Raw genomic sequence first — 144,179 nt, forward strand, 5'->3', positions numbered from 1 at the left:
AGAAGGGGGAGCGGGGCGGGGGAGACCACTATCAGTGCCAGGGAAGGAATTCCCTGGCACTGATAGTGCCTACCGCCATGGTTTTCGTGGCGGTACAATAGCCACGGAAACCATGGCGGTGGGCGGAGTCATATTGCGGTGGACGGCCTAGTGACAGCCGCCGGACTGGAGACTATGGTCTCCAGCCTGGTTGTCGGTGTGTTACATGGGCAGTATGGCTTTTGCCAAACTGCCAATGTCATAATATGGTGGTATGTACTGCCAGCCTATTGGCGGTACTGCCGCCACTATTGCACCGACCGCCAAGGTCCTAATGAGGGCCTATATATACACAGTAAGTACTAGGAATTAGCATAGAAAAGCTACAATCATTGTTAAGCAATAGCAGAAAATAGCTAGGGCCCTATGGGGGAGTCAACCCATATACTAAAATAGTGGAATGCGAAGTTAGGTCCCCCACCCAAGGATGTGGAGTAGTTAGTAGGGCGCTGGGAGAACTCGAAACCCCAAGAGGTGAGTACCCCAGTGACTAGGAGAGCAGAGGTAAGTTACCTGGTCTTCCCATAGACTAAAAAGGGTACTTCGAAAGGGAAGTTTACAATAACAGGACCAGTCTAGTGGAACCCAACGGTGGATTACAGATGAAGGGGGCCTGCAAAAGAACGGGACAGAGTTCAGTCCACGCGGAGTGTCCAGGAGGGGCGGGAGCCACTGCCCACCCTTCTGTGGGCAAAGATCCGGGTCAGCGGTGGAAGATGAAGCTCAGCTGTAAAGCCCAGGAGCTGCAGAGGAGTCCCTGAAATCATGCAGAAGCTGTACCACATTGGTAGCTGGGTCGCAGATGGGTCAGTGGTCAGGAGGGCCACCAAAAAGCCTTGGCAAGTGTAAATCTGGGCAGAAGAGGATCAGCAAGGTCCAGGGGACTCGACCCTTGGAGGGGAGTCCAGGCCAACTCTCAGCAGTCAGGAGAGCCAGCAGAAGCAATCATAATCCACACAAGCAACTCACTGGCAGCAGGCACAGTAAGTTGCAGTGAGGCCCAGTCAACACACCTGGAGAGGAGTCCCACGTCGGTGGAGCAGCAGAGAGGAGACTGTCCTTGCAAGGATGAAGTGCTGGAGGCTGGGGCTACTTGGAGCCTGAAGATCCCTCTGGGCAAGAGGCAACAAGCCTTGGTTGCTGCAAGAGTCATAGTGCACAGGGATTCTGTCCTGCGGGGAGAGGCTAGGGCTCACTGTCTCCCAAATTGGACAGAAGGCAGAGAGGACCAAGTGGACAAGTCAGAACCACCACCTGTATTGGAGGATTGTAGGAAAATGCCACTTTTGGCATGGTTACACCCACACTTTTTGCCTTATATTGATGCCAACTTTGATTGAGGTGAGGTCATAGCTGCATGAGCAATATACCTATATAGAGTCTAAGTCTATTCGTAGACATTATAAGTGCACTGTAGCCATATTGAGTATATGATCTGTGAGTTTGTCATTGCAAACTCCACAGCTCCATAATGGCTTCACTGAATACTGGGACGTTTGGTATCAAACCTCTCAGTACAATAACTCCACATTGATGCCAGTGTGGGATTTATTGAACAATGCACCCAGAGGGCATCTTAGAGATGCCCTCTCTTTGTCAGCCAAGCTGGTAGGACAGGACTGACCGGTCTGTGCCAGCCTGCCACTTTCAGACAAGTTTCTGATCACATGGGGTGAGTGCCTTTGTGCTCTCTGTGGCCAGAAACAAAGCCTGTCCTGGGTGGAGGTGCTTCACACCTCCCTCCTGCAGGAACTGTAACACCTGGCGGTGAGCCTCAAAGGCTCAAGCCTCAGGTTACAGTGCCCCAGGCACTGGAAGGCTGGTAGGAGCAATACTAGGGGGGCCTCTAAGGAGCCCCCAGAGTGCATGGAATGATGCCACCAATACTGGCATTAGTATTGGGGTATGAATCTGACATGTTTGACACCAAAATACCTAGGTTTGGAGTTTCCATTATGTAGCTGGACACAGTACATGGGTAAAATGGCTTTCCCCCACTTACAAAGTCCAGTGCATTGGAACTAGAGTTCGTAGGGGCACCTCTGCTCATGCAGTAGTGAAAGGGCACCTTTTCATGTAGGCTGCAATGGCAGGCCTGCAGACACATTCTGCATGGGCTCCCATGGGTGGCATAATACATGCTGCAGCCCATGGGAGACCCCTGGTGTCCCAATGCCCTGGGTACCTAAGTACCAAATAATAGGGACTTACAGGGGTACACCAGTATGCCAATTGTGGGGTGTAAAGGGACCCGAATGTAGAGGAGAGAGTACAGTCCTGGTTTGCAGGTTTCCCAGTGAAAACAGTCTCAAGTACACTGATAACAGGCAAAAAGTGGGGGTAACCATGCCAAAAAGAGTGACTTTCCTACAAATAGCTGCTGAACAAGAGCTGCAAAAAGTGAAAACTCAAGGTGAATATACCAAAACCAACAAGGAAGCAAAGATAAGCTTAAGAGCAGACAAGCAAAGATTAATCTATGGCCTTGCCAAAGATGCTCAGCAAGCAGCAAGCCACAGAAACTTGAACGAACTCTATGACATAACAAGGAAACTCTATGGCAGATACAGCAAGCCAGAAAGACCTGTTAAAGACAAAGCTGGGAGGACAATCATGGGTAACAAAGGCCAAGAACGAAGATTGGTGGAGCACTTTGAAGAACTACTGAACCAGCCAGTGCAACAGTCTCCACCAGACACACAGCCAGCTGACAAGAACTTCCCAACCGAGTGCAGCAGACCAACCAAGAAAGAAATATAGTAAGTCATCAAACATCTCAGAAATAAGAAAGCAGCAGGACCTGACAACGTTACTGCATAGGCAATGAAAGGAGATATTGAAAAATCAATAGACATGCTCTACACCATGTTTAAAAGTATCTAGGAAGAGGAAATGGTGCCATCAGGGGGACTATCTCATCAAAATCCCCAAGAAAGGTGACCTAAGTAATTGCTCAAACTACAAAAGGATAACTCTTCTATCAACCCCAAGCAGTGTTCAACAGAGCCATCCTGGACAGAATGAAGGAACAAGTTGACGCTCAGTTGCAAGAGTATCAAGCTGGCTTCCGCAAAATTTACATCCTTGTAGGGAAATGCCTCCCTTGGCATGGTTACCCCCTAACTTGTTGCCTTTTGTTGATGCCAGTTATGATTGAAAGTGTGCTGGGACCCTTCTAACCAGGCCCCAGCACCAGTCTTCTTCCCTAAACTGTACCTTTGTTCCCACAATTGGCACAGCCCTGGCACACAGATATGTCCCTTGTAAATGGTATCCCTGGTACCAAGGGTCCTGTGGCCAGGGAAGGTCTCTAAGGGCTGCAGCATGTATTATGCCACCCTGAGGACCCCTCACTCAGCACATGCACACTGCCCCACAGCTTGTGTGTGCTGGTAGGGAGAAAATGACTAAGTCGACATGGCACTCCCCTCAGGGTGCCATGCCCACATCCCACTGCCTGTGGCATAGGTAAGTCACCCCTCTAGCAGGCCTTACAGCCCTAAGGCAGGGTGCACTATACCACAGGTGAGGGCATAGTTCATGAGCAGTATGCCCCTACAGTGTCTAAGCCAAGCCTACCAGTCAGGACAGCCCCTAAGGTGCCCTGAGCTGAGGTGACCCCTGCCTTTAGAAATCCTCCATCTTGAGTTTGGAGCATTCCCCCAATAGGAATAGGGATGTGTCCCCTCCACTCTGGGAGGAGGCAAAAAGAGGGTGTAGCCACCCTCAAGGACAGTAGCCATTGGCTACTGCCCCCCTGACCTAAACACACCCCTAAATTTAGTATTTAGGGGCGACCCTGAACCCAGGAAATCAGATTCCTGCAACCTGAAAAAAGAAGGAGGACTGCTGACCTGAAAGCCCCGCAGAGACGACGGAGACACCAACTGATTTGGCCCCAGCCCTACCAGCCTCTCTCCAGACTCAAAGAACCTGCACAGCGATGCATCCAGCGGGACCAGCGACCTCTGAGGACTCAGAGGACTGCTCTGCACCTGAAGGACCAATAAACTTGTGAGAACAGCGACACTGTTCAGAAACTGCAACAACTTTGCAACTTTCAAGCAACTTTTAAAGACTCTCACTTCCCGCCAGAAGCGTGAGTCTTCACACTCTGCACCCGACGCCCCCAGCTCGAGTCCAGGACAACCAACACCACAGAGAGGACTCCCATGCAACTCCAACGATGTGGACACCCCGAGTCGTCCTCCCTGCACCCCCTCAGTGATGCCTGCATAGAGGATCCAGAGACTACCCCTGACCGCGACTGCCTAGTAACAAAGGAACCCGATGCCTGGACCAAGCTCTGCACTCGCAGCCCCCAGGACCGAGAGGAACCACCTACCAGTACAGGAGTGACCAGCAGACGGCCCTCATCCTAGCCCAGTCAGTGGCTGGCCTGAGAAGCCCCCCTGTGCCCTGCCTGCATCGCCTAAGTGACCCCCAGGTCCCTCCATTGCTTTCTATAGCAAACCCGATGCCTACTTTGCCTACTGCACCTGGCCGCCCCTGTGCTACTGAGGGTGTGTTTTGTGGGCTTGTGTGTGTCCTCCCCCAGTGCTCTACAAAAACCCCTGGTCTGCTCCCCGAGGACGCAGGTACTTAGCTGTAAGCAGACTAGGACCGGAGAACCCCTGTTCTTCATAGGCGCCTATGTGTTTTGGCCCTCCTTTGACCTCTGCACCTTACCGGCCCTGTGTTGCTGGTGCTGTGGCTTTGGGGTTGCCTTGAACCCCCAACGGTGGGCTGCCTATGCCCCGGAGACTGATTGTGTAAGGGCTTTACTTACCTGAGAAAACTAACCAAACTTACCTCCCCAGGAACTGTTGATTTTTGCAGTGTCCACTTTTAAAATAGCTTATTGCCATTTTAACCACAACTGTGTGTACTACTGTTTTAAATCAAAGTTCTTTACTTACCTGTGTTCAGTACCTTGCATTATATGTACTTACCTCAAACCTTGAATCTTGTGGTTCTAAAATAATTTAAGAAAATATATTTTTCTATATAAAACCTAATGGCCTGGAGTTAAGTCTTCGAGGGTGTGTTCCTCATTTATTGCCTGTGTGTGTACAACAAATGCTTAACACTACCCTCTGATAAGCCTACTGCTCGACCACACCACCACAAAATAGAGCATTGGTATTATCTAATTTTGCCACTATAAACCTCTAAGGTGAACCCTTGGATTCTGTGCACACTATATCTCACTTTGAGATAGTACATACAGAGCCAACTTCCTACAATCCTGCACAGACAAGTTTGCAACACTATGCATCATCATTGAGCACTTGATGGAATGGAACTCTCCCCACTATGTCAAGTTCATTGACTATGAGAAGGCATTCAACAGCGTGGACAGAGAGACCCTTTGGAAACTCCTTCTCCAGTAAGGTGTGTCATATAAACTCATAAGAATCACCAGGAACTCTTACGAGAGAATGACCTGCAAGATAGTCCATTCAGGACAACTCACGGAAGCCTTCAAAGTGATGACCGGAGTCTGCCAGGGTGATTTGCTCTCAGCTTTTCTCTTTCTGCTGGCCATAAACTGGATCGTGAGGACATCCACAGCAAGGAGAAGAAATGGGATCAAGTGGACACATGAGGCGCAGCTCGATGACCTGGAATTTGCATACAACCTAGCCCTACTCTCCCATACCCATGTGCAGATACAAGAGAAGACTGACAATGTGTCAGCCACATCAGCACAACTTGACCTCCACATCCATAGTGGAAAAAACAAGATCCTGAAGGTTAACGATGCCAGCACAACTGCAGTCACTCTTGTAGGCGATGCATTGGAAGAAGTTGAGGCCTTCACCGTCCTGGGCAGTGTCACAGACAAGCAGGGCAACACAGACTGATGTCAAGGCAATAATTCGCAAAGCAGGGCCTGCCTTCATTCAGCTAAAGAAGATCTGAGGCTCCAAGGATCTCACGCTGCAAACCAAGATCAGGCTTTTTAACCCTAATGTAAAATCAGTCATTCTGTATGGAGCAGAAACTTGGAGGACAACAGTAACTACCACCAAAAATGTCCAGACCTTCATCAACAACTGTTGGAGGAAAATCCTCCAAATCTGCTGGCCAAACACCATCAGCAACAACAACCTATGGCAGCAGATTTCCCAACTCCCTGCCCAGGAAGAAATCATGAAAGATGCTGGGGCTGGATAGATCACACCCTCTGCTAACCTGCATAAAAAAACACCAGGCAAGCCCTGACCTAGAACCCTCAAGGTAAAGGAAAAGAGGAAGAACAAGAAATACCTAGCGTGAGGCCTGAAGACTGACTGCAAGGCGATGTGTTACCTTAGGAGTCAGATTGAAAGAAAAGCCTAGGACAAAGTTTGCTGGAGAGCCCTGGCTGGTGGCCCATTCTCCAGAAGGGGTAGTACGTCGTAGATTACGAGGGATACAGAAGGTATCATAATTTGTGTAGGCAGGCGAAAGGAGCCTGAATAAGGCCTGTCACCTGTCCGGAACTTTCACTCACAATGAAGTGTGGCCCTGTGATGAAGCATGCCATCTTCGGTGGGTTAGGATACAGTGGGCCTGATTTATAGTTTGGCAGATGGGTTTATTCATGAGGGATATCCCATCTGCCTTATTATGATTCCATTATATCCTATGGAAACCGTAGTACAGCAGATGGAATATCCGTCACATTTGTGACGGAGTAACCTGTCTGCCAAACTCTAAATTAGACCCTGTGTTTTTTAAATGACAGCCAGATACTCAGCCACATATGAGGTTTTACTGTCTATGCAACCATTTCTCTCCTGGGACCTGAGTCTTGTATTTTTGTAGTATAAATAAGGAGACTGGCCCCTGTGTATATAAGCTGAATATTTTCACCTATTCACCCTCTTGTGTGAACACTCAAAAATCAAGAACAGCAGCCTGATGTGAAACAAGCAGCTGCAGAAGACTATTTTGTCTGTGATTCCTGTGATCTCCCAGCAGATATCAAGGCACTGCATTTTTGTAACTCTAGTGCTCAGGCAAGTCATGGGGTCCAGGGAGGCTGTCCAGATTCAAGTCACCCATAGAGGGGGAGGCCATTATAAACATACTCTCGGCTTAGGGAGTTTCATTTCACAAAGATGGTGGCCATTCACCACCTTGCCATAACCGTAGAGGCGGTTTTCTAAAAGACATTGATCAAGACCCTAATCTAAATGGGTCAAGGTATGAGTATTCTTTATGTACCTTGGGAAGCTGATGCTGAGATTATGGAGAAAAGTGCATATAATTGCCAATTTAAGTAATTTAACTGTAAAGGGCAGTAATGGTACTTCCAGGGATAGGGTGATACATATGTCCTTTGAACACGCCAGAACAACAGATCCCAATGTGTAAGGGACAGAGACCAGGGTAAAGATAGTGGTGTACTGTGGTAAAATTTAGAGTTTACAAAATATCCAATATTTTCGGAGATCCTAAATGGGCAAGGTTCATGTAGTTCTGCTTGGAGAACGAAAGGGGATAACGTATTTCTCTGTGTCATCATAATTTCTTGCCTACATTCAATGAAACAATGTTTCCAGATCTTTGCAAAAGGGAGGAGAAGTTTGTCCAGTGGCCTTCAGAGGCAGAAAGGTTCTAATTTCCCAAATGACCATGAAGAACGTTTTGGACACATTAGCTAATGAAGAAATATTTTCCGTTAACTAGCACTTATATGATTTCAAGACAGCATAAAGATCTGCAGTTTTTCACATAAAACCAAACTAGCAATATTGTCGTAGTTGATCCCTAACTGCTTCAACTAGCAAGTTTTAAATGTGTCTGTTTTCAGTTCCAGAAAGAGCTACTTATTTTATTCCCTATAATGCAGAAATGAGACCTCCTTTACAGGGTACATTAAAACGTAGCTTGGTCAGTTTATCTTTAAAGTTCTGTAGATGGATTTCAGCAGCTGGTGGGTCAGTGGCTATGTTGTCATAGGACTTAGAGCTAAACCAGAGTTCAAGGGCAACTTTCTTGAAAGCACAGAGGCTACATTTTAGTCTGAGACCTGGAGCGTTAGCACAGTGCTGTATGAGAATAGAACAGTTGTCCGATTTGTGCATTTTACGTCTGTACAGTATTTATGCTGGATGTGAAACACACTCTGAGGACAACCTCCACTACTGTTCCCAACCATGTATTGCAAAATTCTTCGACTCAGTGTCCTAGGAACTGTTGTGTCCCAGTTGACACCAAATTAACGACAGTGCTTTACTTTAGTGCCGAACTGTGACATAAAATGTGGCGCTAAACTCTATTACTTCCCATGCTCATACATTAAATTGCGTACATCCACTGAGGCATACATCAGAATTGCTAATTTGTTTTTTAGGCATCTGGCTAGTAGTCAAGTGCTTCTATTTGTTTCCATTGCATCACAAAGCTGGGTCCACATTTTTAAGTGCGACGTATTTGCCATAACCTGGCACTGAACATGGAGGAAGGAGAAACCCGCAGAACAAAACTTTGGAAACTTGAAAAAACAAATCCTCAGTTGTTTAGAAAGAGGTTGCATTATGTCAACCAGACAAAATATATTTAGCACAGGACACAGGCTAAGCAGCAACACTGCACACACCATCAACCCGGCATAGACAAGGGACTGCTATTACACAATTGAGAGCCACCACAATTTCTTCCCTTATAGCCGAGAGGCAAAGCTACATCTTAAGAGCTGAGCATAATCTTGGATGGCAAAGAAACAGAAAATACATGATTAGCAGGATATATTGTCAACAATTTTCTTTTGTGATTTCTGGCCCAGACCCCAATGCACCAATAAATACAACGTCAACATCATCAACCTCCGGCCTCCATAGATAATCTGCCACACTACACATTTTACACCTATTCCACACTTTACCAACTTCCAACTGCACCACAGCCACTCTTCACTTCACAACCCTAGTTCCTCATTATTCTAGACTTCTTCACACTCCATATCTTCCAGAATGAACTCCCTATGCTTGAGTCTACATCCAGATCACATTTCGCTCAGTGCTTGTCGCTGGAACATTTGATACGTTCCATCATAGACTCTCTATGTTGCATATCCACTTTGTATCTTCCATCCCTTTAAACCCAGTTTGAGCTTAGATCCAGTCACTCTTCCAAACAACAAGGTGACTGGCGCCATTTCCTTGTTTCCATGAGTGTAGCGTGATTCGCCCACAACAAATCTCTGTAACACAAGTGCAGTTCACTTGCAAACACTGAATACTTTCCTTTATACCAGAACTGCATTGTATTGCATTGTACCATTTATATAGTGCTTACTACCTCTATATGGGGTGCTGAAGTGCATGACTGTGCACAGATAGCACATTATACTTAGCAGGATGGGTGGTTAGTAGGATTTTGTCTTTATTTTGATCCCATTTAGGAAGTGTATTCATGTTGTGTGTGATGACCACAAAAGTGTGGTTATTATGTTGTAGGGTGCAGTGATTATCAAGCTGATGGAAGAAGTGTGAGATAAACACGCTTGCATTACACAGTATGCTGGCTGCTGTGAGCAGCTTAGAGGTTCCGGAATAATGTTGTGATTTTATTTCATCTTCTCAGATCAGTTTGCTGATTGGGTCATCCACTCTGAGGTCTTATGGTCCTGGACAGGCATGGTCAGAGGCATAGCATCAGAAATGTGTCAGAGTGGACTGGATTACAGGTTACAGTCTTTGCTTATATGATTGTCATTATGAGAAGTCAAGCAGTGACCAGAGTATATATCTTAGCTCTAAATGAAACCTGCAGGGGTGAATTATGTTAGTTCCTTTGGTAGCAATCATTGTGTAACAGAACTCATCAGTTATATAATGCCTGTTCAGTAAATGTCTTGTTATAGAGCTGGATTAATGAAGCACATGGATTTGAGGAGGTCTTCCTCCAACATTGTTCAGCAGTTCAATGTTCTTTGCCTCCCGGGAAAGCTGCTGCACAGGTAACAATGAGATTCCAAAGTTTGGTATTTTTATAGCTGTTTGACGACCTAGCGGAAGCACAGTAAGGTATATTAATAAGACTGCAGCAATGCCGTACTTTATGAAGTTTTGACCACTGACTCCACATTGCACTTAGCCTAGCACTACACCGTCACATTAGTGACCACCAGCTTCATTTTGCCTATTGCCTTTATTTTAGCATTAGCCACTGCCATGTTAAAAGCTGCAAGTAGTTTTCCACATTGTACTGTGCTCATGTTATTATTCTTCGTGTTTTTTCCCTTTTTCCCACCAAGGGCTTAGGCTGATAAGAATGTACTCTGACGGCAGGGACAGTCTTGTTTTGAATTGACACCCTGGGGTTGTGGCCAAGTCCTGACATGTTATTTTCAAAGCAGGCCTAAAGCAATCAGCATTTTTTGAATAAATAAACTTCTGCAGGGAGAGGGAGATTCTAGACTTTTCCTCTCTTGTTTGTTCAAAGTATAAGAGGTCGAGACCAGATGGACTGGGGACAGAGAGTGTTTGAAGATCTCAGGCACATCTATGACCCTGGAGTGTGCCATCCTTCCTGTGAGGATAATTGATCTTTCTCACCTCGATCGATTCTGGGATCTGGCGATTGGATGCTGAATAGGAGGGAGCTAAAGCAGTGATGCCCTTTTCTCATGGTGATGCATATTTTTTAATGTCATTATTTGCTTTGCATAATAATATAGATACATATACTTGCTGTGTATATTGCAGTGGAGAATCATTTGTACATTCTTTCATATCATTGCTGTGACCATTTTTGAACTTGTGCTTTCAGCATGCTAATCTCCTTTTAGGAACATTGCATAGTGAAATAATAAATGTCTTCTTTGGACTAAGAAGCGCATTCCAGAGATTTTTGTAAGTGCATGAGTGTTTCAGCTTGGTCATTAGTGAAGCAAAACACCTCCTAATTAGATACATTCCAGTTTGTGCGAGCCAAAAAGTAATACTAAAAATTAATATTACTATTGAATAAATACTCAACCTTCTGATAACACAAGCTATATTGCTTTGATACTTGATACTCTGATGCAACTTTGTGATCAATACTCCATTGCCATGTTATTACTTACAGGGCATTTAAGTGGTTGCCTGCTAACTTACTTCTGTTATGCGCTTCTAAATAATTGATGACATACTTATGGCATTCCTAGCAGCCTAATATATGACATTGTTATACATGCAATAAATAGCAGCATCCTTACCAGCTGCTACTTTTAGCTTTGTTTTGATCACTGCTGAGCATATGACATGACTGACTGATGTGAGAGTAGACAATAAAAGCAAGAGGAGCCACATTCAGCTGTCATCTTTCTGAAGTCATTGAAGATGGTACTGGCTCTCTTAATGAAATAAAAAATGTCATTACTTTCTTTTAGATGAGCAGAAAGCAGTAGTATGTTTGATTAAAAAGGTAATCTGGCAAAACTATAAGCTTTTGACTGAGTCCCTGGTTAAGTTATTAAGCGGCTTGACATTTCGGAGGTACTATATTGATGCATGTGGAGTGCCTAAAACAAGAAATTAGGTATCATATTCACCAAGTTATACCTAGTCTCTTACCTATTATACCTTTGAAGCATAGAGGAGTTCAGATTTTACATTTCTGCCATGAAGGAAACAGAGAGTTTGCCCGCAAAATAGGAAGATGGCAGCAGATATCATAAATAATGATTGACAGGGACCTGATCTGAGAGGTAAACAACATAAAAGAAGGGTGTAGGTTCATTATTGAGGAGTTCATTTGAGCTTCCTATATAAATGAATAGTCATGCTTATGTAATAACATTTACATCAGGGGCCGTATTACATAAAGTGTGTTTGCGCCCGCTTTGTGCGCTCCCGGGGCACTTTGGTATTACAGAAGGCGCTGCAGGCGCTTGTGCGGCCCCTTCAGTAATACCGATAGCACTGACACACATATAGCGCCAGAACTATCACCAGAGGGTGTTCCCTCATTTGCCCGGGGGTGTGGCCCCATGCAAATGAGGGAATGCCTCTGCACCCACGCCATATTATAGATGCAGGCGCAGAGGCAAAGAAGCTATCAGGAGGCGCACTGACTGCACCACCTAAAAAGTGGCGCACTGTCAGTACGCCCCCTGATAGCAGCCCTCTGGACCCACCAGACGTCCCCTTGCATGTGGGTGCATTCACTCCCTTCACCCACCTGCAAGGGGAGCTCTAATCCTCCTTAAAAGTGCAGGCGGGTTGCCTCCTACACAGTGAAACATTAAGTGGCTTTAAAGCAGCCGCTCTTTTTTCTACCTATTTCCGCTTTCCCCTGCGCAACGCATTCAGTATAATACGGTTCATTCTCCTTGTTTGCGCAGGGCGCACATTTTGAAAGGTGCACCTGGCGCAAAGAAGGAAAATGTGCCGTATGCGTAATACGGCCCCAGACGTTTACAGTTGATGTTGGTTGTTAAGAGTCCATTCACTAAACAGACTTGAGATTTTATACAGGGCTACAATCGGATATGGAGATTAATCACCATGGACCTGAATTATGAATCACCAAGAGTTTCAGCTCTGCTACCCCTGGCAGGTCCTAAGCTGCCCTTTCTATCCCTGGTTTGACGGGGTCATGAAGGCGGCCATGGCTGGATCCATGTTTACTTTCTATAGTTTCTACTCCCTGACATTCCCTTAGCCCTTCATCTGCACTGAGAAGGACTGCTGAGGGACAGAAGACTGTTAAATGTATCAACCCTTTGATGTCTACCGAAGCAAATATGTCACTTCCGTTATCTGTAGCCTGATTTAGTTCATAAATACTTTATTTGAAAATAGCGCATTCCTTTACATGAAATGCAAAATTCTTACATTGCTGATAAAAGCAGGCTGCATTAAAGACACTGGCTAGGCACCAGCACTACCAGTAAGTACGCCCCATTTGAAACCGGCAGAGATTTCATTTACGTCCTTATCAGAGCTCACAAGACAGTAGACAGGTCTGTGACAGTAAAGGGGGATTGAGCCAGTTGTAAAACAGAAATGGAGACTAGAGCCAAAGGGAGGTTGGCATACAAGTCAATGGTATTGGGCAGGGCCTCAAGGGCACAGACTGAGGCATTTCGGGGCAGTGTAGAAAGAGCCAGGAAGACATCCCAGATGGCAGCAGAAGTGTCAGAATAAGAAGGGCTGTCGCCCGATTATTTTAGCTTGGCAGGGGGTTGGCTCCTGGGTCACTTCTGTGGTTAGCGCTCTGTTTCTTCCATTTCCTCTAAAGGTTCAGAGGCCCATATTTATACTTTTTGCGCCAAATTTGCGTCATGTTTTGACGCAAAAGCGGCGTAAACTTACAAAATATAATTGTATTTTGTAAATTTGTGCCGCTTTTGGGTCAAAAAATTATGCAAATGCGGCGCAAAAAAAACAAACCTATAAATATGGGCCAGAATTTGCTGTAATGTCGGTCGTGTAAGTGAACCTTAGCGTGCCGAAAAAAGAGGAGGCTCTCAGTGAGGGGCAAGGCCGCAATAAATAATCACAGTAGCTTCTGTTGGGGAAACACTCTGTCGCAGTACAGGTGTTTTTTAATACTGATCGCACAGGAACTTTTATTACCTTTTGATCACGAGGCGCAGGGCTGCACCACACTACAATAAACTGAAGGGAAAATGGGTGCACACCCCTGGTCCAATGGCTGTGCCCCATCAGACTTTCCAGTTGCGTCACTGGTCAGACATTACATTGCTCCATTATTTTAACAAATGAAAACAAAACTTCAACAATAATTGTCAAAACTCCCCCACCCCATGCCTTCATTCTAGTCACTGTCTCTGATTATCCCTACTAAACCAACTGTGAGCAACCTGGCAGATGTTTTCACACGTACATCGTTTCGCTGACTTACAGTACCCAGCCAGTTGCCTGCTGGTCATATCACATGGTCCCTCAGTCTGGATGAAGGGGCATGATTACTCCTCAGTCCATACCCAGTATGGGTGCTCCGACTCATGGCCATGACATGCTGGTCCAGTTCATTGTCACCCCTCTGGGTTCCTCCTGGGGTGGTTTCACTGGTGTACTCATTCACTGGCCCTGAGTTGTCCCAGCGAGCTTCGCCACTCACCAAAGCACGATCCAGGTCACTGGGGGTTTCTTCCGATCTTTCCTCCTCTCTGGCTTGGGAAGTCTGCTGGTAGAGGCGTATGAAATGAGAAACGTTTCTTAAGGCTACTTCATCTCCTCTCTGAAAGCTAATTGGGTGCCATGTTGGTGAGTGATCACCCAGGGGTGGCGTTCGAGAGGGAGTCAAAACTTGCTTCCGGGACAACAGTCCTTAACAAGCACCATGTCGCCAACTTCTAAGAAGGAATCTCTAGCCATCTGGCACCAACTGGCCCACTTGTTGTTGGCATATAATTTTTTTTCCAGGTGTGGTGATCATTGGGGGTAGGGGGACAGGAAACCACTCGGGATGATGTGGGATGGAGTGAGATGACCTGGGGGCTGGTTTGTGGTGGAGTGTCGTTTGGCGTTATTATCGCAGGAACAAGTATATGGCCCACTCCATTGGTTGTTAGTTAGCTTGTGAAATTCTGATTACCTTGTTCAGTGTCCTCATGACAGCTGCTAGTTCATGACAAGTGTGGTGAAGGCTATGGAGGATGGGTTGTGCCTCAGGCATGTGTTGCACGCAGTGAGCTTTGAGTAGATGCCACTGTCCTTTTTGGAGGCACTTGTCTTGGGTAGTGGCGTGAGCAAAGGTGTCAAGAGACATAGGTATGAGATGGGACCTGTCTGCCACACAGCGGATATGTTCTTCCGTCTTGTCAGCTTCTTCATCTGGAGTTGCAGCTCGTGGATGGTGTGACAGATAGTCTGCTGGATTTGTAGTCCCTGGTCGGTATTCCATCTCATTGTTGTATTCCTGCAACTGTAGCATCCAATTTTTGATGCGTGGCAGTGGTTACTATGCTGTCCCTTAAAAGACGGGGGTGCTGGGTTTGTGGTCAGTGGTGACCACAAATGGGTGTCCGTATACATACAAGTGGAAATGAAAGCACCCCGTGTATGGCAATCGCCTCATTTTCAATCTGCAATTATCTCTGTTCGGTAGGAGTGAGGGATCTGGTGGCATATGCTACCGATGCCCACTCACCATCCTTAGGTCTTTGCATTAGTACTGCTCTCAGTCCTTTCGTGCAGCACTGAAGATTCCAAAATTGAGCCTTTTGTACCTTCGCAGGCCTACATGTGTGGAGAAGGTGGTAATATATCTCGACTTTTCATCTAGTGTGGGCTAGTGGTAACCAGACCGTAGGTCTACCTTCAAGAACCAGCATGCTCTGCCTAGTTCCCCGATCAGATTTTCAGTGGTGGCGGTCAAGTGGCATTCTCTCTTTATCCCAACGCTGGGAAGCCGCATGTCGACTGTAGGAGGCTGACCTGGTTTGTAGTGGGTACCTAAGGTATTTACACCTTATACCAGGTCCAGTTATCCCTTATTAGTGAAATGTAGTCAGTGTCTGGAAGCCAGGGTCTCTAGGGGTAGTGTGGATGAGCAGCCAAGGCCTAACTAGGAGGCGTGCAAAGCTCATGCAATACTACCGTAGTCACACAGTACTCACACACATGAAAAGAAATACTCCGTACTACAAAAATAAAGGTACTTTATTTTGGTGACACAAATGCCAAACATAACATAGAGGTTATACTCCCTTAGCAGGCAAGTAATACACAAATTATATACACTAGTATGTAGAAATAGCTGTAAAAACAGTTAGAAAACAGTGCAAATAGTGAAAATCACCATAGTTAGAAATGGGGGAACACAAACCATATACTAAGAAAGTGGAATGTGAAAGTCGGTTTCCCACCTAGGCAAGTGTAGTGTGTAGAGGGGTGCTGGGAGTATTAGAAAAAAACAAAGGTAAGTAACAGAACCCACCCCAGAGCCCAGGAAAGCAGGAGTAAATCACAGTAACTTTCCTAGAATACACAAGAACACGAGAAAGAAGATATTGCAAGAATCAGAAGACACTGGAAGACACCAATGATGGATTCCTGGACCTGAAGACCTGTGGAAGAAGGGGACCAAGTCCAAGAGGCACTGCAGAGTTCAGGGAGAACAGGAGCCCCTGCTAACCTGGATGAAGGTGCAAAAGAAGAACCACCTGTGAAGAATAACAGTCAGTACTCCATCCAAGAAGACAGATGCGGGTTCCTGGTTGGTGCAGAAGATGTCCCACACTGGATGGATGATTACAGTCTGGTTTGCGTCGCTGGATTCTGCCAACAAGCCTTGGCACACACAAAGCTCGCGGTTAGTGGAAAATGGTGCTGCCCGGGACCAGGAGGGACCTGGTGGACTCTACCCAGGAGGGGTAGATAGAGGAGGCTCCCAGCAACTCCGTCCCACAGCACGGGAACAAAGAAGGTGCAAAAGGAGGCCCAGGCAGCATACACAAAGGGATCCCACGCTGCCAGAGAACCACACAGGAGGCTGTGCGTCACAGGAAGGAATGCTGGGGCCGGAGCTGCACAGTGCACGAAGAACTTCATGGAAAGATGCCAACAAGCCTTGGCAACTGCAAAACACGTGGTGCATAGGGGTACTGTCTTGCGTGGGGAGGCAAGCTCTTACCTCCACCAAAGTTGGACAGTGGGATGTCAGGACCGTCGGGACCACTTCAGTCCACCACCGTGTTGCTGGCTCCAAGCACTTCTTCAGGAGAAGGGACCCAAGCCACTGGTCGTCGCTGTAGAGGGGTGCCTGCTGAAGCAGGGGAGTAACTCCTTCACTTCAAGGGAGATTCCTTTATTCTTCTGGTGCAGGCTGAAGACTGGCTGTCCTCTGAGGATGCACGACTGGGAAACAGTTGCAGTTGCTGGCAGGAGCTGAAGATACAATGTTGCAGAAGTCGTCTTTGCTTCTTTGTTGCAGTTGTAGAGTTCCTGGAGGATCCAGATGCAGTTTCTTTGGTAAGAAGGTGAAGTAAAGGATGCAGAGGATTCCTGCTGGATCTGAAGATCCACCCACGAGAGAGACCCTAAATAGCCCTGAAAGGGGGACTGGTCAGCTACACAGGTAAGCACCTATCAGGAGAGGGCTCTGATGTTACCTGCTGGCACTGGCCACTCAGATGCTCCCAGAGTTCCCTGCCACCTTGGAAACCAGGATGGCAAAACCCAGGGACCCTCTGGGGTGGTGATGGACAGGGGAGTGGTCACTCCCCATTTCCTTTGTCCAGCTTTGCACCAGAGCAGGGACTGGGGGTCCCTGAACCGGCGTAGACTGGATTATGCAAGGAGGGCACCATCTGTGCCCTTCAAAGCATTCCCAGAGGCTCTGGGAGGCTACCCCTCACATGCTTGTAACACCTATTTCCAAGGGGAGAGGGTGTAACATCCCTCTCCCAAAGGAAATCCTTTGTGTTGCCTTTCTGGGCTTGAGCTGCTCAAGCAACAGGAGGGCAGCAGCCTGTCCTCAAAGGAGCCCCCAGAGTGCATGGAATCATACATCCAATGCTTGCAAAAGCTTTGGGGTATGATTCCAACATGTTTGATATCAAAGATGGACATATTTGGAGTTACCATTGTGAAGCTGTACATAGGTAGTGACCTATGTACAGTGCACGCTTAAAATGGCGTCCCCGCACTCACGAATTCCAGGAAAATGGTCATGGAGGTCGCCTCACAAACACATGGAACTCTGCATCCAGCCTTCAGAGTTGGAAGGCCTGACATATGGGTGACTTATAAGTAACCTGGTGCAGTGTAGATGTTAGTGGAAGGGTGCATGCACCATTTCACACAGGCTGCAAAGGCAGTCCTGTAGAAGCCTTTGCATGGGCTCCCTATAGGTGGCAAAAGAAATGCTGCAGCCCATGGGGATCCCCTGGAACTCCAATGCCCTGAGTACCTAGGCACCATATACTAGGAACTTATAAAGGGTGACCATTATGCCAATTTTGGGTGAAATACTGGGTTACCAGTATGCAGTGACTAAATTTAGAGGAGAGAGAGCATCATCACTGGAGTCCTGGTTAGCAGGATCCCAGTGAACACAGTCAAACGCAGCTGATATCAGGCAGAAATTGGGGGTAACATGCCAAAAAGAGGGTACTCTCCTACATCAACACAAATGCGTACTTCACCTGTCTATTTTGGTTTCCGAGTTACCACAATGAAGGATATCCAGGGGTTTCGACCTGATACCTTTTCTATGATCCCAGCCACCTCCAGTTTCTCTAACTCCCTTTCTACCTGGGGCCTGAGGTGAAAAGCAATACTTTGATGTCGTAATTCCACATGTTGGACGGAGCTATCAGTATGGAGTTTCACTGTCTTTGCTTTTAGGCACTAAGGCCCTCATTACAACCCTGGCGGTAAATCCCCCTTTCCGCCGTACAGAAGACCACCAATATACCGCTGCAGCCGCGGAATTCCGCTACAGGTATTACGGCCTACAGCTCGGAATCCGCCACAATACAGACACCCACACAAGTCCGCCACACCAAAGGTCAGTGATAAACTGGTGATACCAAAACTGACACCGTCACACCAACAGGAATACGCCGACAGTATCACGACCCACGAATCAACGCGGCAGTCATTCAACCACGGTAATCCATTGGCAGTACACACCGCCGCGCTCAAAATACACACACACTAATAAAACACAACCACATTGGACAATTCGAAATACATACACCTGATACACATACACACACCACACACACACATCCAATCCAATATAAAGCACACACCCACGTCACCCACAAACCCTTACAACCAAAATTTTGAAAGAAGGCCAGAGACTACCTAAAACAACACCAGCATCCACAGACACACAACACCATCACTTATACAACATCCACGTACCTCACACATCACCCACACCACATCATGGCACCTCAAAGACACCCCAGGTTCTCTGAGGAGGAGCTCAGGGTCATGGTGGAGGAAATCGTCCGGGTAGAGCCACAGCTATTCGGATCACAGGTGCAGCAGACATCCATTGCAAGGAAGATGGAGCTACGGCGCAGAATTGTCGACAGGGTTAACGCAGTGGGACAGCATCCAAGAACACGGGATGACATCAGGAAGAGGTGGAACGACCTACGGGGAAGGTACGTTCCGTGGTATCCAGACACCAGATTGCTGTACAGAAGACTGGCGGTGGACCCCCACCTCCTCCCCCACAACTAACAACATAGGAGGAGCAAGTCTTGGCAATACTGCATCCTGAGGGCCTCGCAGGAGTAGCAGGAGGACTGGACTCTGGTAAGACATATCTTTCCTACTTTATCCCCCCCACCCCACCTGCATGCCATCACATACCGCCACCGTTACCCCCACACCCATCACACCAACAACCCACAGATACCCCACTAACACAACCCACACATCCCAAAACCAAGCCCTGCATGTAACACCAATGCATGGACACCCATCACCAAAGCATGTCCAGTAGAGAGACTCACTCATGCCCCAAAATCACCAATCACACAAGGACCAAGCCAATAATGCAAGCACAGGAGTAGAGGGTTACTCACCCATTGCACAAGATAGCACACACAGATACAATAACTATGCATTTACACCCCAACAGGACCCCTACCCAATGTCACCGGACAGGAGGTGCCAGACATATCCAGTCCCTCCAGAGAAGAGGCCCACAGTGACGACAGCAGCTCTGCACGCCTGGATCAAGATGACCAGCCCGGCCCATCAGGGACCTCGGGACAGTCGGTTCCCCTGACCCAGTCAGAAACCACCACTGAACCTCCCCCCTCAGGAAACACCACCACAGCACCCACCCAGCAGGCCCATCCCTCTGTCCCCAGGACACGTCAATCAGCAGTGTGTCCACCACTACAGGGAACCCAGGCAACCCCATTAACACAGGACGATCAGGGACCTGGGGGCAGTGGCAGTGGGTATACGGTTCAGGGGACAGAGGCACAGGATAACGGGGAAGCTGGGAGGACTGCTGTGCGACAGGGGGAGGACAGGCCCAGGGAACCCACTCTCCACGAGGCACACTCCAATATCATGGGAGCTTACCTCCATTCCGAGGAGACCATGGGCACGGTACTGGCCAAGTTTCAGGAGACCCAGCGGCTGCATGAGGAACACTACCTGGGGATCAGGGAGGACTTGAAGTCCATCAACACCACCCTCGTCACCATTACAGGCGTGCTGGCAGACCTTCTCAACACCAGGAGGGACACAGTGGCACACCAACGGGCCCCTGACACTAGCCTGGACGATGAACAGCCCTCAACCTTCGCCGGCACTAGTGGACAGGAGGCACTGCCACAGGAACAACAGGCCACCACGACCCCACCCCCTGAAGATGGAGAACCACCCCGCAAACGGTCCCTGAGATCCAGGAACAAAGCAGATAACATTGCCAAGACCCCCGCCAGGAAATAAGACCCCCCTGAATGTCACCCTTCTGTCCCACTATGTCACCCTGTCCACCTTAAACTGCCATTGCTCCACTTCCTATGCCCCTTTGGACAATGCGCCTGTGAAACAAATAGGCTGGACTCTGCCATGGACATACCTCCGCCATCACCCCAGCCCATTTTACAACCCCCTCCACTTATTTGCACAGGGATAAACACACTTCAATCACAAAACAATCGGGAGTCAGTCTGTGCTTTCACAAATGTGTAATTGCAATACCTATGGAATATAGCAATGTCAATTTACTTGTTCACATACCAATGTAACACAGCTGTAGGCCAGGAGTAAACATAGCAGAGGGCACAAAGTGGGACACAGATCTGTGAAATGGAAAGTCAAAGTGACAAGTCAGTGTCCATACACTGAGTGAAAATGACAGACTTATGCTAGCTCCAACAATAGTATGAGATGTGGGAAGCAGTGACATCTTCTTACCTGTGTCTCACTGGAAGTATTGCATGATGATGTTGATGTCTTCTGCCTCCTCTTCTTCACTGTCCACAGGCTCCACAAGACCACCATCTGGCCCATCCTCCTGCAGAAAAGGCACCTGGCGTCGCAAAGCCAGGTTGTGCAGCATACAGCAGGCCACAATTATCTGGCACACCTTCTTCAGTGAGTAGTATAGGGAACCACCTGTCAGATGGAGGCACCGGAATCTGGCCTTCAGGAGGCCAAAGGTGCGTTCTATTATCCTCCTAGTTCACCCATGTGCCTCATTGTAGCGTTGCTCTGCCCTTGTTCTGGGATTCCTCACTGGGGTCAGTAGCCATGACAGGTTGGGGTAACCAGAGTCACCTGCAAATGTCGAGGGACTACTGTTAGACACACACTAACCCTTAGGGACAACCCCATACCCAGACACCTATGTTAACTGTATTGGGACCTTGGCCTCACCTATAAGCCACACACGATGCCTCAGGAGTTGCCCCATCACATAAGGGATGCTGCTATTCCTCAAAATGTAAGCGGCATGCACAGAGCCAGGATACTTGGCATTCACATGGGAGATGTACTGGTCTGCCAAACACACTATAATGATGTCGGGGATATGTCCCAGGGCATAGAAGTCATCTTTCCCTGTGGGCAAATCCTCCACCTGAGGGAAGACGATGTAGCTGTGCATGTGTTTCAGCAGGGTAGATAACACTCTGGACAACACGTTAGAGAACATTAGCTGGGACATCCCTGATGCCATGGCCACTGTTGTTTGAAAAGACCCACTGGCCAGGAAATGGAGTACAGACAGGACCTGCACTAGAGGGGGTATCCCTGTGGGATGGCAGATAGCTGACATCAGGTCTGGCTCCAACTGGGCACACAGTTCTAGGTTTGTTGCACAATCCAGTCTGTATGTGATTATGATGTGTCTCTCTTCCATTGTCGACAGGTCCACCAGGGGTCTGTACACTGGAGGCTGCCGCCATCTCATCACCTGCCCCAGCAGACGTGCCCTATGGAGGAGTACAGCGAGCAGAGAGTCATCCACCACTGAGGTATCACAATGTGTTATTTGCAGAAACATTTGTAAACCGCAATGTGCCAGTATCTGTCTGTATTCCCGGCCTAGATAGGTGTTACGCAGTTTTCATCCATCCCATGTGGCCCCCTGAAATGGCGGCTGCCTGACCTGTAAGGTGGGACAAGGGGAAATGAGGTAACTGCGCTGGCGTTGTACACTATTGAGGTGGGCGGTCGAAGACCGCCGCGCAATTTTGCATTGGTTAACATTGGGGCCTATGGGTCTCAGGAGCCAATGACGATGTACGCCGGCGGTGACGGTACGCACTGCCGCAGACGTGACCACCATTTTCTGTCTGTTCACTCACTTGATACCTGACCTTCAACAGGAGATGACTTACACTGCAAGTGCTGCTGTGACCTGTGTCTGAAAGTGACAATGGCTACAGTGTTTGGGGAAAGGGCCCCTGCCTTCACTTCAGAGGAGTTGGAGAAACTAGTGGATGGGGTCCTCCCCCAGTACACGCAACTGTGCGGTCCTCCAGACAAACAGGTGAGTAGACTGTGAGCATGCTGCATGGGCAATGCCTGCTTTGAGTGGTGTGGATGGAAGATACATGGGGGGGGGGGGCTGAGGCCTGCATGTGCGGATGGTGAGTGTATGTGTGTCAGGGTATGGGTGGGAACTGGTGGGCAATGAGTATGACGGTCCGAACGGGTGAGTAATTTCCTTTCCCCCTGTTCCATTCCTCTAGGTCAGCACGCACCAGAAGAAGGGTATTTGGCGTGCCATCGCCAAGGACTTCCGGACCCTCGGGGTCTCACTCAGACGGAGCACCCACTGCTGTAAAAGATGGGAGGACCTGCGCCGCTGGAGCAAGAAGACGGCGGAGGCCCAGCTGGGGATGGCCTCCCAACATGGAAGGGGTGCCCGTCGCACCAGGACCCCCCTGATGTCCCAGATCCTGGCGGTGGCCTATCTGGAGTTGGATGGGCGCTTGAGGGCATCACAGCAGCCACAAGGGGGTGAGTACACTCTCATTCAGATGACTCTGCGCGCATTACAAGGTGTCTGGGCGGGGGAGGTGGGCAGTGTGTTCCCCTAGGCCAGGGCGAACTTGGTAGGCAAGGTCCCTTGTGAGGCAGGCTATGTGGCACTCCAACCCCACTAGTGGTAAGAGCCATCTACACCTAGTCAGGCTCCTGTGACTTCCAGGTGTGCAGCAATTGGGCTTAGGCCTCGTACCCCATGGTCATGTGAATTTTCTAGGAACTGTTAGTGCATGGCGTAGTGCTGAGGGCTGCTCCCTGAGTGTTGTGTCCACCAACGGTAGTGGTGTTGCATGCACTGAACATGTTTTTCTTCTGTCTTCCCCCCCCTTTTTGTTGTCTACCCGGTTCTTGTGTGAAATAGCATCATCAGGCAGAGGAGCAGTGGCACCGGAGCAGGAGGGAGCTGCAACCCACTTGGCCCTGGAGGGTGAAGCAACGGAGTCTGAAGCCACCTGTGGGATGGAGGGCGAGGAGAGTTCCACGGCGGGGACAGGAGCATACACCTGTGACAGCGACTCCTCCTCTGATTGGAGCTCCCTTGCGGTGGCGGGCAAATCTGTGCCAACTGCATCAACAGGTACAGCCGCCACCCCCTACCAGCACCGCCCCCCCAGCAGCCCCTCAGCGTGTGTCCCGTGCCCGCACACCCAGGAGGGTGGGCATCTCCTTCTCCCCAGGCACCTCAGGCCCTGCCCCAGTCAGCCCTGCTGCCCTCAGTGAGGAGGCTATTGACCTCCTGAGATCCCTCACTGTTGGGCAATCTACCATTTTGAATGCCATCCAGGGTGTTGAGAGGCATTTGCAACAAACAAATGCATACCTGGAGGGCATTCATTCTGGGCAGGCAGCCCAACAGAGAGCATTTCAGGCTCTGGCCTCAGCAGTGATGAAAGCCATTGTCCCTGTGTCCAGCCTACCCCCTCCAACTTCCACTACCCAGACCCAATCCCCTGTACCTCTGCCTATCCCAATCACACCATCAGACCAGCATGCACACACATCAACACACAAAAGTGGCCAAGGAAAACATAAGCACCACACATCCCACAGGCACTCACACAAGCACCATCCCCATGCAAACACAGCAACATCCACTGCCTCCACTGTGTCTCCCTCCTCCACGTCCTCCTCCTCCCTCCCTGTCTTGTCTCCACTCACACCTGCATGCACTACATCCTCAGCCACTACCTCCATCACCAGCACGTGCATCACCACACACCGCTCACGTGCAATCACCACCCCCACTACCTTCATACATCCCCTGTGTCCTCTCCCAGTGTGTCTGTGAGCCCTCCTCCCAAAGTACACTAATGCAGGCACACACCCACCCAACAGCCATCCACCTCACAACAGCCTCCGGCCCAGGCACCTTCACCCAAATTCAGCAGACGTACACCTCCTACAACTACTACCTCTTCCTCCACTCCCAAACCTGAAAAGACACTCCGGTGTCGTTGCTCATTTTACAAGATATGCTTTTATTTCCAAGAACAAGTAGTACATCCAACCCTGGCAGGCTCCTCTACCAACTGCCACCCAACCGCTCCCAACATTCTGACCACTTCATCACATCACTAGGCAACAGCTAGTTGACACATTCTACTACACTTTACTACAATACAACACATCTCCCCCTTTACCCATCAACAAAATAACATCTAGCCTAAATGAACTACAATACAATGCATAATGCAAAATAAACTATACAATTTATCATACTAACACTCTACAAATAATGACTTAAACTTACAGAATAATAATTGTCTATCATCCTTTAATCAAAACACCCCTTTATCTTCATTTATTATAAGACTACTCATGTTACATAATCATTCAAACGTACTGGTCTTTTCACCAATCTTCTTTTCCTACCTTCCTCTTTATTCACCTCTCCATACGTAGCACCATTCCTCATCACACACCACTTCCGCAATTCTGCTTCATTACACTTCGTTATCTTACTTGCATTCCATCTTCTTCCGTCCTCCAACTCCACACTATAATTATTCACCTTCACCACACGCTTAGGTGTCGACCATTTGGACAAACCCTTCTTCGTTTTGTCCCACACCCTCGTCCTCACCCAATCCCCGATCTCCAACTTTCCTCTCTTCCGACCTTCCTTGTTCCTCTCATCATATGCTTCCTGCTTTTCCCTCACTCTCCTCAACATCTCTTCCTCATCCACAATTCCTCTTCCCGCTTTGCCCATCCACCCAGGCACAGCTTTGGTACACAGCTTCCTACCCTTCAATAAAATAAATGGGGTCTTCAATGTGAGGGAATGCGGGGTAGTGCGATAATTCCACAAAAGATTATTTATTTCCTTCCTCCAGTTCAAACCATTTTGCACAGATAATTGTATATTCTCGCTCAGCACCCTATTGAATCTTTCAACTAATCCATTCTCCCTGGGATGCGCTACAGCTGTTCTAATGTGTCTTACCCCACACTTTTCTACATAATCACCAAACTCACTAGATGTAAACTGTGGACCATTGTCCGTCACAACCACCTCTGGATAACCTTCTCTTCTCCACACTTCTTCGCAAAACTCTATTATCACACATGACTTTACGTCCTTCACCACACTTACCTCAGGCCACTTGGAATGATAATCTACCATTACTACAATAAAAACCTTGCCTTCCGTGCCTAACAAAAAAGGACCACATATGTCCATCCCCACCTTCTGCCACGGCTTGTCCGGGAAAGGAAATGGAACCACAGGTGTCTTTTCTCCCACATGGGATTTATCACTGCATGCACATTCCACACAGTTCCTAACAAATCTCTCTACATCTCAGTCCATCCCCGGCCACCAAAAATCCTCCCTCACCTTTCTCTTCATTCCTGACATTCCACCATGACCCTCATGCAAAATTCCCAGTAATCTTCCTCTCAATTTGTGCGGAACAATCAATCTATTACCACGCCTCAACAAGCCATCAAGATTAGACAATTCTGACCACACACACTTGAAGTTCGCTATCTGATTTTTATGACCTTCCAACTCGGACCAATGCATTCCCAAATTTTCCTTCAACGCTTGCAACTCCATATCCTCATCAATTGACTTCCGCCATAATTCCTCATTAATCACACCCATCCTTACATCTTGGATGCTTGCAATCAACCATTCTTCTTCTTTTTCGTCCACATGACACTCAATTGGTAATATGGACAAGCAATCTGCGTTCACGTTCTTCACCCTCGGCACATAACACATCGTAAAATCATACTCCTGCAGACTGTATACCCATTTCGCTATTCTGGAAGACGCTCGACACGCACCTTTCATTGTAAATACATCGATCAACGGTTTATGGTGTGTTCTCAGTTCAAATTTCCTTCCCCATACATAGTTCCTAAAGTACCTAACACCCCACCAACAGGCAAGGTCTTCTTTCTCAATAGCAGAGTATGTCGCTTCGGGTCCCTTCAGTGTCCTTGAAGCAAATGCAACTACACGTTCCTTTCCTTTGTGTAATTGTATCAACACTGCTCCCAGACCGTGCATACTCGCATCAGTAGATACAATAGTATGATCACTTGCTACAAAAGGTTTCAGTTCTACTGCATTGATGATACACAGTTTTAAAGCAGAATACGCTTGTTGACACTCCTTAGACCATTCAAATTTTACATTTTTTTTCATCATGTGATGCAATGGTTGAGCAACATCTGCAAAGTTTTTCACAAATTTTGCATAATATTCCGCTAAACCTAGAAAGGATCTTAGCTGGTCTTTGTTCGATGGACTTGGTGCTTTCTCAATTGCTTCCAGTAAGTTCGTTTTTGGTTTTATACCATTCCCTGATACCGTATGACCTAAATACTCAACACTTCTACATTCAAATTTACACTTCTTAATTTCTACTGTTAAACCTGCCTCCTCTAATATGGAACATACCTTCCTCATTACCACATTATGTTCCTCCAAATTTTCTGCCCACACTAATACATCATCTTGGAAGAATTTTACATTACCAATATCTCCTAATAAATTTTGCATGATTCTCTGGAACACCGCTGAAGCCGATGCCAATCCAAATGGCATGCGTATAAATCTGAACGCCCCCTCCGGAGTTATGAAAGATGTTAGATGTCTTGAATCTGGATGTAACATGATCTGGTGGTAAGCATTTGATAGGTCAAGAGTAGAAAAAATCTCACCACCCTGGATACTAACCAGCAATTCGTTAATATTTGGTATCGGGTGCCTATCTATCCAAATGTTATCATTAAGATCCCTTAAGTCCACACACATACGAATTTTGCCATTCGGTTTGCGTGCCAAAACCACTGGACTCAGCCATTCTAAAGACTCAACTTCTTCTATTACTCTCATTTCCAGCAATCTTTTCAATTCACTCTTCAACGCTTCCTTTAACACTACAGGAACAGCTCTTACTTTATGCACCTTGGGTACAGCTCCTTCCTTTAGTATGATTTTATGTTGGAATCTTCGCAAACATCCTAATTTGTCACCAAACAACATAGGGAATTCCATCTTCCACTTGTTCGACTCCTCATCTTCACTCTCCACCGTTAACACTTGCTCTTCCACATTCGGATTTAGTATAATACCCAAAAGTTTCTGTTCACCCCAACCTAATAAACACTTTCCACTTTCCACCACATAAATATCACATGAGATTTTTCTCCGTTTGAATTATATTTCTCCTCGGAAGTAACCCATGACAGGTATTCTGTTTCCTCCATACCCCATCAAATTCACTTTAGCTTCAAACAATTTCACCTCACCTATTCTCACCCAAGTCATTTTATCAATTAACGTATGCGGGGAACATGAATCCGCCCACATACTTACCGGTATTCCATTCACTTCCACCACACATTTGGGAGGTCTGTAGTCATTACTCCCTAGCATCAACACATCACCATCTTCAGCATCTTCAACTGTACCATCCAAGGTTACACCTTGCAACATCAGCACTTCCACTGGTTCATCTGTATTGCCTCCCTCCAACGAAATTCCCTCACCCAAATAATTCACAGTCTTCTTGTCCCCTTCTTTCTTTTGATTACATACTTTGGAAAAGTGTCCAATTTTGTTACATCTGAAACATTTGCTGTTCCTAGCTGGACAATTCATCGCAAATGCTAAATGTTTTATGCTACCACATCTATAAAAAAAATTCTTCCCAGCTTTTGTACTGTCTCTTTCGCACTTAATTTTGTCTACTTCTTGGACAGTTATGCCAGTTTCATCCACACTTCTTTTCTCCAATTCCCTGATGTATTTAGACGTTGCTTCTATACGTCTTGCTGCAGACAATGCCTCATCTAATGATGGATCCCTAAGAGATAATAACTTTTCTTGAATTTTCCTATCCTTAGTACGGCTTATTAATTGATCACGTATTATCTCTTTGTGCAAATCCTTAAATCTACACGTGTTGGCCAGTTATCGTAGTGCACATACATACTGATCAATCGTTTCATTTAGCGATTGAGTTCTCGGAAAAAATCTATGCCTTTCTACAACTATGCTAACTTTTCTACAATAATGTTCTTCTAATGCCGTCATAGTTCTTACATAAATATCATCATTTCCATCCTCTTCATCCGAGCCATCACCATTTACCTCCAACACCTCGTTACTGGGTAATGCTTTCAATACTTTCCTTCCCTCCACACCTAAATTATGTTTAAGTAAAGCTAACTTCCTTTTAGCAGTAAAAATGGCCCCACCCAGCGCTTCCAAATACGTTTCGAATGCTTCACGCCAATCCTCCCAAGGCATACTTGGTTCACCAGGCAAACTCAAAAACGTTGGAGGTGGCATAATTGACTGCATGTTTCACTCCACACCACTTAACTTTTCTTCTATACACGTTCAAACTGAGACCTTATCCACCACGAAACAATAATAAATAAACAAATTAAAAATAAATTATATACTGTTCAGTGTCTCCAACATATAACTATATAAAGCACAATATATGGTTATATACCAATTATTCCTTCTTCTGACGCGTTTTTTGTTTTTTTTTAGAAAAAAAAACATTCACATCAGGTTATTTTAGTTCACAGTACATGGGTTTACATTTCTACCACTCAGATTGTCTATAAACAGTTTATTTGTAAAACTTGATGTGCCTTCTCGATGTGTCTTCTCGAATTCGTTTCTTCCCACTGCTCAAAATCTGCTGTTTTTCCTTTTTCTGTTGCCTTGGAGACGTTGGACGCAACACGCCACACAAAATCCGCTTTTCCGCTGTTTTTTTCTTTTTTTTTTTCCTTGTTGCCCTGGAAAAGCTGGACGCACACGCCGCCGTGCAGACGCCAGACGAGAACGCTCACGTGCCGTCTCCTCCCGTTGCCCTGGAGACGCCGTAAGCAAATGCGCCGTGAAAACGCCGGTCGAGAGCACACACGTGCCCACGTCGCCACATGCACTCTCGCCGGAGCAGCAACCAGCACCAAGGAACCGCGCGACCCAGCCAAAGGTCAATATAACAGGTAAGAAGAAGAAAAACAATATACTCTTTTCCCTTCCTTATTCGTCTCTGCCTGCACGTTTCTGCATTCCATCATCGCTTAGGCAACATCTCTGCTCTACCAAACCGTTCCTTCAGTTGCTCCGCTCCTTTCCGCTCGAGCCACTGTGTTCACTGTACCTTCAAATAGTTGTTCGGCAGATGAAAGATTGTCCTTCCACACGGTCGGTTCATGTTTAAACGCAGCACAAACAAAATCCAACTTGGTCATCCACATACATTCACTACGACGCTTCTGCGGCAAGTTTATCAGCACCACCAGGGTTGATTAATTGAGTCATCCTCGTCGCCACTGAAAAGACACTCCGGCGTCGTTGCTCATTTTACAAGATATGCTTTTATTTCCAAGAACAAGTAGTACATCCAACCCTGGCAGGCTCCTCTACCAACTGCCACCCAACCGCTCCCAACATTCTGACCACTTCATCACATCACTAGGCAACAGCTAGTTGCCACATTCTACTACACTTTACTACAATACAACAAAACCCACTCCATCTTCCCGTCCCAGTGTGTCTAAAAAACGTTTCCTGGCAACCCTTGACCTCTTCCCTTCACCTCCACCTCCCGTCCTTCCCCTAGGGCCAGGCTATCCAGGTCCCAGCCCAGCACCTCAGCCACCAAATCCCCAGGCACAGTGGTGCCAGCAACTGCGGGTCATCGAGTGCGCCACCCATCAGGGCTGCCAGTGTGCTACGTAGCGAGGGCAAGGACATTACCCCATCTGCCAAGGTGAAAAAAGTGCCCACATCCCGGAGGGAGAAGCCGCACCTTCCAGCCACCAAGGGCTCAGCAAAAAACAAAAGTGGATAGTGGCAAGACCCTGCAGCACCATCAAAGGTGGGGAAGGGACAAAAGCAGAAGAGCAGGTCAGGACAGGGCACGGTGGCACCGACTGAGGGATCAGTGTCACCCCTTCTGTCCACTACCACACCAACCTGTACGGTGGCGAACACCGCAAGCTGCCCCGCCACCAACACCGCCACCTGCCCCACCACCTGCACCGCAACCTGCACCACCACCTGCACAGCCACCGGCACGTCTACAGCCTCAGTGACAGTCCCCAGCCTCTTCCCCAGTGGGCAGCCATCCGAGGCTGCAGAAAACGTCCTGCTGTGTCCCTCAGAAGGTGCTGACCCATCCACCACCGCCAGCACCGCCGCCACAGACACCTCCGCAAGCACCGCCACCAGCCCCGCGACGTGCTCAGACAGTGGCACCACCGCTGAGATGGCTACCATCCCCAGTGGTCAGTCGTCCGAGGCTGGAGGAGAGGTCCTGGACCCTGGCCAGCTTCCATGAGGCATGACTTCCATCATTGTTTGTACCTGCAGGTGGAAGGCGAAGCCGCAGCAGTGTGGGGTATGTCGCTGCCTCCATGGCGTATCATGCTACCTGTTCCTCGTCAATCTCGTGGCATACACACCCAGGTGAGGGAATTGTACTGGCCACACTGCACGTGGAGCACTCTGGGCACCATGCCCCCTCCAGAACCAGTGGAGAATGACATCCACTACCTCAGTCCTTGGCAGGATGAAGCACTCTGTGCGCAATGCCCCCTCCAGAACCAGTGGAGAATGACATCCACTACCTCAGTCCTTGGCAGGATGAAGCACTCTGGGCACCATGCCCCCTCCAGAACCAGTAGAGAATGACATCCACTACCTCAGTCCTTGGCAGGATGAAGCACTCTGGGCACCAGGCCCCTCTAGAACCAGTGGAGACTGTTATCCACTTGAGAGACTGTGGCTTTGCTCTCCCCAGGATAACGCAGTGGGCAAACCACCCACTGGAGAGACTTGAGAGACTGTGGCTTTGCACTCCCCAGGATAAAGCAGTGGGCAAACCATCCACTGGAGAGACTTGAGAGACTGTGGCTTTGCACTCCCCACAATAAAGCAGTGGGCAAACCACCCACTGGAGACTTGTGAGACTGTGGCTTTCCACTCCCCAGGATAAAGCAGTGGGCAAACCACCCACAGGAGAGACTTGAGAGACTGTGGCTTTGCACTCCCCAGGATAAAGCAATGGGCATGGAGCCCCCTCGTGCAGCTGTGGCGTTGTGCGTTCATCTGGCTGAGGTGCCCCTCCTCTCCCTACCCCTGAGGTGCCTGTTTATTTTCGATCTGATGCCCCAGCAGAGTTCTCTCAGTTTCCAGTCAGGTATCTTATGTGGGCTTCGCCCATGCATTTTGGGACCAGTGATCCACGGACCATAATTGGTACACTATCCGGACTTGTGTAGTTGGTGTACATATTTGTATATACTGAATTTTGATTTTTGACTATCAGATTTTACATGATTACAATTGTTACAATCATTTCCTTTTCTCCTTGCGTTCTTCCAGGGGGTAATGGGGTGTATATGTAATGTTGCTGCATGTATTTGTGTGTATGTTGTTGTGAGTGAGGGTGGGGGTATTGCGTGTTGCGTTTCACTCTCTTCCCCCCTTCCCCTGTGTTGTAGGTGCAGTACTCACCGTGGTCGTCGACGGCTTCTGTCCTGCTCCTGATAGAGCAGGAGGAAGAGCAGCATTGGTAACACCTGTAGTTCGGGCTCCATGGCGTCCTGGTTCCTCGTTGGGTGTCGAGAGGTGAGTTTTTTCCCTTCTGTGTACTGTTTCCGCCGTGCTTTTGATAGCGTTGGTTCCGCCCCGGAAAAGGTGGAGGATAGGCGTGTTGAAATACAGTGGGCGGTACTTTGTCCTCCGCCAATCTGTTGGCGGTTACCGCCGCAGTGTTTGTTTCTACCGCTGTGGCGGTCTGAGTGTTAAAGTGCCTGTCTATGTTGGCGGTTTCCGCCATGGTCGTGACTCCATTATTTTTTTCGCTGGCCTGTTACTGCCGCTTTAACACCGACCGCCAGGGTTGTAATTAGGGCCTTAGTGTCATCAAACACCTTCATGAAGTCTGCTTATATTTGAGACACTCCTTCCAAATGCACTCCAAAAGCAAAGGTGACAACTCCCAGGATCTCAAGCTGTGCGGTGACCTAGCAGCATGCCATGGCCTCCCTCATCTATATAGATGTAGGTGTCTGTCGTCTGTGACCCATGAGTGATGGGTGAATTTTCCCAGTATCGGCCAAGGGGTGTCTTGCCGATATACGAATACTCTGACTGCCGCTGCCTGCAGGGGTGGAGCAGGAATGATGGCCTCGAACGCTTCCAATGACATTATATTGATGGATCCAGTATCCATGATGGCAAAAATTGGGTGGGCTCCCCCTTGTATTAGGCATTGCGGTAGGTGACTTTGTAACTTGGCTACCATTCCTACAGTGAACACAGTGTATCATGTGTTCCACTTCCTCATTATCATCCATGTCACTGGCCCCTCCCTGTGTCTCGAGTATTGCGTTGATGGTCTTGCGTGACGTTTGGCTCTTTCCCGATCAACAGACCTTGGCGAAGTGATTGAACTTTCCGCACATGGCACACCGTTGGCCTTTCGTGAGGTACTTTGCAGGGCAATGTATTGGTCCCTCACAATACCACATATCTGTGTAGGCGCCATTGTCGTTGTGGGTCAGTCTGGTCCTTTCTTGGGCATGACTACATTGACTGCTTTGTCTTCACTACTCCCTGTATGGCTGTTTCCATGTAAGATATGCAGGTTCCGGACAGTTCTTTTGAATGTCCCATCATCAGAAGATCTGCCAGCGATTTGCCCAACTCTTGTAGGTTGTGCTCTCTTAGTTTCATCGATGCGCACCCTTGAATAATCTGTCCCCGTATTTCATCATTCTCATCTCTGAATCCACATGTACTTGCCAGCTCTTATTAGCCGGGTGTAGCAATTGTTGATGGATTTTTCTGAGAGTTGTTGAGCCTTGTGGAAGATGAAGTGCTTGTGGTCTCTGTTCGCCATTGGCTTGAAATATTCATTGAGTGCAGCTATGAGTTTGGCATGAATCTTTGGGGTAGCTTTGTTGAGTGTCTTTGATATTTTATGGATTGCTGTGCTTCCTAGATGGATGAGTATAGCTCATTTTCTCTCAATGGCCAAAGAACAACTCTACTCTCTCTACCCAATCCCACCATCAGGAGGCTTGGGCCAAGGGGCCCCTTCGATTACAAAAGGTTCAATAGCGGGGATCTGCCCCATGGCAACGATGCCGCTCTGCTGAGTGGACTGTTTAAGGTGTGTATATTTTTTTAGGGATTGGGAAACAAGCATCCTGGGACCAGTTTCAGGGTATCATCCTTCATCAGCCAGGCTACATCAAATATTCACCTCCAGTCACACATCTGGGTTTAATCCATCAATTATTTTGCTCAAGATGCCACCCCAGTTCCCTAACTGGAATGGCATGGGTAGCAAATAAATTATGGATTTAGGCCCAGATCTCTGTACTGGAGGTGAATGTTGGACATTGTTCAGCATTCCGTCCATCACTTGTTCTTTTTGCAATTGTTGTCCTAGGTGGGATGGGAATGCCCAGATGTGGGTCCCATGCTCCTCATGCCACTGGAGTAAAGCTAGCCTGGCTGAGGAGGGGTGATACCCTGAAACCGGTCCCAGGATGCTTGTTTCCAGTCCAGAGAAGACCTGGCCTGGCCGTTCGGGCTAGACTGTTCCCATGGGGAACAGGGTCAAGACTGATTTGTATAAGGCTGGGTCCAAACTGGACTGGCATGGGTTGCAAAAAAACGATGGATTTAGTCCCATATCTCTGTACTGGGGGTGAATGTTTGACATTGTTCAGCATTCCATCCATCACTTGTTCTTTTTGCAATTGACTCAATTTATGGCCAAATTTGATGAGAGACAAATGAGGCAGGATCTTGTTCTACAGATAGACTGGAAGCAGAAACATTGCTGTAATGAAAAATGGACTCCTTGGACACCTTATACAGAGGCTCTCCAAGATCTGGTCACACTGAAGAACCAGTACAAATAGGCCACCTCTGTCTTCTCTCTCATTCTTCTGGAGTCAGAGTAAAGTTCTTTATATTTACTATTCTGTGAATTACACTCTAGCTAGGCAGCTCTAGTGCTCACCCTTAAATTGCAAGCCCAGTCTGAGCATGACCTTCTAAAGAACTTTGCTGTACCCCAAACCAATTTGTACACACCAATGCACATATCTAGACTGAATGGTTCAGTTGGAATTCCTGCTTTAGTAAGTTGTGGAGACGCAGAATGTTTCTTGGACCAATCTTTTCTGACACAGAAGCTTAATCTCAAAAGAAAAGATGAAGAACAGAACTGAGGAAATACAATGAATTGAGCCACTTGTGTAACATCTGGTTCCATTATCTGGAAAACATAACCCTTAGTTATTGCAATGGGAAAGGAGCTTGTGTACACTATAACCACTGATCTTATTGATGGTCTGTCCTTCACAGTTGTTCAAGGAACTACTTGGTTGCGGTTCATAAATGCCACATAAATTGGGTCTCCTTGTACACCTTATATGGCCACAATGAAGAACCAGTGCAAATAGGCCACCCCTAAAAAACACTGATTCCAGTAGAATGAGAGAGAAGACGGAGTAAATGAGTTTGTATTTGCTATTTTGTGAATTACTCTCTAGCTAGGAAGCTCTAGGGCTCACCTTTAATTAACAAGCCCAGTCTGGGCATGCCCTTCCAAAGATCTTTGCTGTACCCAAAACCAATTTCTACATACCAATGCACATATCTACACTGCATGGTTCAGCTGGAATACTTGCTTTAGTAAATTGTGGAGGGACAGAATCTTAATCCCAAAAAGAAAAGGTGAAGAACAGAGCTGAGGAAATACAAGGAATTGAGGCACTTCGTTAATATCTGGTTCCATTATCTGGGAAACATAAGTCTTAGTTATTGCAATGGGAAAAGGCCATATGTAAACTATAACCACTGATCTTGTTGATGCTCTGCCCTTCACAGATGTTCAAGGAACTACTTGGTTGTTGTTCCATAAATGCTGCATAAATAGGGTCTGAAAGACCCTATCCTCCACTGATCCATTCACCAATAGTGTTTTCTTAAGAATGACCTCCCACTTCACCAACCCCTGTCTTGCCTCCTTTTAATAAATGTTAAGGTTCTGAAGGGCATTCCAGAGGGAAATCACAAGTTTGCAGAAGTCTTCAGTAAAAGGGTAGCTTGATTTTATGATTGAGCTGATTACAGACACCAAGATTCCCCACTGATGGCTATATCTGTTCAACTCTAAGGAGGATTAAAACCTCAAGGATTAATTAGCCAGAAATTCAAGAAGGGGTTAATCATACATTTTACTCAACCAGTGTGGGGCTTCAGTTGTTTTTATTTTGTAAACAGGGAGAGAATGTAGACCTTCCATCAACTTCCATGAACTGTACTAGATTACTATTTGCAATTGCTACCCCTTAGCTATCCATTCAGTGCTATTAGACAGTTGGACACAATCTTTACCAAATTACATCTCTGCGGACATACTGTTTGTTTAGGGTTCAATCAATCAATCAGGTGCTTAAAGCGCACTACTTACCCGTAGGGTCTCAAGGTGCTGCGGGGTGTGTCCTCAGAGATCCGTTGAAAAGCCAGGTCTTGAGGTCCTTCCTGAGCTGAGGCAGCGATGGCGACTGTCCTAGATGAAGGGGTAAGGTGTTCCAACCTTTTGCTGCCAAGTATGTGAAAGATCTTCCTCCAGCCGATGACTTCTTTATGTGGGGTACGTTGGTGAGTGACTGCTGGGACAAGTGTAGAGGTCTGGACGAGGAGTACCAGGTGATGCGGTGGTCAAGGTAGCTGGGTCAGCTGTTGTGGAAGGCTCTGTAGGCATACATGAGGAGTTTGAAGTTGATCCTCTTCTCGACGGTGAACCACTGGAGGTTTTTCAGGTGTTCTGTGATGTGCTCTCGACGGGGAATGTTTAGGACGAGTCTGGCGGCAGCGGCGTTCTGAATTTGTTCCAGCTTGCTCAGGTTCTTCTTGGACGTTCCGGCATAGAGGGCGTTACCATAGTCAAGTCTGCTCGTGATTAGTGTGTTTGGTAACTATCTGAAGATCCGTAAGAGTGTGAAAGCAGGTGGGGGCAACAGAGTTGACCTGTCTGGTCATGGTCTGTGGGGGGCCTGTCTAGTGTTGAGGGCCACCAGGAGTTGTGCCAGTCCGAGGAGGAAGGTCCCAAGATGAGGATCTCAGTTTTGTCAGAGTTCAAATTGAGGCAGCTCTCCTTCATCCAGATGGCTACTGCTTCCATCATGTCCCTGAAATTTGTCTTGGCTGTAGAGGAGTTCTCAGTCAGGGAGATGATCAACTCGGTGTCATCTGCGTAGGAGACGATGTTCATGCCGTAGTTCTTGATGACAGTGGCGAGTGGGGTAATGTAGATGTTGAACAGCGTGGGGGCTCAACAATGATCCTTGTGTTACTCCACAGCTGATGTCTGTAGGTTCTGACAGGTGTGGTGGGAGTCTGACTTTCTGTGTTCTGCCTGTCAGGAGGGAGTGTATCCTTCGAAGGGCCGGCTGCATATGGCTGCTGCGTGGAGTCTAGCGCACAGGGTGAGGCTGGATACTGTATCGAAAGCGGCTGAAAGATCTAGCAGAAAGAGGGCTGCTGTATGTCTGCGATCGAGGTGGGAGCGGATGCCACCTGTGGCAGCGAGCAGGGCGATTTTGGTTCTGTGGTTGGTTCAGAATCCTGATTGGGAGACGTTCAGGATGTTGTTGTCCTCAATGTGTTGCCGTAGCTGAGTGTTGATTGCTTTCTCAGCGACTTTAGCTGGGAAGGGAAGCAGCGAGATGTGGTGGTAGTTCTTGAGATCTGTTGAGTCGGCCGTGGGTTTCTTCAGAAGTGGTCGGACCTCGGCTTGCTTCCAGTCTTCTGGGTAGGTTGCTGGCTCTAGGGAGCAGTTGATGGTCTTGCAGAGTTCAGGCGCGATCGAGGCACTGGCCTTGTTGAAGATGTAGTGGGGGCAGCGGTCGGTAGGGGCTCAAGAGTGGATGCTGCTCATGATTGAGTGGGTCTCATCTGACGTGAGGGGGTCCAGGTGTGCAGGAGTCTTAGGTTTTTGTAGGGTCCTGCCAGGGGTGTTGTTGGTGAGTTCAGAGCGTCTTGGGGTCTGAAACTGTGGTAGATGTCTGTGAACGTCTGATGAAAGAAGGTGACAAGTCTGTCACAAAGATCCTGAGATTGAGGGATGTTGGTGGTCTCGGCTTAAGGTTTGGCAAATTCTTGGATGACGTTAAAGAGTTCTTTAGTGTTGTGTGTGGTGGTGTTGATGCGGTCCTGCAGGGCGGTTTTCCTGGTGGACCTGATGAGGCCATGGTGGGATCTAGTGGCGGATTTGAAAGTAGCAAGTTCTTCTGGGGATTTGCTTTTCTTCCATTTCTCCTCCATTGTCTTGAATGAGTGCTTTGATTCCTGGAGCGTGGGGGTGACCAGCTGGCTTTCTTAGAGGAGTGTTTCCCTGTGGTTGCCTGGAGGGTTAAAAAAGGGACAAATGAAAGACAACCTTTATATTTAGTAAATGCTCTTTGAGATTTCACTATCCAAACAATAGTCCGACTGTCTTCCAACACTACTTCAATCATGTCTGAGTTTTGACCTTTCTGAAGGCAATCTTTAGATTTCACGGGTCCCTCAAAGTTATTTTCACAAAGCAGAGAACTCAATTTGTGATCCACATTTTGAAAGAAATAACTCTACTGATAGCAACCCTTCAGTTTTTTAACCAGTTATCACCCTGGACAGATGGGCAAACAGAAAGTGTTAATCAGGCATGTGAACAACACTTGCAATGTTTTCTAAAGAACCATCAAGAAAGTTGGACCCAGCTGAATTGGCTGATAATAATCTGCTTCACAATGTCCAGGGTTTTCCAACTTTTATTGTTTGTAGGAAGCTATCCTAGTGTGTGGTGGGACATATGGTATTTACACCTTATACTAGGCCCAGGGTTCCCCTATTAGTGAAGTGTAGGCAGTGTCTAGAAGCCAGGCTCTCTAGAAGTAGCTGTGGATGAGCAGTCAAGGCTTATCTAGGAGACATGCAAAGCTCATGCAATACCACTGTAGTCACGCAGCACTTACACACATGAAAGAAAACACTCAGGCCTACATTATGACATTGGCAGTAAGTACCACCTACCGCTGTGGCAACGGCCGCCAATAGACCGTCGCCGCCGCTAACAGCCATCCACCAAATTATGACCTCAGCCGTATTTATGCCACAAGAAGGGTGGAAATCCGCCTGTGGCCATGCTGGCAGATGGCGTTAAGGTGGCGCTGCTACCACCAACAGCACCACGCCAGTAGACCACCGCCAGCCGTATTATGACAAATAATACGGCCTGGCGGTGTTCTGCTGGCGGGCGCTGCTGGCGGTAGCAGCGCCCCGTCCCGCCCCCTGCCGGAAGACCCCCTGGTTTCAGGTAAGTCGGGTTTCCGACAGGGGAGGGGGTGGGGGGTGTTGTCTGTGGGGGGGGGGTTGCATGAGTGTGTGAGTGTGTGCGTGAATGCGAATGTATATGTAGTGTTGTTTGCGTGCGTGTATGCATGAGTGAGAATACGTGTAAGTATGGATATGTGAATGCGTGTCTGCTTGTCAGTGTGAATGTGGTGCGGATGTGTGCATGAATGAATGGATGCATGTGTGTATGGATGCATGTATGCCTTTGTTAGTGGGTGTGTGTATGCGTGGTGCATGTGTGTGTGTAGGTGGGGTGGGGTGAGGTGAGGTGGGGGACTTGAAGGGGGGGAGCGTGGATGGAGGAGGCATGGCGGGCATCTGGGGAGTTGTTAGAGGGAGGGGACTTCCTATCAATGACAGGGAAGGAATTCCCTGTCACTGATAGGGCCTATGGCCATGGTTTTCATGGCGTTATGAACGCCACGAAAACCATGGCGGTAGGCAGGGTCAAAATGCCTGAGGCCGTACAATAGCGGCCGCCGGGCTGGAGATACCGCCATGGCGGTTTGAGTGGTACATTGGTGGGTTGGCTTCAGCCAATCCGCCAACGTCATAATGTGGCAGTATGTACCGCCAGCCTGTTGGCAGTACCACCGCCACATTACCACCGACCACCGGGGTCAAAATGATCCCCTCAGTGTTACGAAAACAAAGGCTCTTTATTACAGTAACACAGTACCAAAACACTAGATGAGCAATACTCCAATAGGAGGTAAGTAAACACACCAAATATGTACACTAGTAATCAGTAACAGGCATAACAATGATAGAAAACAGTACAATAGCAGACAGACAATAGTGACTCTAGGGGGAGCCCAAACCATATACTTAAAAAATGGAATGAGAATGCAGGACCCCCACCTAGGTAAGTGGAATGTGTAGAGGTGAGCTGGGGGAACTAGGAAACCCGAAAGGTAAGTACCACAGTGCCCACCAGCGACCAGGAAGAAAGGAGTAACAGAATTTTCCCCAAACCATCCAAAAGGACTAAAAAGAAGATATTGCCTCACCCAGAGAAGACTACAAGAAACCAGCAGTGGATTCCTGAAGAGAAAGACCTGTGGAAGAAGGGGACGAAGTCCAGAAGTCGCAGGAGTGTCCGGTGGTGGCAGGAGCCACTACCCACCGTCTGTGGTTGCAGGAGTTGGTCGACTGTAGGACTAAGAGGGTCAGCAATGCAGCCCCGGAGCCAGAGAAGAGTTCCTGAAGGATGCAGTCGACGTCCCATGCCGGATGGAAGATTGCAGTCGGTCAGTGTCATAGAAAAGCCACTGACAAGTCTTGGCAAAGGCAGAAGTCCAATGAAGCAAAGGTGGAGCTGCTGGGGACCAGCAAGGTCCAGGAGGACTCAACCCACGGGGAGAGTCCACAGAAGAAAAGGCAGCCCTCAGTGGAAGAGGAACCAGAAATCGCAGAGTAGCCCACGCAGCACAACTGGAGAAGGGTCCCACGCTGCAGGAGAAGCACGCAGAGGGCTGTGCGTCACAGGAAGGAGTGCTGGGGGTTGGGGCTACACGGAACCTCAAGAACCCTTGTAGGAGATGCCAACAAGCCTTGGTAGTTGCAAGAGACGCAGTGCACGGTGGTACTGTCCTGCGTGGGAAGGCAAGGGCTCACCTCCACCAAACTTGAACAGCTGGCAGAGAGGAGAAAGAGGACTACTCCAGACCACCACCTGTGATGCAGGATCCACACAGCTCAGGATGAGAGGAGATTTGCGCAGCCTGTCGTCGTTGCAATTGTACCTGCAGGGAGTGACTCGTTCACTTCAAGGGAGATTCCTTCTTCCTTCTCATGTAGACTGATGACTTGCCATCCTCAAAGGATGCACAGATGTTGCAGAAGCTGGAAAGAGCAGTGGAAACAATGTTGCAAGCAGAGTCTCCGTCGTGGATGCAGATTGTTGGTTCCTGGAGGGTCCAGTCACGGTTCTAGTTGCTAGAAGTCTAAGTAGAGGTTGCAGAGGAGTCCTGCTGGAATCTTGCAAGCCAAATCTGTGGACCCACCCAAGAGGGAAACCCTAAATAGCCCTGAAAAGGGGATTGGTCACCTAGCCAGGTGACCACCTATCAGGAGGGGACTCTGGCGTCACCTGCCTGACTTGGCCACTCAGATGCTCCCAGAGGCCTCTGCCCACCTTGGATTCAAGATAGCAGAATCAAGGGACCCTCTGGAGGAGCTCTGAGCACCACCCATGGGGTGGTGATGGACAGGGAAATCGTTACTCCCCTTTCCATTGTCCAGTTTCGCACCAGAGCAGGGACTGGGGGTCCCTGAACCGGTGTAGATTGGTTTATGCACGGAGGGCACCAAATGTGCCCTTCAAAGCAAACCAGTGGCTCGCAGAGGCTATCTCTCCCAAGCCAGGTAACACCTATTTGCAAAGGGAGAGTGTTACCCCCCTTCCCAAAGGAAATCCTTTGTTCTGCCTTCCTGGGCTTGAGCTGATCAAGCAGCAGGAGGGCAGAAACCTGTCCGAGGGGTGGCAGCAGCTTGGGCTGCCCAGAAAACCCCAGACGGCTGGTAGGAGCAATGCTGGGGGTCCTCTAAGGAGCCCCCAGAGTGCATGGAATCATACTTCCAATACTGGCAACAGTATTGGGGTATGATTGCAACATGTTTGATACCAAACATGCCTAGGTTCGGAGTTACCATTATATAGCTGGACATAGGCAATGACCTATGTCCAGTATACGCATTAAAATGGCATCCCCACACTCACGAAGTCCAGGAAAATGGAACTGGAGTTTGTGGGGGCACCTCTGCTAGTGCAGGGGTGCCCTCACAAACAGGTACTTGCACCCTGCCCTCTGGGCGTGGAGGGCCTACCATAGGAGTGACTTACAGTGACCCGGTGCAGTGACCTGTAGTGAAAAGGTGTATGCACCTTTTCATGCAGGCTGCAATGGCAGGCCTGCAGCCACATTTTACATGGGCTCCCATGGGTGGCATAATATGTGCTGCATCCCCTGGTATCCCAATGCCCTGGGTACCTGGGTACCATATACTAGGGACTTACATGAGGGCACCAGTATGCTACATGTGGAGTGTGTGGTTCAAGTAACCAAGTTTGAAGGGAGAGAGCATAATCACTAGGGTCCTGGCTAGCAGGATCCCAGTGAACACAGTCAAACACACTGACAACAGGCAGAAAATGGGGGTAACCATACCAAGAAAGAGGGTACTTTTCTACATTGCTCCACTGGCTATCTCCCCTGGCTGGCTAAGGCTCCAGATTATCTCTCCTTCCAATGTGTCTTCTGTTCAGTTTCTCTTAGAGACATAAACAAGACCCAACAGTAAGCCACTGAACCTATAGTTAAAACTAAATATCACTATAAGAAATTTGGGGACAAGCCTAGAATTACATCCTCCCTGCATAGGTGGGAGGTCTTGGTATGGTCGTCATTCCAAAGTCCGACCCTTCCTGCTTCTCATTCCAAATATGAACCCAGGAATGTGTATCCCTTTGAAATACTCAAACTAGTGGGCACCTCAATGAAGCTGACATTCCCATTACGCTAGAAATTTCAACCTGTAGTTCACATGTTCCAAATCAAGAAAGCAGTATCTAAAGGTACTGCTCTGCCACCCTTAGTGATGGTAGATGGAACTCCAGGATACAAGGCAATGGCGGTTATAGATTCTTGAAGCGCAGGGGTCCAGCTACAAGATTTAATTTCCTGCAAGGATTATTATGACTCGGAATACTCTTGGAAACCAGACTCTTTTGTAGATACTTATCGCTTGTAACAAATACTCCATGGTCACTTCCCTCTGAAACTGGGTTCTTATAAGGCCAGGCCAGGAGAGGGCTCTTATTGAAGAGGTACTTTCAAGATTCATAGAAACATTCATCCCTGCACTTATCAGAACTCACCCTTGAAACATTGACAATGGACTCTGCAACAGCAAAGGGGCATTAATTTAATTGTAAGACCGCGGGGTAAACTATGGCCGAATGGAATTTGGTGCATCTGTTAATGGTATCTCTGGGGCAAAGTAGGAAACCCACACTTGAGACAAGAACACTTATTGGGTGAGAGTGGAAGAGCAAGACTAAAATGCCCTGCCTCCAGAGTATCTTTACCTGTCAACAGCACCTAATGAGTTAGGTTTGCTGTCTAGACAGAGACATGTACACATAGAAAAAGGAGACTAGAGATAAGGCAGAGGAACTGAAATAAGGAAAAATTATTAGATTTCACCAGACTCATTTGAGAATGTCCGTCAATCAAAGCTACATTACAAGTGCTGCATGCACAGGTCTTATTTTAATATTATGCAACAGTACACTAAATAATCATCATGTCATCTCTCCCCTGCCAATTGGACGAACAGATTTGTTAGAGACTAAGGGCTACATGTACGAAGCAGTTTGCACATCTCAAACAGCGAATCGGGCCATTTGCGATGTGCAAAATGCACTTTGACATGTTCCAACCCATTTTTGCGATTCGGTAAACTATTTACCGAATCGCAAAAAGGGATTGCGAGTTGCAGTTAGGAGGGGGTGTTCCCTTCCTAATTGCGACTCGCAGTCCCATGTATGATTGTTTTGTGACCACAAATGCAGTCGCAAAACAATTGCAATTAGCACCAGTGTCACACTGGTGCTAACCCATTCGCAAATGGGAAGGGGTCCCCATTGGACCCCTTCCCCTTTGAGAATGTCAGTAAAAATATGTTTTCAGAGCAGGCAGTGGTCCTATGGACCACTGCCTGCTCTGAAAAAATGAAATGAAAACGTTTCATTTTTTGTTTTGGAAAGGCATCTCGTTTTCTTTTCCTTTAAGGAAAACGGGCTGCATTTTTTTTAAAAACTGCTTTATTTAAAAGCAGTCACAGACATGGTGGTCTGCTGTCTCCAGCAGGCCACCATCCCTGTGAGGGCCGCCATTTTCAAGGGAGTCGCAAATTGCGACCTACCTCATGAATATTCATGAGGTGGGCATTTGCGACCCCCTTGTGAATCGCAAATAGTGTCATTGACACTATGCACCCTACGGATTTGTGAGTCGCAAAACCAAACTTTGGTACATGTAGCCCTGAGTTCTGAATAACATGTTATTTCAAGACAAAAATGTAGAACCAAGAGCAAAACCAAATGTCTTTATCAATGCTTGTTCAAGCTTTCTTCTGGAATTATTTGTTAAGCGGATTCCAGATGGCCTGAGCTTTCGGCTATTTACACCTGCCCCCATTTCTGAAAGTTTGGCATAGAATTTAGTACTGTTGGGGAAGACTGTGGGAAATAAGTTTAAGGTTCTTTGAAACATGGGGCCTAAAGTTATGTCTTACCCAGGGCTCCACGTATCCTTAAGACAACACTAACTGTATGGACAGTCTCCATTCTTTTTCAAACTCTCTGGAACAAAGGAACACCAGCCCACAGAAAATAAACGTGCAGATATTGTGTAGCAGGCCAGTAAAACTGGGACAAATCAGTTGCAAGACAGCCACCTCCATGTTTGTTTTTTATGAAGTTTTTTTCATATGTTGCATTAATTTCTCAAAAAATTCAAAATATTGACTAACTCTGAACCTGCTCTTCCAGTCTGTGGTACATCAAAGTCAATAGATAGTGCTATGGTCAAGCCCCATCATCCACAGCTCTATAAAATGTATGTTTGCATATGGTATTTGTATAGCGCAAACCTAGGCAAAGACAGCAGAGCACTGTAAAGGGTAAAATGCACAGATACAGGCAATATCTGGTTTGTGGACTGTTAATGCATCATGATGTAGTGTTCCTTAAAGATGTGCATCTTCAACCCTTTCCTGCATTGGGAGTAGGGGTGGGGCTGCCTTGATGGATAGGAGGATATTGTTCTGGAAGCTGGATGCATGTTTTGAAAAGGCCTGTTGCCTTGGATTTCTTGTTTATACTATTGTCTCCAATCTGATGGTGTCCTGGGTTTGGGTTTGCTAATTGTCACCAATACGTAGTGAGCTTGCCAGCAAAGATAGGTGAGAGTGAAGGTTGTGATGGCTATATAAGAAATGCATATGGTTTTGAAGATGGTGCAGCTTGGCAATGAGAGCCAGTAGATTTCCATCAGGTTGAGGGTGATGTGATCATATATTTTGAGGCCATGGATGAGACTTGCTTTCCCCTGTGGAATATCTGGAAGTGGGCAGGGCAGTGTGGAATCTGGAAGACAATGAAACAGGGAGCTTCTGACATCAAGATCTGAGAGTACAAGGGTTTGAATTGAATAGCTTTGCTTGAAGTCACTTTCTTCAGTAGAGCATGCTGGTACCAGGCCATCTAGATTTTCTTTTTGCAATGTGTTCCTTGATAGTGAAGCTGGTGGCTCTATGTTGCAATTTCATCTCACCACACTTGCTGGCGTACTGGCCTCCAGGGTAAATCTGTTGAATTTGTGTACCAGGATAATGTTCCTGCTAGGTCATAGTAAGGAGGCCAGTATAAACCTTTAGACCCAAGTTGTAATCACCTGAATTTCTGGGTGATTTCAGTCAGGAGGTAGTTGGCCATCGTTCCTTAAGATTGTACTGACTCTTGGTGGGTAAAGGGGTGATCTGGTGGCATGCCAGTATTTGTCCCCCAAAGAATGGATGTGTTGCAGTCACCTAGGCCTTTTTAGTAATTCGGTGGGCCACTACTGCCACTATCAACACGACATACACTCAATTCTACCTTTCAAGGCAGAAGATAGTATTTCTATTTTGTTTATCATACCATAAACATAGCAGACATTTTTTGTTTTACTAGAAAGAAGGTAGTCTTTGCACTATTTTCAGCTTTGCAGAGCACAATAGTCAGACAGGCAGCAAGTTAAACAAAGATTAAGACTATGGGCCTGATTTAGATATTGGCGGAGGGGCTACTCTGTCACAACGGTGACGGAAATCCCATTATGTCCTATGGGAATTAGATTTCAACGGACAGGATATCTGTCACCATCGTGAGGGAGTAACCCCTCCGCTGAAATCTAAATCGGGCCCTGTGTTTTTTTCATAATTGTCCACCCTACTCCCCTTGTAATCTAAGCATAATAGGATGAGCAGCCTTTAAACAGCAGAGGAGTTTATTTCTGGTACGGTAACAGTGCTTTGAATACATTGGAAATGCACTTCTTGCTGTTACAGTAGGTTTCTGTTGCAGGGAGATGCTAAAAGTGCAAAAGCTATCGGGTGGTGACCACGCGCCAGCAGCAGTGTTGGATTATTTCAGCTTTAAAGAGATTCCATATGTGGGCCGATATGCATTGGCTGGAGCTTCAAGGAAAATTGTGGCTGGTCTTCTTATATTAAATGTCGAAATTAAAAAAGTTTGGAATTAAAAGAAGCATTTTACCGAAAATTGGCAGCCAAACACTACTTTACTTCTTATTTTTGCGATTATTCAATTTTGTGTGCAGAATGGACTGTATCCCAACACTGTGTATACGTTTGTAAATCCACTCGGGGTCAGGACAGGAAAACCTTGCAGCGGATTTCCAGGGTTGCAGCGCCACATAGACAATGTTTATATAAGGGGAACAGGTTTGGTTGCGGAATTGTTTCCATGGCTGCTGCATGTAGATTGGTTATTAAGATGTACCAGTGTCTTTAAATGGGAAAATAACAAGCTCTTTTATTCAAACCATTGTGAAAATGGAAGTGTAATGAAAATGATGAAGAAAAGCAAGTTAAAGGATTTCAATGGCTATTACTAAGAGACGGATTTGATTGTTTCACACCTAGACTAAAAGTAATACGATCACAGCACTAAGGGAAAGCCATAAGGTCTTGTCTGTTAGATGTATTGGCTTTGCCAATCTTTTTTGGCCATGCTGCACAGCTTTGCGGGAAGCTGTGCTTATTAAAAAACACAAAGTGTGATAACATGGCCATACAGCACTGAAGCTGCTATGGCTATTAAAAATAAAGCAAAATTGTGCAGCAGTTGGCTCATTTTGTAGGCATGTGTTGATATAAAACCCAACATGGAAGCCCATTAAAAACATTTAAAAAGGCTGACCAGGTTGCAGGAGAGGTATGGGGAGAAGCAGCATGCTAGGCGGGGGGTAGAAGCAACACGGGCAAAAGAGAGCAACCTGAACCATGGGAGAACAACACAGAGGCGAAAGAGCACAACACGAGTGTGGGTAGAGGGACGGCAGCACATGAGCAGGAGAGAGCAACGTGGAGAGGGGAGAAAAGTACACAGGGGAGACAACTAGAAAACACATGCACTTTCATGGAATGTTTAAGCAATTAGAGAACAAGTACGTCCCTAAAAGTGAGCACTGGTAGCATAGAAAGGACCCAGTGAAAAAGATATGCTCCACAGGAGTGACATACCAGAGGTGCAAAAAAGTCATCAAATAATGAGCAACCAAATAAAAGTGACAGAAAAGACCGCCAGTGGTAAGTAATGATAGCCTTCAGGCACATCTATGTTCTTGGTGAGCCCGCAATGTCTTTTGCAACCAGACAGCTGACGTCTAAAAAAGGAATGAAAGTATACACATCCTCAATAGTTTGAGCTTCCTTGATCATCAACACTAAGAAGCCACTGACATGATCATGATTTAGACATGGGTAAAAACTTAGCAAAAGGGCATGTGATTACACTACATTTATCTCCATTGGCAAATATAATTTTTATACTGGAGAGCCATAGGGGCATGTGAATATGCTAAAATGTGTTTATCTCTATAGGGAATATAGTTTTCATAATGGAGAGCACTCTTTCAAACACCCCCACTAATTGTAAGGGTGTTTCCTACCATATAGCCACCTGTATACAGATCTACTCTTCTAATCATATTCAGGGTGTAGACATGCCTTTCTCACTGTTCTGTGGTTTTGTTAATTGCTTTTTGGGGCATACCCACCCTGGCCACCGACTCTCCCCTGCTCACGTGGGTAAATTTACTCCCACATCATATTAAACTAAAGTGGTTTAATATTACATGGGAATTCATGAATTTAGGAATATTTAGTGAATTGCAAGCATGAATTTTCCTCTGTAAATCATGCAGTCGGTGCACCTAACTTCACCTTAGACTTGCAAATAGCTTTGTGAACTAGTCCACATAGTATGAAGTAGAGGTCAGACCCTGGGAGAAAGATCTACTTGGAGAAAATATCTGGAACTTAAGAATCCTAATTATTAGGTGCAGCGTACTCTGATATACCATTGCAACATTTGTTCAAAATACCTGCCAAAAAGGCACTTTTCTAGTAGTCAGGGAAAGTGCCACAGTAAAATATATGTAGTATTGCCCTATGTGTTTGATGTCTAGTCAGGGCCCTTTTGTGTCTCCCTAGTGTTGTTATGCTCTTGAGCTTCTCAAGCTGTGGATCCAGTATAGAGACATCTAATCTCAAATTCTCAAGGAGCGATGGGTGGATACACGAATCAGTCTCAAGGGACAGAGAGAATCCTGAAACGCCATCTCAGTACTTTAAATGAGGACGAAAGGCCATGCACAGGTCTCCGTTTTCTTACTGCAAATGCAACATAATTGATAACAAAATACATTTTCTGGGGTGCGTGTGCCCCCTGCAACTGCAGCAAAAATAGCTTGTAATTTACAATTTGAACTGGCCTCTCCCTTACAATAGGGAGGGCTTCATGTCATAGAATCCAGCCATACCGAGCAAAGTGGATAATTCATCTCCGGAAACATGCAATCAATACACACAGAAAAGGGTGTGATTAATGTGTATACTAAAGAAAGAAAGAAAATAAGAACAGGGGCCCAGAGACGTCTCCCTTTGTCATGTTTTCCCTTTTCTTCTCTCTTTGTCTCCTTTTCTATTTCTTTGCCTCTCTTGTTCTGGGTTGAAGTCTGTCCCCCAAAATAAGTCACTTTAGCCAAAAATAAGTGACAGTGACCACCACTTGCACAGAACGGAGCAGAGCTGTACATAGGGTGAGCTTGGCAGGAACCGGAACCATTCATGAAAAGAAGACACTACAGCAAATAATGCAAGAAGGGCCTCCTTACAGCGACAACTGTGGACGCGGTTTCGGTGTGTAATATGATCAGTCGAACCGGACCCAGGGCAGGAAAACAACACAAAAGGCAGAGGGGAAGAACTTGAGCTGCAGGGAGTGTACACATACCAGGGGACAGACAAATTGACACCAGACAATGAGAATTTCACAGAACACTTCAGGTGACTAAACCCGTTGCTCAGAGGTTATTTGGCATTAGGCAGGCTCGAGTTATAAAAACTCAGCCATTCATTCCTCTGAGGTGCCTCATCATTTACTTCACTGCTTGCTGATAAAAATAAATATTGAAAATGCACAAAGATTTAGTTCAGCTGCAGTACAAACATCAGGGGCGATAAAATACCACTGGGTACTGGCTTTATATACCCAAACAGTGAAAGGGGGTATTAAACGGCTTGGAGCCTTATGGATGAAGTCGATTCATTGCAGTAAAAAAGAAAAGAAAATATCAATAAAAATACAAATCAGCTTTTAAAAGTTTATTCAGCTGTCATGTGAAGTGTTTACTCTTCTTCAACTGGGGATCTTTGAAAGAGACACCAGGCTTTTCTCCATAAAAGGGCATACCTAATTGTACCACACACTTGGAGAGCTATTGTAATAATTTTATAGAACTTTTCTCGTGTATAATAATGAGAGTAAAACATTAATATCCCTTTCTCCAAATCAACGGCACTGGCATTTAGGAGCATCTGAAATAGTAATCCTGCAGTACTACTTCAGGTACGTATAAATGCCTTTGAAATTGGCTACATCATATATAAAATAGGAATATTCATGGGCTATTTATATCTACATATTATAAATAGAAAGGAGTCTGTCTTCTTTGCAATTTTACCAATAGCGTTGCGAAGTTTAGTCCCTTCGTGCCAGGCCTTCCCCCCCCCCCTCAGGTCCCAGGCCTTTTTTTGGCTATTTGGAGGAGTTCGCGCTTAGGCCCCCATAATTTTTTGTCCACATAAGCTACCCACGCCAAATTTGTGTCCTTTTTTTCCAACATCCTGGGGATTTTAGAGGTACCCCTGGAGGAGACCAAGAAATTAGCCAAAATACAGCATTTCTTTTTTTTAAATGGTAAAAAAGGGCTGCAGAAGAAGGCTTGTGTTTTTTTTCCCTGAAAAGGGCACCAACAAAGCATTTATGGTGCTAAAATCACCATATTCCCAGCTTTCAGGAACAGGCAGACTTGAATCAGAAAACCACGTTTTTCAACACAATTTTGGCATTTTACTGGGACATACCCCATTTTTACTGTATTTTGTGCCAGAAATGAAACCAATGCTGGATCACAGGAAGCAAAACATTTCTGAAAAGGAGACAAAATTCTGACAAGGTTTTCCTACAGAAAATAACAGCTGAAATAAAAAAAAAATAGTGAAATTGAAGCGGCAAAAACAGTCATTGTTCTCCACGTTTTACTATGTAACTTTTTCCTGCGATGTCAGATTTTTTTTTTTTTTAACTTTGTTTATTGTTTTTTTACATCTGTTAGTAATTATTGATACATGTACATACTCTTCCATACAAACCATGAGTGAGGATTCATGTTATACATTTCGGTCGTGGATAATGACAGGTTTATTACGTTATCCGGTTAGTCATTGTGCTGCCTACCATCTACGCTTCGCAGCTATTCTCGCATCAGGCTCATATTCGTGTACTCGGTATCTCCTTTTACACTGTAACCGTCTAAACACTTAAATATCTCAAAGATAACTACTAAAAAACAAAAGAAACAAAACCTACACTCCCGTGGTCTTTCACACCCGCGCCTCCGATCCTCCCAGGCCTCCATTATTTCCTTCAAATGCGGGGCCATGTGCTTAGTCCTAATCCCTCTTCTCTTTGAAGCGCCTGAAATCCAGCTTGGGCCCATACCGAGACATCAGTTCTTCAGTCCTCAAATTCCGGTCCTATTTGGGACTTCCAGGTCATTGCTATTCGGCACCTGTACAAGACCATTGCAAGATCTAAAAACCTACTACCTACTCTCTTGGATGCTGGACTTTTGTGTAATCCCAGCAAGCGCAGGAGGGGGCTCATGTGCAGCCGAGTGTCAAGGGTCTCCCCCAGGTCCTCCAATACTCGAATCCATCCCCCCTGAATGCTGGGGCAGTCCCAGACCTTATGATGAAAATCCATATCCGCCACCTGACATCTGGGACAATCCTTGGGCTCCCCGTATATCACTCTGAGCCTGTGTGGGGTATGTTCTGTGGATATAGTTGTATTGGATATATTGAAACCTTGTGTTTCTAGATTCTTTCCAGGGATATGCTAATACCCCATGCCACTCTGTATCTGTTAGTTCTCTACCCCCTGTCTCCTCCCATTTCGTCCTCAGGGTCTGTAAGGGCTTTAGAGTAGTGTCAATGAAAGCCTTGCAAAGTTTAGTGACCAGATGACTGTCCACCCCTCGTCAGTAGTAAGTGTAATAAGGCATGGGTCTCCGGTTCCGCGTTCACTGTAGACCATAGTTGTCGCACCGCTAGGACCAGCGTTTGGTACATCAGAAATTGACCCACTGGGATCCCCTCCTCCGCCACTAGTCTCTCAAAGGGTCTCAGCACCCCCCCTTAAAAAGATCCCCTATCGTCAGCACCCCCGCCCGGGTCCATGCCCTGACCTGGCCCCCACTCAAGGTGTGGCCCGACTCTCTCAATGGTATCCCAGTCAGCAGTAGCCCGGGGGAATAGGCCACCGTCACCTCTGTATGCTTCAGGCATTTCTTCCAGCAGGAAAGTGCCGCCGTCAGCAGGACCGATCTCCCGGGCAGGAGGTTTCCAGTGCCTAGCAGGTCTGCCAACAGAGCCTCCGTCGCTTTCTCACCAATGGCCACACTCAGTCCTGCCCGGTGCCCCCGAGACCCACCTAGCCACCCACTGATGTTGGCATGCCCGGTAGTACAACTCAAAATCTGGGACCGCCAGCCCCCTTCCGATGTAGGCCGGCGGAGAATAGAAAGCGGCGTCCGCTGGCATCACCCGTCCCATAAAAGCCCCTTAAGGAGCACATTTAATTCCCTAAACCAGCTCCCTTGAATAGTCACTGGTAGATTTGTAAAGTAATAGAGGAGGCGTGGTAACATGATCATTTTAGATAAGGCTACCCGGGCCATCATTGGGAGTCTCAAGGAGTGCCAGAACTGCACGGCGGATCGTAGCGAACGGAGGGCCTCTCCCAAATTTCCATTGTGCAGATCACGTATATCATGGAATATCTGAATGCCCAAGTACTTAAAAGAGCGTGGCGATCAGGGGAGATCAGCAGGCCACGCAGACGGGTGAACGGCACCCTCAGACAGCAGAAAAACATGTGTCTTCCCTACTTTAATCCTGAGACCCGAGCGCACACCAAATCCCTCCAGCTGCGCCAATGCCCATGGGATCCCAGACTGGCCGTCTCGTACATATTTCAGCAGGTCATCCGCATAGAGCGATATGATGTGTTCCTCCCGGCCCAGCATCACCCCTGTACCCCGTCCCTCCACCCGGAGCTGCGCTGCTAAGGGCTCAATGGCAATCGCAAACAGCATGGGTGAGAGGGGCCAGCCCTGTCTGGTGCCGCGGCCTATGGAATAGGATTCGGACACCATTCCCCCCACTCGCACCCTGGCCACTGGTCGGTGGTATAATAACTCCACCCAGCGTATCCAGTTCTCTCCCATCCTCATTCTTGTCATCACTGCTCGAAGATAGTCCCATCTTACTGAATCAAAAGCTTTTTCTAGGTCTACCGATAGGAGCATGGCCTCAGGTCGCCGTTCTTCTAGGGGCCAGTGCAGGATCGTAAACAACCGTCTGAGGTTCAGAGATGTGCTACGTGTGGGCACAAACCAATCTGATCCTCATGTATAAGAGTGGGAATGTGTTGCAACAACCTATTAGCCAGCACCTTGCTGAGGATCTTGAAATCACAATTCAGCATGGACAAGGGACAAAAATCAGTCACCGATCTCTCGTGAGATTTTGTCTTGGGTAGCGGAACCACCAACGCCTCCCTCAGGGTCCCCGGGAGAATATGATTCTCAAAGGCTTCCGCGTAGAGGTCAACCAATACTGGGGCCAGGATATCCATCTTATAGAACTCCATAGGTAGCCCATCCCTGCCTGGAGTTTTACCCGCAGCTAACTGTGTAATAGCAATTTTCACTTCCTCTAGAGAGATCGGTTCCCCCAGATGGCCCCTGTCGTCATGTCCCAGGCCAATCAACGGAAGGGACTCTAGCTGTTCATCCACCATCCGTGGCAAGTCATCCCCTGGGTGTCTATCCAGGGTCGTGTAGTAGGATTTGAAAGCATCATTAATCTCAGGTGGCAAGTAAACCTGGTCCCTGGCCACTCCTCGTACACTTGTTATTGTTGCGTTTCCTCCCGCAGGTCGTACCAACCAAGCAAGTAATCTGCCCGCCTTGCCCTCCTCGGCCTGCACGACAGCATATGCTTCCAATAATCGTGGCATCTTAATCTATCTAATGTCTGATGAAATGCCTCTCTGGCCTTGAATAGTCTACTGTTGTTTTCCGGGTCCCGTACCTGCTCAAGCTACCTGTTGTTGGACCTGGCCCTTTTACAGGGTCATTCCCAGACTTTTGCTTTTTGCCCCTTTATTTTTCTGACCTTTGTTGGCTGACGTTTTGACTCTGAGCACTTTTTCACTGTTAACCAGTGCTAAAGTGCATGTGCTCTCCCTTACAAAATTGGTATGATTGGATTATACCTAATTGGCATATTTAATTTACCTATAAGTCCCTTGTAAAGTGGTATACCTATACCCAGGGCCTGTAAATTAAATGCTACTAGTGAGCCTGCAGCGCTGCTTGCTCCACCCACTGAAGTAGCCTGTCAAACCTATCTAAGGCCTGCTAGCGCAGAGCCTGTGTGCATAGTTTCCTGCCACAGGGGCCTGGCATCTAAAATAACTTGCCAGGCCCAGAACTCCCCTTTCACTACATGTAAGTCACCCTAGGGTACGCCCTAGCTAGCCCTGTGGGCAGGGTGCCATGTATGTAGAAGGCAGGACATGTGCCATGTTGCATGGCCTGTCCTGGTAGTGATAAATAGCCTAACTTGGTGTCTCACTGCTGTGAGTGCTGCCTCCTCATAGGATTGCATTGGAAATGCCCTGCCTTATGTGTAAGGGGTATTGTCTGATTTATGAGGGGTAGCGTACGCATGTTTGATAAGGTTGTGATAGTGGTGAGAAATGCTGCTTACTGGTGTAGGTGTATTTTTCATTACCATCACAGAAATGCCACTTCTAGAAAGTGCACATTTATCTGTGCGTATGACTTTGTTGTTTTGCAGCTTGCCTCCAATCCACGTCTGGGCAGACTGACAGTTGGGCTTTGTGCATACTTCTCAGACAGCCTGTACACAGAGAGGGTGGAGGTGTCACAGAGGTGCATCTACATATTGTAAAGCCTTCCTGGGCTGAGAGGAGGAAGAGGCGGGGCACATCTGCATTTGTAAAGGCTGTGCCCTGGCCTCACACAATAGGGTCGTTTACCCTGCACTGATGTTTGGAGCCTGTGCTGGAGGAGAGAAAGGGCACTCCCAGAACCAGTTGTAACTGGTTGGAACCCCTCTCCTGGCCATTGTAAAACACACTGTAAACCCAGCATATGTACAGGAGAATTTCCCCCACAATTTGAACATTCTTGGGACCTGAAACTGGACACAGGACGCTGATGAATGGACTCACCAGGAAACCACCTTGGACTGCTGCTGCTGTGCTGACCTGTGACCTGCCTGGTCACTAGAAGGAACTGCCACCATCTGCACCCCTTGTGCTGGCCTGTAGCTGGGCCCACCAGCCCTGTGCTTCTTGTTTTTGCTTGTTCCCAGGGGCAGGGTGCTGTGGCCCCTGACCCCTGCAACGATCCCTGCAGATTTATCCTTAGCGCTGAGAGAGCGCTCTTCTGTGCCCCTGTGCGCTTTGAGGCACCTTTTCTCTGCTGGAATCACCGCCGCAGCCCGGGCTTATAAAAGTGCCCTTACGCTTTAATAAGCGCTCCTCTGCAAAAATCACTGCCGCGGCCGGGGTCGAAGCACAGAGCCTTCGTGCTTTGGGAAGCGCTCCTGTGCTGATAAAAATCATAGCCGCGACCCGGGAGACTGCCGGCCTGCAGCGCGCCGAAACCGCACTATCTCCAGGACCCCGGGGGCATCACTAATTCAAGTTAAGGAACAAGCACGCTCCTATCGTGCCCCTGGGGCAAGCGCACTCGAAGAGGCGCCCCCGGGGCACCAGCAGGCACCGTCCTCGGTGCCTGCTCATCCTAAGTGTTGTGGAAGCCGGGAGAGCGGCTCGTGCACCGCCGTCCCCCAAGAGCAGGAGGAGAGCCTCATCTGAGGCCTCTGCTCCACCTTACCTTCACGTTGGACAACCGTCCCGAGGACGCGGGCGGCTGTCTAGCAGACACAGGGCACGGGGAGTGGAAAGGGAGTTCCTTTCCCCCCGGCCACTGCCTTAGGGGTGCTATCGCACCGGTAACTTAACCTGGGCATTCTGTGTGACTCCCCTGTCTTGGGAGAGGGCCATTAGAGTCCCGGAGGGGGCCCCATAAAGAACACAGGTCCCAGGAGGGGCCCGTTCCAACCCCACCGAGATCGCGGGCTCCAGGAGGGGTCCGTTTTGCACAGTAGAGAGGGTGCAGACCGTCCCTCTCCTCAAGGAGCACCGCGTGGCCCCTGTTTTGCGCATAGGAGCACCGGGGGCTCCCATGCTCCACTTCTAGGCACGAGGAGTGCCTCTGCTCCAGGAACTCAGGTACTTTTAGTAATATAATGGCTCAATGAGCCAGAATAGACCTAGGAGAACTTATATGTTCTACCTGCTTTCCTGTCCCTACATATGTACGCGGATGTTCCTTTTATGGGCATAACTAGCTGATATGTATTTTTATGACTTGTGATATGTTCTCTAATGTTCCTTATGGGTATTTAGGAGTTATTTATGACAAGTGCATAGAATTCTTACTGTAATTCCTGACTACTGCTTATGTTGCAGAATCCTGAGTAGTTATGTGTTCTAATGTGACAACTGCGTATTCTTGCAGAGTATTAGTAACTTGTGTAACATTCTGACAACTGCTAAGGTAGCAGGGTATTAATTTCATGTAATGTTGGTCTAATTATGTTTTGTGCAATACAGATTATTTTTACATAGCTCAGTGTTGTGTTTACTTTGTGGTGTGCATTTTGCATCATGTGTGTTGTGTGTGTTGTGCAAACGCTTTACACATTGCCTCTGGGATAGGCCTGACTGCTCGTGCCAAGCTACCAAGGGGGTGAGCAGGGGTTATCTTAGACGTGTAACTCTCTTGCCCTGACTAGAGTGGGTCGGTTCTGCCTGGCTGAGGTGTATACCCTAGCCAACCAGAAACCCCATTTCTAACACCTGTCATGAAGCTCCTTTTCCAGTTGAGTCAGTTCTCTAACTAGAGTATGTCTGATCCCCACCGACTGTCCCATGCAATGGCCCCTGGTCACCACCTTGAGTGTCTCCCATTACGTGCTGCGGGATCCCGTGGAGCCCCTATTGATCCTAATATGTTCCCTGAGGTGTGTCCGGAGCTCCTCTCTGTACACTGGGTCTTCCAGCGCCCGCGGCTGGAGTCTCTACATTGGGGTGGGGGCCCTCATCTCTGTTCTTTGCCAGGTGACCAGCAATGGGCTATGGTCTGATATCATACGGCCCAAATACTCAGAATAAACTATTTCGTGGGTGATGGAGCCCGAGCACACCACCAGATCTATTCTGGTGTGTAGGTGGTGTAGTCCCGAGTAAAATGAGTATTCTCTGATCTGTGGGTGCTGTAACCACCATACATCTTCTACTCCCCAATGTCTCATCCACTCTCCAAGGATCCCCACCATTTTATGTACCACCGCTCCGGGCATGGGACGAAAGGAGCGGTCAAGTCCCAAGTACAATGTACAATTAAAATCCCCCCCAATTAAGAAGCAGTCTCCAGAGCACCTAGCCATTCGCCCCGATAGTGTGCGTCAAAAGGAGGTCTGATCCTGATTAGGCGCATATATACAGATCAGACCCACTAGTCTGCCTTGCAGTCTACCCTCTACTATGACATATCTACCGTCTGGATCCAAATCTATTGAGAGAGCTTCAAACGGGACTCCAGCCCCGACCCAAATCAGTGCCCCTCTTGCAAACGCCGAATGTGCAGTGGCGAAGAGCTGTCCCCTCCATCTATGTCTCAGTTTATCTACCTCCTGAGTGGTGAGGTGCGTTTCCTGGAGCATTGGTATGTGTACCCCTCTTCTCTTGAGGGAGGACAGGATTTTATGATGCTTAACTGGTGACCCCATCCCCCGGATATTCCAAGTTATCAGCTTGTAGGCCATTGATATGTGGGAACTGAGTCTATAAGGATCATCACCCCCCTGCGGTGTCTGCTATTCCTCACCACTTTGCCATGTCTCAATCGTGCCATATACCTTGATTCTAGGGTAACTAATCCCCTGCGCATGTAATCTAACAAGAACATCAAACCCCAACTCCCTCTTCCCAGGGCAGTCCCACAACAGGCGGTCGTCCAATTTACACTCAATGAGTCAAACAGTAACATTAAGTCATGTAGAGTTCTCGTCATTTGATGATGTTGGACGAGAATCCAGGCATGGGGGGCCTTCATTGCTTATAGGCCCTCAACCAAGTTGCGCCCCCAGAGGACAACCCATCATCTTACCCCTTGCACTTCCCACAGGTCATCTGCTGTTCATGGGGTCACTATTGGGCCCCCATCAGAATGGTGGGGGCCTGAGTCCATGGAGTAAGTTTGGTGATCCGAGTCCCCACCACTGGCCTCAGCTGTCATTTTCCCCTGTTGCAGTGATGCTACAGCTTCCAGGGCTGATCTTCTAGCCAGGTCCTTCTGTGCTGGTGTTGGTCTGGCTCACGTGCGCAACCTGTTCCGGGGTCTCCTCTCTCCCCTGCGCTTTTATCTGTGCGATACCACAGGTGATGACCCAGGGTTCCCTTCCATCTTATGTGCCTCTAACCATTCCCAGGCTTTCTCCGGCGATTGGAAGAATGTGCTGTGGCTGTCTAGAATTACTCTCATTCTAGCTGGGAATAGGAGCGAATATTGGAAACCAGCATCCCTCAAGTCCCGCTTTACATGTAGGATGCCCTTTTGGTCTGCACCTCAGCCGTAAAGTCTGGAAATAAGGTCACTGATCCATTATCGATCCTAAACAGACCTGCTTCCCTTGCGCGCTGTAACAGGATGTCCCTGTCCCTATAGTGCAGCAATTTATCTATAACAGTCCGCGGGGGACGTCCAGGCGCCGCTGGTCTCACCGGGACGCGATGAGCTCTCTATAGAACAAAGAATGGGGTAAGCAGGTCCGGGGCCACCTCCTGTCGCATCCACTTTTCTAGAAATGCCACTGCATCGTTCCCTTCAGCTCCTTCCGGCAGTCCAATGATGCGTACATTATTTAGCCGGTTGCGTCATGCTGCATCCTGTGCATGGCGTCCCAGCCTCTGGACATTGTCTGTCAGTTGCTCTAGCGTGGTCTGTATCACTTGCTGCGTTGGTGCCACTTCTGTGAGCGCCGTCTCCACTTCCAGAACCCTGTCCGCCAGTTTCTGGTGATCCGCACGCAGCAGGCCCAATTCCACCGATACCTGGCCAATTTCTCGCTGAAGAGTTGTTTTGGACTCCTCTATTGCCCCCAGTATCTTGTCTAGCGACACCTGCAGAGAGTGCGGTACTGGTTCGGCCATTTCCGAAGTGCTTTGGCCGCCAATGCGTTCTTTCCCTTGTAGCCTGCCCTTCTTACGACTTTGGGTCGGCATACAGCCTCGGGCGGCGGGGTGCCTCCCCAGGTGCCGGCAACGGCTGCAACACATGCGTCTCCGCCTTCTTCTTTGTCTGCCCTATGCGAGTGTGGCCCAGGGGGATGGTTGCCTCCCCAGATATTGCTCACTTCCAGCCACTGATCACCTCTGGGTGCCTCTTCACCCCTGCCACAGGGGCTCCCAGAGTCACAGTGTGCACCCTCAGTTATCCATTAGGGCATGCCCGGCCATTGCAGTTTGTCTATTGCGTAACAGCTTCAATTTGTCCTGATGAATGAGTCTGGATCATTCGTCCAGTTCCACACTCTGTTCCCCTGGTCTGTCTGCTTCTGTGCCCAGTCTAACCACACGTGTCCAGTGCTCCACAATCCCTTTCCTGGTATGTTTCCCTCAGGGCAGCGCACTCCCGGGCCAACCGCCTTCTCCTCGTGGTTTGGCCATCTTCGTGCCGCTCTGAGGGGCCCCCAGTGCTCACCGGTGCCCCAGTGCATCCACCACCTCACCTCCGGAGGGGAAGGAGGGGCCAACAATGGGCTCCGGGCCCCCTCTGTTTATCTGGTTGCTCCCTGTACTGGGCCAATTCTTCACCCCCTTCAGTGCCGCTTTTCGTGCTCCCTTGTATCTTCACTTTTCGTTTTTCAGGGCCACCTCAGCCCCAAACTCGCCTCCATGTGCCCGCCAGAGCCGGTCGGCACCCAGCACCAGCCGTGTCTTTGCCCTCCTCGAGCGCCGCTCCACTCCGTTGCAGCTGCAGCGCCGCGCACTGTCAGCCAGTGGCCGGCTTCAATGTCCCGGCCGGCCGCTTGTTGTTCACACCCGGCAGTCCGCCTTCAGCCCGACTCTCGGAGTGCTAATCGGCCGCATTTACACTCCTGGGCTTCTCCTACATCCCCCGCTGCCCTTTCGTCAACGTGGGTTCCCTCCGGGGTTTGGGGATTAAAGGAGAATTTAAAGGCCTAAGCGGAGCGGCGCGTCTACACGTCCGCCATTACTGTTGGCCAGGCCACGCCCCGCGATGTCAGATTTTTTAAAGCAATATACCGTTATGTCTGATGGACTCTTCTGGTTGCGGGGCTATATAGGGCTTGTAGGTTCATCAAGAACCCTAGGTGCCCAGAGCCAATAAATGAGCTGCACCTTGCAATGGGTTTTCATTGTATACCGGGTATACAGCAATTAATTTGCTGAAATATAAAGAGTGAAAAATAGGTATTAAGGAAACCTTTGTATTTCCAAAATGGTCACAAGAAAAGGTGTTGAGAAGCAGTGGTTACTTGCACATCTCTGAATTTCGGGGTACCCATGCTAGCATGTGAATTACAGGGCATTTCTCAAATTGACGTCTTTTTTTACACACTGTCTTACATTTGGAAGGAAAAAATGTAGAGAACAACAAGTGGGAATAACACTTGTTTTGCTATTCGGTGTGTTCCCCCAAGTCTCCCGATAAAAATGGTACCTCATTTGCATGGGTAGGCCTAATGCCCGCGACAGGAAACGCAACATGGATACATCATATTTTTACATTGAAAACTGACGTGTTTTGTGGAAAGTGCCTAGCTGTGGATTTTGATCTCTAGCTTAGCCGGCACCTAGGAAAACCTACCAAACGTGCATTTTTTAAAACTAGACACCTAGGGGAATCTAGGATGGGGTGACTCGTGGGGCTCTCACAAGGTTCTGTTACCCAGAATCCTTTGCAAACCTCAAAATAAGGCCAGAAAAACACTTTTTCCTCACATTTCCGTGACAGAAAGTTCTAGATTCTGAGAGGAGCCACAAATTTCCTTCCGCCCAGTGTTCCCCCAAGTCTCCCAATAAAAATAGTACCTCATTTGTGTAGGTAGGCCAAGTGCCCGCGAAGGGAAATGCCCCAAAACATTATCTGGACAAATCAAAATTATCAAGTACAAAACTACCTGTTTTTGCGGGGGCACCTGCGTTTTTAGTCCTGCGCTCAGCAGCCATATAGGGAACCTACCAAACCCAAACATTTCTGAAAACTAGACACCGAGGGAGTCCAGGGAGGTGTGACTTGCATGGATCCCTCCGTGTTTTCTTACCCAGAATCCTCAGCAAAATTCAAATTTAGTAAAAAAATAAAAATGTCCCACATTTTTGTGTGGGATCACCGCACTGGGAAAAATGTCCTACCACCCAACGTTACCCTCAGTCTCCCAGTAAAAATTATACCTCACTTGTGTAGGTGGGCCAAGTGCCTGTGACAGGGAAGAGCCAAAAACATGTTGAAATTGAGGGGGAACCAAAGCAGATGCAAAAGGGCAGGTTGAAAAAAATTATTTTAAGGCTGACAAGTGGGGCTGAAATTTTATTGGTATAAATGCAACAATGCTGGGTGGCAGGAATTATGTGGATTCCTGCAGATTCCGGAAAGTTCCATCACAGAAATGTGGGAAAAACGTGATTTCCAGCAAAATTAGAGCAGCGTCCTAAAGTCCAAATTGTGCAGCCCTCACCATTTCAAGTGAGACGATTTTGAGAGATAGCCAAGCTCTCATGGCCCAAATGTAAAACCAAAACCCAAAATAATCACATGTCCTCTTGCTTGCATTTGGATAACATGTTTTAGAGTGCAGGGGAGACCTGAAAGACTGTTATCCCCTTCAGTTGGGGTGGGGGCATAACCATGCCCATACTTGTTGGTAGCCACCAGCTCACTATTTTTTTTAATTCACTGCCATCTAGTAGGCTTTCTGCCCCCTCTAGGGAGTGGATCAGGGATAATTGCCCCATCTGCCCACCGGAGGGCAGAACAACTTTGTCCCCATTTATTTGGGGGTGTGGGTATGGCCATACCCCCACCCTCTTTTTTGTTTTTTTTTTAAATCTTCCCTGGTGTCTGGTGGGGTCTCTGTCCCCCTGGGGGGCTGATGAGCCTTACAAAAATAGGCCGATCTGCCCCCAAGTGGGGCAGAAATGGCCTAAAATAAATTTGCCTCCAGGGGAGCGACCCTTGCCTAAGGGATCGCTTCCCTATTGTGAAATTGGCTAAAAAAAAAAAACCCTACTGTCTAGTGGTTTCTTTCCCCCCCGGGGCAGATCGGCCTAATTAAAATAGACCGATCTGCCCAAGGGGGGGGAAGGATTGGCCTTAAAATAAATTGCCCCCACTGGGGAGTGGCCCTTGCCCAAGAGGCCGCTCCCCTTATGAGTAAATACAAAAAAAATCCTCCCTGGTTTCTAGTGGGGGTTTCTGCAGCCCAATCGCCTCGCAATCGGGCTGCAGAAATGCTTACAGAGATATGCAAGGAAAGGAAAGGCCTTTCCTTACCTTTCATGCTCTGCCTTCCCCCTCCTCCCAAGCGGAAGAGAAATGCGTGGCATTTCTCTTCCACATCGCGCTGGAAGCATGCTTGTTGAAGTAGCCTCAGCAAGGCCTACTAGTGCAAGGGGTTCACCCTTCTCTGCACAAAGTCCTCAGACCAAATAGGAAGAAGTTGGCACAGAAACTGAAATAAAAGACAAAGGCCCTCATTCTGACCTTGGCGGGCGGCGGAGGCCGCCCGCCAAAGTCCCGCCGTCAGCTTACCGTTCCGCGGTCGAAAGACCGCGGCGGTAATTCTGACTTTCCCGCTGGGCTGGCAGGCGGTCGCCTTCAGGCCGCCCGCCAGCCCAGCGGGAAAGAGGCTTCCACGATGAAGCCGGCTCGGAATCGAGCCGGCGGAGTGGAAGCTGTGCGACGGGTGCAGTTGCACCCGTCGCGTATTTCACTGTCTGCGCAGCAGACAGTGAAATACATTTAGGGGCCCTCTTACGGGGGCCCCTGCAATGCCCATGCCAGTGGCATGGGCACTGCAGGGGCCCCCAGGGGCCCCGCGACCCCCCCTACCGCCATCCGGATCCCGGCGGTCGGACCGCCGGGATCTGGATGGCGGTAGGGGGGGTCGGAATCCCCTCGGCGGCGCAGCAAGCTGCGCCGCCGTGGAGGATTCAATGGGGCGGCGGTACACTGGCGGGAGCCCGCCAGTGGTGCCGGTCCGACCGCGGCTTTACCGCCGCGGTCGGAATCCCCATTGGAGCACCGCCGGCCTGTCGGCGGTGCTCCCGCGGTCCTCCGCCCTGGCGGTCTTTGACCGCCAGGGTCAGAATGACCGCCAAAGTTTCTTAAACCTCATGAGGTGGTACTACAGTTCAAACAGCACCCTTCGGTAATGTTTGAAGTAGCACACTGAACTGAGAGAGCATGATCCTTTTATACCCACGCAGGGGCTAAAAGGAGGTGGTACAATTATAGAAGCAAGACTTCTATACATATAAGGTCATGTGGAAATGCACAGTCGACAGGTAGGAGGGGCTAACAGCTTTCAAGGACTAACAGCTGCAGACCTTACTGGGCATGTGCGAAAGTGGGAGATGCTAAATATAACTTGTCACTAGGCAGATTTTCAAGAGTAGTTAACTGAAAGGTAGGACAGAGCACATGGTGAGAACATGGCAGCATGTGGCAGAGAAAATGGCTGCCATGAATACAAAATGGATTCCGCGAAATGTTCACAATTGTTGCTAAATACAAGATGTCTTCTGCTAATGCTTAATCTAATCACTGCTAAACTACAACATGCTTCCAGCGTGATGTGAGGGACCTCTGAAGAGGTGAGCATGCGATCGCATGCTGACATCATCAGACGTCACTGGGGGAAAACTGAGGTGTTGGGGGTAGAAGGGGAAGCGATTCCCCTTTCATCCCTGACGGGGAGCGCTAGCGCTCCCCCCATGTGCCCTGTGCACGACTAGCTGGTCTTTTCCCAGGCACACGGGAACCATGTGCAAGGATGAGGCCACCTCGCCCCAGGCACCCTACAGGTTAAGGGCAATCCTCAAAGTCATCAATGAGCATTCATGAATGCATTTGTGAATTGCCCCCCTTGTTAGGTCGAGCCTCCCAGACAGCACAAGCTATCTGTTTGCAAAAGACATATTGTGGGCCTACCAAGAACTGACAGGAGGCTTAGAGCCCACCCATTGCTTACCGTTGGTTTACTTTATTGTTACTTTCATTTGCTTGTTTCTTATTTGATGGGCTTCCTTGTCCATCATGTGTCTGTCCCTCCCCTGGACCATAGCCTCTGTACCATTCTCTGGACTATCTGGTTTGTGTCCTACTAGTTATTTTTAGTGACTCATGACATCTCTCCAGCTTTATTAGCTCTTGTATTGTGTGTTTCTAGCTCAAGAGCTAGCACTACAAGGTATTACACAGCCTCCCTGGACTGTAGTAGCTTCTGCCTTTACTAGTGATGCCTTGTTGTATACCACTTGTTTTTATTAATTGAGAAGTGATTTATTGTACATGCATGCTAAACATGGCATTATATAAATAACACATATTTAGAAGAGGTAAAGATGGCCTGGCTAGGTTTCTATCTTTGGAGTGCTCAGCACTTCCATGATGTAAACAAATATGGGTCATGGGTCATGGCACTGAGACAATCATCTGACGGCAGCATAAGCTGAGATGAAACCAGGACATGCCTGGTTTACAAAAGATACGCTCTAGAAATATAAACTGAACTCTATATTTTAGCAGTGACACAAGCAGAAAATCCGCAATGGCCATAACTGAAAATATTGTGATGATCTTCATAACCAGCTGTTTCTGGCCACACTCTTGTTGTCTTTGTCAATCGTAGCATCTCACAGGAATTTAAGACAAAATACACCAAGCTGCATTGCTTTCTCTGACGTCTTTTATGTGAGATATATATTTTAAATGTTTATGCCTTTAAGTTCAATTATAAAAGTCCACATGCCACCTGTGCACCATTAGCAGCCCTATTGTCAACAGACAAGATGGCTTCATCTCTATTCAGTCAGCAAGCACAACTCTTCTGTGGTCAGCTGTATGACCCTTGGAGTTCACTTCTTTGTCATGGGTTCAAGAGGGAGAGCAGGTCCAGTTTTCTAGTCTCTTCCCAGATCTCATACAGCAGGTTCAGTCTTCTTCTGATCTTTCACAGGTCCAGGTGTTTTCTGAAATGAGTACCTGGAGAGGCCACATTTAGGCCTGGCACAAGCTAGTAGGTGGAAGTGACCTATGGGGACACCAACCAATGGGGTAAAGGTTCCCGGGGCTAACCTGACTCACTTTGGGCATTTTCAGAATGACCGAAGTCTTCAGCAACACTAAACATTGGCTCTGCGGCCTGTGAGTGTTTGTGGGCAGTGTACTATGGTAATCTAGTGTTCTCCTACATCTAAATTCAAAATCTAGTTTTAGGCATTTCCTTTACCCACAGCAGCCTCAGAAACACGTCTGGTAGGACAAAGCTGTGTTTTCAGCAACCAAACATGGATTATGCAAGAACTGTTGGCCTCCAGCCCTCACCATTTGAAGAGCACCCCAGATGTTTTATGTAAACCCAACAGACCTGTAAAACAGGCTGTGACTTTGTAATGTTAAAAAGAGACCCACTGCGATTGGGGTCTGACTGGCCTGAGGGACAAAAGAAGTGCCCTGCCAAGTGTCAGCTAATTTTTGCCTGTGACAGGGAAGGCTTCTCTGAAGTGCACCACAAGAGTCATATGAAAGACACCCGCAGACCTGTCGAACAGGATGTGACATTTGACATTCAAGCAGGAGCAGACACTTTAATGTAAAAAAGACTCCTTTTTAGCCCCCCTTAGATACTCGGGCCCTCATTACGACCCTGGCGGTTTGTAACCGCCAGGGCCGCTGGACGGGGAGGCACTGCCGACAGGCCGGCGGTGCCCCGCGGGGCATTCTGACCGCGGCGGCTTAGCCGCGGTCAGAGAAGGGAAACCGGCGGTCTCCCGCCGGTTTCCCGCTGCCCCCAAGGAATCCTCCAAGCCGGCGCAGCTTGCTGCGCCGGCTTGGGGATTCCGACTCCCCCTCCCGCCATCCAGTTCCTGGCGGTTCTCCCGCCGGGAACCGGATGGCGGGAGGGGGAGTCGCGGGGCCCCTGGGGGCCCCTGCAGTGCCCATGCCAACGGCATGGGCACTGCAGGGGCCCCCGTAAGAGGGCCCCAAAATGTATTTCACTGTCTGCCTTGCAGACAGTGAAATACGCGACGGGTGCAACAGCACCCGTCTCACCTTCCCACTCCGCCGGCTCGATTACGAGCCGGCATCCTCGTGGGAAGGGAGTTTTTCCCTGGGCTGGCAGGCGGTCTTTTGGAGACCGCCCGCCAGCCCAGGGAAAAACTCATAATACCCTCCGCGGTCTTTTGACCGCGGAGCGGTATTATGGAGGGCTGAATTCTGGCGGGCGGCCTCCGCCGCCCGCCAGAATCAGAATGAGGGCCTCTGTCTGGTTCAGATGAGTAATCCCTGTCCATTCAGATCAGCCTATTGTTCTCTCCTTCATATTTATGCTTATTTAAATGCTAATTACTTGCATGCAAAAGTGTGTGAGCAAATAGTAGATTTAGCTTTCCAGTGACTTTAGGAAGGATAAGTTACTTTTCTATAATACTTAGAAAAAATCCGACTTCACCACTGAATTGAGTTTTTTAATGACTATTAAAAATAGTCATAGGTGAGCTGATAAACAGCATCCTGGCCTGGTACCTGGGTGATGGAAGCCTGCTAGGGTGGTTCCACTTCTCAAAAAACATGTGCTGGATCCCACCAAGCTAGGAAAATTATTGTCCGGTCTTGCGCTACCTCTATTTTCCAAGATTACAGATAAATGTATTAATAAGCTTTCGAGCTTTATAGAGAGACATGAACTACTACACAGGACCCAATCTGGCTTTCACCCCTCATACAGTACTGAGTCAGCCTTGTTGCTGGTGATAGAGTCAATTTGTCAGATTCTGGATGCTGGTGATGCTGCAGCTTGCTACAGTTGGATCTCAGTGCCACCTTTGACACTGTGTCCCATAATATTCAGAATTGAGAGAATGGAACTGTGGTGTGGGACATAAAGTGCTGAGTTGGGTGGCCTCTTTTCTGCAGGGGTGCACTTTTTAGGTGGCGCAAAAACCTTACCAGTCAATAGTGCTCCCACTGAAGCAAGGCGTGCCACAGGGCTCCTCCTTGAGTTCAACTTTGTTTAGTGTGTACGTGTGACCGCTGGCGGAGGTCATTGAACACTATGGGTTTACCATCATCTCATATGCGGAAGACATGCAGCTCAGCATCACACTGTCACAGAAGTATTCACATGTGTCCTTTTCTTTAATCCTCTGCCTTGTAGAGGTTGCTAGGTGGATGGATTAAAATTGCCTAAAGCTCAACTCTGGGAAGACTGAGGTTCTGACCTTGGGCAATCATTCGAACATGTGGTCCACTGTATAGTTGCCTAAGGAGCTGGGCCCATCACCGGATCCCAAACTCAAGGTAAAAAATCTCATCATTTTGCTTGATGAAAAACTGTCTATTGACAGCCAAATAACTGCATTGACAGGAAAATGCTTTGGACTGCTCAAGATGTTGAAGAGAAGTTTGTGTTTCTTGCCAGAGTCTGCAAAAACAGTAGTTCAGGCCCTGATTGTGTCTAGATTTGACTACTGTAATGTTTTGTATCTTGGAGTCACATAGGGTCAGATTAAGGGACTCCAAAGAGCACAGAACGCTGCTGCACATTGTTGTAATGAAGTTTCAAAAGCAAGATAGAAAAATGTTTTGTTTATTCTTAGTAAAGTTCCCAGCAACGGAGAGGCTGGTTGACAGGAGCAAGCATAGAGAAGCAACTGACTCATAAATCAAACAATGCATTCCAAATAGAATACAAAGGAATGCTCTTGTGCACAGACGCACGCACAAGGAAATAAAACAAAAGGAAATAAAACAAATGTGGATAAATATAACATTCACTATGAACTGTTAAGAAATAAAACAAACGTGGATAAATATAACATTCACTATGAACTGTTAAGAACATGCCTACTTTACAAACTACTACATATCTCCTCTCTTCAATATTATAATAAAAATAATAAATAAATAAATATTTTAGCACAAAACAAAATCAGCATATTTTTTGGGTAGTACAGATACTCTTTTAGGAAGATCTACACTATCATTGTTGACTCTTTCATGGACATAATCTTTGACTTGTACATTATCCTGCTGATTGACATTTGGCACAATAGGCACAAAAGTGGAATCAATAATCTCAAAGTCCTCATTGCAATCAATATGAGTCTCCTCATTACCCACAATACCAGGTGTCAACTGAGATCTTTCTGTGTTACTGTCATGTTCAAAATCTGAAAGAGAAAAGTATTGTGATTTATCCATACAAATGTTCTTCATCAAACCCTGAGGACAAATCCATATATGAATTAGCATCATGTTTTTCAGTACTATTAGTGACTTTAGCAACTCTGCTTAGACTCCACCATGAACCATTATTCAACTTGACTGAGGTTTTTATCCACACATACAACCTTGAATGCTTTTGAAAACTTTGACTCACCCTTTCTCACTCGATAAGGAAGTTTGATCCTGACAAAATCTCCCATTTTCACCTTAGTATTATCAATATTATTTTTGTCTAATTCTCCCTTATTTTTCTTGTCAACTTTTGTTTTAGCCTCAAAATCCATTTTTCTAAGGTCAATAATGGGCAATTCTTTTCTCAACCAAGAAGGGGATAAAGTGGTGCGTGGAACACGCCCGTTGCGCATGGAAAATGGTGAAAACCCAGTTGTCAAATTGGGGGACGAATGGTATGCCCAAATCTTTTCTTCAACAAATTCTTTGACAATAAACCTATTGATTATGGCCGATTGTACAGCCTCCACAATAACCCTATTAAATCTTTCCACAAGGCCATTCATATTTTGAGCATAAAGCAAAGTTTTTAAATGCAAAATATTATTGACTTTCATGAATTCCTGAAACTTAAAGGATGTGAACTGTTTACCATTGTCGGTGACAATGCTAGATGGTAACCCCTCCTTAAAAAAACATTCTTTTAAAAATCTTATAACACTGACAGTGGCGGGTTGGGCAATCTATTTGACCTCTGCCCATTTAGAAAAGTAATCAATAAGTACAATGATATACATCTTGCACCTAGCTAGGTTATCAGACGGTCCAAAAATATCCAATGCTACTTTGTTCCATGGTCTTGTTGGAAACTCAGATTTAACAGGTACACATTTACTGGTGACAAGAGACTTATCAGAATTAGAGCAAATGACACATTGTTTGACAAATCCTGAAATTTGCCTATCCATATATGGCCTCCAAAACATTTCTCTTATTTTATTTTTAGTTAAGGTTTCCCCTAAGTGTCCTACGTGAGCTAACTTAATAATATTGGGACGAAGCGCCTTAGGGGGAATCACACAATCATCTTTAAAGATTAAATCCCCTGATACTGAAATTGAATTTCTGACCTACCAGCATATCTTCATAGATGGTGACAATACCATTTCACGAGGCCATTCTTTGTTACAAAATGTTTTAATGTTTTGTAATTCTTCATCCTCACTGCAACTCTTACACCAGGCATCCTTGGAAAACTCATCCTTACATAGGGGTAAAATATCATCTATAGTAGCAACCACACATTCTTCTAATGTCTCAGGAAACAATTTAACAGAATTGTCAGGTAATCTGGATAGACAGTCAGCCACACAATTGAGAATTCCTTGAATATGTACTGCTTTGAAATTATACTCATATATTTTTGATAAAATCCTGACTAGACGAGAAGATGCTCTACCAGTACCATTACTGTTTAGCAACGCTAATAAGGGTTTGTGATCTGTTTTAATGGTAAATTCTCTGCCCCACAAATAAGTTTTAAAATGTTCCACTGCCCATGTGCATGCTAAAGCCTCTCTCTCAATAGTTGAATATTTAGATTCAGAAACTGAAAGAGGTCTTGAAGCGAAAGCCACAGTATTTTCTGTGACATGATTTTCCTGAGTAAGTATTGCCCCTAACCCTTCAGAGCTGGCTTCAACGTAAACAGCACAACATAAATTTTGATTGAACTGAGACATTGGTGCGGCCTCAATAATGCTTTTTTAAAGTTTATCATATGCCTCCTGTTGTTCACTCAACCATGTAAATTTTACTCCTTTTTTAAGTAAATTTCTTAAAGGTAACGCTATTTGGGAAAAATGAAACACAAACCTAGAGTAAAATTCACACAAACCCAGGTAAGATCTTAATTGATCTTTATCAGAGGGTATGCCCATCTCTTTTATAGCTTGTAACAAACAAGCTTTAGGAGCTATACCCTTCGAAGATATGGTGTGTCCTAAATACTCTACCTCCTGTGTTAAAAATTTTAATTTTTCCATTTGTAGTGTCATCCATTTTTCTTGTAAAACTGACAGTACTTTTGACAATCTCATATTATGAGAATCAATAGTATCACCAAAAATTAGAATGTCGTCTTGAAAAGCCATAACTCCATCCGTGTTTGCAAATAGCCTATGCATAAGCTTTTGGAATACGGATGCAGCTGATGCCAACCCAAAAGGCATGCAGGTATATCTGAAAGCCCTTTCTGGAGTTATAAATGTAGTTAAATGTCTGCATTCCTCATCAAGAGTAATCTGATGATATGCTGATTTGAGATCAAGAGATGTAAAAAAAAATTGCTCCACCCAAAAGTGCAAAAAGTTCTTGAATCTTTGGTAGGGGATGGCAATCAATAATAATTTGTTTATTTAATGATCTAAAATCTGCACATAATCTCAAAGACCCACTCTTTTTTTTAACTAAAACTATGGGAGAAACCCATTCAGAGGAGTCTACTGGTTTAATGACACCATCCTTAAGTAATTGATCAAGCAAAATACTAAGGGGGTCATTTTGACCCTGGCGGTCCGAGACCGCCAGGGCTAAAATGACGGAAGCACCGCCAACAGGCTGGCGGTGCTTCCTGCCCTATTACGACCGGGGTGGAAGTGCTGCGGTCGCACCCCCGGGGCCGGCGGTTTACCGCCGTTTTAGCCCTGGCGGTGATAGTCCTCAAGGGCAGCGCTGCAAGCAGCGCTGCCCTGGGGATTATGACACCCCTACCGCCAGCCTGTTTCTGGCGGTTTGCACCGCCAGGAAGAGGCTGGCGGTAAGGGGTGTCCTGGGGCCCCTGGGGGCCCCTGCACTGCCCATGCCACTGGCATGGGCAGTGCAGGGGCCCCCTAACAGGGCCCCGGCCAGCTTTTCACTGTCTGCATAGCAGACAGTGAAAAGCGCGATGGGTGCAACTGCACCCGTCGCACGGCCGCAACACCGCCGGCCTCATTCCCGCCGGCCCAGCGGGAATATCATTATGGGGGCTGCATGAGTGCGGCCGCATTGGCCAAGGTCGTAATGACCCCCTAAGTTCTTTCCTAACACTAAGTGGAACATCTCTCAACTTTTGTCTGACTGGTAATGCTCCCACTTTCAATTTAATGTTATGTGTGAATCCTTTAACAGTACCCAATTCTTTTCTAAAGACATTCTTGTACTCTGAAATAATCACTTCAATACCTTGCTGTATGGTCATGCAATACACCGGAACATCAGCAGATGGATCCAAAACCATTCCAAGATTACCTTGATATCTCCATCCCAAAACATGCTGTCCTTTGTCAGCTACATACATTTTACCTAACATATTGTGATCATGACAAGAAATAGAAGCTACAAAATAACCTAAAATATTAATTATTGTCTGACTGTAACCATAAGCTTTAATGTCATTGATCTCCAACTTCCGTCCAGACCAGTTTTTGTTGAAAAATGCCTCAGATATGATAGAAAAAGGTGATCCAGAATCCACTAGCATTATAGTTGAGAATCCATCAATGATAACTTCGCACTTTGGAGGAAGATATATCTGGTTGTCAATGTCAGTGTGAAATATATTATGTTGCTTAGGCTTATCTTCTGTAATCATCAAGACTACACTTTCAACATCTTGGATACCATGTTCAGCCTCCAATTGCTTTCCAACAATCGAATTAACATTCCTTTGAGATCTGCAAACTGTCGAAAAATGTCCAGTTTTACCACATTTGAAACACTCTTTAAATAAGGCAGGACAGGTTGATTTGTTGGTATGCAAATTTGATCCACAATGCATACATTTTAATTTCTTTAGGTTATTTTTGTTGTACTCTTTGCTGTACTTATTTTTGTTGACATTGCATATGGCAGCTACTTCAAGATGATTATCTTTGTCATCATTTAATGTCTTACACGATCATATTGACCTTTCAATACCTTTAACAACTTCTATTACTTCTTTGAGTGATGGATTTTTGTATCTCAGAAGTTGCTCTTTAATTTTTTGTTATAACAGTGCATAATAACTTGATCCCGAATATATTGATCAGTAATGACACCAAAATCACAAGTTGAAGCCAAAATGCGAAGAGCAGCCACATATCCTTCAACAGGTTCTGTGGAAAATTGGTGCTGTGAATAAAAGTTAAAACGTTCTGTAACTACATTTGGTTCAACTGTGAAATGTAATTGTAATCTGTCCAAAGCTTCAGAAAAAAACATCATAATCATTTATATCAGTTCCTTCAGGTGGTTTATGTGGAGGTAAATGATCAAATATTTCCTGAGCTTCTGTGCCAATAACGTTTAATAGAAGCCCTTTTTTCCTAGTCGCAGAAAACAAATTTCCATCAATGGCAATCATAAAAGTATTAAATAAACCATGCCATTTGCTCCACTTCATGGGTACATCCCCTGGATTTTGTTGTAGTGGCGGAGGTGGATTACCACACTGTTGCATTGTTAAATACAAATAAATGTACATAAATATATATATATATATATATATATATATATATATATATATATATATATATATATTTACATATATATATATATATATATATATATATTTAAATAATCAAATCAGAAACAAAACAAAAAAAAATAAAAACAAAAAAATAGGAGCTGGTACTCACTTTTTGACAGATTAATAATGAAATTAGGTTGTTGACATTTTGAGCAAAACGAAACTCAAGTCACGTTATGTGTGACTAATTTGAAGAATACAATGAAAAGAAAACAAAATGGGGTCACGTAAGTTAAGTTCCAGCCGAAGAATGGCTGTTAAATAGGTGCTGCCAGGGCTCTGAATTTGAAATGTAAACAGTAGCTTAGAAGGAAAGCTGCAAGCTGAAAACAGCCTTAATTGCTGACCCACGCTGAGCAAGTCAATAAATCAGGGAGATAGCTGAAGATAACAAACATCCATTTCCTGACCGAAGAGAAGTCAAAGTCCCGTAGTTGTAGTAAATAAAAAGTGAGTAGCTAATTCAACCAACTCGTAATTTTCCTCCGATGTGACTGGCACTGCTGGGAATGCTCGTCGACAAAATGTTGTAATGAAGTTCCAAAAGCAAGATGGAAAAATGTTTTGTTTATTCTTAGTAAAGTTCCCAGCAACGGAGAGGCTGGTTGACAGGAGCAAGCATAGAGAAGCAACTGACTCGTAAATCAAACAATGCATTCCAAATAGAATACAAACAAATGCTCTTGTGCACAGACGCACACACGAGGAAATAAAACAAAAGGCAAATAAAACAAACGTGGATAAATATAACATTCACTATGAACTGTTGAGAAATAAAACAAACGTGGATAAATATAACATTCATTATGAACTGTTAAGAACATGCCTACTTTACAAACTACTACACACATCTTTGATTAAACCTGCCAAAGCATGCATCAATCGCGGATGTGCTTTAGAAGCTTCATTGGCTTCCGGTGAAGCAGAGGCCCTCGTTCAAAGCTTTGTGTTATTGTCACAAGGCATTTGCTAACAACGGTCCATGGTACCTTCAATGTTTTGTTAGACCATATGTACCATTGAGGGATTTTAGATCGGCAGGGGAGATGTTGGCGATTGTTCCCAAAGTAAAGAAAGTGCGCAGAAGTGGGAGCTCTTTCAGCTGTAGTGCTGACATTGTGGAATGCCCTGCCCCTGACGGTTCGTCTGGCCTAGTCGGAATGTCTCTTCAGAAAAAACTAAAAACTTGTTTTTTTTAGCTCGGGATTTATGGTAGTTTAACAGCTACATTTAGTCTTGCAGATACCTGTACCTAGCGCTAGGACACTTCACATGAGGTATCTATGCACTTTAGAAATCACATTATTATTATAATTGATAGTTGTTTAATTCATTTGCAGTTAAACCCTGCACAACCTGGCCACTAGTGACAGGCCTGTTTACATTGTCACAATAGTGGATGGCAGAACAGGTGCTGCAGTCCACTTGTGGCATTTAACTTCCAGCCCTGAGTACCATATACTAGGGAATTACAGGTAAGTTAAATATACCTCTTGGGTGTACACCAATTGTATTAGGTCAAAAGGACGAGCCCAAGCACTTTACCATGTGCTAGCAGGAGTAATGTGCACACAGTTCTATAGCCAGCAAAAGTACCGTTCAGCAAAAAGTCAAAAGAATTTCAGAATGACCCTGCAGACAGAGAAAGTTTTCAACACTATACCTCAGAATTAAAGGCAAACAAAAGACTCTACAAGAAACTTGAACTTACCTGGTGGGCTCCATCGTTAAGTCCGACAAACAGGCTTGCAGAGGAGTTCTTTATGCATATCATCAGACTATTTGTATGTCACGCCAGAGCTATCTCACGGCACACACTGAGCAAAACCAACATTCCTCCAGGGAAAGTTTTGAAATATTAAAATAATTTACTCATGCCTCTGTCTGCTCCCAAGCCATTCTAGTGTCACAAGCACTGTGAAGAACTCTATCCACTTTCTTTCAGGATAAAATCAAAACCAGCTACATTGGTTTTGCTACCAAACCCCCTCTTAATTCCCTCTCCCACCTCCATAGAACTCCCACTCCCAATACAGTTTAGTATGCCAGATATGTAAACTGCAATGGATGTGATAAGCTCAGGATCTCTTAAGACCCTGGCCCCCACGTATCATTTCTGCTAACACCGATGTGTTCAGTGGCCCTCTGATCTAATTAATATATCCCTTTCTGATGCCGGCCCTCTGCCAGCTTGGAAACACGCTAAGGATCTCCCCTTCCTGAAAAAAAACTTCTTCTGACCCCTTCATTCTTTCTACCTAATGGTCTATATCACTTCTTCCCTATCAGGTTAAGTCCTGGAATAATGTATTAATGCCCAGTCTGGCTTCAGGGTTTGCTACCGTACTTCAACTGCTGGGCAGCTTGGATGAGGGCAGAACGGTCACTCTCATTCTGCTAGATCTCTCTGCAGCATTCAACACCAGGTTGCACACCATACCACTGCAACACAAGCAGGTATTACTACTAAGACCCTGCAGTGGTTTCAGGCTTTTCCTACTGATAGAGCTCAATCCACCTATCTTTCCTCCTTCAAATCAGGCTAGGTTTCTATAAATCAGGGAGTCCCTCAAAGGTCCTCCTCCAGCTCAACTTTCTTCAATGTTTACATAACACCACTGGCCACCCTCATAAGAACATTTGGCTTTGAAATCATTGCTTATGCTCATGACACTCAGCATATTATCTCCATCTCAGCGATTGTTGAAGATAGGAGACAAAGGTTTCAGGACTGCATGTGTACGATTGTTATCTGGATGAAAGGCATCTGTTTTAATCTTAGAGAAAAAAAAAAAAGAAGTCATTGTTTTCAGTAAGGCAAACACCATTTGGGTCCCAAACTGGTGGCCTAGTGAGCTCTGCTCCTCTCATTCGCCCACTAACATGGCTAGGAATCTGGGGATTATCATCAACAAGTCCTTTTCTATGAAAGACCAAGCTACTGCAGTTACCACAGTCATCCAAGCATTAATAACTAGTGAGTTGGATCATGCAATGCTTTTTATGTGGGCATTGCTGAATCCCTATTAAAAGACTTCAAACCATTGAAAACACAGACAGAGGCATGTCTGGTGCCTGTCTTGCCTGTGCACTCTCCCTTTGCCCTGACCCTCAAGTCTCTATACGTGTTACCCATGCATAAGCAATCTATATTTTAACTCCGTTGCCACACACACGCACAGCTATCAATGCTGCAGTTCCTTGTTACCTTTGTACCAGAATATCTTCTCATAGACCAATTAGAATCCTCAGATCCTCCACTTTGGCTCTTGACCAATTTACCTCCTCACTCCCGCATCCGTCCTTCTAGGTCAGATGTTTGTTCATTTTGATATTTTGTGGCTCACCACTGAAACACCCTTCCTCCGGATACACCTTCCACTTTCTTCAAGTTTAATTAAACAGATTTTTTGATCTCCTCCCTTTCCTGCTTGTTCTAGGGTTTCGGCTACCTGTGTCTCCTTGCAAGGAGTCCACAGCACCTGGAAACCCTCGTGGTTGAGTTTGGCGCTAAGGAAACCCTCATAACATAACACAGGCCCATTAATGGGCAGTTAAAAATGTATATATTCCCCATGAGAACCCTGACCTCTCATAACACCAAAGTATTTAAATCCTTGCCTGGCTTTCCTTCATTTCCAGGAATCCTTCTCACAGTTTTTATTTGCTATATTGAGTCTGGTTTAATACTCTCAATTCTCAAGTATGCAATGGATACTTCACTAGTAGACACTCATTTTAAATCAGTGACATATCCGATGTTTCACCTTCTTCTAACACTGAACAAATGGTGATGCTGCTTGAGAGAGTGATTTGGTCCCAACTACAGTCCTTTGTGGAGTTACTTGATTGTTCTCTTAAGTTCAATCTTGATTCTAACCATGTAAAGGAACAGAGCCTGTTTTACTGGAAACTGTTGATGGTCAAACTCGGACTGGAGGGCGAAGGAGGTGCTGTTGGGCCCTGTTTTTGTTGAACCTTCCAGCAGAGTTCAACACCATGAACCATTTGCCTTTATTTATTCATCTTGACAAGCCCAGCATTACAGGAAGGCCAAACACCTGGTGAATGTCTCTTCTAATAGCTGAAGTTCATATATAGTATTCATGTCAGTCCAGCTTCTAAACCATGCACCATCACTGCCACACCTATCTATTTTTTCCAGTGTTAACTATTTTCACTAATTATAACCCCCTCTCCCCTAAAACACAGGTCTCGAGGCACCACTCTCCTATGGCTACCTCTGAAACACCCAAGAACTTGGGTGTCTTGCTAGATACTTAGGGATCTATCTTTTGTACCTCACATTACACCAGTGGCGCAACCTTACTCGTTCCACAAGAGGTTCCATAAGATTGACTCTGCTTCTGTATTTTTGTGCTGCACCCTAGACTCAGCTTCTGGTGTCCCTCGCACAATTCATTAGATACCCTTGACCACCATGGTTCAATCCTTTGTCCCCTTTGTGGTTCACTGAGACTTTTATTAAGAACCATCAATGTCTCTTCCTTACTCATTTAGCAGGCACCTCCTTTGATCCTCTGAGAGCCTAAGGATTCCTGAAACCCAAAGCTCAAACAGAAAGAGAGAATGACGAATCTCGGGCTCATTGAATCCCAAATGCCGGATGTGGTAGGGCACCTTATAAATACTAATATTGCCAGTTCTACTATTACCCAGGTGCACTATCACTTCATCGTTCATATTTACACACCTCAGGATGGAGATGAAGGAAAGTCTGATAATTCTAAGGGTCTCCTGTACATCACCTGGGTAGAAACGGGACACGTAATTCAGCAACAACTTCAGCAAACACATTGCCAAAGGGCTAGATTTCATGCAATGTACCAGTCTCTAATAACAGGCTGCTAACTTCACAAATCCTGATAATGGAGAAAAATTCTTACTGGAGGAAATATAAGGTCAGACTAACTTTGTAATGCAGTATTTCTTATATGGGAACCAGATTGGGCTGCCGGTGAATCGCCTGCTCATAATCCATCTGTGTAATCCCTTAAACAATATAGCAGAGTTACCTACAGCCAGGTAAATTTCAAATACTATCAGATACAAACTGAAAACACTAAAGCCTAGATAGCACGTTCCAGGATAGGGGTGTGAGGCATTTACTACATCAGATAAAAACCGACAGTAGGTGAGGTATCAACTGATTGCTGGAAATACATACAGTTCTGAGTTTTGCAACCGAAAATGGGCAATTACATGTGAATTTGGTGGTTCAGCACCATTTCCATATGTATAAGCGTTTTTCTCTGATAAAGTTATGCACTACTTATAATTCTGATCTGCAAACAAGTTTGTGCAGAAATTGAATTTTTCAGACCCACTCATGATCACGACTAAGAAATAGGGTTCTCAAAAATGAGTCATGAAATCACTTCCTTGGTTTTCTTTCTATGTTAACAACTATTTGAAATTCAAAAATGTTTCCGGGACAATTGCTGGAAAGCTACCTGGCTCGCAGGTTTTCCAGGAGTGGTCCGGAAATCATTTGCAAATTCCATTTTCGCTTGAAGGAATATGCAGGTGGATACTTGTTCATGCAAAACTCTTTGAACAAGTGCAAATGCAGGTGATTAAGAATATTTTATGTTCTCTCCACGGGGAATATATCTCTCCCTCAAAAGGAAGGAGTAAATCTGCTAACGTTTTCAGTTTGATAATATTCGTAACTAGAAACACACATCTGTTTGTGTTCCGGATTCACAGGCCAGTCCCATCCTGAAGTGCCACACATGGGATCAGCTTTTCTCCTACGTGATATATAAACTCTCCTGAGGTTATATTATGCGCGAGTAAACAGATTTCCAAGTGTAAATGTACCTTTAAACTTGTAAATCAATCTATCTGCATGTGTAGTTTGAACTTATAGGGGAAAATACATTTGCCAAGTAGGCTCTGAATACATAAAATAAATTATTATATCTCATAGTTGTCTTACCTGTTACACAAATTATGTCAAAGGTTTTGCATCATCTAGATTGCATCACCTGCCCATAAATGTGCATGAATTGAGACTGACATTCAACAGCATTTCTTTTTATAATGCATCTATCCTAGCCTCTAGCACAGTACGACAGGGGGGCCTTCTTTTTCAGGAATTCCCCAAGAAACCGGCCAACGTGAATAGCCAACAATGAAAAACACGAGTAAATGCAGTATGTTAACCACTCACAAAAAGATCACTGCATCAAATACCAGAAGGGGACAATGTACAGGTACAAAAGTGGACAGGATTTCAGTGCGTAATCTGATCAGCCGCACCTGCAACACAGAAAAGAAACAGTACAAAAGACAGAAAAAAATCACCTGAACTGCAGGGTGTGTGCACATGCCAGGGGACAGACGAAGGTACAGCCTGACACTAAACCATGAGGACTACTGAGAAAACTTCAAACTTCTTCTTCTAGTGGTCAAAGCTTCTGCGGCAACAAGCAACAAAGCATGAGATCCACATAGTCCCGCCTCATCTCCATCACAGACTCTTCAATAAAGGACCTACACAACATGCACACATGTTGTGGTTCTTCTGCAGCTCAAACTGCAGGAAAGCTGTAGATACCACTGCATGTTGACATGACCCTGCATCTGTATGAACATCAGAAGTGGGTATTGTTTATGCAGAGTATGCCAAGACTCAGGATTTAAGGCTATGTTGAGAAAATGTAATTTCAATTTGTTGATAAAGTCTAATCTGCTGTTAGATAACATGCTTACTCCACTATAAAACGCACACTTATTATTTTGAAGCATTTTGCATGGGAAAAACAAGCAAAAGTCTGTAGACCACCTACAGTGAGCCTTTGACTAGAAATAGCATGCTTACCTTTCCAGCAAGGATATGTAGAACAGACCCCCTCTAATTCGATAACATTCAAATGATATGCACCAGTAAATATGGTCCAAGAGAGAGGACCGCCTCACCCTCTGAATGCAAGCACAGAAAGCACACGTACGGGCAGCCACTTTGCCCCTTTTACGGGCTTACTTCTATGGGACCCCACTGTGGTGCTCCTTCAAGTCAACAAAACAACAGAAATCTTTTGTCCTTACTGAAGTACTTGGATATACTGTGGACCAGGCTTCTCCAATGTATAGCTTGTGAGCTACTGGTAGTTCTCTAGCTACCTTTAAGTAGCTCTCTTGTATGCAGCACAGCCTACTAAACTAGAAGCTTGTGCTTGGTTGAATTAATATATATATACCAAAATTAAAACCTTTGGTATATGAGAAAATGTGAGTTTTTTGAAAACTCATTACCTTATATTTGAAGAAAAATGGTTTCATTTCCAAATTATATTTAAAACTGATATTTGAGTGAGAAATCGTGTCATTGGAAGGACTTATTACTAATTTTATTTCCTCACATTGCAGATATGACAGCTATATATTAGACATTTAAGACATTTCAAATTGATAAACACTTTAATACATTGCTGCTGGCAGCTGTGCCTGATGCACTAAGATGATCACTGCTGGTAAGCATGCCTACTGTGACCGATAATATAATTTTTTTCTCAAGTGGTCATGGTTACAACTCTAATATTATTGCTAGCTCAGGATGATTTTCATTGACTATAAGTAGCTCTTATTACAGAAAAGTTTGGCAACCCCTGGTCTGGCTAACTAGCCTGTAAATGAGCCTACAATGGCGTTATTTTGCTCTGTTGCAATATGAAAACAGGCTCAGAAAGGGTATGGGTGGGTCAGACAACCATCACTGTTAACTTTTAAGAATAGTATAAGTGTTTTATAAAAGAGACCAGCAACTAATTTCTACATAGCCTTGTATAGGTTAGTCTCTCTCTCTCTCTCTCTCTCTCTCTCTCTCTATCTCTCTCTCTCTCTCTCTCTCTCTCTCTCTATCTCTCTTTCTCTTTCTCTCTCTCTCTCTTCCTTTCAACATAGTTTATGAGGTGGCCTACTGTTGCTTCAACACCATTGTCTGGACTATTACTTCCCTGTCCTCGCTTCGACCTATACTAGTACATCGACTTTCATTCCTGAGACATAACTTTACCTGGCATCTGAACTTCGACTTCCAAGGTAAAGTAAAAAAGAAGTTTAAAATTACATGAATATTTAATTTAAATTAGGATTATGGTTCCATTTTTACTTTAAATCAATTTACACTTGTAGTTATTATTGTTAATATAGTTATTTATCTTTGTTTGAGTTAGGATTAATTATCCCCCTTGCATTTTTATTTACTTTAATTAATACTGAGCTATTTAACATTTATGAGGGAATGTATGCTTAGAGTTAAGGTTGGAATATCCTTTTGTAATACATATAATACATGTGGATTTGTTAATATTGAGCTGAATAAATAATTTCCATTTGTTACAGTTAGGGTTCCTTGTTTTGTAATGCAGTTTAAATTAGAGATATTGGGGGTTATTCCAATTTTGGAGGAGGTGGTAATCCGTCCCAAATGTGACGGATTTACCACCAGCCGTATTACGAGTTCCATAGGATATAATGGACTCGTAATACGGCTGGTGGTATATCCGTCACTTTACCGTCACTTTTGGGACGGATTACCACTTCCTCCAAAGTTGGAATAACCCCCATAATTAGTATTCTGTCCGATTCCACAAAGGTTTTTTTTTCCCATGAGTAATTGTGGGCCTGATTTAGAGTTTGGCAGAGGGGGTTACTCTGTCAGAAATGTGACAGATATCCCGCCCACTGTATTACAAGTTCCATAGTCTATAACAGAAGTATAATAAGGCGGACAGAATATCCGTCACCTTTGTGACGGGGTAGACCCCTCCGCCAAATTCCGAATCAGGTTCTGTGTCTGATTCCTGGAAATTTCGGAGTAAATCACACCTATGTCAAGAGTAAGGCTCAAAGACAAAAACTTTATAATTCACGCCCTTCGTTAAGGTTATAGCGGAGGTGAGCATAACAGCTGAGGTTCTTTTTTTTTGTAGCTTTATTTAATTTCAGATGATTAATATTAATGTAATTAAATGTTTAACAGTTGCTAGGAATATTGTTTTAGTTAATTGCCTATAATTAATATAAATCAATATGTAACATTTGTTAGGGTTATAGTTAGTATAGGGTGGATGGTAGGTTGTTGTCAAAGTAATAGTGTGTGCTTTAAGAGCTGCGTCAAAAGTACCTGGGCAGCTTTCCTGTATGCTGAGAGAGGGAAGTAGTGTGCCTGGCTCTATCAGAGAGACTGTCCACAAGGAGAGACCCAACATGTTTTCGACGGTTGGTGCACCCAGGGGAAGCTGACATATAAAGAGAGCAGGCCAGGAGTCACCCGTACTAAAAATTGGCCTATTGTCCCACCATGCAGTTCTTGAGTGCTCACAACAGAGAAAAGATTCCTTTCTTGCCCTGCAGCCCACTGCAGGCTTGAGTTATTGGTAGTGCCAAAGGTGGTAGATAAAAAGGAGGTCGCACATCAGCCGAAGCAGAAAGCCAGGGATTAGCCTGGAGGCCTCAACTGCTACAGAAACCTCACTGCAAAGGATCTTGGCCAGGAGGATGCAACAGATACGCCTAATGAGTAGTCTGCAGCCAGCCGGAAGGGCCGCAGCAGCTCAGCAGCGCAAGATGGGTTTCAGTACGCAGACCCGCTCATTGAGCCCACTTCGCAAACTCTGAGTCGAACAAGGGCGCCGCTGTAGCCCCAAGAACAAATGACCAGCACTATAAGGGTAGGAGTGTGTCACACACCTGCTGTATTGCTCGCACTTTAGTGCAATCCAAGAGCAGGTACGCATGGGGCTTGGCCTAAATACAGGTGCAGAGACTCTTTTGTGTGTGGGCAAGATCGCCTTGCCCCTTAAGCTCCAAAAGTAATTGAACCGAATTGCTCCACTAAGGAATACGTTTCTGATTTGAGTTATCTGCACCTGTGTTTAATCCTGGCCTGTTCAAAATAGCATTGAAAACTATAAAGATAGAAACTTGAACATAGTGGGAAGAAGACGGGCGCTAGGGAGAAGCTGATATAGCTCTTCACTGTTAGATGCAACAGATTACAGCCCTGTATTACACTTGCAGGTTATGTAATATTTAGTTTTGTGTGTGTTTAAAGTACTTCCTTTTTCCATAAAAGCCCAGGCCTGACATAACTTTGTTGATTGTGTTGGTTGACAGTTGAGGTACGCGCTCTTGTCCCTCAGACTACCTCCCTAAGAAGCCTCTGACTGCTTGCCCTCACAACCCTGAGTGTCAAGTGTGGAAAGGCTTCTTCTTGGCTCAGTTTGCAGACCATATTAGGACAGACACCTCAACACAAGTGGCAAACGACCTCAGCCACCAGAGTGGAGGCACAGTAGCCAGTTTGTCATGTGGCCTCCCAAAATGGCCTGACAATAGCACCTGTTCAAAATTATTAATTGAATCATGCCAGAAAAATATCAAAATAATTAGAAGTTTATAAACCTATGAAAATTACAGAGCCATCACAGGGCAATCCTCCTTGCCAAAGTCAGGAGAAGTGAGTTGCATTCGGTTGGAGAAACTGTCATCTGAAAACCATTGGATCTGCACTAATCTAGATTTAGATCAGGTTGCAGGACCAAAACTTCTATGCTAAAGGTTATGCACAAATCTGAATGGATCTTTGTTGGGGGCAAACACTGCACGCTAGTAGTCCTTCATCTATCTGTAGCTTTAGATCTCATCGACCACAACATCCTTCTCCATACTTTATGCCATAGGCTATATTGAAAGGTAAATCACTAATCTAGTTCAAAACAAACTTTTCAGAACACAATGAATTAAACTCTTGATTGTTTCTCAGAGATTTCATTTGGAGTACCTTTGATATTTATCCTATAACCCTTATTTTCCAACCTACGTCGAACCTCTGGGTAAGATTTTCTATAAAGCAGCCACTGTGTTCACCCAGTATGCAGACAACATATGTATCAGATTCAAACTGAAGCTGCTCTTGATATCAGGAAATATAGTTCAAACAGGCTTTGGAAAATACAAAGGCCCATATTTAGGACATTAGCGTCAGTTTTTTTACACTAATGTGGCGTTAGATGGCCAAAAATGCCGCACCAGATTTACAGAGTGCGCAAGGCATGCATTGCGCCACTTTGTAACCTCGTGCGCCACATTATGCCTGCGCCAGGCATAATGTATGCAAGAAGGAGCGTTCCCCATTAGGGGGGGCAAAAAAAATGGCACAAAGAAATCTAAGAGATTTCTTTGCATCATGTTTTCCGGCATTTCTAACGCCTGCTAAGAGCAGGCGTTAAAAGGGGGCTCCCATTCCTTTCAGTGGGCCCCTATGTACTGTTCAGGGCTATTGCCAACATTTTGGCGCCAACCCTGACCAGTACATCAATAGTGTCAAAAATGTTGATGCTATTGCCCCCTGCCCTGCCCCATGGTGCGCCGTATTTTAAATACGCCATACACATGATGGAGGTAGAGGGGCGCTAAGGGGCACAAGGAAAGTGGCGCTGCACTGGGTGCAGTGCCACTTTTCTTAAATATGCCCCAAAATGTTTGACTTTCCTATAACACACACTAGGCATTGAGTTGCACCATTATTCCATGCATGCAATATTGTGAAATAGAAAATGACTGTCTGCTTGATGTACATCGTATTTTCTTCATCTGCTCTCTAAGTTTGGATCTCATTACATCGGCAATAGTGTAACCAGGCGTTAAAAGGGACTTCAAACCCATTGTCAGGCACCAGTGGTTTCAGATAGAGTATGGGAATGCTTTACCAACCAGACTGACCAAGTCCTGCCTACACCCTTTCCGATCTGTCCTGCACTCTGCAGCTAGATAGATTAATGTTCTATACCACACTAACACTAGAAAGTCTGTTAGCACTAGCTTTCAGACTAAAGGGAAAACACAGGGGAAAGAATTACGTAAAAGCCAGGTCTTAAGGGCTTTCCTAAAAGAAAGGTGATCAGATGTTAGTTGCTGACTTTGATGATTACATATTTCATTATAGTCATATACTAACCTAAAACTAACATTATATAATTTTCTAATGTATCTTATAACAGTGCTAAAGTGTCATCTATTACTTACAGCTTTTGTACTACATATCTGTCTTAGGCATGTATACAATATGTATTGTCACACATACTAAATATGCTGCCATTCTTTTAGTTCCAGGGGACCAAGAGCCCAACGACTATGCCACAACATTCACAAGTGGAGGACGACTTGTGGTCCCAGGAGAAAACCTGAGCTACAATGTCTGTGGCCTTCACAGTTGAAGAGAAGGAGGTGACGGATTGTTGGCCCCATCTAAAGAGAACATCTAAGAACAAGCATTTACAATTCAACGGGTCTCGTGTTTGCTCATGTTAGAGCTGGTAGCGTTGTAAACTCCTAACCCGACTTTTCACCTATGGGCAAAAGTGCATTTATGTATGTAACCAAAAAAGTGCAATTAACTATGTAAAGCGCTCGACTTCTGCCAAGCGAAATCGCGCTAGTAAATTAGAGAAAAAGTAGTCCACGAGCGGGACAGAAAACAGCGAGCCTCGCATGTTTCCTGTACTTGGTCGATGCGCTGGAGGAGGGCTAGCCACCATACAAGGCATGACGTATGCATGCCTTCGACTAATGAAAGCAAGCAGATTTTATTAGGCAAGGCCACGAACCAATGAAAAACACTGACGTGACGTCGGCAGGGCTCCGAGCCCTTTTCTAAACACTAAAGCGTCTCGCTGCGATACGCATGCGCGAGGGCATGCAGCGCAGGCTTGACCCTAAAAAACCTCAAAGCTGGCCTACAATTCCCCACCTAGATGCTGCCTGCAGATTGCAAGTTTGCAACATCAGCTACAAAGCCATGGATGCTTGTCCCAACTATGCAGGATTCTCCTCAAACCAGCCCTCAGTAGTGGTACCTCAGTTGACTCTCCCCTCCATTATCCAGGGCAGGTACAACTTCAGTGTTCTCTCAATGTCTTCAAGGACTCCATCAACGTCACCACCTCCACCGAAGACACCCCCCTCGCCCTGGAACACCTGCACTTCCAGATCCACACCGACCCCAGGACCACCCTCAGAGGAACTCTCATCTACAGACCCCCTGGACCATGCGCCCTCTTCAGCGAATCTATCACTGACTTCATCTCCCCGCACGCCCTTGCCTCGCCGGTCTACATCCTCCTCGGTGACCTCAGGTCCACCTGGAACAGAACAACGACCCCAACACCACCGCCCTGCTCGACAACCTCGCCAACCTCGGTCTCAAGCAACTGGTGAACACCCCCACCCACATAGCCGGACACACGCTCGACCCCATCTTCTCCGCCAGCAACCACGTATCCTTCAGCCACTCCTCCGTAATACACTGGACCGACCACAGATGTGTCCACTTCACCTTCAGACGCGAGACTCTCCACCTCCGCACACAACCCATCCCATGCAGACATTGGAACAAAATCCCCACGTAACAGCTTCTCTCCACTCTCAGCGACAACCAACCCACCTTCTCCACCAACCCCAACGACGCAGCCCTCAGCCTCACGCATTGGATCACCAACTGCGCGGACAACCTCGCACCCCTCAGAAGCCTCCCAAGACAGACCAACACCAGGAAACCTCTTTAGTTCACAGACACCTTCAAGGAATCCAAAAAAACCTGCTGCACCCTCGAGAAAGCCTGGCGCAAGGACCACACCGCAGAAAACATGTCTGCCCTCAAAAACGCCACCCGCGAACACCACCAACTGATCCGCGCCACCAAAAGAACTTCCTTCACAGACAGACTGGACAAGAACACTCACAACAGTAAAGAACTCTTCAACATTGTCAAAGAGCTCTCCAATCCTAACGCCAACTCCAACGCCATCACGCCCTCACAAGACCTCTGCAACTCCCTCGCGACCTTCTTCCATCGTAAGATCACCGACCTACACGACAGTTTCGGACACCAGACCCAGCCAACCACCACAGAACCTACAACCCCAGCCATCACCCTCAACGCCTGGACTCACATCAGCACAGAGGAGACCAAAGCTACCATGAACTCCATCCACTCTGGTGCCCCCTCGGACCCCTGCCCACACTTCATCTTCAACAAAGCCGACGACATCATCGCCCCGCATCTCCAGACCATCATAAACAGCTCGTTTGCTTCTGCCACCTTCCCTGAGAGCTGGAAACACGCAAAAGTCAACGCCCTACTGAAGAAAACTACGGCGGACCCCGGCGACCTGAAAAACTTCCGCCCCATCTCGCTCCTCCCCTTCCCTGCCAAAGTCATAGAGAAGACCGTCAACAGGCAACTTACCAACTTCCTTGAAGACAACAACCTATTCGACCCCTCTCAGTCCGGATTCCGAGCCAATCACAGCACAGAGACCGCCCTCATCTCAGTCACAGACGACATCAGAACTCTGATGGACAACGGAGAAACAGTCGCCCTCATCCTCCTCGACCTATCGGCTGCCTTCGACACAGTCTTCCACCGAACCCTAACATCCCGCCTGCGCTCCACCGGTATCCAAGGACAGGCCCTGGACTGGATCACCTCTTTCCTCTCCAACCGCTCCCAAAGAATCTACCTCCCTCCGTTCCGCTCAGACCCCACCGAGATCATCTGCGGCGTCCCACAAGGCTCCTCGCTCAGCCCGACTCTCTTCAATGTCTACATGAGCCCCCTCACCGACATTGTACACAAACACAACATCAACATCACCTCCTACGCCGACGACACTCAGCTGATACTCTCCCTCACCAAGGACCCCACCAGCGCCAAGACCAACCTGCAAGATGGAATGAAAGACGTCGCAGAATGGATGAAACTCATCCGTCTGAAACTGAACTCAGACAAAACGGAAGTCCTCATCCTCGGAAACACCTGTCCGCCTGGGACGACTCTTGGTGGCCCACGGCCCTTGGCACCGCACCAACCCCCTCAGACCACGCACGCAACCTCGGATTCATCCTGGACCCACTTCTCACCATGACCAAACAAGTCAACGCCGTATCATCTTCCTGCTTCCTCACCCTCCGCATGCTCCGAAAGATCTTCCGTTGGATCCCCGCCAACACCAGAAAGACTGTGACCCACGCCTTCGTCACGAGCCGCCTGGACTACGGAAACACCCTATACGCAGGAACCACCGCTAAACTCCAGAAACGTCTGCAGCGAATACAAAACGCCTCCGCCTGCCTCGTCCTCGACATACCCCGCAACAGCCACATCTCCGCCCACCTGAGACACCTGCACTGGCTTCCCGTCAAAAAAAGGATCACCTTCCGGCTCCTCACCCACGCACACAAAGCCCTCCACAACAAGGGACCCGAATACCTCAACCGTCGCCTCAGTTTCTACACACCCACCCGTCAACTTCGCTCCGCCAACCTCGTACCACGGCTGGCGGCCAAGACATGGAATTCCCTCCCCACCAACCTCAGGACCACCCAGGACCACCTCGCATTCCGGAGGCAACTCAAGACCTGGCTCTTCGAGCAGCAGTAACCCCCTCCGCCTAGCGCCTTGAGACCCTCACGGGTGAGTAGCGCGCTTTATAAATGTTTTTGATTTGATTTGAATGTTTGGAGGGAGAAGAGACCCCTACTGAGAAAGACTTCTACCACATCTAACAACAACCTTCCCACGATCTCCAAGATTTCCACCCTATATGTAACTGACAACCTAATCACATGAATGGCCAGTTAAGCGGGAGGAGGAGGGAGATCAGCTGGTCAAATCTTATGCTTTGGGAGGATCAGTTGGTCCAACAATCCTCTGAGTGGGAATATCTGTCAGATGGAGGAGACTCCGCAAAAAATCTAAACTCAGTATGGACAGGTCCCAGGGTTGATTGAGAGTCAGACCTTTGTCTTGCTGAACATTGCAAATTGTCTTCAAGACATGGTGAAATTGCACTGGCAGCATCTCCGTGTGTCAAGAGAGGAGGATACGAGGTACCATGCCTTAGCCATGCAGATGATACAAGCCATATCACACAGGCACCTTTGTCAAGCTGCAAAGCCAAGTAATGTCACTTAGTCAACCGCAGAACACCTCCAACCTGCAAAACCCATCCCTCACACAAACCCTACCTGCAACCCCATTAACTCCCATGTACTCACTCCTCATCCAGAATCTTATCCTCTTGTGCAACCAGTGTTATGTAATACAGAGAAAGAAACAACCCTCTACCTCAACGTGCACATAGACAGCAAACATTGCCCTTATAAACTGACAAGTCATTAATCCATCTAGACAGAATGCACTCCAGCGCTTCTAATCACCCACCCCGACCACTACTGATGGTCGGGGCGGGTGATTAACATGGGTGCAGAACATTTTTTTCTTTACAGTTTTTCGCTAAATATCACTTGGACTTACCTTTCACCTGTGTGTGATCTCATGTTTCCCTAGACAAAAAGAGGTGTATGTAAGAACAATGCAACAGAATATGTTAGGGACAGTGTACAAATTAACATGAAGCTGTAAAACAACACACTTGCATACATCTACAAGTTCCCCACAGACACACAAAAGTAACAACACATCCATGTTAGTTATAAAAAAGTTAATTATATAAATACATTTGTTTATAAAAAATATAAAAACATTTAGACATGTGACTTCGAAAGGGAAGACAGATCAAAATAATGCCTGAAACCATGGGGGGAGAATCAACAATGCATCAGCTGACTAGTTTATACACTATGAAATAGGTAATCGTACACATACATATTAAAATTGTCCAAAAAATATTATCCAAATCATAGTTTAATAATTCAAAAGTAATCTTGAAACTCAAAATAAAAGTCCAGCAGAAAAGTAACATTCACCTCCAAGCCCAGGTGGTGTGTCTGAAATGGACCCTGAGTTTAGGGACAAAGGGGCATATTTATACTCTGTCTGCGCCGAATGAGCGGCAAAAATTTTGATGCACATTCAGCGCAAACCGTGCCCCATATTTAAACTTTGACGCCGAGCCCGCGGACGTCAAAATCCCACCGTGTGCGTCATTTTTGGGATGCAGCAACCCGCCTTGCGTTAATCATATGCTAGGTAGGCGTTCCCATCCAAAAAATGACTTAAACGGCTGTGCGTTGTATTTATGCTTTTGGGCAAAAATGCCGCACATCCGGAAGGTGGGTCTGGAAAATGACGCACAGCCCGATTTGCTTCAAAATTTAACGCCTGGGTCAGGACAGGCGTTGAAATGGGGCAAACACACCTGTATTTAATCAGAACACACAGAAGCAACAGCATAGCAGCAGAGCAGCAAAAGGGAGACATGGAGGTGCTTCTCAACCAGCGTGTACGCAGGCGCAGAGCCCAGCAACAACAACAGCAGCTGCCACAACACCAGCAGGGACCCCAAAGGCAGCACAGAAGGCAGAAGAGGATATTCCGCACCAGAACAACCTTTCATGGCCTCAGGGAACATGACATCATCCAGAGGTACAGTTTGAACTGGCAGGCCATTCAGCAGCTGCTGCGCAACATTGAGCCACAGTTGGCACCCACCTTGCTGACACCCCGCACCATCCCAACAGAAACCAAGCTGTTTGCCATACTTCACATGCTGGCAAGTGGCTCTTTTCAAACAACTGGTGCTCTGGTTGCCGGAATATCACAGCCATCATTCTCTGCCTTTTTGCCTAAAGTACTGGATGCCATCATTGGCCTCACACCCCGCCACATCTGCTTCCCTAACACACTGCAGAAGCAGCAGGAAACAAAACAGGGGTTTTACCTCATTAGTGGCTTCCCACATGTCCTTGGTGCAATCGACTGCACACATGGACGTCTTGTGCCACCTGCTGCAACTGAACACCTCTACCGCAACAGGAAGCACACACATTCCCTCAATGTGCAGGCCATTGTCGATCACCAAGGATTGATCACCAACATCGTGGCAAAATATCCTGGGAGTGTCCATGACTCATTCATCTTCCATCACAGCACCATCAATCAACACTTCCAGGATGGACGGTATGGCGATGGACTACTTGTTGGTAAGTACAGAAACCTACTTATATACACACTGCACAGCAACCCTCTAGGGCACACAACACATACACCACAACAGCAACATGTCGACAGGGACACACCAAGGTCGTGACATTGCTAGCCATGTTTCATAGGTCACCACTGAACCTGTCACACATCTGAAATTAGTATACAGTCTAATGTTAAGACGTCAATGATCACAACGTTTGGAGTTGTTTGCCTAATTGTCATCTTGCAAAATGTAAGCGTCTCAATAATGTTTAAATTAATCCATTGCATAAGTCTAAAGGTATGGGATGTCCAGGGTACATTGATATGAACGTGTTAACAACACTGTCAAATGGAACCTGTGTATGGAATTATCATCTCACCCCCAGTGAAGACACAGGGACACCTGTATCACAAGTCACAATGCTAGGGAGTGCACACTGTACTGCAAATCCCAAAACATACTGCTGACAACCGGTCAGCAGCCAAACACTTGTTCAGCCAAGGAAACAACACAATGCTGATGGTACATCCTACAGGCCTAGGATGCAACACAATAACACAAAAGAGTCACAGACAACACAAGACAACTACTGCCATGCAAGGTTATATCAATGGGGCAAGCTACATCAACATGATCCCATTCATTTTCTCTTTCAGCTGATCAGGGGTATGGGATCCAGCCATGGATAATGACACCATTTGGCAACCCGAGCACTGCAGCAGAGCGTGCCTACAATGACGCACATAGGAGGACATGCACCATAGTGGAGAGGATCTTCGGCATCCTCAAGTCGAGATTCAGGTGCCTCGACATCACTGGTGGTAGCCTCCTATATTCCCCTGAAATGGTCTGTAAGATCAATCTAACACGTGCCATCCTGCACAACATTTGCATAAGAAGGAACATTCCCCTCTTGGAACCAGAGACACACATGCCTGAAGAGGAGGAAGAGGAGGATGGTGGCCTGCAACATGAGGGGGAACATCAAAACACGGCTGCCGGATTGCGTAGGCGCCAACATATCGTGAACAATTTCTTTTAAAAATAATCACCATCACCACTGTATAAACTAATGTAAATAAACACCGATAATAATCACTATAGCATGGTCTGGCTAATAATTTTTGCTCACCTTTATCTCTAACTATCAGAATAAGAGTGTAGCTTCATGGAGCATTGCTGATATACCGATCAGGACACAGAAAATCCCAGAGCAATTGTGATGCGTATCATACAACGGTCACATACACAAACACTGTAAATGACATATATCTTGTACATTTCACCTTTGAAGGGCAATAGCAGAGGACCACACCTATTTCACACATACATGTTGGAAACATGGTTCATCGCAGCATATGGCATACAACTAAGACACCATCACTCAATAAGGGGAAAACAAGCCTCATACATGAGGCAGTTGATGTGCTATTGCATTGGTAACAGGAATGTATGACCAGACCCTTGATAGCAGTAAGTCAAACTGCATCCAATCTTTTCAAGGACTATCTGTGACTAGAGTTCCATATAAGCAGAACATAGACAGCACAAGTGCCACACCTATGACAAGCATTGCGCACATGACATTCCATGTACATGTCAGCCCATTTCCTAACTCCTGACACACCCATGCTCCTGGTCACAACCCACCTGTCTGAAGAGGTCCCTAGGATAGTAATATGTGTACCCCGATATTCCCTACTCTACACACACAGACAAACAATAGTAATCCAGTGTGCTACACCCTTTCCTATGGTATACCATTGTCATGGTACATCTGACTGCATGGACGTCAGGTCAATTAATACACTGGCTTGTAGTTACTAAGCCCTGTTAGCACCTGTAGATTGCTTCCCATGTGAAAGGTACTGTTGGCCATTTGAATGCAAATCTCACATACAGGACATGTGAGAAACAGATGCAGCACACACCAGTGATCACCTCCATGCATACCACCCATCTGAACATGCACTGCCCCTGCTGATGCCTGGAACAGCATAGAAGTTGGCATTTTGTCAAATACACCGTTATGCATTGCTAGTACTTAGGCCGTGTAACACAGCCCTTGGGTTCATGTGTCACCTTCAAAAACACAGGACATACACAGTTTTCCATGTCAACTGTCTTGTTCTTCCTCCGACCCAGTCTTAGTCGGACCACTGATTATGTAACTTGTGAAATTGCTGGATCCTGATTGACCCTGCATCCTTTCTGCCTGACTGGCACCTGTCTGTGCGTTACCCTAAAGATTCCTTGTGGCTACATATGTACCACACTTGCTTTACCAAACCTCTCATTCCTCAGAGGGTATTTTGTCATGTGCTTCATCAATGCATACCCAAATACATTGTATAGCATCATCTGCCTTTTAATTGTACCATATTTGTTAAAATGTCTTTGAATACCAAAATCATGGCCCATCCCTTGTCTGGGTCTCATGTATGCATGAACAACAAAGAGTGACAGTGTACCAGGGCCGTATGCAGGGATTGGGTACGGTGCCTCCAGCAGAACCAGCTACCTCTGATAATGTCCATGAAAAGTCCACACATGTTAGGACCCTGACAGTTCACACGCTGAATCACATTGCTCACATCATATTGATGGGCTGTGCATGCTGAAAAGCTGGGAGAATAATCAGCAAAGAGGCTATGATGTTCCCAGATGCAGTGGGAATTTTAGAGGCCAACCTGTGTACAAATGCTGTCATGACACCTGCCGGAACATGACACCTGAGACATAATCTCACTCAGCACACCAAGGTTGCCCTGTTGACAGTCTCATAACACGTCTGCAGTGACAGGGTGGGACCATCCCCATGTAGGTTCTCATGTCCTCATTGACTTTACTCACATTGATCTCCGAAGGATACACAGTAGATACAGGAATAGCTGCCACTGACTCATGATGAGACCTGGACGTAAATGTGACAACATACACCCCTAAAATTATATATATGTTCAACATTGGACCACACACATGAACAAGACACCTCTGTGCAATTGATCACTGGAAAAATGTGGACATATGCTGCCTCGTCTGCTGGTCCACCACAGCCACTGGAGAGTTGTGGCTCAGTTATATGACCTCAACTGTGGCGTCATATTACATTTGTGGTTCACCTTTGGCTGTCTGGGCCAATTACATGGTACCCACTTCATCTATGCATGTGCCTGACTCACTGTGGGATTCACCAACAAGTGCCTAGGAAGCAGTTACCAAAATACTAGGACATGGGATGGCCAACTTGTAGATCATTGACATGAACAAGCATCTGCCATCTATCTGGTTCATGCTTTGTCATTTGTGGTGTCTACATTACCCAAAATCTTGGAAGTGCACACAACGGATGTTGCTACATGTATGACTAACACATGTCCTCTCTCATTTCCACAATGACTTGCATCTAAGGTTTGGACACATTGACTTCACATTCATACAAGCATATTTGCAATAATGCATCTTGTGATGCACACACAATGGGTCGACTAATACATTAGTAGCCACTGCACACACATTGAGCCATAGGCATTGAGGTATTGTACTCATGTGCGTCACCTTGCTATCCTCTCCTGATGTCAAACATGCCCAAATTGTGCAATACAATATGTAGGCCACACATATGGCCATCTAGTGCGTCAGCCAAGCGTCTAAATCTTGTTAAGGAAGTAGCAGGTCATGGTCCGCTGCAGTATGATGTCTCACATGTGAACATACACCATCAACACCAAAGTGGGTGCAATCAGCCTATCTCAGTTGTGTCCCAAATGTAACTTAACATTAAAATGGAAAAAATCCCCAAAACCAGTTCATGCCCTGAAATTTTGACGTTTTTTTTGTTATGCTTCATATTTTTTTACGCATACAGGTTGTGCGTCATATTTTTTGACGCACAGGAGTGAAAATTAGGCCACATCCAAATAATTGTAAAGACTATTTACTATTATTTGCATGCGGCCTAATTTTCACTCCTGTGCGTTGAAAAATATGATGCACAATCTGTATGCGTGAAAAAATATGACGCATACCGATAAAAATGGCGGCCATTTTATGCAGGAAGTGATGTAATAGGATATCCTGTTTACAGAATATGTACAGTGGGTGTACTTTCACTTTCACTTTGCAGTCTGTGAATCTTCTAGACTGTGTGGCTGTGTTCAGAGTGTTGTCCAGTGATTTTGTGCTTGTGTCCTGTGTGCTATCTTACTTGGTACTTTGTGAAATAAATATTGTTGTTGTATACTGTCTGAGTGTGTTTTGTTTACAATTGTCCGGTATTGTATTGTATTTGTTGTTTGTGGGAGTCTGTTGTGGGTAGTGCTAGTTTGGGGATAGTTGGGCTCTTTTAGTTGTTAAGTTTACTTATTTTCTGTAATTCTACTTTCCCCCTTTTCTCCTTTCGTCTTCTTTATTCACTATTCCCCTTTTCGGTGCTGAGAAGTTGGGTAGGCCACGTCTTGGCAGGATGGGTGAGGAGGAGCTTGGGGATTTATATGGCTGGTGTGCCATTTCCTCCCACTCATGATTGAAGCACGGGGCAGGGTGATACAGGGGTATCACACTGAGGCGCAATGAATCCGGTGGAGAAAGGTGCTGCATCACTTGCAGTGCGTGTATGGGAGCCAGAGGAATGACCACCAGCTGAAGCACCGCTGGGCTGACATCATCACCAGGGAGCAAGATCTGCTGGACCACCTGGGAATAGTGATTGGTGGCACTGTTGGTGAGTACAAATCATGTCAATCTGCACAATTAAAAGCTCTGTAGTGACATCAGATGATTTGTATATCTGCCGGCTATGTTGCTGACTGTGTGGACTGCTGTGGAAACCTACAGGGTCATTTATGGACTATGTGAAGGACCACAATTGCTAGCTGTCATGAAGCACGTGCTCTGCAAACTTAGCGAATACTTTTGCTTAATGTAATTTGGTGCCGCCTTTGTGTCAGACAGCAACACAAAATAGGAGCCAATCATGTCTATATAGGTCACATTTGCCAGTGAAGTATAGATTTACTAAAATATTGGCAACCTTTGTTGACGCAATAGCTAGACTGACTTTAGAAACACTACATGATGCACAAAATGAGTGCTGGCTTCACGCCAATTGATGATAGCAATGTGGCCCAGACATATGTCTCATGTGTGTCTGGTGAGTGTGTAAGGAAAGCGTTTTTGGAAGTTCTACGAACGTTAGGGATTATTGTGGTCCTTCATCTTTTTGGATACATGTCAGATCTGGATTAGAAAACATCGGGAAAAGGTGTAAGGTGCCCTCAGCTAACATCTTACACTGGTATTTGGAGTTTGTTGTGACACATTCCAATTAGGGATGGCAGTCCAAAGGTATGCACATGGGTTCATATCTCTATGTTTGGTGCAAATCACCATTGCTGGGCCACATCAAATGAAGAAACTGTAACAACATGAGGGCTTACAAAAGTCCCTGCCCCTATGTACATTGTACCTATGTGTCATTAATGGGTCATGGCCACATAGGCTGTTTGACTGGTAATGCAGTCCTCAAGTAACCAGGCTTTGGATGTCTCTCTTGGATGCACATGATGAGACGATTACACACCATTATCATTTCTGCTCACTAATGAAGGAGCATGTTTGCCACCACATGATAGTTAGGGCTACTGCATGTGTGAAGATATGTGTGTAATTGTCACAGGAGACCCATGCTATGTACATGTTAGCCATGCTATATCAGATGCAGTATCATCATGTCTGAATGGCTTTCATTACTTATGTCATCTTACACATTGTTTTTGTCTTTGGAATTGTTGGTCAGTGCACAGATTTTGAGCACATTTCTTCCTTCCATGCCTTACAGGTGGACCAGCACCCTACACTGTGGGAGAGGTGGCTTCATTTGAGGACCCCTACCACTCCAGTAAGTGTTGATATGTGTGTTATGTGTTGTGTTTGCTGGTGATGTGTGATGGACTCCTGTGTGTTCAACACATAGCAAGGTGTGGTGCGCTGGCCAATCATTTGTCTTGTTCCATGAGTGGGATTTCAGTTTCTCACCATTTTTGAGTTGGCCAATGCTTATCCTATTGTATTATCTAGGGATTGTAGGTCATTCCTGTAGGCCCCGCAATCAGAATTGGGGTGAGTCATGTGGATAACACTTGTATCAACAAGAGTCGCACTGGAACTCATCTCAGATTTAGGCTGCCTGTCAGACCCACATTCTCCCAGATTGGGACTGAAAATCGCTTTCCAACAGACTTCTGCTTCCCTATTCACCAAAGTACTTATTAAAATGTAGGATGAACTTCCTAGCAGCATGTAGTTCCACATGTTGTGCTACAAGTATGTGGCACTTGAGTGCAATGGCCTAGGTGTCCATGATGTTTGGAATTGTTTGTTGTTTCTCAATGCCCCACCCTCAAAAACAGGCATGGGTTTGTGAATACGGTACCTAGGACTGATGCTACCAGTATGTTACACAGACATGTAAATAAGTGACTGTTTGGTCGGAACCTACTATACACACTCAGGTATGGCACATGAGTACTATACTAGCAAGTCCAATTACAACTTGCAGATCATGTGGCTTTAGATTTCCATCCCATACACTGACATCTGTAGCCCTGGCATTGGCGGAGGATGTGCAGCATGATTGTTAGCTGACAACTGGCAGAACTCAGATGCCAAAATCATGCCAGTCAGTTGTTACCCATCTTGTAGGGTTTGGATGTGCTATGTGTGATATGACCTTTGTAGGCTGCCCTGCCATGTACTTCCTCAGGGACATTCAATGATCTGTATGATGATATGAGCTGATACAAGTACATTAGATGTAGTCTGATTTACTTCTTGTGCCATTTCACACAATGCAGTTCCTAATGTAAATTGTTTGCCTTTGTCTTCACAGCTGCGAACATGACACCCATCCAGGTCCGTGAGTTCCAGAGGCGGGCTATGAGGTACCAGCATATCCAGCTGGTAGAGTCGGGGTTCAGACGGATGGCCCGAAGATACCGGAATGAACGGGCCTCCGGAGCATGGAGGGCTTTCCCACAGGGTGGCCCTACTTTGCTCACCACAGCCACCACCAGCACAACCACAACTTCCACCTAGGTGGCACCACCCACAGCTGGGACTGTTGTCTCAACGTCTGCAGTTGCTCCAGGCCCCAGCAGTGGAACACCTTCACAGCAGCCCACGGGCATTGACTCTACACACCCACACACATCCTCCGCCGGTACCCAGACTGCCCCAGCTGCTACAGTTGACCCTGCAGCTTTTCAGGCACTGGAAAGAAAAATGGACTGTGTGCTACGGAAAATCAGTCACCTGCAGCGGGATGTTCGACATATGAACAGGTGTATGCGGTCCATAAAGCAGACCCTCCGGGGGGCCAACCTCTAGACTTTTACTATGGACATGATTCCCTCCACTCCCTCCTCTTTCCTTGTTCTTATACTTAGTGGGCTTAGGGGGCTTAGTGTAAGGTTAGTATAGGCTGTTAGTTTAGTTAGTGTTAGTGGGTGGGGGGGGTCCTGATTCTTTCTATTTTTACTTTTGGAGTGTGTGGGTGGGTGCAGGGCTATGTTGGGGTTCTTATGTGTTTAGAAAAAAAAAAAAAAATTAAAAAAATACAAAAAATAGATATTTGTTTAGGATAGTATAGTATGTGTTTAGGCTAGTATCTGTTGTCCTCCATGTGTCCCGTCTCATAAGGGGGGTGGGGGGTTGATGTTCACAACGTTTCGTTACATGTGATAAGTAAGTTTAGGTTAGGTTAGGTTAGGTTAGTTAGGGACAGTTGTGGGTAATGAGTAGTTAGGGTAGATTAGGGTAGGTAAGACTTTTCCCCGAGTTTCCTCTTCTGTGATTACCGTTTAATAAATATATAGTGAACCCTTTACAGTATGTGTTAAATGCTTGTTGATCAGGGCCTTGGCATTAGTGTACAATAATTTTGTTCTATTACATTTGTGTCCTATGCTACAAACAAATCCCAACTGAGCTGTAAGATTGGCAGCTACCCGAGAGCTACCTTGCAAAGATTCCACCATTCATTGCAACCACCAATCACAGTTAATATGGATCCCAAAGTGTTTTTGTCAATAAGTATGTTTTCAAAGTCACAAACAGTGCTTCCAGATTTGGTATTGGGGAAACTGTTTTAGGTGTCACTGCAGTGTGATGTTGAAGGACACCCTTATACGGTGAGTTGTCATAAGCACTCTTGTAGTATGGTCTTCATGACTCACAGACATCATTTGTGACACTGTTCAGCATGATTACTTATTTGGATGTAAACTCAGACACCTTCATTCATGCAGTTTTTGGAGTGTTTGCTTAGATTTGTGGGCACTGTTATATGTGTTAGTATTGCATGGTGACAACATTTTGCTGCCACTATTTGATGACTTAGATATCCCTTGAGGAAGCATTATTCTGTCCAACACAGCATGATGGTGTATGGTTTCTCACTTCATCAGATATTACCCTCAGGAAGGGCATAGTATGATGAAAACATGGCCAGTGTGCACATTTATCTGACTACATCATTTCAGGACAGTTGTATTGTCAAGCTATGTAATTTGACAGGAGTCACATTTCAGTTATCTACTGCACGGTTGATGTGTCACATTACACAGAGACAAAGTTGTTGTGTAAGTGCTATTTATTGAAAAGTGCTGTAGTGCTATATGTACATTGTCCATGATTGTGAGTCCATTACAGTGACATCTTCCATTGTGATCCTACACAGGTGGTAAAGGAAAATGCTTTTGACATGCTGGGGTGATGTGTCAGAAAGTGCAGAGGGACAGGATTTGCCAATGAGTAAGTGAGAGGCAATCACTGGGCAGGATGACAAGATTAACAGTGGTTTGCAGAACAGTCATTGAGTACAGTTGTTGTAAGACTGGCATATAACAAAGCGCTGGACCCTGGTAATAGTTGGCCATGTGGCAGGGACTAGTGCTTCCGGATACTTTTCAGTGTGAAGGTGATCTGTTCCATGTCTTCTTCTGATGTGTGTGTTGCCTCCTCTGTCCTTGGTGGTGGTGGTTGTGAAGGGGCAACACACACCTCAGTGTTAGAAGACGTGGAGTCAGACATCCCGGTCACTGCTACCTGTGAAGGTCTTAAGGGCAGTACTGCTGCAAGGAGGATCTGCTGATTCTCAAGAATAGCAGCCACATCACGATGGTAGGCAGCCAGGTCGGCCCTGAGGGGGTCATGGTTGCATTTGTGCATGCAGTGGAAGGTTTGGGGTGCGAGGTGTTGTGGCAACTCCTTTACTGCAGTGGTGAATTCCTTGACAGTTTCTTGTAGTCCTTGCAGGATGGATGTTAGGGCTTGCATAGCTGCTGCCTGATCTGCAGATGACATCATGCACAAACGCACCCTCTCTAGGCTGGCTGCCATAGTTTGCATCCCCACCCGCACCTCCTTGGCCAGCTCCCGCTGTACTCCAACTACAGTTCTCTCAAAGCTGGTGCCTGTGTCATCTGAGTCCTCAGCTGTATTGGAGCTGGCAAGTCTTACAATTGGGGTGGTGGGTGGATCCTCTGCGATGGCTGCTTGTTCTGTGCTCCTCCTTGTGACTGAAGGTGGGGTCTGGAGGGTTCCAAGGACATCTTGGATGGTCTGCTGGGGAATGTTTGTCAGCTCGTCATCCATGTCATCAGGGTATTCCGGGACAGGCATATCCGCAGGAGATCCATCGTCCTCTGAAATAAAATGGGGTACAATTAGTGTGTGTGTGTTGTGGCATTAGTGATGTGGCATGCCTGCCTTGTGATGATTTAACATTGTGATCTTGTTTCCTGTTCATTGCTCCAGTCTTCCAGATGGGCATTCTCCCAGGCCTATGGCCCACCTGCATGTCACATGTATTGTATTAAGTTATTGGACTTGTCAGCATCATCTCCTCTAGTGTTGTTTTAGGCCAAATAATGAATTGCCACCTTCTTGTCCTACTCAACCCCCCGTCTACATCCATTCTCATGGTAAGACCTTTCACTGGCTGTGGGTGCTCTTATGGTACTGGCACCACACTTAACAATCTGGACCTGCCCCAGCCTCTGATCTTTCACATCCACTTATATGTAGTTGACATGTAGCGTATCCTATGCATAGCATTGTTATGGCACGATATGGATGTTGGCAATGGTAATGTGTACAGCTGATGTTAGGGAATGTGTGGTACATTGAATTGCCCTGATAGTCGTAGCAGTGTCCTATTTCCTCCTCTGACTGTGCAGGTGTATGTCAGTGACCAGTTACATGTGTCCTCCCCCTCAATGCTGTTGTCTGAGCATTATGACATTTGGGATGTTGCATTGTGACACAGGCACATGATGGACCCTGTCATATGCAGCATGGGTGTGACTTTAGTGCTGTGTAGCTCCTAATGTGGATGACATTGGCTGATGTTTGCGACAACTATGGGCATTCACATTTGACAGGACTGGAGCCTTTGTCTTGTTTCAGGGGATTATTGAAGCTGTCATCCTCAACCCTCTAATTTAGGTGTGTATGATCCATGGGGATGTTACTGCCATTGGCTACTTGAGCTGCACACACAGCGGAGGTGGTAGTGGCAACTGTTGTCACTGTTACATTCCAGTTGTTGGTATGACTAGAGGTTGTTAATTGGGCCCTAGTTATTGTAGAGGGTATAGTGGCTGACGTGTGCCAGGATGTCAGTTTGACGTTGTGCCCTTCCCTCCTGGCGTGGCTTTACCTTTGCTCGAATGTTGGCATGGCAGCATGCCCCCATGGGACTGTTGTTGGTGTAGTGTTATGGTGTGCCCTTGCATCTCTCTGTGCAGGTCATGCCCCCATGCCATACCCCTTTACCCATGCCATTCCATGTATATGATGACTTCCATGCATTTTGTGGTCCGTATCCCCCCTGCTTACAGTTGACATTATTGCATTATAATTCCCCATGCGACTTACCCTGCATGTGTGTTGTCTCCTGGTAGTCTGCGATGTCCTGTCCTTGAATCCCTGTGACAATCTCCTCAGGGATGACGGCTGTGACCACCTCCTCCATGTGGTCCAGGGCCTCCTGGTGTGCTAGACTCCCACCTCCAGTCTGCAGAGCTGCCTTCCTGTTCCTGGCCATCTTTTCCTTGGTCCTGCACTTGCAGTCATGCCAGCGTTTCTTGCACTCGATGACTGTTCTGCCTACTTCTGCCACACTGTTAATCTTGTCAACAATTTGTTGCCATATTGCCTCTCTCCTACTGATTGGCAACTTTGAGGTGACAAACAGTTGTTGCTGGTGTTCCGTCACCTCTTTAACCAGAATTTCCTGCTCTTCTGCACTGAAGCGACACTTTCTTTTCTTCTTAAAAGTGTCCTGGTTCTTGTGTGGGTCCTCCTGACTGTTTCCTGGTCTGTTGTCATCTTCCTGGGGTCTGTACAGGCATCTGGGATCCATTTTGGCTTTCCTCTGCTGAAATGGCTGTGTTCGCAGGGAATTTTGACGCTATTGCGTCAAAAAACGTCGCATATCCGGTTTGCGGTGTCGTAAATCGACCCACAGTCATTTCCGCCACGTTAACGTCGTTTTGCTTTACGACTTGACGCTGCGGTATGTGTAAAAAAAATGACTTACACCAGTGGTTTGCGCAGCCGTTCGTCAAAGTATAAATTTGACGCCCGCACGGCGCACCGAAATGGCGTTAGCCGGCGGTAATATTTTTGACGCAAAACTGCACCGGCATACGTGTACTACTTCTTTACATGCTAAAATGCTTTCAATAGGAATGTTCCCATAAAACCCACCATTCATCGGGTGCCTTCAGTCGCCTGCGCTTATCATCAATTGCTAGACTTGGAGTTTTTGCTTCCATGGATGAAAATGTACCGGTTTGCCTTATCACCCATCCCCCTTAGGCATGTATACAGACACACACAACACTCACAAGCAAATCATCATGTTCTTTATTTAACATTTAGATTGCATGCCCAAAGGAATAATTGAGCTTAATATTTACCCAAAGTGAAAACATTTAAAAGAAGCACAAAGTTATCTTTGTTGGCTTAATTAAAATATGTACTTTTCATTGTCATAAAGAACATGCACTCTGTATATTTAAACATTTTTTAATTGTTTTTGTATTATGCACATGTACTCGTTCTTTAACAAACAGGCATGTTGCAATTTAGGTGGGATAAAACGTTTTGCGTCTATGAAAGGGTTCTGCTACCATCTCCTACTGCCCTAGGCAAACGTCTAGGTGTGTCAAGAGTGTGTCTTAGTACCAATGTAATTATCTTCTGCATGATTTGCTGTTGTATGGCACTCAATACATATATATCTGTCTAAGATTTTATTGTACATATTTTGATACATATCATATAGCTCTATCACTAATCATATTTTGTGCAGATGTTTTCCTTTTTTACTCAACACTGAACTTTTATTGTAAAGTAGTCGTGCACACCCATGACCGAACAACACTACAGTCAGAACTATTATATAAATAAATATACAAATGAGGTAGTGCCTAAAGATTGTATAAACACAATTTATGACATGGCGTAACAACATCCTCTTAGGATCATCTACCTGCATTACTACTCCCTGCCAATCCTCAGCAGTGAGGCTGAACCTGAGAAGTCTATGAACGATTGGAAAATTCTTCACAACGAAGAAATTAATTTTTTTCATAATGCAATGCGATTTTCCTTGGAATATACATTACTGCTTATTCCTTCATGTGTATTACTTCATATTATCCACCTAGCATGAAACTTGTAATGAGCAACACGCACTGTACCTGTTGTGTCACAGAGTATCCTATATTTTTCTAAATCACATGACCATGGTTCCTAAGCAGTTATGAATAAATAGCTGTGTCTCACTTCTATTTTTAGGAATGTAGCCTTATCCTGGCCTGATCCCCATAACATTTTATGTGAGCAGTTGTCCTTACCCTGAGCTTATGTGTCACATGCCATAGCATTCCCTGGATCCCGCATTGCATAAAAAAATAATTAGAATTACATTTTAGTCTGCCACTCCTGAGCCTGCAGCACAGCACGGCTATCGACATAAAATTGTGGCTGGGGGGGTCAGGTGTATTTCAAATACAAGACAGGAGTAATACACAACCAGACATATAAACACAGTTGTAAGTTAGAGAATCATCCAGAAATAGGCATTGCATCCTGTAAACCCAGTGTTGCCAGAAAGTCTCCTTTGGATATTAGTGATATCACAGTTTGTACTGAGATAATCTTGAATGGTATGTAAATGATTAAATTATTCAATGCCATTAGATCTAACACTGGATGGAATTTGGTATTTGGTTTTGGAATCAGGAATAGAATAAAGTCCTATACTTTTCTGCTATCAATACCACTGCTCCCTTCTGGACTAGAGGTTTAGGGACAGATGTATCAATAGGTTTTACCCATTCTATGTCTATGGGAAAATGTGTTCGTACATATGGCCCTAAATACCTTTCAGAATTGCCTCCATTGTGATAGCTTCTTTCGGAAAGGTAGTACTCAAAGTGGTTTTGGATGCGGCTCTTTGAGGTCTGTAAAATACCTCTCTTTTATCATAGAACCCATTTGAACCCATTTATCTTAGGCAAATAACCCATTGTCTACAAAAATGCTTAAGTCTTTCCAAATGTCCATATATTCATGATCTTAGTTGCTCATGGGGATGAGCCATTTGCAGCAGGGATTTATATGACAGCACGGCAACCTCTGCCTCTGGTCCAGGCACAAAAGGGGATTGGAATGAATGTTTATGGATGAAATATTTTTCCCTGGTAAAAATCGGAATGGTTTTACAATCTTCTTCTCATCTACAGATTTTTAACCCATCTTGTTCAGGTGTGATCCCAAAATCTTAGGATCGAGTAAGATGAATCAGAACTCTTTGCCCCGCATCCAATTCCCATGGTTTCATCCGCTGAGTTTGTCATCCTTTTAGGGAGGAGAGTACTTGTATGCTGTCATTTGAATGTAAAACAAAGAAACACTATGCAATCCAACATCTATGTCTTTTAGAGCGAGGGTAAAGGGCTGTTTGGTGGGACAGGCCTCTCCCAAGCAGTAAGGAGTAGGGCAAGGAGGACAGACAAAAGGGTAATGTTTGGTAGTTACACTAACCCAGAAAGTAGTTATCTTCATGTTGCAGGCTCCTGGGTACTCCTTTTTATGTTACTTTTAGTCATTATCTATGAATTGGAGCAGATCCACTGTAATTTCCACAGCTATATGTAAGCCATGTCAGATTTTTTGACATTTTACTCCTTTGCCTGTAGAGGAGGACACAAGACAAGCATAGCCAACAATATTGAGAAAGTATTAAACGGTGTAGAATCTAACTTCGCTGAATTCAATTATGCTGTACGGTTTTGGAGATTTGCTGTAGTATGACATTTCTGTCAAAATTGTTTCAATGATTTAATTCAAAATCATCAAGAATGTTAGTTGAAATATGCCTGCTGCCAAGGCACTGTTTCTTGGAAGGAACTAGTTGCACAGAAATGAGGGTTTGGTAAAAAATTGACCAGTGAAAGCAGGGCTGTTTTAAGTTGTCACATGGTTCCAGTTTATGTGGAAAAAGTAGAAACTGTTAAAAATGTACAAAAAAGTGTTGAAACATATACAACTGCTTAAATCCATAAATGACAAACAAATGAAAAACAGTTCAAAACCTGCATTGGAATTGTTCCAAGAAACATTTCATTCAAACTAGTAAATGTAACAGTATTTGGGGCGTACACTTGGATCTTAATTCCCAAATTAGTAAATTATGGTAAAATATGGTAAAGATAAGTCATGTGTTTAAAAAAATCTATAAAATTGCAATTTAAAGTAAATCTTTCTTTGCATTTAGTGGAAAATGAATTGAGCTATTTTGACTCTGCATAGAAATTTGTGGCCTTCCATAAACATTTCCCAAATAAAAGTGCACTCTTGCTTAATAAGCTTATCTTTAGGAGTCTCTCCACTCATGCAAGTTTCCATAGAGTCCAAATTATTCGGCTCACTTGCCTTCAAACGGGTTGGCTCAGAACCCATATCCGCCATCTGTACACACTCCCCATAAATGCTATTGATTTTACTGCAATTCTTTTGGCCCGTAAATGCTACTAGCTTTATTATTGTCTTTTCTCATTCCTTTAATTTGATATTGTGCTTTGCATGTATTATCACATTTATTTTATTTATATTTTAGAAAATATTTATACTGAAAGCAAGATGCCAGTACATACATTATATTACCTGGACTACAGTACACTTGTCAATTTCCTACCTTGCACATTCTCCCAAAGTACTGCCACACTACCATTCCTACCTAACCTTATTTCGTTTCTTTCTAAACTCCCAGATCATTTGCACCCTTAGGGATTTCTTCCTCGTTCTCTTTTAGTCTATTCAACCAATAACCTACAGAATGCCATTTTTTGATAAAAATTGTTGCTCACAATTGATCCAAATGCTTTTGAAAACACTATCTGCCTATGTACAGACAATCACTGTTTGTGTCTATAATATTCTAGTTAACCGAGAATATTACCAGATATTTCATGAAACTCCCAAAGCACAGTCTCAGTGGATTCCTCCACTCTCACCTGAAGAGGGTCACTTTTTTTAATAATGACTTTTGTCTAAAAGGTTATGATCCATTAGGAATTCCATAACATATATGGAATCTCTCTGCAAACCCTCCAAAAATCTGTGCATCTGTTAGAAATGGGGTCTTTAGTTGGCAGCTGGTTTGCACTCTGTCCAAGAAGGGACCCTCACTCTAGTCAGGATAAGGGAGATACCTGCTCAGATAACCCCTGCTCACCCCCTTGGTAGCTTGGCATGAGCAGTCAGGCTTATCTCAGGAGAAATGTGTAAATCATTTGCACATAACACACAGTAATAAATTAAAACACTACAAAAGAACACCACACCGGTTTTAGAAACATACCCATATAAAACAAGACCAAATCCAATAAAAATCCAACATATAATAATGAATATATGAATTCTGCAAGATTTACTCAAAAAATACAGTTCCTTGAAGTCGATAGCTCTACCTGGGGCTATCACGGCGTCATGATCAGCAAAACCAACATTTCAGGCCAGCCGCGTTGTCGCGGGCCAGCTATGGTGTCGGGAAGACCCGCAAACAGTAACTTTGGAATTGCAGGGTGTCGTGATTCTCGTGGTAAGCTCCGGAGAACAACGTTGCGGTGTCGGTTCTGCAGTCGGTGTGAGAGTGGTCGGGCCCTTGAAGTAACACGCGATGTATATCGAACCACGGGGTGATGAAGTCAGGAGTGCTGGTGTGGATGGCATCAGGGTTGCTGTGCAAAGCGGGACAATGAGACATGCGTGCCCACACGTCACGGGGCAGGCAGCCCTCTGTGATGGCATCTAGTGGCGTCGGTGACACCAGGGCTGCGGTGTGAAGCGGGGCGGTGCGACGTGCGGTGTCACCAGGTCACAGTGCAGGCAGTGGCACCGTCGTTGCTGAAGCGCTGTCGTCGGTAAGCCCAAGCCAGCGGTGCGGGGCGGGACAGTGCTTTGTGACCCTCACGAGTGTTGTCCATAGGCCACGGTGGGGGCAGGGATGCCTGGTGACGACACTGGAGTCGATGGTGCTGGCGTTGGTGGACCGGGGCTGTGATGCGGGAGGGGACAGTGCTGCATGTACCTCACGGGCGGTGTCTACAGGCCACGGTGCATCCAAACTCCCTTTTTCTTGGCCCCTGCTTAATGGGTCACCCCGAAAATTTCCATGTGCAAGAAGAATCACCCAACACCTTTTTTGGAAAATTTCGTGAAGATTCATCAAACTGTGCCAAAGATATAGGCAAATCAAAAAATGCTTTTTCTATGGAAACCTGGGCTTTATATATATATATGGTTCTAAAAATGTCTAAAAATGTTGAATTTGATAATCTTTCAAAAAAACAAAAAATGGCTCTGGACAGCTTAAAGAAAGACCCAGATATTGTCATCCGGGAATCTGACAAAGGGGGCAACGTTGTTGTTCTTAGTAAGATGCAAAATTTAGGAGAAGGAATACGCCAGTTGAGTGATCTTAATTGTTATGTTTATGCCAATCAGGCGGAGCTGAAAATGTCTAGTCTCCAATACCATGAGAAATTGGTTGATTGGAGGGATAGGGGTTTATTGGAATGGAAGGAATACCTCTTTTTAAAGTGTGACCACCCGAGAATCCCAGTATTATATCTCCTGCCTAAATTGCATAAAGACAAACAAAATCCTCCTGGGATGCCGATTGTGTCAGCAATTGGTTCATTGTTGGAGAGCACTTCACGATATATTGATTTCTTTCTCAGACCCTTTGTGGAGTGTTTACCTTCCTATGTGAAGGATACCACACAATTTATAAGGATGATGGATGGTCTGTGTTGGGAGGAGGATTATTTATTTCTGACCTTGGATGTAACAAGTTTATATACTTGTATACAACATGAACTGGGTCTCAAAGCAGTTAGACATTATTTGAGAGCAAGATCCTTATCATATCTTATGCACACTGAAATGATTTGCGACATGATATGGTACTGCCTTACTAACAATTTTTTTCTATTTGATGACCAAATATACAAACAGATTCAGGGAACTGCGATGGGTACATGCTTTGCCCCGAGCTACGCAAACCTATTTATGGGCTGGTGGGAGGAGCAGGTGTCCTCCAATATAGCCAACTATGATGACAATGTGGTGATATGGTGCCGATATATAGATGATATTTTTATCATCTGGAGAGGAGATGTGGATTCGGCACTTAACTTTGTGACAATTTTAAATGACAATCAATACAATCTCAAGTTGAGTGCGCAGCATAGCAGTACATCCATCCAGTTCCTTGATGTTGAATTGAATGTTGAGAACAATTTGGTACAGACCGGGTTATATAGGAAAAACACAGCAGGCAACAGTTTGTTAAATGCCAAGAGTGCTCATCCTCCTAACCTGATCAGGAGTATACCATATGGTGAACTCCTGAGAGCGAGACGAATATGCAGTACCGATGAAAAGTATCAGCAGGAATGTAGGATCATGTGCACAAGATTCAGTGAAAGAGGATACAGCGATAATACTATTCGTCAAGCTGTGAAGAAAGTTGAGGGAACAGTAAGGTCTGAAGTACTATATTGTACACAACAAAACAATATACCTGATGAGAAGATTAGGTTTATTACGACCTACTCCAATCAAACATTTAATTTAAGGCGAGCACTTACTAGGAGTTGGCATATTCTTCATTACAGACCAGGATTTACAGGAGTATGTGTGCAGTAGTCCTGCATTAACCTTCCGTAAGGGCAGGTCACTTAGGGATAACCTTAGCCCCAATATGGTGCTTAGCAGTATTAAACCTGAGAGTGGGAGATCTGGAATCTCAGGCTTTTTCTGCTGTCAAGAATGTAAAGCATGTAGATACAGTAAGGACTCCAAGAACGTAACATGGGGCGTTGGTCAAGATGAATATACCATTAAGGGCTTTTATACATGTAACACAGATTTCTGTGTCTACTGCTTACGATGTCCATGTGACAAAATATACGTGGGCAGTACGATTCATAAAGCAAAAAAGAGAATGCTAGAACATGTAAGAGCCATACGTAACTTTGATCGTAGTTACCCGGTAGCACGACATTTTCATGAAGTACATCAAGGTGATGAAAGACAACTTACATACTTGGTTTGCGATCAGATTAAACTTAATTCACGAGGTGGTGATAGACAGAAAATGTTACGGGTTCTTGAATCAAAGTATATTATTAAATTCATGACTTTGTCTCCCAATGGGTTAAATTTAAGTGAAGAGATGAATACTCATCTGTGAGTTAAATAATGTTTTGCTGGATTTTTCTAATTTTTCTAACTGTTTTAATTTTCTAATTTTCTTTGGAGATTTTTTGATATTTTTGTATCAAGTTTGTAAAAACATTTGGTTTTATATTAATTCTGACACTAGGTGTTTTTGTTTGGGGGTATGTTTCGGTTTTATTCAATTGTGATAGAGGTATTAATATCCAATAGGATTATTAAGTATGGTGTATTTGGTTACGTAGTTGACAATTGAAAAATGGGACAAATAACTTCAGGCATTTATTTATATCGAAAGTTGGCTAAATTGTAATATACACTTGCCGAGATATTATGACCTATTTAACCGTTACAAGATGGCACTCATTATTGCATTTGGATATATATTTGTATGGTGGTTTGAGTCCTTCTTTTATGTCTATGTATGTGTATTTATCTCTGTTGTTTGCAGCATTCCCCCATCCGTGAACAAGGCTACGGCTGAAACGCGTTGGGAGGAAGACCTATTTTCTTTCAATATAATTTGTAAACTGTCTGTCTTGCGTCTTGATTTCTTGTCCTAATGGGTGAAGAACATTGACTAAATATATGTATATATATATATATATATATATATATATATACATATATATATATATGTATATGTATATATCTAATATTATATATATAAAACCTTATCAATCCCAGCCCCTTAACTCAACTCCCCCAACCCTAAAAATACCTTTGCCACCCAAATACCTCTACCCACCCTAGAACTACCCTTACCACCCAAATACGCTTACCCACCCTAAACATACCCTTGCCACCCAAATATCCTTAACCCCAAAAATACAAGACACCAAAATACCCTAACCCACCCTAAACCCTAAAAATACCCTTGCCACCCAAATACACTTACCCACCCTAAACCCTTAAAATACCCTTGCCACCCAAATACCCTTACCCACTCTAAACCCTAAAAATACCTTGCCACCCAAATACTCTTACCTACCCTAAACCGTAAAAATACCCTTGCCACCCAAATACCCTTACCCACCCTAAACACTAAAAATACCCTTGCCACCCTATACCCTCACCCATACCTAAACACTAAAAATGCCTACACATATATGTGTGTGTGTGTATACATATAAATATATACACACACGTGTTATATTTAAATGTTCATTGTAAAGACACGTTTGGTAAAGGTATGTGTTTGCTAAAAGAAATGTGTGGTAAGGCCTGCGTGGTAAAGGCATGCTTTGTAATGTCATAATCACACACAACCCGTCGCCGATGCTTGCAATAGGTCTGTTAGGGTCTACTCGCTTGAAACATCCTGTTGAAGATTGCATACATCTTTTCAACAGTCCAGCTGTTGCCTCAAACTATGTATCAAAAAGCACAGAGACAAAGAAAAGAAAACTAAAGTGATCATGCAAGCTAGGCATGCACCTAGGCTGCATTAACAAATGTGTTCTTGCATATACGACTGTGCCCCTTCTTAAACGTGCAACCTGTGACTTGGGTTGCAAACACGGAAGAGAAATCAGTGCCTGCAATGCTCATGTGTCTTGTCATTGTTTCCTACAATAATTCAGCTTTTTGGACTTCAAACCGAAAGAGCAAGGCACAGTCACGGCTGCTACCAGTAAGGGTTGGGGGAGTGGCGTGCAGCGGGGGATAGTTAAATAAAAAAATTAAATAAACTTACCTGCCCCCTCTATGATGTGCCGCTCTGCTCCAGCCACATTGTCTTCTCTCCCCAACCAAACACAACCCTTTTTTCATGCTGTTACACAGCATGAAAGAAGTGCTGCAATTCTCCTGAGTGGGCAGAAATGCCGCTCAGGGGGAGAGTGTGACACTGCGCTTGACCTCCACCCAGCTGTAAAATAACATACCACTCCTCCTCCACTTGACGTGGAGGAGGCCTGCCCTGCCCTACAAAGATGGAAAAATAAAGGGATAATAAAATACTTCTATTATGCCTTTATTTTTCTACTTTTCATCAGTGGGGCGACGCTCCTCCGCCATTGCGGAGGGGCCGCCCCTGGCAAGGCATGACACCAAACTTCACCTATCTCCAGTAGAAGCGTTAGCAGCACCCTTGTGTTTAAAAGACGAGAACAAGAACACATTTTCCTGTTTTTTTAAGCTCCTTTGTTCACTTTAACACCCTTTAGGACTGACACCCTGATCTTCATTCAGAGGACCTGCTTTCTCATTTACATCATCTTAGCTTTATGGAGACAGGATAGTGTTGGCTGCCTCTGTTGATGGCACTCGCCAACCAGAATGCATCACGCGGAGGACACCGTCTGTAGTCAAAGAGCATGTGCTAGACATACCTTGAGGTCAGAACAATTTATGACTGCATCAACGTTTGTGGCTGCAGAAAAGCTACAGCAGCAGAGGCATATCTTGGGCAAAATGCTGCATTTTCCTTCTCTTGCCTAAATCTAGATGCGATGCTTTGCAGTCTGTCCGATTTAGATGCTTTGAATCTTTGTTGCCACTGCTGGGTATACTTACTGTCCTCGTTCAAAAAATATCCGATATTCACAAAGCGGTGCATTCTCTCTGTATTTATGCTGGGTGGGACTGTATATTCTATTAGAAATATTGGGGGTCATTACGAGGCTGGCGGTGTTCCGCCAGCAATTATGACCGTGGCGGAATTGCCACTGCCATACCGCCGGCCCCTCCATTATACCGCCAGGATTCCGCCTGGCAGTCATAATCCCCAGGGCAGCGGTGCAAGCACCGCTGCCCTGGGGATTATGAGTCCCCGACCGCCGGCCTGTCCGTGGCGGTACACACCGCCATTGAAAGGACGGCGGTAAGGGGACTTGGGGTGCCCCTGGGGGCCCCTGCACTGCCCATGCAGTTGGCATGGGCAGTGCAGGGGCCCCCAGGCATAGCCCCGTCGCACTACTGCACCCGCTGCACATCAGCATTGCCGCCGGCTCTATTACGAGCCGGCTGCAATATTGATGTGACATTTCCGCTGGCCCAGCGGAAATGTCATAATATTGAGACATGAATACTGCCGGCAATGGCGGTATTCTGTCTCCCGCGGCCTCAGCGGTCTTTTGAAAAGACCGCCGAGGTTGTAATGACCCCCATTGTCTTTCTTTTGTCTTGATAGAATTGTATTTTTCCTAAATGTTGTCAGACAAAAATATTTGAACATAACAAGGGGGCAAGGCCTTTGTAACTATCAGGAAAAACTAGAAAATACATATATTAAGAAGTGCTATAACAAATAACAACAGTATGACAAATTAATCCATTATGGCAGCTGCAAAAGAGAAGCCCCAAAGTAAATAACAAATGTTTCACCATCATGGTTATTGAGTTAAGCGTTTGACTCTGAAATTTGTGTGTGAGCTCAGGCTGAAAGAGGTTAGGGCGTATTTACATGCCCCTTGCGCCCCTTAGCACCATCATAGTATCATTTTTTTTATGCTGTGGCCGCACTAAACAGGCCCTCATCTTGTGCCATATTTACAAAGTAGTGCAATGATAGCACTGCGCCACTTTGTAAACCCCTTGCGCCACATTATACCTGCGTCAGGTATAATTTATGCAAGGGGAGTGTTCCCCCGCAGGGAGGTTCAGTGAAATTTACAAGCTTTCACTGCGCCATTCTAGCATAATTGTTTAATGCCTGTCCAGAGTAGGCGTTAAAGTGATGCTAGGCTATTTCCAAAGGGCCTCCCCAAGCTTTGCTGGACTAGCATCAAAGTTTTTGGGGCTAATCCAACATAGTGGCACAATAGTGTCAAAAACGTTGACGCTATTGTTCTAACGTGCACCATGGTGTGCTTTATTGTAAATTCAGCGCTACCACAGTGTTGTTAGGGGGGGGGCGCAGAGCGACACAAGAAAACTGGCACATCGGAGCTGATGCACCTGCTCCTTGTAATTATGCCCCTTAGTGTCTTGGTTGGAGAAAACTGCACAGTTTATGGTCAGTTGCATGTGGGTGTGCTGTATGTCTGTGGCACTGTGATATGGGTTGTTAATTTTCAGTTATCTTGTTGGCATCCCCTAGTTTTTCCCATGCAGGTCTGGACACCTAGAGAACGAAATCTTAATGAAAACTACCCAGAAAGATAATGGTGCAAAACTATGCATATTATAGAGCTAAACTACACTTTTACTGTAACTTACTAAACTGCAGTGTTTGGACCAAGCAATGCACCTTGTGCAATTCACAATATTTGTATTTGTCATTTATGAAGTGCATTATACCCTTAGTCACAATTTTACAAAAAACAGAATAGCGTGCATAAGCACTGCATAAAAACGACTTATTACACAGGGAATGGTCTTAAGGTAGATTAAAGCAGGAAGAAGCAATTGTGCAGATAACCATAGAAAAGACTAACATGCAGATGGACAGAACATTAAATGCTAAACACCTGGTACCCCAGTGAGTTATCTTGCTTAAGTTCAAATATGTCTGGTTACTTAGCACCATTTTAGGTCTTGCCTTCTAGACAGCGCATGCGCTGTCTGTTTTGAGTCATCCTGTGGACTCACCAAGAACATGCATGGGTATGCAGCCTGCCGACTGCTTACCATTGATTGATTTTCCTGTAAATCCCATTTGCCTGTTTCTTATTTGTGCCCCAGCTTGTCAATCTTGGTTTGCACCTCCCATGGAGCACAGTCTCTTTACCATCTCTTTGGACTGGCATGCTTTCAGTATTTTCTCTTTGTGTTAAGCACTCCATGGGAGTGCATGTTTTCCAGCTACCTCACTCGTGTACTTCTCTCCCCCTCCAGTCTGTGTTGCTCTCTGTCACCCATATGCTTCTCCTAGACTCCATCCATGTTGCCATCTTTCCCCCAGGTTGCTTTTGCATCTGTGTGTTTTTCTCCTGCCCACTCTACGTTGCTTTATTTAATCTGTTTGCTCCTCCTCAGAGCTCCACTTGTGTTCTCTGTGTTCTTCCCCATCCTTACCCTCAATTTTGCTTCCTACACCCCAACCCCTGTGCTGCTTCGCCCCCGTTGCTTTCACTGCTCAGTGTTGCTTCCCCCAACTGCTTTAAAAATAAGCTGCTGCACATTTTTTTTCTTTTCAGTTACCAATCCAACTTGTATCCATAACTGAAAACTAAAAAAACAGCCATGTTAAAGACTTTAAAAAAAAAAAACATAGCACTGAGAAAGCGGATGCTATGTAGCATGGCTAAAATCTACTGGCAAAGCCAATCGGTACCAAAGGTGAGACATATTGGCTTTGCTGACTCTTGTTATTTACTAGGCTCACAGGTTGCAGTATGTCAGCACGCACTAGTGTGATTTGAAAGTATCATGCTGCCTAATTCTCAAAAGGTAGAGTCAGGATTCAGCTCTGCACAGACTCACAATCAGACATAAGATGCACAGGTGCTGGAGACTGTGAAAACTGAGTCAATTGAAACTGAAGTGCTTGAGAATGCTAGGCCGCTAATTTTCAGCCAGTCTACATACTTCCTGGTTTAGGGTCACTTCCGGATTACTGGTGGCAGAGCACACAGCCTTTGCCTGGCAATAAATCATGAGTTGTTGTAGGTTTAGATTTTTGTACCAGTTTCTGCTGGTTAGCAGTCCCTCATGTTTGTTGTTTTCTCCCTTTCAGCTACCCTCTGTATATTCCCTGTTAGGTCTTCCTTTCTACATGTTGCATACTGGCTCTGCAACCTGCAGATGGATCATAGTTCAGCCCTAAGTCAGTGGCGGCTGCTGCCAGAAATGGTTGGAGGGGCAGCATGCGGAGCAGTGGGGGGGAGAAATAATAATAAAGAAAAAAAAAAACACTTACTTGCCGCTGCCGGACGCTGCCTCGGTGGTCCTCGCCGCCTCGATTCTTCTTTTGTTGCTCCCCTCCCCAGCCAATCCAGACGCTACTCTCATGCTGTTACCCAGCATGAGAGAAGTGCTGGGATTGGCATGAGCAGGCTGAAATGCCGCTCAGTTAGGGAGTGGGAGCCTGTGCTTGGTTTCCACCCAGCTGTAACATACAGCTCGGGTGGAGAGTTCTAAGTGCGCATGTCAATATGTCCAACCTCAGGTGGCCGCCCAAACTGACATGTGCACTAAGAGTGCACCTAGCACTCCTCCTCCCTGCTGACGCAAAGGATGCTGGCCCCACCTTATAGTCCGCGGGAAAATAAAATTATGATAAAATACTTTTATTATCATTTTATTTTTCTGCTTTTTGCTGCCTTTCAGCAGTTGGGTGACGCTCCTCTGCCATAGCGGATGGGCTGCCCCTGCTTTAAGTGACAAATGTTATGAGAAGCCACTTTTGCCTGGGCACAGGGTCGAGCTGGGACTGAAAATCAGACCAACCACTAGAATATAAAAGTGGCCTCCATTAGTAAATGAAATAGCTAACATAAAGTGCCCCATATTTGCAAATCAGGGCAGTTTTAAACTTGTAAAGACACGCTGAATAAGTATTTTGCAACGTATGGAAAATTCCAGGAATTTGAGCTTGCTGCAGGCAATGTGTGTTTTACTCTCAGGAAAAGGAAGAGTAAAAAAACAGCCTAGCAGGCCATAAACGGGACCACAAACAGCCAGATATGACCCACACACTGGCCTGTCAGACCAGTCTTCCAGGTACTGCCTGACTGCCAGATAGGCCAGTCCAATACTACATGTGCATGAACACCTTTAGGGGTTTGAGATGTGTGATGATGACAGGTGTCCAGGTGTTTGTTGGATGTGATATGATGACAGGTGCCTATGAGTGTCTGTGGGGTTTCAGTGGGCTGAAGCCAGAGAGAAAGTGAAGGCGATAGGGTCTGCTCCTAGAGAGTCAGTGAGCAAGTGACTGCAGCAACGAGTTCATTGCTTTTTATCAGTTTACCAGGTAGCTGAATATGAGTTGAATGAGTGCTCTTTGTCTGCCTCTTAGGTGGTAGTGCTACACATGATCTAGTGTGTGCTATCTTCTAGGAGTGGGATGGTGGTTTCATGGTCAGTGTGGGAAGGGCTTGACTTCCATTGAGGCTGGTGTGGGAGACTCAATGGTCAGATGGGAATATGGGTGTGTTTGATGCCTGCCTGCGTCAGAATAGTCGATCTGAACCAACAGTCGGGAGAGTTGGTGAGTGAGTCCAGGAGTAAGAGGACACCTCTCCTGAAGCAAATGCTCTAAACCCTTTGCAGTGCTGCACTGGAGAAGGCCCTTCCTGGGAAGGACCTTTGGTGGCACAGGACCTTAGGAGCATCCTAGGATTTGGGAACCAAGCCCAGCCTTAGACACTAGGGAGAACAACCTGGTACTTTTTATCATTCCTGATGATGGAATGTGCCCAGGTCTGGCAGATGTGAATAGTACTGCAGGGGTAAAACAGCAATTTGGCCAAATATGAAGGTCACCTTTATGTCTACCAATCCTGTTGATGGTCCATGCAGTTGTCAGCCTTGCTCTTGGTCGATGCTCATTTCACATGTTGGTTCCTTAGAGAGGAGACACCACGGCGTGTTTCCCTCATAGTGATTCTTACACCAGCACTATTCTTGCAAGGCTGTACCTTAGACCTAGGTTTGTTGCGGGGATTACAAGCATACGGACACCAAGAGAAATATGACTAGAGAGTTTAAAATTATATTGTGATCCCATCTTTCCTGTAGTTCATGTATCTAGGAAAGTACCCTCTTTTTGGCATGGTTACCCCTACTTTTGCCTGCTGTCAGTGTGTTTTGACTGTGTTCACTGGGATCCTGCTAACCAGGAACCCAGTGACTGTGCTCTCTCCCTCTAAATTTGGTCGTTCCTGACTTAGTACACCCAACAATTGCCATACTGGTACCTCCATGTAAGTTCCTAGTATATGGTAACTAGGTACCCAGGGCATTGAGGCACCAGGGTATCCCCATGGGCTGCAGCATGTATTATGCCGCCCATGGGAGCCCATGCAAAATGTATTTGCAGGCCTGCCATTGCAGCCTGCGTGAAAAGGTGCATGCACCTTCTCACTACAGGTCACTGCACCAAGTCACTGTAAGTCACCCCTATGGCAGGCCTTCCTAACCGAGAGGGTAGGGTGCAAGTACCTGTGTGTGAGGGCACCCCTGCATGAGCAGAGATGCCCCTACGAACTACAGCTCCATTTTCCTGGACTCTGTAAGTCCCAGGAAGCCATTTTGCCTTTATATGGGACACAGGTCACTCACTACCTGTGTCCAGCTACATAATGATAACTTTGAACCTGGGCATGTTTGGCATCAAGCATGTCGAAATCACACACCAATACTGTTGGTTGTATGATTCCATGCACTCTGGGGGCTCCTTAGAGGACCCCCAGCTTTGATCTTACCAGTTTGCAGGATTTACCCGGGCAACCCGTGTTGCTGCCATCCTACAGACAGGTTTCTGCCCTCCTGCTGCTTGACCAGCTCAAGCCCAGGAAGGCAGAACAAAGGATATCCTGTGGGAGTGGTAGGCAACACCCTTTCCCTTTGGAAATAGGTGTTGTAGTAAAGTGCCACTGTTGGCTTGGTTAACCCCCCCCACACACACCTTTTTGCCTAGTGTTGATGCCAACTTTGATGGAAAGTGTGCTGGGACCCTGCTAACCAGGCCCCAGCACCAGTGTTCTTTCCCTAAAACTATGTCTTTAGTTCCACAATTGGCACAGCCCTGGCACACAGTTAAGTCCCTTGTAAAAGGTACCTATGGTACCAAGGGCCCTGTGGCCAGGGAACATCTCTAAGGGCTGCAGCATGTATTATGCCACCCTAGGGGACCCTTCACTCAGCACATGCATACTGCCTTGCAGCTTGTGTGTGCTGGTGGGGAGAAAAAGTCAAAGTCAACATGGCACCCCTCTCAGGGTGCCATGCCCACAATCCACTGCCTGTGGCATAGATAGGTCACCCCTCTAGCAGGCCTTACAGCCCTAAGGCAGGGTGCACTATACCACAGGTGAGGGCATAGCTGCATGAGCATTATGCCCCTACAGTATCTAAGGCCATTCCTAGACATTGTAAGTGCAGTGTAGCCATATTGAGTATATGGTCAGGGAGTCTGTCATTACAAACTCCACAGCACCATAAAGGCTTCACTGAATACCGGGAAGTTTGGTATCAAACTTCTCAGCACAATAAACCCAAACTGATGTTAGAGATGCCTCCTGTATGTTAGCCCAGATGCTAGTGTAGGACTGACTGGTTTGTGCCAGCCTGCCACTTTCAGACAAGTTTCTGACCACATGGGGTGAGTGCTTTTGTGCACTCTGTGGTCAGAAACAAAGCCTGCCCTGGGCGGAGGTGCTTCACACCTCCTCCTGCAGGAACTGTAACACCAGCTGGTGAGCCTCAAAGGAAAGGCTCAAACCTCGGGTTACAGTGCCCCAGGGTACTCCAGCTAGTGGAGATGCCCCCTCGGACAAAGCCCCACTTTTGGCAGCAAGTCAGGCGGGAAAATTAGGGAAAGCAGGGAGGAGTGACCACCCCAGCCAGAACCACCTCCAAGGTGTCCAGAGCTGAGGTGACCCCCATCCCCACAGAATCCGCCATCTTGGCTTGGAGGACAGGGACCAATAGGGATAGGAATGTGGCCCCCTCTCCAAAGGGAGTGGGCACAAGGAGGGTGTGGCCACCCTCAGGGACAGTAGCTATTGGCTACTGCCCCCTGACGCATAACATGGCTCAAAATCTAGGATTTAAGGGCCTCCCTGAACCCAGCTCACCAGATTCCTGGCAACCTACAAGGACTGCTAAACTGAAACCCCCAGCAGAGAAGAAGGAAGATGACAACTGCTTTGGCCCAAGCCCTACCTGCCTGTCTCCTGCTTCGAAGAACCTGCAAACCGACCAGCGACGCGTGCAGTGGCCCAACGACCTCTGCCAACTCCAGAGGACGGCCCTGCACCCAAAAGAACCAAGAACTCCTGAGGACAGCAGCTCTGTCTGAAGAAACCTACAACTAAGGACTCCCACCTCACTCCAGATGCGTGAGTCTTGACCCCTGTGCACCTGATGCCCACGACCCGTGTCCAGGTGGTTCATCCATGAAGAGAGGGCCCCAGGTGATTGAAAGCAAGTGCCCACCCAATACAAAAGTTTTAAGGTACTTACCTGCAACATGAATCTTGGGGTTCTAAAAATAAACTAAGAAAATATATTTTTGCAATATAAAAACCATTGGTCTGGAGTTAAGTCATTGGGTGTATGCTTCTTCTATTGTCTGTGTGTGTACAACAAATGCTTTGCACTACCCTCTGATAAGCCTAACTGCTCGACCAAACTACCACAAACAGAGCATTAATATTATCTACTTTAGCCTCTGCCAAGCCTCTAGGGAACCGCTGGACTCTGTGCACATTATGGTGGTCATTATGAACCCTGCGGGAAAACCCGCTGAGTTCGGCGCTGGCGGTCAACAAAAGACCACCAGCGTGCAGAACCCCCCGCCGGCCACATAATGAACATTCAGCTGGGCCGGCGGGCGGAAACAGTGTTTCGAATGGAATGGAGCCGGTGGCAATGTAGCAGTGCAGCGGGTGCAGCAGCAGCCGTCACGCATTTCACTGCCCGATGCGACGGGGCTGTGCATGGGGGCCCCCTGCACTGCCCATGTCAAGTGTAGGGGCCCCCATTCCACTGGCCTTTCCCTGGCCAGGTAAACCACCAGGGAAAGGCTGGTGGAACCTGAAACATTATCCGGCGGGCAGCGCTGCTTGCAGCGCTGCCCTGTCAGATATGTAACTCCGCCATTGCCAGGCTGCCTGGTGGCGGAAGCCTGGCGGTGGCGGAGTTACAAAAGTGGCGGTTCTGCCACGTTTATTATATGGAGGTCTGGACCGCCATGCCGGTGGTGGTAATTACCGCCACCGCCGCCATGGCGGCCCAGACCACCATGTTCGTAATGAGGGCCTATATCTCACTTTGATTTAGTATATACAGAGCCAGCTTCCTACATGTGTTACATGGTTTGGGAGGGGTAGCCTCCCCAAGCCACCGGTATGCTTTGAGGGGCACTTTGGTGCCCTCCTTGCATAAACTGGTTTGCACCAGTCCAGGGACCCACAGTCCCTGCTCTGGCACGAAACTGGACAATGGAAAGGGGAGCAACCACTGCCCTATCCATTACCACCCTAGGAGTGGTACCCAGGCTCCTCCAGGTGGCCACTTGATTCTGTCAGCTTGAATCCAAGGAGCATCTGAGTGGCCAGGTCAGGCAGGTGACGTCACAGCCCCCTCCTGATAGGTGGTCACCCGGCTAGGTGACCAATCTCCCTTCCTGGGCTTTTTGGGGTCTCCCTCCAGGGTAGGTCCTCAGATTCAATGTGCAAGATTCCAGCAGGACTGCTCTGCAACGTTTACTTCATTTGTGGCCACCGAGACTACAACTGGACCCTCCAGGAACTGACAATCTGCAACTCCAGCAACGACTTCGCTTTGCAACATTGTTTCTCCACCTTCTTCCAGCAACTGCAACATTTTCCTAGCTGTGCATCCTCCGTGGGCGATAAGTCTTCGGCCTGCACAAGAAGCAAAAAGGAATCTCCCTTGGAGTAAAGGAGTCACTCCCCTGCATCCGCAGGCACTAACTGCAATGACGAACGGCTACGTCGATCCTCTCTCCTGCGGAACTTTGTGGACCCTGCATCACAGGTAGTAGTCTGGAGTGGTCCCCTTGGTTCTCTCTACCAGCTGTCTTATTGGAAGACGGTAAGTTCTTGCCTCTCCTTGCAGGACAGTACCCCTGTGCACCGCGACTCTCACAGCTACCAAGGCTTGTTGCCTCGTCTTCCAAAGGAACTTCAGGCTCCTGGTATCCCCAACCTCTTGCACTCTTCCCTGCAAAGCACAGTCTCCTGCTTGCTGCTCCAGCGATGTGGGACTCCTCTCCAGGTGTGCTTAGTTGTCCTCACTACGACTCCTGTCTCTGCTGCCAGTGAGTTGCCTGTGGGGGCTGCATACTTTACTTCTGACTCTCCTCACTGCTGAGGGTCACCTGGGACTCCCCTCCTTGGGTTTAGTCCCCCTGGACCTTTCTAGTCCCTGGCAGCTCTGCAACTCTTCATCTGCAACTCCTGCCTTTGCCAAGGCTTGTTGGTGTTTTTTTCACACCACTCACTGACTGCAACTGTTCTTCCGATGTGGGACATTGACTGCATCACTTCTGGAGCTCTTCTTCTGCGCCTGTGCTGCATAGCTGACTCCTTGTCTTCACCGTCGATCTGGTCCTGCATCTTCAGAAGGGTGGTTAGTGGTTCCTGCCCCAACCAGACACTCTAACTCGAACTGGACTTGGTACCCTTCATTTGCAGGTCCTCTTCTGTCAGGATCCACCTTTGGTTTCTTCCAGTCTTGCTTGGATCTTGCACAATCATTTTCCAAAGTTTACCTGTGGGTTTGGGGAAATACCAGGTACTTACCTCTTTTCTCCTGGTCACTGGGGGGCAACCTGGTACTTACCTTTTGGGGTTCCTAGTTCCTCTAGCTCCCCTCTACAGATTCCACTTCCTTCAGTGGGGGACTGACTCTCGCATTCCACTTACTTAGTATATGGTTTGGTCTCCCCCTAGGGTCTTAATTTTATTCTGCTTTCACTGTTTTCTATTGTTTTCTATGCCAATCCCTGACTTCCAATGTGTATATCATAGTGTGTTTACTCACCTTCTAGTGGAGTATCGCCTATACAGTATTTTAGTATTTGTGTTACCATAATAAAGTACCTTTATTTTTGTAACACTGTGTGGTTCTTTCATGTGTGTGAGTGATGTGTGACAATAGTGGTATTGCATAAGCTTTGCATGTCTCCTAGATAAGTCTTGCCACAGCTACCTTTAGAGAGCCCTGGCTTCCTAGACACTGCCTACACCTCACTAATAGGGGATACCTGATATACGGTGATAACACCATAGGTGCTCGCCACACACCAGGCCAGCTTCCTACAACGTAGATTCAATATTTGTGCAGGTCAATATTAGAAACTATATTTTGGTACCACGTCCAGTCAAGGTTGGTAATTCTGCTTCTCAGAATTCCACCCAGGACTGAAGTATTGCATCCTTACCGACATGGTGTAATGTGGGTACAATACCCATATATACATTGGCAAAAAGGACATATCTCTTCCCATGTAGCTGCAGTCACAATGTGTCAGTGCTATGCCTGTGGCAGGCTGAATGAAGGTCGCTCCTGGTTCTTGTGACTCTCGCTATGCGGGGATATGTGTTCTCCTTCAATGACCAACCTTACTTTGCCTCACTTTCTGCCAATTCTTTCTGGAGCAAAACTGGGCCCCTCGGTTCACTCACCCTCGTTATCCTTGAAAATATTCATGAACATTGCCCTCAAAATTTTTCAAATAGCTGAACTCGAGCCAAGTATAATTTGCACATTAAACAAAGAAACATAGAGCCACAAAAAGCTTGTGCCAGAGAGGGGACAGCTCTGGGCGTGTCTCACTCACACCGCGTGGCACTGTTGTATGTTTCATGTGTGATTTACAAGTGGGTTCACTGTATTCTTGAATATATCAACATTAACACAGGATATTTAAATCTGTAGTAGCTGGCACTTGTGAGTTTGTTGGCATTCACAAACTCCTCTCCCACCTTTTCACTCCTGTCAAATGGTCAGATATTTACTCCAGGAAAAGACTGGCGTAAATCCTCCTTCAGGGTAAGCTCCTCCTGTACCCTACATATTTTGTGGGATGGAGGAGGACCTAATCCACGGCGTAAAATGTTATCCCTTTGGAGAAGAAAAGGAACAAAAATATGAATTTGCACATGGGCTGCCTGGCCCCAATACAGGGTGGTACTGTGCATACAGCTCGCCATTGTGGAAATAGCAGGTGACAAAAAATGTCACGTGCCATTTCCAATAGTACGCCTGGAAACCTGCGCCTGGTGCCGATTCCCATACACACTGGGACGGTTTCAAATTCCAGAATGAGCACAGATGTAAATGTACAACTCTCGGGGCAGATAGATTTTCTCTCCAACAATATACCTTATGAATACATCAGCCAGTTACACATAATTCTGGAGCAGGGCATTTCTCGTAACACTACAAAAGTTAAAGCGCCCGCGGACGACACTGGGGCTCACCCCTAACTGAGCCGAGTAGGAGTCTGGAACAACAAGTGCGAACGGAAACGAGGACTCGCGGAACCATAGACCAGAAGCAGAGTCCCCAGCGACGTACATGACTCGCGTGCAGACCTTGCATAATGATCAAAACTGCGGCAAATCTCTAAACGGCGAGTACCCTATGAGCCATTACTAAAAACATAGCGGTCGAAGTGCATTAAAAAAATATGGGAACTGTGATGTGCGTGCGTGGTGGCGGGGACAAACGTGTGGCAAAAAAAAAAAAAATCTCCTTTAGGTAGCTACATATAAAATAACTCACAGGCTAAATAAAAATGACAATTAAAAAAGTTAAGTTAATCACTGGTAAGCACAATATTGTGTATTATGAAACCTCTATTAGTTAATGCAATGAGAGCTCTGTGTATACCAGAAAGCCACAGAATAAAATCTGAGAGTTGTGGCTTGTGTATTGTTAGCGCTAGGAGTGCCCAGAATATGACAGAAAGCACTGAGAACGTGTCATTTTGTTAAACTTTTATTAAATACAAGCAGAAAAATGCAGACTGTAACTAAATGTGCAAAAAGTTTTTAGATAAAATTGTATTCCAAAATATAGGTTTTAGCAGATGCGGCCCGTCCTTTAGGGCAGAGGGGCCACACCCCCCCACCTTTTGCACCTCATGAAGAGTGCCTGTCAGACTGAGCAAAGGTCAGCCTGACAGACACTCTTCATGTTCAGCTCAGGCAGCCAGGAGCAAGACATGCACAATTTGTGCAGACTCCTGGCTGCCTGAGCTGAACTTTGCTGGGCTGAAGAGGTCACAGCTCCTCTGGACCTCCTCAGCAAAGGTGCCTTGAGGCAGAGATGTGTCACCCACTGACTTCGACCTAGGGACTTCAGGTTTAACCCCTGAAGCTCTCAGGGTGAGTGTCAATCACTGACACCTCGTCACACAGTGGAGTGGGGTCAGAAGTCTCAGTGACCCCATCCCACTCTGTGACGAAGTTGAGGGAAGGCAGCAGTTCCAACCCTCCTGGGACCTCTGAGCTGAAGGTAAGTGTGTGTGTGTGCGTGTGTTTTTTAAATGAATGTTTGGTGCGTGCGTGTATGTTTGAATGTTGATGCGTGTTGTGAATGGATGTGCATGCGTGTGTGAATGAATGAGTGTGTGTGATTCCCGCCCACCCACCCTCCAAAAATTACCGGCCGCCACTGGGTTTTAGTAACACCCTGACTGTACGTAATGATTTATTTTTACTTAACCCTGAAAAGCACACACTGCACAGCTCAGCTGAAAACCCCCTTGCACTACTAGTCGAAAAGAATACATCTTTGTCATCACAAGGCTTCATGTGATACATTCGATCAATGAAACCGGTACCTGCTCACAAACCCCCTTTTACAGTTGCAGATTAACCAGGTATTCACATTTGCATTTCTTTCAGGCGAGAAGGCACCCTGGCAAGAAGGCCCATTTATTGTTAAGCTGCCAGCCCCTCCTTCAGTCTCAGAGTACAGGAGACTCCCTGAATGAAACTTAAACTGAAGCATTTGCATGATCGGAGTTTACCGTCCCAGGACAGTTGTCTTTTCATAGAAAGTAGGGGAATGATTTTTCATAAATTAAAAAAGTAGGAGGCACGTCGTGCCCATCTGACCCTAACCTCATCGACCACTGCGCGTAATTCATCATCCACAGTTTTAATTAAAAATAAGCATTTAGGGAATGAGAAGCTAATGTATTTTGATTTAAAATGTCACAGGCTCCGGTCACCATTAACATAAAGCCCCCTATACAATTGGCGGGAAATAAGCTGTTGTCCACTAATGCCAGAAAGGCAAGCAGTGCTCCAGGCTGTTCCTTACCTCACTCAGTGCAAGTATCTGAAGTCCCACTTGAGGGACCTCTATAACAAAATTGTTGTAAATGAAGATACCGCTCTTGTAAGCAGGTAGTCGGGTAGCCAGTTACGTAGGTAAAGATGTAGATTTTTGTCAAGAAAAAATCTATTAAGTTACAAGTAAATGGGTAAATGCCCCACTAGGAGCAGCATCCCACTGCTTAGCCCACTCTCACCAACTGATGCTCTCTTCACTCAAACACACATCAACATTCCATTATATCACACACACTGGCTGAGCAGCAGAGTACTACATAACCATGGAGAGAATGCATCACAACAACATCTGATTACAACACATCTCCTCCCCTTAGAAAACAAATAAAAATACAACAGGGCAAAAGATGGAAGTCCTGTAAATATTCAAAAATACAATTTATCAAGCAAGAAAATATGATTGCACGCTTGGATTAACATGACTGATAAATGCATGATATGACAAGGGACAAACGCCCTTCACTGCACTTATTGATACTGGCTCAGTTTATGGTGACACCTATGGTGTGGCATCCTACGCTAAGTCCAGGCAGCCCTCAGTGATGGTATTTAGGTGTCCAGATAGCAAAAGTTCTCTAGGGGTAGCTGTGGTGAGAAGCTAAAGCTTATCCAGGAGGAGTGTAAAGCACTTGCAATACCACCATAGTCAGTAACTGTTCACAAGAAAGACCCACACCAGGTATTGTAAAGCGAAAGTACTCTTTATTACAACACTAGGACTACAATAACATTGGTATGTCTCCACTTGGAGATATCAACGCACAAACTACACAGTTCCACTTGTGTTTTTGGTGTTACTGGACTAGGAGTTGGTGCCTGTTAGAGCCCACCTCTGTTGGAGCCAGGACACGGCCAGGTGGAAGTTGGATTTCCTGCTTGCGGCCCTATTTAGGATACAAGAGGAAGAAAGGCAGTGGGCTAGCAAGCTGAAAAATGTGCCCAATTGCCCATAAAAAGCAGACAGATTTGTGGGATTTCACCTCGGTGTAGCTTCAGTTTACGGAGACCACGCTCCTGCCACTGGTTGGGGTGACCGTTTTAAAATTAGTTTACGTTGCTTTTACTCCCATTTGCACTATAGAGACACTGTGTGATCTTTTTATCAGTTTGTTTTCACCTACAATTTTTTAACAATTTACAATGTTTACAGTCAATTGATTTACCCTGATTAAATACGCTGACTTACTGATTTACTTCGCACTCACAGTTTTGGTGTTATTGGACTCTGGGTTGGTGTCCGTTAGAGCCCACCTGTGTTGCAGCTAGGACATGCTCAGGTGGAAATGGGATTTCTTGCTCGCGGCCATTTTTAGGACACAGGAGGAGAGAAGGTAGCGGGCTAGCACGCAGAGAAATGTGGCAAATTGCTCATAAAAAGCAGACAGATGAGTGGACGTGCAGCGGGTGTGCTGGTGGTGTGTCAAAGGCAAGCCGGATCGTGCCTGGACAGGGCCAGGGATGCTGCTAACCGGTGAGATTTCTCACTATACCAGAGAAATGCATTTGAATTACTGCCCAGTAAAAGGGGCAGAAGCCTGTAAGTTAATTTTGACCATGGTTCAGTTTTTAAGTGCACTGTCTGTAAACGGAGTTTAGAACTGGGTGCAGATTCCCCTAGCCATGGTTGCCCACAAAAGGGAAGTGTTAAGGGAAAGGGGGATCCTGTAAAGGGGAAATATACCTGTGTGTTGCTGAATGTTCGCTGTTAAACCTGACAACCTTAGGGTGGTAATGCCCCAACTTTTTACCTGCCACACCCCACTTTTCTGACACTGTTTTTGCTGATTATAGGACTCTGCGCACTTTACCACTGCTAACCAGTGATAAAGTGCATATGCTTCCTCCCTTAAACATGGTAACATTGGTTCATTCCCAATTGGCATATTTGATTTACTTGTAAGTCCCTAGTAAAGTGCACTACATGTGCCCAGGGCCTGTAAATTAAATGTTACTAGTGGGCCTGCAGCACTGATTGTGTCACCCACATAAGTAGCCCCTTAACTATGTCTCAGGCCTGCCATTGCATGGCCTGTGTGTGCATTTCACTGCCACTTTGACTTGGCTTTTAAATGTACTTGCCAAGTCATAAACTCTCCTTTTTCTACATAAGTCACCCCTAAGGTAGGCCCTAGGTAACCCATAGGGCAGGGTGTTATGTAGGTAAAAGGTAGGACATGTACATGCGTGTTTTATATGTCCTGGTAGTGGACAAATCCTAAATTCGTTTTCCACTACTGTCAGACCTGCTCCTTTCATAGGATAGCATTAGGTTTACCCTCATATGCTGTTTGAGTGGTAGATTCTGATCAGAAAGGGGTGACCAGATCATATTTAGTATGGCCAGAATGGTAATAGAAAATCCTGCTTATTGGTGAGGTTGGATTTTATTTTACTATTTCAGAAACGCCACTTTTAGAAAGTGAGCATTTCTCTGCACTTAAACCCATCTGTGCCCTTCAGCCTTCTCCAATCAACGTCTGGGCTGGGCTGGTTGACAGCTTCCTTGTGTATTTCACCTCCAACAACCACAGACACAGGACACTCAGTCACAACTGCACTCATCTGCATACTGAATGGGTCTTCCTGGGCTGGAAGAGTGGAGGGCCTGACACTTACATTTCAAAGGCTAGTGGCCTGCCCTCACACAATGGACTGCCAAACCCCCTGCTGAGATCCTGGCAGATAGACCTTTACTGAAAGGGGAACTCGTGCACTTCAAAACCACTCTTTGAAGTCTCCCCCACCTCAAAGGCATTTTTTGGGTATATAAACTGGGTTGCTGACCCCACCAACTCAGACACTTCTGGACCTGAACCTGCAACCTGTGAAGAGGAACTGCTTGGCTGCCCAAAGGACTCATCTGGACTGCTTTGCTCAGAAGGACTGCTGCCCTGCTACCCTGCTGACCTCTGACTTTTCTGAGAAGTGCTCTCAAAGGGCTTGGATTGAGCTTGCTTCCGTTTTTCTGAAGTCTCAGGGCCAAAAAGACTTCATCCCTTCAGGAAACTCCTTGGGCTCCGAAAATTGACGCACAGCCTGCCGGAAACGACGCACAGCCTGCCTTGTGACAAAGAAATCAACGCACAGCTGAACTGGAACGACACAGCCCGAATTTCCGAGTGGAAACTCGACACAGCGCCTGCCTTGCGACTGAAAATTTGACACACTGCCTTACCGGATCGATGCACAGCCGAACTGGAATGACGCAGCTGATTCCTCGAGTGGAAAATTGACACAGCGCCTGCCATGCAACAGAAGATTCAACGCACTGCCCTACCAGATGCACGCAACACCTGTGACTTCTTCTAGTGCGCCCAGGATTTCCCTGCATCGTCCTTGGGTGGGAAAAAGATCCCTGCATCGCAGTGAGGAACCAAGACTGCATGCCGAAAAATGACATAAGCTCCTTGTAGCGTGGAAAGAAACGACGCATCATCTGTGCCAAGTCGGAAAATCCAATGCATACCATATTTTGCCATGCATCTCCTCCTCTGCAGTCTCCATGTATGTTATTTTTGACACAAACCAGGTACTTTGTGTAATAAAGAGACAACTGTTGATTTCTAAGATTTTAGACTCTTTTGAATCTTGCAAAAGTGATATTTCAACTTGTGCTTATTGAATGTTGATAATTTTGACCTTATTTTATTCTGATAAATATCATCTATTTTTCTAATCCTGTGTGGTGTTTTTACTGTGTTAATGTATGATTTATTGCGCAAATACTCTACACATTGCCTTCTACGTTAAGCCTGACTGCTCAGTGCCAAGCTACCAGAGGATCGGCACAGGATAATTTGGATTGTGTGTGGCTTATCCTGACTAGGATTGTGGTCCCTACTTGGACAAGGGTGCATACCTCTGCTAACCAGAGACTACATTTCTAACACTTGCTCTCTGGTTAAACATAGTATTGAGATACGCGACTTGCTGGAACTTTATGACCTTGACTGCCTGTTTTCACGGAGTCACGGAGTAAAGAGGATGCAGCCCCGATTTTAGTAGCAGCTGCTTCTGAGGGTACTTAATAACCAAACTTGATCGCCCTTCAGGCAGAGGAGGAGGTTCATGTTCAAGGACTCCCTCTCCTGCACTTTGCAGGCAGTTACGTTTGGGTCTGCAAATATTTGTGAGACAGGGTCATTTGCTCTGAGAGACAGACAGCTACCCATTTTCTTGGGTCTTTTGGTATATCGCCCACCCCCTCCGGGTTCCCAACCTAAATATATGGAAGCTTGAAATGAGATCTTTCAACCCTTTTTCACCAGCTTGCAATACACCATTCTAGACGATTATAAATTATATCTTGAGGCTAAGGAAGAAAAGTATTATGCTACCTATTTGGATTTCATGAATAGTTTTAACTTTTTCCAAGCAGTGGACGATCTCATATAGCAAGACACAGTTTGGACAGGATATTTGTCAACCCTTTTTAGTCAAGAAGGGAAAACATACTCAATTACCTGGACCAATCTCTTTCTAATTACCTTTTCAGTGACCCTACCTAGGGCAGAAAGTCCTGTTACTCACAAGCACATTACGTAAAGAAGTTGGAATAAGGTATCCCACTTAGAATTCTCAGCAGCCTTAGAGGAGACCTTAGTGGACAAGTTTATGTCCCCCCACCCTACCCTAAAAGCCTTTAATACTGGGGTGTGGGAGGCAGTTACAAAAGTAGCCCCCCACCCTCCAAGGATGCAACATCGCAGGGCCAGGGTATCTGTACCTTGGTTCTCTGAGGAACTAAAAGCGTTTAGAAGGACATGCCGTAGACAGGAACAAAATTGGAGACTGTTCCTTACCATTGAAGATAAAAATAAGGGTATAAGGGTAGTGAGGGTGAGAGGTGCCGCATGTACCTACCCCAGTATAGAATATGTTGGGTGATGTGTGTCGGGCAGTTGGACCATAAATGTATCTTTTCAAATTGGCCCATGTACAGGTTAGCATATGATGGAGAGAATTTAGCGCCATCATATGCTAACCTGTACACACATCACCCAACATATTCTATACTGGGGTAGGTACATTGATGATATTCTAGCGATCTGGATAGGCAACATTTCCGACCTTGACACACTCATACATCATCTGAACACAAACGATTTCAACCTAACCTTTACACATAAGGTGGATCGTGCCCAAATTGAGTTCCTAGACCTTCTCCTGTACGTGACTAACAATAGGATCACCTCCAGACTGTACAGAAAACCAACGGCCTGTAACTCCATTCTGCATGCGCAAAGCTCTCATCCCCTGACACAAATCAGAGCCATTCCTTACGGGGAAATGGTTAGGGTTCGACGCAACTGCACCGACTCTGACATCTTCAAACACAAACTCAATATTCTGACACACCGCTTCCGAGCACGTGGCTACACTGAGAAACTTATCTCAACGGCTAGCAAACGCATATCCTCTAAGGATCAACACTCTCTTCTCATCAAGGGCCCCAAAAAACCTTCTAATACATCCAGGAAACGACCTGTCTCCTTCATCACTCAATACAGTCCTGCTACCAAGACTGTACTTCGTGTTCTCAAAAGACACTGGCACTTACTATTGCTGGACTCGTGTCTCAAGGACTACATCAACAACACACCAACCATGACACATAGCAGGGGACGTACCCTCAGAAACATCCTGTGCCCCAGCTTTCTCATGCCTCATACACAGACACATTCCCCAACTTGGATCCCAGCTAAACCCAAAGGCTTCTTCAAATGTGGCTGCTGTATCTCGTGCCAACTGGCTCTCAATAAAACCACATCTTTCACTTACAACACTGAGACCGTTCACTATATCAGAGACTTTATCAATTGCAACACAAGATATACAGTCTATTGTATCATATGTGTATGTGGCCTAATCTATGTCGGAAGCACAATACGTCCACTCAAAGAGCGTATCCAGGAACACATAAGGGCCATTAGGAATTACAACACCACATACCCATTGGCTGTACATTTCAACACCTTACATGGCGAGAGAGATCTCATTAGCATCAGGTTCCATGGGATTGCTCAGGTTACGGGCTCACCGAGATGGGGTGACAGAACCAGGGACCTCCGCAAGTGTGAGGCCAAATGGATTCTGAAACTCCGCGCAGTGGAACATGGACTGAACACTGACCACGAATTGCATTTTTTCCTTACCTAACCTATGACAACTCTCAAGGGTTTGGGAACAATCGCTTAACTGCAAACTAATACAAAGACTTCACCTATTATCTAGTAATGATTGTTTACTTCTTATTATTATTCTGTATTTTGTCTTTTTTCTTTTTGCCTTAGGACAATGAGTGGGCATGCAGTAATTACCATGGCCCACTTTGATCTTATTTCATTTTATTATATTTCGTCATATATTGTATATATTCACGTGTCAATCTGGATCATACCCCTTCGGTTGATCTCTCAATTTGATTTTGTCTTCCACAAATGTTGCAAAGTACTTACATACTTACTATCACGTCCTGTGTTTGATTATATCCTGAAAGTCTACATTATGCATTGAATTTACTGTATCACATACGCTACATAGGAACCGTGTTCCACTTCTGTACGCTTTTACTATATCATGTACTTGAATCAAATTTTGGATGTACATCATGTATCGACAATACCCACTTTCATTTGTTTCGATTTTCTCGGTGTTGTTTTACCACCTCTGGTTTTACTTTCAGACACATCTCTTCACACCACTCCCCTGACTCACCAGCATGTACTACCATCCCATGCTCTTTTTTACTTAAAACCAACTCACAACAATCTGCTTGCTCTAAGCTATCGGTACCTTTCTGCTCCGGTCCTTTCCTCGTCTCCCCTTTCCTGTTCCTAGCTTCCATCTAACTTTCACCTTCCCAAAATGGCCGCCTTCTTTTCCATCGTTCGGGATGCTTACGCTGATGCCCCTCTGCAGTATAGTCCCTTTTCTATGTCACTGCGGGCTGAACACGTACATAGGAAGCACAGGGCTTTCAGACCCCAGACGCGCTCCATCGGACTGAATAGGTGCTCCCCGTGCACCGAGCAGGTATTTCTTTGCATTTCTCTAGTCGTACCGCACTGTACATGGGACATTCTTGTCCCGTTGACTTACTTTAACCTTTAGTGTTTAGACTTTAAATTAACTTATTTATATCTCACTAGACGCATCGCACCGTATACGGGACGTCCATGTCCTGATGCCTCATTCCAGCCTTCGTTGTCTTGACTCGAAATAATTTGTTTATGACGCAAGTCGGGCGTGTTTCACTCTTATAGCGAATCACACACGGAAGAGCGCCTACTTCCCTGTCCAGTTGCTCATGCTCGAGTAACATGCCGCTCTTTACACTAGGCCTCCTTAACTGTTTCTGCATACTTATTTACCTAACTTACCTTTTTTATACAATTAATCATGCACATTATTGGCAGTAACTTGCCTTTTGTCAAGACCACTGACCATCCTTTACTCACTTTCCGGTCCTACACTTTCCCGGTCCCATACACGCTTCCTTAAGCCCCATAAATTTGGTCCCCTTAATCCTTGGGATTCCCATATGCCCTCGTCACTGGCTTTATTCGTTTTTTTTTTTCCAACCCCAATACATATTTCTTTACTCTGGATTCTAAACTCTGGATCACATTACAGGACTGGACACTCACTTTACTTTCTGTAATCTCAAAACCAGGCTGTTCTCTCGCCCTAACCTCTGGCTGAAGAGCCTCCTGTTCTGTTGCTCTCTGTAGGTAGTGTTCTGACGCCTTCCGGCATAATGCGCTTTAGAAAATCATAAACACAAATCGAAACAAGCAGGAAAGCATAGAAACATGGGGCCATGGGAGGGGGGGACAAACAATATACTAAGAAAGAGGTATAAGACTAGAGGTGCCCAACCAAGTTGAGTGTATTAGAATCCCAGGGGTTGAGGGAGTAGGAAATTACCCAAGGTAAGTACCAGAAATCCCACAGGCACCCAGGGGCAGGGTTGTTATCGAGCCAGGTGTCCCATAAGCTAACACAGAACCGTTGCGGTTGAATTTTTACGGATCCAGGACCCTTCTCACTGGACCCTGAGGAAATCAGATGCCACAAAGAAGGTTGGAGAGTGCCACCACTAATGGATATGGAGAAGACCAGATTACCTTCATCAGGGAGCCCCTGTGAATAGGGGTGAAGTGGCGGGGAAACCCTAGTTGAAGTCAATGGAAGCCTTGGTTTTCCAGCAGCTGTCGCTACCCGTAAACCAGGTCGGTGGAACCCAAAGGTTGATTCCAGATGAGAAGAGCCTAAAAAAGAAGAGGACATTGTCCAGACCACTCGGAGATGTCCAGACGGTGAGGTAGGCAATGCACATCCTCTTGGAGGCGAAGTTCCTGCAGGACGGTAAAGGAAGAAGTCCAGCTGCAGAGTCCAGAGGAAGCAGGAGATCCTTGGAGTCACCCACAAGATGTCCCACGTTGGTCACCGGATTGCAGGAGGATAAGTGGCCAGCAGGGCCACCAACAAACCTTGGCAAATGCAAATAGGTGCTGCAATGAAGATTGTAGGTTTTTGAGGAGCCAGCAGGCCTTCAGCAGCGAGGAAAGCCAGATGAAGTTGGAGGAGCTCCCACGAGTGACCCACTGGCAGCACACACAGGGAGTCGTAGGTGGGCCTCAGCAGCACAACAAAACAGGAGTCCCACGTCACAGGAGCTGCAGAGTGGAAACTGATTTTCAGGTTGCAGAGTGCTGGAGTCTGGGGCTTCTTGGAGCCTGAAGATCTCCTGGAGGAAGAGTCTACAAGCCTTGGCAAGAGCAACAGGTGCAGTGCACAGGGGTTCTGTTCCAGTGGCTGCAGCAAGGGTCCACTGTCTCCCAAGTTGGTCAGAAGACAGTGGGACCTGGAGAGCGCCACAGAACTACCAACTGTGAGCAGATCCTTTTCATTTGCCGTGGGACAACGTGATCCAACAGCTGGTCATTGTCGTCTTCACGTACCTGCAGATGCAGGGGAGTGACTCCTTCATTCCAAGAGAGATTCCTTCTTGCTTCATGGATGCAGGCAGAGCCCTTGTGACCCTGGAGGATGCACAGTCACGAATGTTGCAGAAAACTTGCAGGAGCTGGAGAAACAATGTTGCAGTGGGAGCCTTTCCAACTGGACATAGTCTAGTTTCAGTTCCAAAAGCAGATCAGCAGCGGTTCCAGAGGCTAGAAGAAGGAGATGTCTTGCAGAGAGTTCCTTGAAGAGTCTTGCTAGAGGAATCTGATGACCCACCCTTGGGGAAGCCCTTAAGTAATCCTAAAAGGGGGATGTTCAGTCTCTGTCGTGACCCACCTATCAGAGGGGATCAGGGACATCATCTAGCTGGCCTTACCAGTCAGATGCTCCCAGGGCCACTTAGTTTCTTTTTTGCTTTGTAAACCGTTATGAAGTGGTTTTCTTTCACGCAGCCTTTGCATATTTGTCCTATGGCTGTACATTTACCTTCACAGGGAAATTAAAACCCAGATTGGATGTCACAACCCCCATTTGTGCCTTCTGTACAGTGTGTCTGGCTCTCAGGCTCATGTTGTGTTTCTCCTGTGGCACTTCATGGCCTCCTGCGACACCAGGATAAATACCCCTCAGGCCCTTACACTTAACCCCTTGGCAGGCTCCTTCCCAGAGCGCATGAACCCATTAAACATTCTGATACGTTGCTCAATTAGTTTCTCTGTTTGCACACTTGTGAGGATTAGATATGTGGTTCCTGTTTATTGGTTCCAATTGCCATGACCTATTGTTTCCTCCTCCTAACGTTAATTGATTCCACCTTGTAGGAGGCTGGACTGGCTTGTAGTGAGTACCAAGGGGTACTTGCACCTTGCACCAGGCCCAGTTATCCCTTATTAGTGTATAGGGTGTCTAGCAGCTTAGGCTGATAGATAATGGTAGCTTAGCAAAGCAGCTCAGGCTGAACTAGGAGACGTGTGAAGCTACTACAGTACCACTTAGTGTCATATGCACAATATCATAAGAAAACACAATACACAGTTATACTAAAAATAAAGGTACTTTATTTTTATGACAATATGCCAAAGTATCTTAGAGTGTACCCTCAGTGAGAGGATAGGAAATATACACAAGATATATATACACAATAGCAAAAATATGCAGTATAGTCTTAGAAAACAGTGCAAACAATGTATAGTTACAATAGGATGCAATGGGGAAACATAGGGATAGGGGCAACACAAACCATATACTCCAGAAGTGGAATGCGAACCACGAATGGACCCCAAACCTATGTGACCTTGTAGAGGGTCGCTGGGACTATTAGAAAATAGTGAGAGTTAGCAAAATAACCCACCCCAAGACCCTGAAAAGTGAGTGCAAAGTGCACCAAAGTTCCCCTAAGGACAAAATAGTCGTGTTAGAGGGAGAATGCAAGGAAAACACAAATCAGCAATGCAACAACGATGGATTCCTGTCTGAAGGTACCTGTGGAACAAGGGGACCAAGTCCAAAAGTCACAAGCAGCTCGGAGATGGGCAGATGCCCAAGAAATGCCAGCGGTTGGTGCAAAGAAGCTCTTTCTAGGCTGAAGAACTGTGAATACTGCAGGAACGACAAGGGCTAGAGACTTCCCCTTTGGAGGATGGATCCCCCACGCCTTGGAGAGTCGTGCAGAAGTGTTTTCCTGCCGGATGGACGCCAACAAGCCTTGCTACACGCAAATCGTGCGTTTGGCGTTTTTGGACGCTGCTGGGGCCCAGGAGGGACCAGGAGGTCGCAAATTAGACCTGCAGAGAGAGGGGACGTCGAGCAAGACAAAGAGCCCTCACTGAAGCAGGTAGCACCCGGAAAAGTGCCAGAAACAGGCACTACGAGGATGCGTGAAACGGTGCTCGCCGAAGTTGCACAAAGGAGTCCCACGTCGCCGGAGACCAACTTAGAAAGTCGTGCAATGCAGGTTAGAGTGCCGTGGACCCAGGCTTGGCTGTGCACACAGGATTTCCGCCGGAAGTGCACAGGGGCCGGAGAAGTTTGCAAAGTCGCGGTTCCCAGCAATGCAGCTTTTTGGTGCCTGCGGTTGCAGGGGGAAGATTCCGTCGACCCACGGGAGATTTCTTCGGAGCTTCTGGTGCAGAGAGGAGGCAGACTACCCCCACAGCATGCACAAGCAGGAAAACAGTCGAGAAGGAGGCAGGATCAGCGTTACAGAGTTGCAGTAGTCGTCTTTGCTACTATGTTGCAGGTTTGCAGGCTTCCAGCGCGGTCAGCGGTCGATTCCTTATCAGAAGGTGAAGAGGGAGATGCAGAGGAACTCGGCTGAGCTCATGCATTCGTTATCTGAAGTTTCCCCAGAGACAGAGACCCTAAATAGCCAGAAAAGAGGGTTTGGCTACCTAGGAGAGAGGAAAGGCTACTAACACCTGAAGGAGCCTATCACAAGGAGTCTCTGACGTCACCTGGTGGCACTGGCCACTCAGAGCAGTCCAGTGTGCCAGCAGCACCTCTGTTTCCAAGATGGCAGAGGTCTGGAGCACACTGGAGGAGCTCTGGACACCTCCCAGGGGAGGTGCAGGTCAGGGGAGTGGTCACTCCCCTTTCCTTTGTCCAGTTTCGCGCCAGAGCAGGGGCTAAGGGGTCCCTGAACCGGTGTAGACTGGCTTATGCAGAATTGGGCACCTCTGTGCCCAACAAAGCATTTTCAGAGGCTGGGGGAGGCTACTCCTCCCCTGCCTTCACACCATTTTCCAAAGGGAGAGGGTGTCACACCCTCTCTCAGAGGAAGTTCTTTGTTCTGCCATCCTGGGCCAGGCCTGGCTGGACCCCAGGAGGGCAGATGCCTGTCTGAGGGGTTGGCAGCAGCAGCAGCTGCAGAGAAACCCCAGGAAGGGCAGTCTGGCAGTACCAGGGTCTGTGCTACAGACCACTGGGATCATGGAATTGTACCAACAATGCCAGGATGGCATAGAGGGGGCAATTCCATGATCATAGACATGTTACATGGCCATATTCGGAGTTACCATGGTGAAGCTACATATAGGTAGTGACCTATATGTAGTGCACGCGTGTAATGGTGTCCCCGCACTCACAAAGTTCAGTGAATTGGCTCTGAACAATGTGGGGGCACCTTGGCTAGTGCCAGGGTGCCCTCACACTAAGTAACTTTGCACCTAACCTTTACCAGGTAAAGGTTAGACATATAGGTGACTTATAAGTTACTTAAGTGCAGTGTGAAATGGCTGTGAAATAACGTGGACGTTATTTCACTCAGGCTGCAGTGGCAGGCCTGTGTAAGAATTGCCAGAGCTCCCTATGGGTGGCAAAAGAAATGCTGCAGCCCATAGGGATCTCCTGGAACCCCAATACCCTGGGTACCTCAGTACCATATACTAGGGGATTATAAGGGTGTTCCAGTAAGCCAATGTAAATTGGTAAAAATGGTCACTAGCCTGTCAGTGACAATTTGGAAAGAAATGAGAGAGCATAACCACTGAGGTTCTGATTAGCAGAGCCTCAGTGAGACAGTTAGTCACTACACAGGTAACACATTCAGGCACACTTATGAGCACTGGGGCCCTGGGTTACCAGGGTCCCAGTGACACATACAACTAAAACAACATATATACAGTGAAAAATGGGGGTAACATGCCAGGCAAGATGGTACTTTCCTACACACCTGCTTCTATTTATTGTTTCCAACTGCCATGACCTATTGACTTCACCTGCTAATGTTAATTGATTTCACCTGCTTCTGTTTATTGGTTCCAGCTGCCATGACATATTGACTTCATCTGCCAATGCTAATTGATTGTACCTACTTGCATTAAAGTTCAGAACCATTAAGCTGATAGGTATTCTCTCCCAGGGCCTGTTGAAACCTTACTGTCTCCCATGTGAGCCACGTGCTTTTCAGGAGTCAGCCACCTCCATAAAGTATTTAGACCACAGCCGAAACTCGAGTCGGGCTTGGCCTTCTTACTATCCTGAGTAAGCATCATCCCTGCACTTACCCCCTAAGTCGACCGGATTCCTCCAGCTTTCTAGTCTTCTTCAACCCAAGCTTCCCTGCAGCTCCTGTATCCTGATGCCGTCAACGCTTCTGTCGTCTTCGCTTACAATGTGGCAATTCCTCTTCGGCTCCCTGCAGTACAGCTACAGAGACTTCCTCTGTATTTCAGTTTTAAGTAGGAGAGACAAGGCTAAGTACTTGATCACAGGTTAGTGCACACTAATCCTTAGTTTAAGCCTAAGACTATCTATAAAACTGAATACTGGACAGAGAAAGCTCGCTTTCCGGAAATCGGACACTACCTTTGTTTCAATAGCTTTAGGGCTCTGAACTCCTTTACAGAGTGGGCGCTCCAGACTTGAATTATATCAGAACTGAAATCCACCCACCAGTAATTCTTGACAAATTGCTGTAATATGCACTAGATATGTACACAAACTTGTACAGAGAACTGATTGTTAAATGATTATTGGGAGTGCCAGAAAATCCTGCCTTAAATCTTGATTTGTACCTGCTTGCATGCAGTACTTGTGGTTAAGCCCGTAAGTGTACAATAGTGTGAATAACTACATAATCTTTGTAAGCTGAGAACTATTGGTAAACTATTCATCTTGTTATTTCCTGTGCACTACATCCACACCAACACAAAAGGTCCAGGAAGCACAGAAACTCTTACGGAGTGTCGTAAGGAAGCAGAGCAGGACCAGTACCGTCAGGCTATCTTTTTTCATGTTGTCCCACCCCCCTTCCCTTTGAAGGCAGTGTATGATTAAAAGGTTTAGGGTTTCTGGATCATGAACTGACCTCCAGGGGAATAAGAGGTCCAGCATCACCTCCACGGTTGGAACCAGGAAAGTGCATGACAGAAGGCCAAGCCTCACTCTTCTTCTACCAATATCGACATCCAATTACAAGTTCAAAACATAGTTCAGGCTCTGTGAGCGGACAGTCCAAGTGTGTTAGAACTAGCAAAGGCACTATCTGATGTGCAAAATGAAGTTCAGTCCTTATGACAGGAAAATCTGTCATTGAAAGATGACCTAGTGCGATATCACCCCACAATTTGCCCTAGGTATCTAATCCTGGGATGAGTCTCAAAGAGACATGTCCCGTTCTTCAACCCACTGAAACTGTTAATCCAGTTCATTTCACTATAACCACTCCAGTCCCTGTGCTCCTGCCTCCGCCTGAAAGGTATTTTGGGGATAGTAATAACATTGATGCATTCTGGAGTCAGTGGAAATTGCAGTTTCTTGCAAAATTGGGAGCCTTTCCTTCAGACACAGGTAAAATTGCCTTACAATATCCTATCACTGAGGCACAGCTGCTAACTGGACTATTCCACTCCTAGAAAATAATGACTCTGAGTTAGACAATTTTGGTAGGTTTAAGGAGACAACATGCCATCTCTTTGTCAAACACACCTTTGTTTAAGCGTGTGATAATGGGTTATCAAATTTACGTCAGGGCAACAAGGATTTCCTGACTTGCATTACAACCTTTTGTAAGCTGGTTACAGAAACCCAGTGGCCAGAACAGAAGAGAACCACACTCTTTTATAGAGGGGTAAGAGATGACTTAAAGGATTCCTTGGCACTCATAGTGGATTACACTTCAGATTCTTCCAAATTAATTGACTTATTTGTCTGGTTGGATCATAGATTTTTTGAACGAAAGAGAGGGCATCCCCGGGGGAGCCCAAATTATTAATTGTAATACTTAATGAAAAGAGATAGAATCCAAGCATCAGGATAATTCAGAGCCTAAGCAGATAGGCGGCTTGTGCGACCCTCTGACCGCAGAGGAAAAGAAATGTACAAAAAAGTTACATTTGTGTTTATAATGTGGTAGAGCAGGTCACTTTACTTGAGAGTGTATTGTCAAACCAAAAGGAATTAGAAAGAATGCTGCTGTGACATCTGATTTGGTGCACGAAAACTAGGGAGCCCGGTTGACACATGGATCCACTAGTCAGGTGTGGTCCTAGAAAAGACTTCACATTACTTGGAAAACACCTTCCATAAGGTTCCACAACATTTCACAGTACTAGTCACCCTTATACTTTTATCCCAACAGCGGAAGGTCTTACATATTGGAGGAAGCTGGCTCTCTACATGGTGCACTAAAATGAAGTACAAAGTGCACAGAGTCCAGTGGATCCCCAAAGGTTTGCAGAGGCAGAAATAGATTGGTCTAATGATCTATTTGTGGTAGTGTGGGCAAACAGTTAGTCTTATCAAGGAGTCATGTTAAGCATTTGTTGTTCTCACAGAGCCAATAAATGAGACACACACTCTAAGAATAAATCTGAGACCAAATTAGAAAAATAACATTTGCTTTTAAATATGCTTTGAACCAATGAACTTCATTATAAGATAAGCAGTTTTTAAATTAAAAATACTTTTCAGTTTCAAAAATTGGCACAGTGCAATTTTCAGAGTCTTCAGTGTTAACCTATGGGAGGAAAACAAGAATGCAGTTTTGCAGGTAAGTACTCAACTTACAAATCCAGTCTTCAGGGTGTTAGGTCAACACCAGGCAAGGTTCAAATCAGCACCAACAATACGCCCGCAGTGGCATAGCGGCGGCTGGGTGTAGAGGTCAAATTTGGGATTGGGTGCCCAGTGTTATCCAACGGAGACTGGGGGTGAACGAAGATGCACTTCTCACAGGTGAGTAAAGCGGTTGTCAGGGGTCGATCTCCAGGGGTTGAGGTAAGTACAAGGGGGGGCAGAGGACAGCACCAAACTTACACCCTCATCGTCATAGAGACGGCCAGGTGCACAGTGCCAACACAGCTTCAGGTGCCCAATGCAAATCAATGGAGGAGGTAGGTTTTGTAAAAAGGCTGCAGGCTCGGGCCAGCAGACTTAATGAAGAAAAAGCTGCAGCTGCGGAGGTAGGTTTGGATGTTAAGGGACTCAGGGACACCTTCGGTCCAGCTCCCCAAGGGACTCCAGATGAAGGGGTGTCCTTTGATGTTGGAAAACAGCTTACTGGTCGGTCGCAGTCAGGGGGGTCTTCAGATTGAGGCTGCAGGTTTTGAGGCAGAGTTCGACAGAGGTCAACCCACGGTGGACTAGGGCTCAGAATCATTGGGGAACCTTCACTGGACCGGTGGGCCACTCGGACTCTGGCTGTGGGCATCGGGTGCAGAGGTGGGTCCGGGTGTAGTTTCACGGGTCCTCAGAGTTCTTTTTCTTAAAAGTTGGTTTCTTCTGGACAGATCCACTGTCCGCAGGAGATCTTGGTCTTTGTTGAAGGCAGGCAGTTCTCTCAGGGATTTGTAGGTTGCTGAGCTGCAGGATGGGTCATCTTTTGATGCAGAATCGCTGAGGGCTGCAGACAGGCCGGTAGGGCTCGGGCCAAGTCAGTTGGTGTCTGTAATCTGGCTCTTAGGTCGTCAGGAATCTGAGTTCTAGGGTTCTGGGGTGCTACCTAAATACTGAACTGAGAGGCATTTCCAGGAAATGCTGGGTGGTAGCCAATGGGCTACTCACCTTTAGGGTGACTACACCCTCTTTATGCCCACTTGCATTTGGGAAGTGGGCATAATCCTAATCCTAGTGGCCTAATTCCTTCCAAACTAGATGGAGGAATTCAAAAAGTGTGTCCACTTCAGCTCGTCCTAATTTAACTAATTTTCCTTCCTGTGCTTCCAACAAAAGTGCGGTCAGGACAGGGGTGTTGGTCATCTCCACCTTCTGGTGAGACCTGGGTCACATTACAAAAGCGGCAAGGCCTTTGAAGTTCGCCGCCCTGTAATGTCAATCCTGTCTGTGAGAGGAGGTCCACTTCTTCCCAGAGCAGGCCTTTGTTGTGACCCCTCAAAAGCATTGGTTCTCAGCTCAAGGAGCCAGCAATCTGTCTAAGGTGTGTGCACTGGTTTTGACCAGTCATTGCCTTCGCTAGGAGTTGGTAGATTTTCAGGAGGCACCTCTAATGTGCCCTTTGAGTGCATGTATTAATAAGTCCATCACTTGATTCAGTGAGGGTTTATTAATATGAGATGTTTGATACCAAACATCCCTACCCTCAGTGAAGCCATTATGAAGCTGAAGAACTCGTAATGACCAGTGTCCAGCACATGTACTTAAAATGGCTTCCCTGTTCACTCAATATGCCTAAAAAGTGATAAAAACATAGCAGGGGCATATCTGCTTATGCAGGCATGCCCTCACTTGTAATATAATCCATCCTGCCTTAAGGGCTGGAAGGTCTGCTAGAGGGGTGACTTACATATATTACATGCAGTGTAAAGGGTACAGGGCACATAGGCTGTGTGCCATGTTGTGTTTTCATTTTAGTTCTGCACCAAGACACACAGCCTGTGAAAGCAGCAAAGTGTGCACTTAGTGAGAGTGTCTCTGAGGTGGCACAATTCATGCTTCAGCCCTCAGGGGCCTTCCTTTAGTACCCCATACCCTAGGTACCGGGGTACCATTTACTATGGGCTTACAGTGGTAGCTAAAGGTTTGCCAATTCTGAAAAAATGACTGTGCAGTTTTGGAAAGAGATCTGGCACTGGGGACCTGTTTATCAGGAACCAAGTGCACTTTCAGTCGAAATTGCACCAGAAACCAGCCAAAAAGTGGGGGTAATCATGTCAAAAGAGGCACTTTCCTACACCTATACTCCTAGACTTTGGGACTACTGGAAACATATTAGGCCTAGCCTTAGCTAGTTCTTTACAAATTCCCCACGTTAATAAAGTCTCTTCTGGGATGATCACATAACAAGCTGCACCAATAACTCTAGTATGTGAGAAAGGGATACTTAGACCTTGACCTTTAATGTCATTGATACACCCACATTTGGCGCAATGCTCACCCTCTGGCAGCTTGCCGCAGAGCAGACAGGCCTAACTTAGAAGACAATGTGTAAAGTATTATTGCAGCACACACACAATAATCACAGGAGGTACACCACAAAAAAAGACTCCACAGGGATGTAGAAAAATAAGGCTTATTTGTTTGGCTAATTTAAGTTCAATACAATACAGATCCAATTTAGTAAACAGCGAAGGATTTACTTTGCAAGTTTAGAAAATAAAGCAAGGTTGATGAGCAAATGTAGAGAACCAAGGCGTGGTGCTGGAGGACTCCTCGGCACGGGTGCACTAAACCTTTGTGGGCTCCAGTACTGTCCTGGTTGTGCTCCTTTCGGGGAGCTGTGTACGGCTAAGCTGGGCCAGGCCTCCTGGGTCAACTTGAAAGGAGCGGGTGGCAAAGGAAAGCTGTGCCGCTCCAGATGGTTTACAGGAGTAAGAGACACAAGGGGTCATTCTGACCCTGGCGGTCATTGACCGCCAGGGTCAACGACCGCGAGAGCACCGCCAACAGGCTGGCGGTGCTCTCAAGGGCATTCTGACCGCGGCGGTTTGGCCGCGGTCAGAAAGGGAAAACCGGCGGTCTCCCGCCGGTTTTCCGCTGCCCTTAGGAATCCTCTGCGCCGCCATGGGGATTCCGACACCCCATACCGCCATCCTGTTCCTGGCGGTTCGGCCGCCAGGAACAGGATGGCGGTATGCGGTGTCGTGGGGCCCCTGGGGGCCCCTGCAGTGCCCATGCCAAAGGCATGGGCACTGCAGGGGCCCCCGTAAGAGGGCCCCACAAAGAATTTCAGTGTCTGCTTAGCAGACACTGAAATTCGCGACGGGTGCAACTGCACCCGTCGCACCCTTCCCACTCCGCCGGCTCCATTCGGAGCCGGCTTCCTCGTGGGAAGGGGTTTCCCGCTGGGCTGGCAGGCGGCCTCCTGGCGGTCGCCCGCCAGCCCAGCGGGAAACACAGAATCACCGCGGTGGTCTTCGGACCGCGGAGCGGTGTTCTGGAGGGGGAACTCTGGCGGGCGGCCTCCGCCGCCCGCCAGAGTTAGAATGACCCCCACAGTTTGGAAAAGCCGCTGAGGTTGATTTGAAAGTAGCGAACAGCAAAGGAAAGCTGGGCTGCTGCAAACAGTTCACAGGTGTAAATGGCACAGTTTGAAAAAGCCACTCAGGTTGACTTGAGAGGAGCAAGAGGC

This window comes from Pleurodeles waltl, chromosome 1_2, assembly GCF_031143425.1.
Source record: "Pleurodeles waltl isolate 20211129_DDA chromosome 1_2, aPleWal1.hap1.20221129, whole genome shotgun sequence".
NCBI classification, from domain to species: Eukaryota; Metazoa; Chordata; class Amphibia; order Caudata; family Salamandridae; genus Pleurodeles; species Pleurodeles waltl.